The sequence below is a fragment of the Oratosquilla oratoria genome, chromosome 27 (assembly GCF_046742065.1).
Source record: "Oratosquilla oratoria isolate Oo_2021 chromosome 27, ASM4674206v1, whole genome shotgun sequence".
In the NCBI taxonomy this organism is placed as follows: Eukaryota; Metazoa; Arthropoda; class Malacostraca; order Stomatopoda; family Squillidae; genus Oratosquilla; species Oratosquilla oratoria.
Window position 1 is genome coordinate 1,330,071 of NC_134803.1, and position 144,179 is coordinate 1,474,249.

Genomic DNA, 144,179 nt, shown 5'->3' on the forward strand with positions numbered 1-144,179 from the left:
AGGACTTCCTCGACATGGCGTCCAGTCGAGTTAGCGGTTGTCACTGAGTGAAGTATGGGATGATGGGCATTGAAATCTCCTGTGACAATATACTTCTCCTTCTCCGCAACGGTGCAGAGCTCCCCCAAGTCTAAGTGACTGTGGGTAGGCGACCTGTATATGTTATATACGTGCACGGTCTCCTGGGGGAAGAGAAGCTGAACCGCAAGTACCTCAGCATCCTCCCCGCAATCTATCGGTGGGTCAACTCTCGAACATGGTTGGGTGCCGCGCGATACTTATATACGTGGCGCCGAGGGAAAACATGTTGTACCTATCCAACATAAACTTAAATCTAATGACTTAATTAAATGTACAAAACTTAACGCTAAGTTTTGAATATTGATATATGTTGATTGTGCCTATGCTCGCTTTTGTTATTCATGAAAAAGGGGGGGTATATTTATTTCTACAAAAACGGGGGGGTGATACTTCCATCGGTCAAGATTCTACTACGTATATATTGTGTATTGTGGAGTGGGTAGATCACCGCTTTGTGTTCTTTCGAAACTCAGCGGCAATCTAGCGTGTTCCACATGTAGTGGGAGTGTGTTATCTGTGAGTGAACGTGTAGTTTCAGTGTTGATTTGTATGAGCTCCCATATACGGGAGGCACGGTCGTGTAGGTAAATGTTTAGTGGTTGAATGTCAGCTTCCTCGTGTAGTGCTTGTGCAGTTTTTATGTCAGGGTAGTGCGTGTTTGTAATGAATTTTAGTGCTTTGTTTTGATCCGCTTGCAATGTTTGCACGCTTGTCTTTGGTAATGTGTGTAACGGTATTATCGGGTACGTAAGTGTGCTCCGTATAAGTGCGAGATACAGGGTTTTCTTGTACTTAACAGAGAGGTTTTTGAATCTGCAGCCGTTGTAGGCCGAGAGATGCAAGCACCTTCCTGTCGCGTACATGGGCCGCCCCACCGTTGGTGGTAATCGTCCAGCCAAGTATCTTGCCCTTATCTGCGTAATTACGCGGAGCCCCGTCAATGACGACGGGTTCACGCCTACGTCCCTGGATGGGGATGAGTTTAAATTTGTCTGTGTTCGTATTTTGTGTTTCCGCTCATATGCATTTACTTGCTCGAAATGCAAGCATACGCTCCGAGGACTGTCTTGGTGCGTGGGAGTTTAATGACTTGTGTTACGTGTGTGTTAGTGTTCAGTCTTTCAATTTCTGCTTTTATTTCTTCTTGTGAGTGTTCTGTGACATTGGGGTTGTGTTGTGTGTGCATTGAGTTCTGGTGGGTCTTGGATTTCGAAGCCGTTGGTGTTGAAAATTGTTTTGTGGTTTTCTGGCAGAGTGTTTCTGTGGTCGTGTCGTCTGTGATCAGTATGAATGCGGTGTGTAGTGTTATGAGCTTTTGTATGTAGATATTGTGTTTGCCTAGAGTGTCCCATACTTCAGCTGTGCGTTGTTTACCATCGGGACGTAAGTCCCGGATCCTGACTCGACCCATTGCGCCGAGCGCAATGGGTTAGGCGTCCTCGTGTTCTAGTGTTTTTGTTTGTGTTATTCGTGTTGTGTAAAGGGGTGGCGATTGTGAAGCGATTGTTGTAGGGTCGGGTGGCGGGGGGCAGGAAACGTTAGTCGATCTGGTGGTGAGTTCTGTTGGGCGCGTGCCAGGTCCAGCGTCTAGATGCCTTTTGGTTACCAAGGGTGTTTGCAAGCACCATGTTGTTGTAGCTGGCGAACTCCAGCAGTTGAAGTCCTCTCTTGTTGGTCGATTCATTACAGGAGGGGCCGCAGTAGTTCTTCCAGTCTTTGAGTATGTCTGTACCCACCTTGGCATTCCAGTCTCCCTGGATGACGAGGATGTCCTCCTTGTCCACCTGATCAATGATGTTCTGGAGTTGGGTGTAGAATTCCTCCACTTGATCGTCATCGTAATCTGTTGTTGGTGCGTACGCCTGGACCACCGTTATGTTGCTATCACCAACATTGTTCAACATCTTCCTTGAACGCATAATGACTGAGGCCCTAGAAGATCATCATGGAACAATCAGCATTGGAGGCCGGACCATCACAAACTTGCGGTTCGACGACGACATCGATGGGTTGGCTGGAGACGAAAAGGAACTCGCCACCATGGTGAACCGCCTGGACAGAACATCATCCAGATTTGGAATGGAGATCAGTGCCGAGAAGACAAAGTTGATGACAAACAGCGCAACACCAATCGAAAGAAAGATCACAGTCAAAGGACAAGAACTCGAGACTGTGACTCAGTTCAAGTACCTTGGAGCCATACACAACGAAGAAGGATCAAATATTGAAGTTCTAGCAAGAGCAGCACAGACGGCAACAACACTTGCAAAGCTGAAACCCATATGGAGAGATAAGAACATCTGTCTCCAGTCAAAGCTGAAGCTACTCCATGCATTAGTCCTGTCCATCTTCCTGTACGCATGTGAGACATGGACGCTGACAGCAGAACTGCAGAGAAAGATCCAGGCAATGGAAATGAGATGTTTCAGAAGACTCCTTGGCATCTCATACACAGATCACATCACAAACGAAGAAGTGCGCAAGACGATCTCACAGCATGTGGAGCACTATGAAGACCTCCTGACCACAGTGAAGAAGAGAAAGCTGAAGTGGTATGGACATGTGACACGGTCCAGCGGACTATCAAAAACCATCCTCCAAGGGACAGTTCAGGGGAAGAGGAGACGAGGCAGGCAGAGGAAGAAGTGGGTAGACAATATCACAGAATGGACAGGGAAGAACTTTGCAGAGACCCAGGCCCTTGCCCACGACCGTGAAAGATGGAGGTCACTACTGAATTGTTCATCGATGCAGTGCCCCTACGACCCAGGGGGGTTAAGGGATTTGTGATCGTGATTACTTTTGCTAATTTCATTGCATCTGGAAATATTCCTTGTTCAAATGATTTATTGCATATTGTCAGAAAATGATTTTTGATGATAGGGATAATTTGTTTTACGAGGTTCATATTGATTCCTGTGCAATCGAGTGATTTCTTGTTCTGCATTGATTTTACTGTAAGTTCGTTTTCCGTGACGGGTTTTAAAAAACAGTGTTATTTATCCGGTGTTTCAAAAATGTCTCGTAAGTTTGATGTGTTGTCTTTATTTGTTTCGCGAGGTTAGGTCCTACACGTGAGAAAAATTCATTAAATTCGTTTGCCACTTCTTTTTTAGTTTTCCTTTTTTAATAATGTCTATGAATTCATCGGTGTTATTACTTCCCATGTCTTTTTTTATATTACCTTTATAATGTTCAAGCAAGTGTGTCATAGTATTTTTTTTCACAGTTGTGTAAAATTTTTGTAAGTTTGTTTTTGTACACTTTGTATTTGTTTTCGTCTGTCAAGGACTTGCTTTTAATAGATTTCTTGTAAAGTTGGTTTTTCTTTCGACATGCGTTCTTAAAACCGTTTGTAAACCATGGTTTTGAGATTACGTTACATGGTTTTATTTCTACTTCTCTCTCTGGGCAGCATTTGTTTACATTACTCATGATAATGCTTACAAATTCGTTATATGATAGATTGGCATTTTCTGACTCGTAAACCTGATCCCAATTTTCTTCTTTTAAGCATTGATTTAATTTTGCAATACTTTTTTCGTCAATTTTACGTTTAAGTACAATTCTGGGTTTTGTTATGCAGTGCATTTCTTTTGGACTGATAGTGAATACCGGTAGATGGTCACTTATATCACTTATTAACCCATTCAACTCCGATGACAAGATGTCTTGTCATTTGGTCAAATAAAACAAAAAATCATAAAACACCAAAATGTTTGATGATCAAACAGCACCAGAAAAATATGACGTCGTCAGTCCTCCTCGAGGAGGACTGATGACGTCATATTTTTCTGGTGTTTGATCAAACATTTTGGTGTTTTATGATTTTTTGTTTTATTTGACCAAATGACAAGACATCTTGTCATCGGAGTTGAATGGGTTAAGATACCACTATGAATCTCGGAGTTTACAATATTGGTGAAAATGTTATCTATCAATGTTTCACTTGTATTTGTTATTCGGGTTGGTTTATTTATCAAAGGATATATACCTAAAGAGAAAATCATATCTGTAAAAAAATGAATATAGGTGTAATATATAGGCCAAAGACATTATCATTAGCAGACGACAAACTGTTATTTCAAGAACTGTCTAGTTTCTGCAACCGGGATTTATTGATAATGGGTGATTTCAATTTTACTGACATTGATTGGATGACCCTTGAACATGGCCATATAGGTAGTCGCTTGATTGATTTTCTTGGTGACAATTACTTAATTCAGCATGTAAAAGAGCCCACAAGATATGGAAACTTACTCGATTTATTTATCACTAGCCGCGAAAGCATGGTAACAGATGTAGAAGTCGGTGAATCTGTTGCAAATAGCGATCACAACTTAGTCAGATTCAAACTCCTAAACAATTTTAGAATAGATACTTGTGCTTCTAAAATACCCAATTTCAGTAAAGCTCAGTTCATAGAACTACGTCAGGAGCTTCAGCTTACAGATTGGGAGGCAAAATTAAACAAAAGGCCTGTAGATCAGATGTGGGAAATATTTCAAAATACGCTCACTAAGATGATTCAAACTTACATACATACATACATATACCAAGGCTTTTTCCCCCTTCCAAGGGAGGTAGCCAAAAAGGGAAAGGCATAAAAAACACTCCCACCCATTTCATCCCTAAATACACTCCACACCCCTCCCACCCTTCCTCTCATCTGAGCACCTCCTGGATGACAGGTCATCCCTGCACCCTGCCCACCGCCCTGGGTCAGAAGCAGTGTCGCAAGACACAGTACATCCACAGCAAGGCCGCTTCATTTAATCGGCAACCCCCCCTCTCCATCCCCCTTTGCATATAAGGAGAGGACGGGGAGAAATCCCTTCGGGCTGCGTCAAAATTTACTCACACATACTACCCCACCCCCCCGCCCATTCCTCCTCATGCAGTCACAACATCATCCATATACAACCATTCTCCACTCACCTCTGTCTTCCGTCCTCTCCCTTCCTTCCTCAACAGACATTCCCCTCTTCCCCAAAGCCCCCTTCACCCCATCCATCCACCTCATCCTAGGACGTCCCCTCATGTTCACTCCCTCCACATCTGCCTTCCATACCTCTTTTACTAGTCTTTCTTCACTCATTCTTTCCATGTGTCCAAACCATCCTAATATTCTTTCATCAACCCTCTCTCCCAAATCCTTTTTCACCCCTGTTCTCCTCCTCACCTCCTCATTTCTCACTCTATCTAGCCTAGTAACTTACATTCCTTTTAAGGACAGACGTCCCCCAAATCAGGCTCGCCCAAAGTGGCTCGACAAAGAAACTGAAAAAAGTATTGCTAAAAAGAGACAGGCTTATAAGAAATATAAGTGCTCGGGTGCATCTAATGACTATGAAAGTTATGTATCAATACAGAGAGATTTAAAAAAGACAATAAGAAAAAGAAAACGACAATACGAAATGAACATCGCTGATAAATCCAAAGATAATCCCAAAGAATTCTATAGTTACATTAGAGATAAAAAGGAATCACATTGGTCCACTATTATCTGCTGACGGTCAACTTGAATATTCAAATGAAGGAATGTGTAATATCTTAAACAATTATTTTAGCTCGGTATTCGTAAACGAAACACCTCAAAGTGAATTCCAAACTGAAACCTGTGAAAAGTCTGGGGTAAACTTACTACGGTAAATATAACAAAAGAAAAAATTAAAAGGTGTATAGACAAACTCGAAGTTAATAAAACACCAGGGCCTGACGGTTGGCATCCAAGAATCTTAAAGGAAATGAAAAATGAGATTGTTGTTCCATTAGAAATTATTTTCAAGAAATCCATCATATCCGGAGATGTCCCAAGAGAATGGAAGCTAGCTAACGTTACTCCCATATTCAAAAAAGGTGACAAAAAGAAACCAAATAACTATAGCCCTATAAGTTTGACTTCAATCGTAGGAAAAATAATGGAAACTATCATCAGAGATGATATCGAATATCATTTAGAAAGTAACCGTTTGATAAATGATAGCCAGCATGGTTTCAGACGGAAACGTTCTTGCGTGACTAACTTACTCGAATTCTACAACACAGTTATCTCGAATTATGACAAAAGAAACAATATAGATTTAATATATCTAGACTTTGCAAAAGCTTTTGATACCGTCCCACCTAATAAGTGGTAGCCTATCAGGTTGGACTAGTAATTGGTTGAAAGGTCGAAAACAGAGAGTTGTTTTAAATGGAAAAATTTCTGGATGGAAAAGTGTTGCAAGTGGAGTTCCTCAGGGTTCCGTTCTTGGGCCACTTCTATTCATAGTATATATAAATGATATAGACCATGGACTAAAATCTACTGTTTCCAAATTTGCTGATGATACAAAACTGTGTGGAGTGGCAAATGATCACTCAAACCAATTAGATATTCAAGAAGATTTAGATCAATTACAGCAATGGTCTGAAAAGTGGCTAATGAAATTTAACACAAGTAAATGCAAGGTAATGCACATAGGTAAAAATAACAGTAAGTACAATTACAAGTTATTTGGAAATTCGTTAACAAAAGTGGATAGTGAAAAAGATCTCGGCGTAATTATCAGTAACGACCTCAAATCATCCAAGCAGTGTATTTCAGCCTCTGAGAAAGCAAATAAGATTCTGGGATTGATTGCGCGATCTTTTGATTTCAAAAATCCATCACTCATTAACAAGCTATATAAATCGTTAGTTCGTCCACATTTGGAATATGCTGTTTCCGTATGGTCACCGAATCTCATTAAAGACATTGACAGACTGGAAAAAGTACAACGGCGAGCCACAAAACTTGATTCCAAATATCAAAAATAAATCATACGAAAATCGACTTAAGCACATGAATCTGTTTTCCCTAAAAAAGCGTAGACTCAGAGGTGACTTGATACAGGTCTTTAAGATTTTAAAGGGAATTGACAACATCAAAAGTGACCAAATTTTCACATTGAATGAGAATCAGACAAGAAACAATGGTCTCAAACTGTCCGGAAATAGATTCAATTTGGAAGTAGGTAGAAACAACTCGGCCAACCGTGTAGTTAATGAATGGAATAAACTTCCTGCACAGGTAGTGCAATGTAGTTCAGTTCGAAGCTTTAAGAATCATTTAGATAAATACCTAAGTAAGATGCTGTAATGATTATAATTTGTTATATTATTTGTTTTTGTTTTGTTATAATTTGTCTGTCTGATTTTCATTTATTATTAGTTATGTCAATTTATAATCATTTACTATGTACCTTTTTGTTTGTTATTCAACTATACCTATGCATTTATTTATGATTTTTTTTTTTTTTTTTTTTTTTTTACATTATTATAGTTTTAATTTATTATTAATGATTTTTGTGCATCCGACCTAGATATGGATCAAAAGGTCTCCTGTCGGCATGCTCCGCCTTTGTAATCCTTTGTAAAGTGTCTTGTTTGTTCATGAGTCTCATACCTAAGTAAATCTATGTTAAAGTCACCACAGAGATATAGATTTTTATTTCTAAATGGAGTTATGATTTCTTCAAGCATATTTGTGAACTCATTGATGTTTGTGCCTGGCTTTCTGTAAATACTTATGATGGTATTTTTGTTTTGTTTTACTGAAAATCTCAACATCTATGCAATCAAATAGGTTTTCATGCGAATTAGTGGATTGATTTATTAGTTTGCATGAAATTGATTTTTTTATGAAGATAGAGACTCCGCCGCCTTTTTGGATCTGTCTATTAACACTGTAAGGAGTATAGTCTTGTAGGAAGATTACTAGACATCCTGAGTCAATCCATGTTTCGCTTATCACTATAACATCAAAACTTTTATTAAGTAACTTGAGATAACAGTAAATTTTCTGATAATTAGCGTTTAGGCTCCTTGCATTAATGTTAGTGTGAAACCATCAATATCACGAAATACTGTGTCAAATTGTGTATCACTATGATATTCGCTGTTTTTTGTTAGTTTTGAGTAGAAATTTAATTCGGGGTCAATTTGGGTATTATTGTGATTAAATATCGAAAATTCCTTTTCTGATATTTTGTCTATTTCTTTATACTTCTTAATGGCGGTATATACATCGGGGTTTTTTGATGCGAGATTTGGCGCGGAAAACAAAAAATTAATTTCTGTGTTTGAGATGTCATGATAGGGAAATGTTTTAGAGCAGTCTGGGCAGAACCAGTTTTTGAAAATATTGGTTATTTTTGGCAGTATTTACGGGTATATTTGCACACATGAAATGATATAAATGTTTGCATAATGTACATTTGAGGTGATTGGTAGGGACAAGGGCATGAAGAACAGTTTTTTGATATGTTTGTTTTAGTTTTTGTGTTGTAGTGTTCATAGTTATGTTTGTGTTTGAAGATTAAGGAGTGTGAACTATTGAACAACTGGTTGGTCACTTTGATCACTTTGTGTGTCACAGATGTTTGAAATTACTCTATTACCAGCATCACTTTTATGCAACTGATCACTACTGTCACTTAGCATTTGTTGCACTCTGTTCTTTTGCGCCCACGCTTTTCTGCCCTGTCTGATCTGCTGCTGCTGCATATCTCAGTTGGATAGGTATCTGAAAGTGTTGAAAATATTCTTTAGAATAACAACAAATATAGATCTCCCTTCCTCACTCACAAATATGATACTAATACATAATAAAGGCTTATTTTGCTGTGACATGAAGTACTCTAAGCCATTGTTGTTGTTGCTGTTGTTATTATTATCATTAGTAGTAGTAGTAGTATTTTTGGTTTACACACATCTTACCTTTAGTTAAAACAAGGTAGGGAACTGCTCCATCCTTCAGCACTCGCTGCCTCTGCGATGATTCGATTTGAAGGAGACGAGACTTCATGTCATCCTTGTAATCACGGTTACAAAAATGTACCGAACATACCACTGCATTGTCAGCATTTATCTTGTCAGCACGACCACATGATATAATCCTTTTCTTCCTGATTTCTTCATTTTTTGGGAATCTAAAATAACGAATGCCTGAGCCTGCTGTTTTTACTTTTCTGTTGAAGCAGGCATAAACTGCACAGTTGTTTGGCATTCTTTCCAAAATGTAATAATAAAAATCCGAGACAGTACAACAGATAGACTGTACGACGTGCAGTAACCTTCACAGAGCAGGTGCAACTGAATTACTTAACTTGTCAAGTTGTCTAGCGGCTCTAGCCGAATCCAATATCCATACCGGTCAAGAGGGGCCCAGACGAGGTCACAGAGACCTCACAGACAGCGCGGGATTTTACATTGACAGACCTGCATGTATGGATCTTGGTTTTGGTATTTGTGGCCGCCCGAAGGCGGACTTTCGCACTCATAGTGTATGTGTGTTTTATGTGGATATTTTGGTGACGAGGTGGGATGATGGCGGTGAGATAAGAAATTAGAAAATTAAAAGGATGGTAGAGGAAGGGATATGGTGTCACGGTATTATATTTACCTATGCCGTTGAAGCGATGGTTGATGTGGGCAAGCGTTGGTTGTTGGGGAGATTTTGATGGAAGGAGATCTTGACGGAGATACAGCGGAGCGTAGGCAAGTCACCGTGACCAATCCTCACAATACAAAATACAAAAATGGGGGATAGATAGTTGAAAGCTGGGTGTGAGGAGGAGGGGGGTGTTAGTAGAAGACGACAGTATAGAAAATGAAAGAAGTTTAAGTGGAACAGAGTGGGACAGACCCACTTGCATTGTTGTTTTCGGAGTGGTTAGTACAGGGATCGGCAACCCAAAATGTTGGAAGAGCCATATTGGACCAAAAAACAAAAAACAAATATGTCTGGAGCCGCAAAAAGCCTTATAATAAAAGCAACACATGCTGTATGTATCTATATCAGCTATATTAGCCTACTATCAAAATGACTAAGTTGGCTACAAATACATAAATAGCCTTCATGATTAATGTTTATTTTCCCTGCAGCGCATCCTGTAGGGAATGACGCACCACGTGACTACTCTGTTGTACGATGCCGCCTCAAGTTTAACTTCATTACAATATTAATGAATTATGTTTCATTGCTTTGATGAAATTAAAGAAATACAATAAAGAAATCCGATTTTTTATATCATTTTTATTATGAGGATTCGAAAAAACAACAAAATGGAACGTACATAACGTGCCCCTTATCTGGGCAACAGAGTGCAATAAAACGCAGCCTGCATTTATAAAGATAAAATAGCAGCCTTTTGAAAAGGTAAAGTATATAAAATCAAATTAATACAGTCTAAGTTTGATTTCTGTGCAAATGCCAAGCAAGTCTGGGTAAAACGCAGCAGCATCCGCTTCTCTTTTGACACGCAACCAACGCAGCTATCCTCGGACCTGAGCAACAAAACACAATAATATCCGTAAGTGTCATTCCAAATATATACTGACGAAAATCAGAAATCACTTTATAAAAACAGCCACTTTGTTACTAAATGTGTGCCTATGACAGGATTGTGTTCTTACCCGTTTAATGTGACTTCTGTTTTTGGACATCACTGGTCAGCTTCTCACCATCGGGCATGTAAGATGTAACTTTAATCTTGACGCAGGACTGCAAGCTCTCATCTGTGAGGCGGGTGCGATATTTTGATTTGATGTGGTTCATGTTTGAGAATATCTGCTCGCACAGGTATGTTGATCCAAAGATGGATGATACTCCAAATGCATATGTCTTCATGTTCCTATAACTGTCAGGAAGAGCATTCCATGTGTCATAGACAAGTTTCTCGGGTGTTGGGAGGCTCAATTTCGCTCCATTTGTGGCTTTGGGCAAGCTGGGCTTTCTGGCAAGTGACGTCTTCAAGCTCGGCTGTCAGACTGAATTTGGACACCCATAAATCTTTGTCGGCTATATCAGCCATTTCCATTTCAAGGTCAGCTTGATTTACTCCTGGAAATCTGCTCAACAAGGACGGGTCAATCTCCAGGGGTGTGACAGGGAAAGACAGTGTCATTTTTTCCTTTCGGAACTCTCAAAATCTGCTCCCAAATGCAGTTTGCATTTCAACGATCGCACCTTGTAAATAATCACTGTTGAGTGTGTGATCGTGATGGGCCTCTTTGAATTCTCTCAGGGAGGGGAAGTGGGAGAGCGTGCCTCGCTGTATATCTGGCAAAGACTCGGCTTGCGCTCGAATGACAAAACAGCTTCCAGCATTTGCAGTGCAGTGTTTCCCCGCCCCTGGAGACTTTCATTCAGCTTGTTTAGGTGGCTTGTCATATCTACCAAAAAGTGCAGTTTTTCGAGCCACTCGGTATCTTCCAGTTGCGGGTAGTTCAGGTCTTTGCTTTTCAGGAATGTTTTCACGTGTTCTAAACAAGCGACGCAAAACCTCGCCCCTGGACAGCCATCGGACTTTGTTGTGTAGCTGGAGATCGGAATATTCGCTGTCAACTTCATCAAGCAATGCACGGAACTGACGGTGGTTCAGTGCTTTTGCAATTATCTTGTTCACCATCTCGATGACAAGGTTCATCACCGCCATACACTCCGATGGGAATGTTTGTGCACACAGTGCCTCTTGATGCAAGATGCAGTGGAATGCAAGCAGATTTCGATCCAATGCTTTCTGTAGCAAAGTCACAAACCCCCTTTTTGATCCTCTCATGTTGGGTGCCCCATCTGTAGCCACTGAAATCAGGTGGTTGGTGTTTATTCCATTTTCATTTAAACACTTCAGCACAGCCTCACATATGTCCTCCCCCCGTGTTTGGCCTTTCAGTGGTATTAATTGGATCATTTCTTCTTGCGGCCCATCGGAGTTCACATACCTGCATAAAAGCGCAGTCTGTTCAATATCGATCACATCACACGACTCATCACAGGCAATTGAGTATGCTGGCGCTGAATTAATGTCCTTGATTTGCTGATCGGTGATGTTGCCTGCCATTTTAATGGCCCTTTCCTTCACTGTCTTAGCGGAGAGAGGCATGTCTTTGATTTTCTGTATTATCTCGGTTTTGTTTTTGAAGTCTGCAAACAAGTGTTCTGATATGTTGATGAATGACTCCTTCATGTAGTCACCATCTGTGAACGGTTTTCCACGCTTTATTATCTCCCGGGTTGCAACAAAACTTGCAGCAGTAGTGGAGTTTGGAGATGCAATCCACTTCTTAAATCTATTTTTGCGCTCCTCTAATTTCTCCAGAAGTAATGCAATCGCACTTTTTCCCTCACTCCCAACTGGGTACTCTGCTGCAAATGTAGCATGCCTTCCCTGGAAATGTCTTTCCACATTACTCTTTTTGTTATTTGACAACTTCTCGCTACAGAGCAAACATTCAGGCAATCCTTCCGCGTTGGCAATGAATGCAAATGATTCGGTCCAAGAAACGTTGAATCCTCTGCTCTCCTCAGTTATTTTTCTCTTTTTCCCTTTGGGATTCATGGCCCATCATACAGCCGCCGGTTTGTTTACAACAGCCCCTGCCTGGCATCCCGCCCAGCTGATAGAAACGTGTGTCTGTAGTATGCGCGAGCGAACAAAGTTAATCACACGAAGACCAGGATATAAGTGATGTATTCTGAGGAAATTATCACCCTCCATAACTAGGGCCACGTCATCATATGAGATATCGTTTCAGTATATAAAAACAGATAATCATATTAATTTAATTTATAGTTTAACGAACACAAAGCAAACCACATACGAATACTAATACAAATGAAATACTATATATATCATAATGACTTGTATAAAAACATACAGCTAAACAATATTTCCTGCACACAGATAAGCAAACATAACATACAAACATACATTACCAGGCAAGCTTACAATTCCCAACAATAACTTACACATGACATACACGTAACCAACAATTGGTCGTGGTCTTCCACATCCGTAGCAACTCGACCAAATATGCCGCATCCAACGATAAAAAGTACACTCATATATATAAACAGATATGCAAAATATTACCATGGCCATATAAAAATACCCTTTAGACCTCATTTCATTAACAAAATCAAAACATGGATAATATGAGAGAAAAAAAAGCTAAATGAAATGTGTTGTTCACTACATGTCGCAGGCTATGACGCAAATCTTCGTTGACAGAAATGTTGAAATTTAATATTTATTCTACACATTTTTACAGCATTGGAAAACGTTAAGAATGTGTCATGTTTGTCCTACAGAAACCATATTAAAACAAAAAATATATTTCCCTCCCCCATCTTTTTCCATTTTCAAACACTTTTGAAAAAGCTCCAGGGAGCCACTAGGGCAGCGCTAAAGAGCCGCGGGTTGCCGACCCCCGGTCTATCTCCTTGTTCGCACCCTCCAAGTTGACCTCATCGCACCCCTCCGTGAGCGACTTGAAGCGTTTCCAGTTCGCTCTCTTGGGCGCGAATCGGCATCTTATCGGGATTTGAATGGGGGACGCAGACACTGTCATAATGACTGGGATGTGGTCGCTTGATGTAAGTGGACCTGGTGTTATGTGGTAGTTGTGAGTGGCATGTCTGTTTTGTAGGACTATGTCTGGAGTGGTGGATGTTTGATGGTTAATGTATGTGGGGAATTCGGGTCCTATGTGTGTCATGCCGTAATTATCTACGAGGTGAGTGACTCCTTTGCCGGGGGGGTTTGAATCCCTGTGTCCCAGTGCATGGGACCTGGCATTTAGGTCACCCATTATGTATGTTGGGTGTTGGAATGTGGCGACTCGCTCGTATGAAGTCTGGAAATACTAGGTAGCATCGTCTGAATGGAATGTATGTTGAGGCAAATGTTGTAGGTCCTAGAGAGGTTTCTATGGTTACTGCTAACATGTCTGAGTGAAAGTCGTCTATTAGTTTGTGTTTTAAGTGTGTTTGGACCGCAATGCATGTTCCGTCGTGTTTTTCTTGCGTGGTGTTTATGGAGTGAATGGTGTATCCTGGTATTTTTATTGGTCTGTCTTTATTACACCCATGTCCGTTAATGATTATGATATTTGGGTCTATTCGTCTGTAGGTGTTTATTAGTTCGTGTCTTCTGTTGTGCCAGTCTAGTACGTTGTGCTGTAGGACTTTAAGTGTAGTGTACATGTTGGTGTTTATTTGTGTGTTTTATGTAGTTATTGGTGTTTTGTTTAGTTTTCTAAATTTAGTTGCTGGTAGTAGTTTGATTTCGAAAACTTCCTCGTCGTACAGACTTTTGTTCCAGTTCTCTATAATTGGTCCTAACTTGATTTCGTCCTTTTTAGGTACGATTTTGAAATGTCCTTTGTCAAGTCCTTTTGAGAGGTTGTGTGTTGTTGGGATGGTTGTTATGTGTGTGTTTACTGCTGCGCATATTGTGAAATCTAATTCCTTTTCTGAGGTGTGTTCTGAGCCTATATCTGTGTCTTCCGTGATGGAGATCTTTGGTTGGGTGGTAACGGTTTGGGTGCTTGTGGTGTTGTTGGAGGGGACGGATTGGGAGGAGGAGGAGAAAGGTTGGTTTGTGTGTGTGTATAATTCGGGAGTGAAGCTCCCACGGGCTTTGGTTTGAGCCCGTTTGGTGGGTGATTTGACTTATGAGTGTGTGTGGGCCCAACCACACTCACTCATACATTCACAAGATGTGCATACGTACATGAATTACGTATGCACATCTCAGTGAATGCACCCTACATAAGATGAAGTGAATACAGTAAACGGTGTTATATCAATTGAAATAAATTAAAAGAAAGAAGGGGGGGGTGATTAAATGTATGAGTGTGTGTGGCTTTGTCCACGCCCACTCACACATTTGTTGGATGTGCTTTATTTACGAAATAAACATATATTGAATTTCACTGAACACTATCACATAAAAAAAAAAAAAAAAGACAAGGTCTGCTCGATAGGGAGCCAGAATGAACACTGCCGCCGGCGCCCTGGGACGCTCGACGATTTGGCGGGTGAACCGGACTGGTGGTTCCAAAATAGTTTATACATAATTTATATTGGACAAGAGTCCTTGGAACACGTATATATATAATTACAATTAATTTTGTTATATTTATACATATATAATACTGGATGTTTACATAGGTAATAAAGATGTATACATAATTATGTGTACATATACGTATGTGTACATGCGATTGCATATCTACACACGCCCACGAGCCGTCGACCAATATAAGCCTGTTTAGCACCATCCTCTCCGCTGTCTTCCCCATGCAGCTTGTCAGGCTGATGGGGCGGTAAGCACTACTAAGTATTTCAGCGGCTTTGACCCATCGTTTTTCGCTCATATTTCCGAAATAACCATTCACATCAGTATGATATATTAGCACAGCCTAATTCACACCCGGCCATAATTTTTGACGTTAGAGTGCATTTACAAGTGTATTTAATTACGGCGTTTACTCTTGATATTAAGTGTGTCGTAGCCGACACCCGTGAAGTAAATCGAACAGGTGAAGTGACGTCATCACAAACTACCTCGTGTATCCCAACTTCACTTGTTCGATTTACTTCACGGGTATCGGCTACGACACACACAATATCAAGAGTAAACACCGTTATTAAATACACTTGTGAATACACTATAACGTCAAAAATTATGGCCGGGTGTGAATTAGGCTGTGCTAATATACCATGCTGATGTGAATGATTATTTCGGAAATATGAGCGAAAAACGATGGGTCAAAGCCGCTGAAATACTTAGTAGGTTCCTTTGGCTTTGGAATTGGCGTTATGATTGCCGTCTTCCAGGCTGTTGGTAGCTTGCCAGTCCTCCAAGACGCGTTTATCACCCTTAGAAGTGCCTCGTCACCCGCTGGCCCAAGGTGGGCCAGCATGGAATAGGTGACGAGGTCCTCTCCAGGTGCCGTGTCTGAGCTGGTCCTGTGCGTGACCCGTAGCTCCTGAAGCGTAAAGCTAGCGTCAGTATCATCCGACCGACTCACCATGTCCTCAACACCATGGCGCCTCACTCCTTGGAGGTCCTGCAGTGTGTCTTGAACACACTGCGGGAGTGAGGTGCTGCTGGAGCGAGAGACAAACTCCTGCACCAGCCGCTTCGCCTCAGCATCAGGGGCATGATGAGTGCGTCGTGGTTGAGTCCTGCCAGTAGCCCTACGGAGCTTAGACCACAGCTCTGCTAGGGAGGTGTGAGGGGTAAAGCCCTCACACCATTCAAGAAATTTAGCTCTTCTGGCATCTGCAGCTATGACGTGAGCTTCATGAACTGCAGCGCGCAAGTTGGCCAAATTAGTCTGAGTTCGGCGCCGTCGGAAAACACGCCTAAGCATGTTCACCCGACGGTTGGCCTCTCTCACCTCGAGGGTATAATACCAGCTGTTCTTATGTTCTGTGGGGGACTGGCGAGTCTTTGGGATGGCTCCGTTGGCAGCCACCTGAATGGCTGCAGAAAAGTCAGCTTCCAACGTTTCCACGTCCTGTGGTGGGACGTAGGACGCTGCCCATTCTTCAACAGACTTCCCAAACACTGGCCAGTTTGCCAAAGCTGTCTTCCACCTGGGAACAGGTAATACAGCTGGTATGGGTGGTGCATCCCGTATGTTCATAGAGACACCGAAGTGATCGCTAGTGACAATAGGATGCACCTCCCAGGTTACCCTAGGGAGGAGAGTGGCCGTCGCCAAGGTCAGATCAAGTCGTCCACCTCGCACGTGCGTCGGATTTCCATCATTCAACAACGCAATGTCAGGGCATTCATCTAATACTGAACTTAAGTGCCCAGCGACATTGGGCCCATGGGACAACATCAAAATATCACGATGGGCGTTGAAGTCCCCTCCTATGATGAGGAGCCTGTCCGCAGCAAGAGCACACACTTCTCCAAGGTCCAGTTCCGCTCTCAGGCCCCTGTATATGTTGTACGTTTCGTGAGCCCGATGGAGTCGAACCGCAAGAACTTCTACACCATCCCCACATGATACAGGGTCCGTGATCTCACTGCAGGGGATGGATGATTTGACTAAGATCATGCACCCCCTAGCAGTGAGTGAGCGAGGGAGGGAGAAGACGCGATATCCCGGAAATCGCACCTCGTCGCTCACCAATGTCTCTTGGAAAACATGATATCGTAACCATGCTCTTGCGCAAGCGCAAGGAGATACGAGCTTTTGCTGGGGAACCCGTTTACGTTCCACTGTAGCAACCTCAAGTGATTATTGAACAGGGCGATCGTCTTCCCTGTCAGTTTCCATGACGGTCTCATCTTGTCCTCCCCGGTCAGACGACAAGATGGGTTGCGACTTTGAAACAGTGGACGCATTTTCCTCCCCATCAGAAGAGGAGTCTTCAAGCCTCAATGCAAATTGGCGTTGGGGCCTAGCAGAAGACTCTCTCTTAGGCTTTGAAGAAGTGGGTGTAGCTTTCCCAATGGTGAAGGCGGGTGTGGCAGGCTTGGGGGAAGTGGAAGGGGAGGAGGAAGAGGTAGTGGAAGAGGCGGGAGAGGAGGAGGTCCTTTCCTTTCGCCTAGGGTTCCTCTTCTCTTTCATGAGCTTGATCACATTCTTGACGGCCCTGTTCACCAATTCCAGCATCTTGTCTGTGTCGCTCTCGCCAAAAGTCGTAGCTACTGCAGACACGACGCCAGTCACAATCAGCTCGATGTCATCCTCCCTGAGGGGGATGACATCGGACGGATATTGAGGTGGAGGGTACCGTCGGTCCTGTGCTCGTGGGGTTGGTACGGGGGGCGTGGGTTTGGCTTTAGGTTTGGGGGTGGGATTGGAGGCAGGTGTGGATTTGGAGGTGGGCGCGGCTTTATTGGGAGCTGGTTGTGTCTTTGTACAGGGTGGGGCGCGGAAACTTCCCGATTTGAGAATGAAATAAAAACCTGTTCACACTTCACAATTCTTTATTCTTCTTTTATGCCTTTCACACAACATGGGAGATTTACTTTTACGCTGTTTTAAAGACAATATCTTTTAAATGTCCGCCTCCATTGTCAATACACTGATTCGGACGATTTCGGAAGCTTTGGTCTACTCTCTCCAGCATGTTGAGCGGTATCTCGGCTATTTCAGTTCGGATGGCGTTCTGTAGGGCTTCCAGGGTCTGTGGACGGTCGTTATAAACCAGGGATTTGAGATATCCCCACAGGAAATAATCACAGGGGGCTAAATCAGGTGAGCGCGCAGGCCAGTTTAAGTCTCCTCTCAGGGAAATCAGTCGGTCGGGAAAAGCTTCTCTCAGGAATCCCATTGAAATGCGTGCAGTGTGGGCTGGCCCCATCTTGCTGGAACCACACGTTGTCATTATCCAGGTCCATATTAATGAGAGCAGAAATAAAAAACTCCCTGAGCATTGTCACATAGCGTTCTGAAGTCACTGTTACGGCAACACCGTTTTCTTGGAAAAAGTAAGGGCCAATGATCCCTACTCTTGACACTGCACACCATACCGTGACACGATCCGAATGAAGGGGCCTCTCATGAAGTTCTCTGGGATTTGTTTCACACCAGTATCTCATATTCTGCTTGTTCACACAGCCACTAAGGTGAACATGTGCCTCATCTGAGAAGAACACAAGTGGACCGTTGGGTAAGGTGTCAAGCAGCTGCTCACATGATGTTTGCCGGGTTACATAATCACGTTCCGTCAGTTGTTGGACCAAAACCATTTTGTATGGGTGAAGATGGAGTTCATCGTGGAGAATTCGACGAAGAGAACGTGTTGACATGCCAAGAGCAGCTGAATGTTTGCGAGCGGAACGCCTGGGGGACCGCAGCATAGACTGGTGGACCCGTTCCACATTCTCAGGTGTTCTAACGGTCTTTGTTGGTCCTCTTCTTCTGGAAACATTCCCCGTTTCTCTGAAGGCTTCCACCCACAATGAAATTGATTTGTGATCAGGAACACGGCCTCGAGGAGGAATTCCAAAGTGATGTCTGAAGGCACGCTGCACTGTGATGATAAAACAGCCGTTAGAGAAATACGCCTCGACAGCAAAAGCGCGCTCCTCCCTCGACCACTGCATATTTCCAACTGACTCGGGTGTGAACCAGGGTTCTCGTCCTGTTCTCAGCCTAATGTTCTCACAACCATTTTCTGATTGTTTAGTCATAGAAAACATAGTTTTGGACGGGGGACTAAAGAAGAAAATGTTCCTTAGACCAACTATTTAGGAAATGTAAAAAAACAAGTTAATCCACTATAATATGGTATATTATACAAAAAAGTAACAATATTTACAGTATTTACAATCAATTTACACACTTTGATTTTTTATGAATTTAACCAATTGTAAACTTGGCTTAAAGTTTACACATCCTCCGGCAACTTTTATCATTTCTGACGAGATTATGATAGATGTTAGAGTAGATGTTGACAATTTGTTTCTAATTTTTTATTTTAATAAATTTACCTTAGAAAACAATCTTTCCACATCAACATTGGAGGTAGGAAGGGAAAGCACTTCTAGAGCATATTTAGAAAATATTTCGAACATTGGCTGGTTGAAATCATCCCGTAATGTGCTTAGAGCAGTGAAGAATTTTTCTGGATTGGAAATAATTTTTATTTCCTCGGGAATTTCTGCATTTTCCACTGCTCTCCATTCATCATCCAGATGTTGAGGATTGACAGTAATTCTTGGGAACGCATTGACAAGATCTCGTAGTGTTGGCATAGAAATTCGAGAGCGTTCATCCAAAAAAAAATTTGGTACAAAAATTCTCAACATTTCAAATTCATTGGTACAAAAATTCTCAACATTTCAAATTCATTATTTCCTAGAGGAAATCTTTTCTTGATTTCTTTGCACACTATGATAATGAATTGCCTGCAGCGTCTAAATACATCGCCCGTTAATTCCTTCCTGTGTCTATATTCCTCTGATTGCAAAAGTGAGTGCATGTCCGATCCCAAATACATTTGGTTTACAGGAAGATAGAGTGCCTCATTATCCAAATCAAGAGATGCTATATCATTTGCCATATTTATTTCATCTCTCTTAAATAAGCATCTCAGCAAATCGGTATTTAGATCATGGCATTTCTTGTGAAGGACCTGAATTGTTGGTTCTTGCTGTTGAAAGAGGAGGTTAAGATGATTGAATTTAGGCAATATGAAGTTCAGGAATGTGTAATATAGTTTCATAGATGGATCGTTCATAGTGTCCAAGATAGATATTGTAGAATGTAGGCGGTCTTCTGCACTACAATTTATAAAATATAGCTTGAGAGGCTCCCACTGTTCAAGCAATCTTTCTACCGCTGCGTGATATGACAACCACCTTGTTTGACAGACATGCAACATTTTGTGCGGTTTTACGTCGCAAAATTCTTGAAATTCTTTAAATAAATGCATTCTCTTTGCACTATGCGAAAAATGGCTGTAGATGTTTCTAATGAGATCTTCACATCTACGTGGAAGAAATTTGGAAGCCTGAGATGAACACAAATGCACCGAGTGGCAAACGCATTTCAAGATGGTAATCCCAGGCATTTCATTATTGAGGCGACTTGTGAGTGAATTATATTTTCCTGTAATGTTGCTCGCCCCATCGGAAGCAAATCCTATAACATTTTCTTTTGGAATATTATGAGTTTCAAGGCATTGAGTTATAATTTTATGGAGTCTTTCACCAGTGGCACCTGTTGTGCTTTTGTCTGCAAATATGTTAGCTAATTGTAAGAGCCTGCTTTGTATTTGCTTTGTCTCTGGATCGTAAAACCGTACTACAATTCCACAACTTTTTGTAGTGTCAATATCTGTGGTTTCATCGACTATGATGGAAAATTTATTTTCTCTCAATTTCTGGTGCAGTTTGTTACTTTCATAGTTTGCCATTTTCTCAACAACAGTTTTCACCTTTGTTCTTTTTAAGTAACATTTCTGTAGGGTAGAACACTCGGGAAAAATATTCTTTAATAAGTCAATAAGATGGTCAGAAGTATTAAAGGCAATATTATGTTCTACAAAAAAAGATGTCAATTTGATCTCTGCAGCAGTCACAGCATCCTCTTCATTCAGATCCTCTTCTGATGGTGTTGATCTTTGCAGAACCTCAACTTGAAGGGTGTGGTGTCTTGAGGAAGAGTGTCTTTTCAGGCAGTTGGTATTTGCAGCAACAGAAGTCTTGCAAATTTTGCAGCGAGCCTTGTAAGGGTCGTCCTCTACACGCTCGATCCAATCCTTGTAAGCCTCCTGCTCCAACCAGGAATCAACGAATTTTCGCTTCGAGGCCATGTCAAGAGAGTGATCTGTGAAGAAATTTGAGAAATGGTTAAGCAACATTTAAATTCAGACGAACTAATGTTAATGCAGCTATTTTCACTTTATAATTGTATACTAATCTAATTCATACTTACTTGCACTATATCTTCGAAGGAATTAACGGGGTAAAATGTCGGGATTGCCAACACTGCATAGTTATGCAAAAATGTACATTTTACAGATAATTATGCTATTATTTTACATTTATTTACGGACAGAATAAGTGTTTTATGTCAAACGATTATTTTTTTTTCTTTTACAATCATCAGTAAAAAACTTTAATAGGAAAATAAAGCATATCACATTTGTGAAAACATTTTGTTCTCAAGTGTGAGAGTTGCGGCTAACAGGGTAACAGGTATTGTTATTATTTTTCAATTGTTTACTGATAGAATAAGTGTTTACATTCAATTGAATGCTCTTTATATCGTACAATAATCAGTTAAATTATTTATAAGGAAAAAAACACATTTTACAATGTATGTCAAGTGTGAGAACATTTTGTTCTCATGTGTGAGAGCTGTGGCTCGCAGGTTTGCAGGTACCGTTTCCCGCGCTTGAAAAGTTCTCATAGCAGACGAAAAGTGTACACATCGAGAACCTTGCTGTGAACCAGGGCTGGCGCTTTTCCGCTGCTGGTAGTGACGTCAAATTTCCGCCGTTTTCTGTTGAGGTGAAAGCTAATGAGAACGGGAGTACCTACTACACGTCACCATACACTTCTGTAATACGCCTATATATACAGAACCATTTTGTTGTTTCATAAAATGAAGTGTTTCAGCCGTCCTTACATAAAGGATATGGGAAAAAAAACACTATGGCATATTTACCTTGACACTTGTTGTCGGACTGATGTAAGGAAGAGTTACCTGTAATGTAAAATATTGTTTCAAGCATCAGGTTTGTCTCAATGTAACGTTTGTTGCAATTTTTTATCGCCCTTGTCCACTCTGCCGTTAAGAATTACGTAGCTAACTGTATGCCTGACCCTCGCCTTGCTGAATTCTTATTTGTGTTACCAGTTATTCCTCAGTCATATTCTTCGATTACATCATCATCATATATCGATACATCCTCGCTTTCCAGGTAAGTATCATTTCCATGAACATCGTGTTCTTCATGACTCACTTCACTTTCATTGTCACGTGATGAGTCCATGCTATCAGCGCCGAGACAATGCTTATGTGTGTCAGCAAGCACATTAAAAACGTGCTGACGTGTCACCAAGCACATTAAGAACGTGCTGGCAAAGGCCACTTCCCACGTACTGTAACTACGTATGCAACGTATATATTCTCGTTGGTGTATAAGACGTCCTTTGTGTATTCATGTAACGTTTACGTGCATGCAATAAGTTATGTGCAGCAGGGAAATGAAAAGTACAACATCTGTCCCTTTTCTTCAAGTTCCGAACCCAAGCCACCACCAACATTTGTGTATGCTCAAATGTACAGTACTTGCTGACACACAATAACATTTACGTTCTTGAGAAAACGCAACAAAGTCAATATGAATGTATTATTACAAATAATGATAATAATAATAATAATAATAATAATAATAATAATAATAATAATAATAGTAATAATAATATTACCAAAAACATCATACAAGAATACAACATAATATTATGTACTATATCGTGATTCATCACTCAACCAGACACTGTGGTGCAGCCAATATCCATATGAACACCAAAATAACCTCCCGACTACCTATTTACATCCACAATTATATATCACGTAAGTGTAGCACCATGTCCCTATCTGGTTCAAACATCTCATTACAAGCATCCCTCTTAGCACATTCACTTACATTTATAAGTGCTCGCACGGTTTCTAATTTCAGTGCATTTCTCTCTTTTCGTTTAATCAAATTAAATTTTGAGAAAAGCCGTTCAGCATCAGCATTAGAAGCAGGCAAGGATAAAACTTCTAAGGCAAAATGGCCAAGACATTCATATTTGAGAGCTCCATCATCATCCCTGTATTCACTGATGTATTTATAGAAGTCCTGAACATTAGTTTGCACATTTCTCATCTCATCTGGGAATTGGTGCCATGCTATGTTACGCCACTGGTCATCAAGAACCTGCCTGTTATAGGTGTTAATACGTGGTACCTCATTCATTAAGTCACTTAAGGATGGCATAGCTGTTCTTACGCTGTGGTCCAGGACTTTACGAGGGTGAAGGTAAGAGGCAAGTGTCCACAACCTATTGCTCATGTCAAATCGTTTCTTTATTTGTTGGCAAGCTTCGATTAAAAAGGTCCTGCATCTAGTCTTTATGTTCACAATCATGCCATCTCGCTGATATTCGTGTGTCTGAAACAAGCAATGCAGCTCTGCACCAAGGTAAACTTGATCAACTGGTTTGTGAATACGCTGATCAGAGGGGTCAATATCACCAAGAGGGACCTTTGCTATTATGTGTGAAAAACAGAAGCAGTCTAACATCAGTCTGTATAGGTTGCATATTTTGTCATGTAGAAGATGAATGGTTGGCTGACGTGACTGAAATAATACGTTGACACTTGATATGTGGCAAAATATAATTTAAAAAGGTTAGGTATGAAAAAACTGAAGGGTCCTGAAGGGATTGATGTATGTTTTCCACAGAGGTTAACCTCTCCTCAAGCATTATGTTGGTGAAATATAGTTTGAGAGGCTGCCACTGCTCAATAATCCTGGGGCCGTATACACAAAACTTTTTTGTTAGCCTTAACAATCTCTGCTAGCTAACAGAAAACCACTAAAAGTTATACACCAATGCTTAACTAACAACTGTTAGCTAGCAAACAGTTGTTTGTCAAGTACCGCTAAACAGCGCTGAAGTTAGCAGCTTATGAACATGTAAATGGACGTATTATCAAAAATTGCACACATAAAACAGTGTTATTAATGCAGTTGTTCAGGATTTATTAATAAAGTATCATGATAGCACATAGATATCGTATGTATGGGTTTTTAGAAGTACTTATTAACCAACGACAGACAACGACAGATATTTTTGGACGAAGGCGCATTGTACAGGCGGCCGTGCCACAGACAAATCTTCCGACAGAAGACTCAACAATAATTTCAGAGGACATAGACATGGCAGAAGAAACACAGAAAAAGAAAAGGAAGCCAAACTGGTCACAAGAGGAAACACTCCTCTTGATCAACGTGATTATGGAGAAAAAATAATAATAAATGGGCGATTCAAGCCAAGTTTAAACCACAAGGATAAGAGGGAGGCATGACAAAGCACGTTGATGCTATGGTATTGTATTCTGTTTACATATAAATGTTCATCGACACTTGGAGCCCCAATTCTAATGTTTGTGCCATCTATGGTACCCACAACACCGGGAAACCTACAGTTTTCCATGAACTCTGCTTGTTTTACTTGCACTTCTTGGCGAGTCAATAGGAATTTTACAAACTGAGTTACAATATCTGGTTCTGATAGTGCATCAATTGTTTGAGTAATGACACGGCTGATTGATGCTTGCGAGGTCCCAAATTCGTCACTGCTGCATTTTACCTGTGGCTAAATATCATAGGGTAATTGCCACCTTCGTCTCAGGACTCAGTGGTCGATTCCGTTCTGTTCGGGATTGAAGTTTGTCCCTCACTAAATCAGCCATTTTTATTATACCAGCACGGTTTATTCTGAAGCGTTTGATGAGTTCGTCGTCATTGTACTCGTTAAATATGTCCCGTCGCTGTCGATAAACTCGCAGTCATCTTTTTAGTTGTTGTTGCTCCGCCATCTTCTCTACTAACAGGAACTTGTTAAGAGCTTAATAGTCCTCCTCAGCACTTTTATCTTAACAGTACTTTTAAGGCCCTAACAAGTTTTCTGTATCACTGTTAGTGCTTAACAGCTAAATGTTAGCCTTAACAGGAATTTGTTACCCTTAACAGCTATTTGTTAGTGCTAACAAGTTTTGTGTATACGGCCCCTGGCTACTGCATTGTGCAATGATAGCCATCTAGTGGCACAAGGATGGAGAAGTTTATGGGGCTTTACGTTGCAAAACAGTTGGTACTCTTTGAATTCATATTTCCTTTTGGCACTATGAGCAAAAAAATTGTACACATTCCTGACAAGATCTTCACATGAGCGAGGGAGTGTTTTGGCCGCTTCACTAGAGCAAAGGTGAATACTATGAGCTACGCATCTTAAAATAGCTATTCCAGGGATATCTTGTCTGAGTCTACTTGTTACGCTGTTATAACTACCCATCATATTGGATGCACCATCAGCTGCAAAGCCTATAAGGTTGGTTAAGGGTATACCGTATGTGTTCAAGCAATGGATAATCTTATGGTATAGAGCCTCCCCAGATGAGCCACCCTCTCTGCCACCATAAACATTTAAAATGTCAAGCATTGCAGTCTTTATTACATTCCTCCCTTTATCAAAATATTTCACAATGACTGCACATGCCTTCTCGACAGAGCAGTCCGTTGTTTCATCAATGATGACACTAAATTTACAGTCCCTTAATTTGGAGGCCAACCTGTTGCCAACATAGTCTCCCAGATCCTGTAGAAGAGCTGTGCACTTCTTGCGCTTGAGCGCTAGAGCTGCTGCAATCGCAGAATCTGGGAACATCCTTTTTTGCAGGGTAATCATGGCATCACACAAGCTGGAAAATAGCACATAAAACATCATTCTGTATTATGTAAAAAAGGAAACATGTAGAACAGAGGCGTAGCTAGGGATTTGGGGACATGGGGTGCTTGGCTTCTTTGGAGGCCCAAACATCTTGACATTCAGTATCATGAATTACATGGGGAAAACAGTTATCATACAACAGTTTTGCAGTCACAATATAATATATTTAAATTCCCGAATTGAAAAACTATGAAAATAACGTTTGGGGATGCAGCAACAGCATTAAAAGCAAAAGATCAAGGCATAAAGCTATTTCAAATGAGCATTCCAGGATATCAGATACAACAGGAAAAATGTATAGTATCCACGTTTGTTACAGGTGCTATGCTCTAGAACACCATAATACCAACTCATGTCATCACCAGAAACAGTTTAGAGTCTGCTCACAATGTGGTGAAACAACACACACTTGGCGGGAATGTAACAGCTCAACCTTAAAATGCATCAACTGTCAAGGGGAGTATAAAACAATGTCCAAGAGGAAAGACATCATCAAAGACGAAAGAGGAAAAGCAAATAACAATAAATCATACGCCCGGAGGACTGTCATTTGGAACCCTCCCTCCCCCCCTCTTAGCTACGCCACTGATGTAGGATATACATGCTAGCAGCACTCTACAGCGTATGCCACGTTCGCCTTTTTCGGCGTTTGGTGGACTTCATTTCAATACTTCATGCAGGAACTATTGCAGTAATATCATTATAACAACACAACATAATGTTCCAGAATTGTAATTTATGCTTGGCGATGAAAACCAGAAACAGCACAGTAGCATATGCCACCGCATCTGGTAGTTCCCGAGCCTGTTCCCGATCCTCTTTGCTGGCACTGGCACCCTGCTCAGGATCCCTCCGTCCCTCAGGTAGGCGCCTGGTCATGAGGGAGACATGCTGTTTCGACAGCCGATGGCGTTTGAGAGACGTGATTTCAGCACTGAGCTGCTTGTGGCATACATGACAGTATGCCTTGGCAGAACAACCAGCCACTCTTCCCAACCACTCCTTAAACTGGTCATCGGCCAGCCACTTGTCTTGAAAGTTTGGTCGAGGAGGCATGATCTACGAAAACATTTTTCCATTAAATTAAGCATAGGCTATAGGATGCCGAAAGTATAAACATTGCTTAAATTATTAGCATATATATGTCAGCACTGATCTACTTTTGAGTCCCCTGTAACTGTCAAACACATTACGTTTTCTTTGGAAATAACCTGGCTACGTTTAAGCCATAACTTTGACAAGAACACATAATCAGGTATGTCAAAAGTTACATTTATATATACCTCCCATGCAGAATCATAAGGTTGATATTGACTTACCAAAGTCAGGAAGGACAGGGGTGTTTGCCAGCTGATGCCTTAAGACGTACTGTGAGAATTCAAGGCCAGACGGAAACATTTCCACTCGGTAGCTGGTCAGAGATGTACACGTCAGCGTTATTTATGCTGTTTCATCGACATTTCTTTCCTTGTATGTCACTTATTATGAAAGGAGAAATGATAAACAATATATTTAGCTAGTCATTTATTTGGGAAACGCAGGCACTTTAACAATAATGTCAAAGATAGAGGGATACGGAAATATTTCCGATTTGTGACGTCACGGTTTCCCGCCACAGATTCATCCGTTTAGCAGGCGAATTTCCGCCCGGAAGCAGCGCTGGTGTGAACACAAACCTCCCAGCGAGCCCCACCCCACATTACCACAACTAGTGTTTCCAAAAACAGACACAATTAAAATACGGAACTTTCCACGCCCCACCCAGTTTTAGTCGGTGTGGGAGAGGGGTTCAGTGTTGGAAAGTGCGCCTGATTGTTCAGATCAGGAGCACTGTGTGTAGGTGGTGGTGATGCTGTGGTAGGAGAGTGTTTCCTGCTGCCCCATACAAATGTTCCTGGGGGGGCAGGTATGAAGTCCTGTCGCTTCTCTGTCTTCTCCTTAGTGGCAATGGCCTGTACTTTACGCACTGCGCATGAGGTGTTCCAGGCGTGGTGCTTCTTGCTACAGTTCGGGCACTTGGCAACAGTCTCAGTGCCAGCCTTGAACTTGTTAAGACAAGTCTCAGTGGCATGAGGCATGCTGCAAATGCCGCACTTGGGCTGCTTCGCTGTGTACCTCGCCTGGTGGTGACCATAGCGCTGACACCTGAAGCAACGGAGAGAATCAGGGATGTAGGTTCGTACATCATACTTGCCATACCAACCCAGGTCAATTTTACTAAACGGTTCGCCTTTGGTCGTAGTAAGAACCTGGTGTGTCGGCGTCTTGTCCCACCGACGCATCCTCGTGGCCGCGATTACCTGACTGTGATCCTTGATGGCCTCAGTCAGGTTGGTCGAGTAGTCGTGTACCACGAGTCGATGCTGCCGGTCTTCCGGGTTAAGACGCTCCAGGTTCACCGGCTTACCATCGAGTGACTTTTTCCGGTCCAGCTCCTCCACGACGTCGTAAGTGCTTGGTAACAGTAGCACGTTACCATCGCCGAGGGGTCGGAGGGACAAAAGCTTACCGCGGAGAGGGCCCTTTTCAAGCGCTCTCACCACCTCAAAAGCGGTGTCGTACCCCGCCGAGGGTACGACCTTGAAGGTGGGGAGCTTGCCACCCTTTGCACTAGCTGGGGCCATCACGACAGCAGCTTCGTCATTAGATGGAGCCGTTGAACCTGGAGCGCAACGACGCTTCTTCGACACACTGGTCCAGGAGTCATTGTCCGCCATGGCGGCAGTGATAACGAGAAAAAACCTATCGAATCCTCAACAACTTATCTAAGGGGGAGGGGGATCGCGGGCGTTAACTAGCGCGTTGGTGCTATGTCTTATCCCGTCTACCTAACAAGCAGTCAACGAAAACGAGGCTCGGGTGCACGAGAGAATGCGAGACCAAGCAATTCTTCAGGTCGGGGTTCCCCCCTCTCCCGCCGTAAATGCAATTTTACAAGAACCACACGGGCTATGCAAATCGTGCAGGGAGAGTTATGTGGGGCATAATCCTGCCAGAGCGAGATTCCACAGAGAAGGGGAATTACCTCGGGTAGCAGTACTTTTACGGAAATCAGTGGCAGCACGACAAACAGAGCTAGAGACTAGGGTATTTGCGGCTGAATACGACGAGATTGGCGTGGTGAAAAAACGGAGCGGAAGTGTCCTCTTCATCCGGAATCAATCTTATCTCTGCGAACCCAAGGGACCGGTAATTTGGGGGTAAGGAAGGAGGGGGTGCCCTTGGGCGGAGGGGGGGGGGAGGGGAAGGAGAAAGTTAGAAGTAAAGAAGGAAGTGAGAGGTTAAAAGAGTGTTGGGGTACCAACTTACTGTGTTTTTCGGTAGTGTTTTTATGAATTGTGATTGAACACCGTGCAAGAGGAGTTGTGTGGTCTTCTTATAACCGGACTTTTGGAGTCACACTCGTCATGAAGGGCAGGCGTATATATGGAGGTAGGTACCTCCACATATACTAACCATCACGCGAAGTGATTTTTGGAATTGTATTGGGTGGGTAGTGATTGAGTTTGTGCCTAATTGGAGGACTTCCATGATGTGTATGTATATATTTCTCGTATTGCGTTTGTTTGTGTGAGTTATCCGTTTTTTTACATTTATTGATTACAAGAAGTACATCTTGCTTGGGTCTTTACCCATTACTCCTAGAAGGCATACTAGTATGCCTTTTACAATGAAAACTATGTGTACATGTGTGTAATGATTAGAAATATACAAATGATTTCGGCGCTGCACGGTCTAGCCGACGTGTCCTATGTGTCCGTTGCGTCCCATCCGGTCCAGCCAACGTGGATAATTTCCTGCACCCGTCGCGTCCCATCCGGTCCGGTCCAAGGCATCATACGCAGTTACCTAAGTGAAAAAGGGGAAGGTATTAGTCCTTTGGCTTGAATTGTTGTGGTGAGCTATAAGTCAATATATTAGGCGAGTACAGTTAAGAACCCATCCGTATCCTCTGGGGCTGGCACTTGAAGAAGACTTCCCAGCCGAAGTGGTTGGTATCCTTTGCACCCGTCGCGTCTCATCCGGTCGGTTCAAGGCATCCTGCGCAGTTACCTAGGTAAGAAAAGAAAAAAAAGCATTAGTCCTTGGCTTAAGTCGTAATGTGTCATAAATCAATAATCAGCAAGAGAGTACAGTCAAACAGAACCCATCCGTATCATCTGGGGGGCGGCACTTGAAGGAGGCGTCCCAGCTGATACGAGTTAAGTGTCATTGTCAGTCGACGGATGAGTCCCCCGGCCGAGGTCCTGGGGCCCGCACGCAGAAATCTGGTCGCTGGGCAATGGGCCACATAATGATTTAGCCCGTTTGCCCCGTCCTCTCCACAGTGGATGCAGGCCTCCGGCTGTCCCGTCACCTCCGAAAAAACATCGATACCCGAGGCGGAGGCGATGAAGGATGACTTCCTCCATCCTGGAGAGACGGACTCCAGGGGTCAGTCGCTCATACGCTGTGGCAACTTGATACCAGCGTGCTGACGGCCTCTGGGCTGCCAGGTTCCTATGTTTTTGCAGCTCCCTCTTGGCCATCGTTCTCGTTGCAATGGCCAAGATCTCAGTTCGGCTCGGGAGGACACCGATTCCTCCTTCCATGCCTCCTGTGGCCGCTCTTCTGGCCACCCTGTCTGCCGCTTCATTTCCCTGGATGCCGATGTGTCCCGGCACCCAGTTGAGGACGACCGATCTCCCTTGCTGACGGAGGGCCTTGAGCTGAAATAACAGCGAGGTCATTAGTTTTTTATGGTCATTATGATAAATCTTAGTTATTAATTGCAACAGAGCTAAACTATCTGTGTGCACAACTACATTATGTTGGTGGGTGCTGAGAGCATGGGTCAATGCTAGACCCACAGCAACACCCTCTGCTTGCGTCGAGCAGCGAGTGCCCAGCACCCTTACTCCCTGTTCCACGTCCTTCGTGACAAACGCTGCACCTGCCACGTTGTGTACGGGATCCACGGAGCCGTCAGTGAAATAGACGACGCAGTTTTCCTGGGCGACAGATCTCATTGTGTCCTCCGCATCCGCCCGCAGGCGCGGGAGCGGCGTACCGCGTCGTGACGCCATCACACTGATTCTGGCCGGTGGATTCTCCCAGGGGGGAGACTGCACATAACCTTCCACCGGCACATCCCTCCTCTTCTGACGGATAAGGTCATGCAGGTGAAGGTCCCTTATGTGGTGTGCAACCCTTGCTGACCACCTCTTCTGCGGGAAGAGATCCGGATCTTGCTGGAGGGCCCTGATTAGCCTTCGCCGCAGGAACGAGTCATGTTCCCTCTAAATGACTCTTATGACGAAGGCTACCACCAATCCTGAGATCCTCGCACTGATAGGCAGCAGTCCCGCCTCTTGCTGCATATTGGCGACCAGAGTCCAGCGCGGCGCGCCCAATATTACGCGCAGCGCCTGGTTCTGTACTGCCTCAAGCCAGCCAACCGTGTTCCAGCCAGAGCACTGCTGGCATAGTCTATCACCGGTCGAATTGCGCTGACGTAGAATGTCCGGAGGACAGCGCAGTTGGCACCTGCCTCTCTGGTCGCCAAGGACTTCAAAACGTTAATCCGGCTGAGGGCCCTTTCCCGGATGTAGGCCACATCAGTCTGGAAGGACAGCCTGGAGTCAAGCCAGACACCAAGGTACATGTGCGTGCTGACCCACTCTACCTCATGTCCCTGCAGCAGAAGCCTGTCCCTCGGTGTCACGCTAGTGCCAAAACACATGGCTTTGGTCTTTGGTGGCGAGATCTTGAGGCCAAGCTCTTCGCATTTGGAGGAAATGCGGTCGAGGCACATTTGCGTCCTTCTGGCCTTGGTCCTTCTGCCTATTACCATCAGCGCGACATCGTCTGCGTATGATAGGAGGCGGCATCCTGTGGGTAGAGGGATGGCTTTTAATTCAGCCATCAGCACGTTAAACAGGGTGGGACTGAGAACCCCACCCTGGGGTGTACCATTTTCCAGGGGGTGATAGCAGGACTCCACTCCCTGTAGACGGACTCTGGCAGTTCTATTGGAGAGGTAGTCCGCTATCCACTAACAGTTTCCCCTGTACTCCTCTGGCAGCCAGACTGTCCAGAATTGCAGCGGGACTGGCAAGCTCGAATGCCTTCTCTAGGTCAAAGACGACGACCATGGCGTGACGTTGCTCCACATGGCTCAAAAGCGTTGCAATGCACTAGCCGTGCCCACCCCTTTGGTGAAGCCATAGAGGTTCTCTTGTGGTGGTCCCAGTTTCCACAAAAGTCTTTGGAGAACCATCTTTTCCATGGTCTTCCCCAGGCAGCTCGTCAGGGAGATAGGACGATACTTTCCGGGCTCCCTGGGCTTGGGGATAGGCACGATGTCGGCCCTCTTCCAGTTGGACGGAAGTCTTCCATAGGACCAACTGCTGTTTACCACCTGGAGGAGTGCTTCTTCTCCAGCATCCCCCAGGTGTGCAACCATGGAGTACGTCACTAGGTCGCTCCCCGGAGCAGTGTCGGAGGATCTCTTACGTGAGGCTTGCAGCTCATGGATGGTGAATGGCGTGTCCGTGTCACCCGGAGACCCCATGGCAGCTTGTATCCTGGCCTCTCTTGGTTCACGGAGCATGGCCTGCCTCTGCTGCAGCTCGGCGGGTAGCGTGGCTGTGTGCGTGCGTCTGGCAAATTCTTGCGCCAGATTTTCTGCCTCGCACTGTGGTGCACGGGGAGCGCGCCGTGGTGGGGTACGGCTGGTCGCTATGTGGAGTTTCCCCCAAAGTTCCTTTAGCGTGGTGGACTCGCTAAAGCTTTGGCACCATTCTAGCCACTTCTCGCTACGCACACGTCGAGCTGTCTCCTTGGCCTCTTCGACGGCACTCCGGAGGTTGGCCAGGTTAGCAGGGTTGTGGTGTCTACGCAGGATCTTTCGTAGACGGTTGACCCTGTGGTTGGCATCCTTGATCTCTTGGTTGTAGTACCAACCATCACGATGTCTCCTCCTGTTGAGGGCTTTCTTAGGTATTGCCTCCTCTGCCGCTGCATGAATAGCAGAGACCAGTGAGGCCTCCGCATCATCCAACTCACCCATGGCCAGAGCGTCGGTGACGACCTCGCGAGCCACTCTGTCCTTGAACAACGTCCAATTGGCCTTGCGCGGGTTCCACCTTCCTATTCTCTGGACCACTGGGGGTGGCGGGGCTACGGTGAGCGACATGTCTATTCCAAAATGATCACTCGTAGCCGTGTCGTCGATGCTCCACGACATCCGATGCAGCAATGAGGAGGAGATTTTTTTTTTTTTTAATGAGAGATCGAGCCTGCCATGTCGTACATGCGTCGGCGACCCGTCGTTCAGTAGGACCACACCCGGGCTGGTGTTCAGGATTTCATCAATGTGTCGCCCGGACGAGTTTGTAGGCGACACGGAGTGAAGAATGGGGTGGTGCGCATTAAAATCACCTGCGAGGATGTACTGCTCGTCCTCCGCGAAGGTGCATACTTCCCCCAGGTCCAAGTGTCCTTGCACAGGGGCCTAGTAAATGTTATACACATGGACCGTTTCATGGGGGAAGTGCAGTCGAACTGCGAGCACCTCCACATCTTCCCCACACTCTATTGGTGGGTCTACTCTTGAACATGGGATGGACGCATGGACAAGGGTCATACAACCTCTGCTTGTGTCCGTTTGGGGCGACACGAACACGTGGTATCCAGAGATCCTGATCTCTTCCTCTCCCACCAGGGTCTCTTGCAAGAGGATGACCTGTTTTTCCTCCTGCCGTATGATGGCTTGCAGAAGTGACCGTTTCGCTCTGAATCCAAGGATATTCCATTGGAGGAAGCGAACAGTCTGGGCGGTCGAGCGCACTGTGGAAAATCTATCCATGGTGCTCGTTGTCTTCCGATGATTCCGCTGACGATGACGGGCTTGACGGCGAAGAAGAGCCCTCGCTGCTAACATCATTGTCCGTATCCACCCCTTCGTTTCCCCTAGGTACGTCAGGGAATCCAGCCACAAACGCTGCGCCACCTGCCTTAGAGAGGGTAACCTCTCGCCTTGTCTGGTACCGCTGGACTCGAACTGGGCCCTCAGGCAGTGTAGCCTTGACCGCGGCTCCTGCGGTACTCTTGGTACCTGCTTTGCCTTTTTGGGCCGGCTCGTCAGACGTTGGTGGCTCTGCGCGTACTGGGGAGGGCGCTGGATCCTCCTCGGGTGTCTGGACACTGGTCGAGGGCACTGTGGGAGGCCGCGCAGGAGATGGGATCATTAGAGAGCTTTCGGTCACCTGGGTGGTACCTGGTGCAGCGGATGGAGACATGGAGGGCTTGGTGGCAGGTGAGCACTTCTTGATGGAGACCATCGCCTGCGCTATGTCCTTGAGGAAGCTCGTAGCTTCCCTGACCTGGTCTTCCGAGTTCCCCAGGTGGGGGGCCAGCGCAGCCGCGGCGACCATGACGAACTGCATCAGTTCGTCATTCTGGAAGGTGAGTAGCCGCGGGAGGGCTTGCGCCGGCTGCTGCTCCCTTCGGACAGGAGGTTCTGCCGGGGGGCTGCGATTCTTGGTTCCGTTATGGAACTGGGGCCGCTGAGGGAGCCCAGGGAACTCTGCCTCCGTTAGCGCAGGCGACGGTGTTGGAGGCTGCTGACGTGGCTCCCTCGGTTGCCGAGGGTGTTTCCACACCGAGGGACGGGGCGGGGCCGGAATGTAGTCCTCTCTGGCCTTGTACACCTCCCTCGTAGCCTTGGCCTCGTCTCTGCGGACGCCGCAGGCAAGGCTCCAAGCGTGGTGGGTTTTGCCGCAGTTGGGGCACTTGGCCGTCGTCTCCTCATTTTTCTTGTGCTTTGCAATGCACGTGTCGGTGGTATGTGGGCCACTACAGATGCCGCACTTACACGAGCGTCTGCAGTGCCTTTGGTGGTGCCCATACTGCTGGCAGCGAAAGCACCTCATGGGGTCCGGCACAAAGGTGCGTAGTGGGAACGTGCCCCACATGCCCAGGTCCAGTTCCCTCAGTGCGGGCCCCCGGAGGGTAACCACAACCTGCCTGGTGTTCTCCTTCCTCCAGGTGCATTTTTCTGCATGGATCACCTGTGAATGCTCGCTGATGGCGTCCAGGGTATTGTCAGTTGACCAGCCCTGCAACACCATCTTCGTCCCCTTCTCCGCTCCTTCCACCCTCTGGAGGTTTATTTCCTACCACTGACCTCCTTTAGGTTGGCAAGGGCAGAAGTGGCGGCCTCATCCTTAGGAGTGATGAGAATCTCTCCGGTTGGCAGATACTTGAAGGTAATGTTCCAATTGCTATGTTTTTCTCGATTTCTCGAGAAAGCGCATAGGCTGACTGGAAGCCTTCTGGACTCTTTGGAATCTTGTATCCTGTGGTGACCAAAGGGGGTGACCCCCTCTTGGCCCTTACCGCTTGCTCGCTGGGGGTCTGGACCCGTCTCTCCTGCCCATCCCCAGAGCGCATAGCGCGCTCTTTCTTCTTGCTCTTCTTTTGGCCAGCAGTCACCCAGCCTCCATCACCGTCATCGCCCGTTTCTGAAGAGCGCGTGGATTCCTCCATTCTTGCTGTCGCTGGTAACAGAGTAAGCGAGGGATCGAGACAGGATGAGTAGGCGGGAAAGCGGAAGGGTAGTGATCGGGGAGGCGGAGGTGGGAGAGGAAGAGGAGGGAGTGATAGTGGAGAAGTGAGAAAGGAAGAAGTAAGGGTGAGGGAGAGGGTGGTAAAGGTAGGGAAGTAGAGTGATAGGTGTAGTGGAAGGAGGAAGGGAGTTGGAGGGTGAGTGGCGGAGGGCAAGGATGGAGGAGCAACTAGGTACAGGGGAGGAGAGTGAGAATGTGGGTTAGGAGAGGACGGGAGGAGGAGGGAGATGGTTAGGAAGTAGGAGAAGAAAGGGTATGGGCAGGAGGGGTTATGGAGGAGGAGGAAGTTGTGAGCGGGAGAAGTAGGAGATGGAGGAGCGAAGTGGAGATAGGCGGAGGAGGGAGAAGAGTAGAGTGAGGGTGGAGGAAGAGGGAAAATGGAGGGGGAGGTGGTATGGAGGTAGGGAGATGAAGATTATGAGAGGGAAAGGGGAGAGGAAAGAAAAAAAGGGAAAGAAGGGAAGAGGGGGAAAGAGCACTACACTACATCGTGTTTAACACCGCAACTTTATACTAGTGCGTAGCATTATAAATCACGACACTTTATGCTACCACAACAGTCACAATCAGTCACAAACAGTGGAAGCGTTTCCCTCCTCATCAGAAGAGGAGTCTTCAAGCCTCAGTGCAAGGTGACGGGGCTTAGCAGAAGACACTCTCCTAGTCTTGGAAGTTGTGGGTGTCGCTTTCCCAATGGTGAAAGTGGGTTTGGCTGGCTTGGGGGAATTGGAAGGGGAGGAGGTTGAGGAAGAGGTAGTGGAAGAGGCGGGGGAGGAGGAAGAGGAAGAGGCGGGGGAGGAGGAGGTAGAGGGGGAGGGAGTCCTCTCCTTTCGCCTAGGGTTCCTCTTCTCTTTCAGGAGTTTGAGCACGTTCTTGACGGCCCTATCCACTGTGACTAGCGTCCTGTCTGGGTCACTCTCCCCAAGGGTAGTAGCGACTGCAGCGACGACACCAGTCACAATCAGGTCGATATCGTCCTCCCGAAGGGGGATGATATCAGACGGATATTGACGTGGAGGGGACCGTCGGTCCTGTGCTCGTGGGTTTGGCTTTAGGTTTGGGGTTAGGATTGGAGGCAGGCGTGGATTTGGCGGTGGGCGCGGGATTGGATTTGGAGGCGGGCACGGGTTTGGGGGTGGTTGTGGCTTTCTTGGGAGCTGCTTGTGTTTTCGTGTTCGTGTTCGTCTGTGTTGGAGCTAGGCTCAGTGTTGGAAATTGCTGCTTATTGTTTAGATCAGGAGCACTGTGTGCAACTGGTTGTGGTGCTGTGGTAGGAGAGTGTTTCCTGCTGCCCCATACAAATGTTCCGGGGGGGGGGCAGGTATGAAGTCCTGTCGCTTCTCTGTCCTCTCCTTAGCGGCAATGGCCTGAACTTTACGCACTGCGCACGAGGTATTCCAGGCGTGGTGCTTCTTGCTGCAATTGGGGCACTTGGCAACAGTCTCAGTGCCAGCCTTGAACTTGTTAAGGCAAGTCTCAGTGGCATGAGGCATGCTGCAAATACCGCACTTGGGTTGCTTCGCAGAGCACCTCGCCTGGTGATGACCATAGCGCTGACATCTGAAGCAACGGAAAGGATCAGGGATGTACGTTCGTACATCATAACTGCCATACCAACCCAGGTCAATGCGTGAAAATGGTTCGCCTTTAATGGTGATCAAAACCTGGCGGGTGGGCGTCTTAACCCAGCGACGCATTCTCGTGGCCCCAATCACCTGAGGATGGTCCTCAATGGCCTCAGTCATGTATGAGGTCGGGTAATCGTGAACCACGAGTCTTTGCCGCTTGTCTTCGGGATTAAGTCTCTCCAGGGTCAGAGGCTTTCCATTCAATGAAGTGACTGCCTCCAGCTCCTCGACGAGTTGGTAACTGCTCGGTAACAGCAGCAAGTTACCGTCGCCGAGGGGCCGGAGGGATACAAGCTTACCGCGGAGGGGACCCTTCTCAAGAGCTCGTACCACCTCAAAAGCTGTGTCGTACCCTGCTGAGGGTACGACCTTGAAAGTGGGGAGCTTGCCACCCTTATTGTGAGGAGGCAGCCTCATCATCAGATGGAGGCTCTGATCCTGGAGCGCAGCGCCTACGCTTCACCACGCCAGTTACAGTATCAGTAGCCGCCATGGCGGCACTGATAATGTCGGTAGTTAACGCGCGAGAAAAGAGAAAAATCTACGTATCCTCAACAACTTTGAAAAAAAAAGGCGGAAATCTAAGGGGCAGGGGAGCGAGGGCGTTTACTAACGGTTGGTGCTGGTTCGCTTTACGAGACCTGTCTACCTAGCAGCAAGCGATCAAATACGAGGCCCGAGTGCACGAGTGTGTGTGAGACCGGACTTTTCTCGACAAAGTGTTCCCTCCTCTCCCTCCGTAAAGGTGATTTTTAAAAGAACCACAAAGGCCACACCGATCGTGCAGGGAGAGTTATGCAGGGCATAATCCTGCCAGAGCGAGATTCCACAGGAAGGGGGAATTTTCTCGGGTAGCAGTACTTTCCGAATTTAGTTGGATGTAGCACGTCTTGCAGAGCTAGAGTCTAGGGTGATAGACGGCATACAAGGCGTTGACGAGGAGATAAGCAACGGTGCGGGGATGCTCTCCATGAATATATTTTCTCTCAGGCAGTGATGCTGATGATGTCGTGATTGTCAGTCTCTTGAGATGTAACCGTTGCTTTGCTTGGAGTGGCGGAGGGGGTGTTGGTAACTGTGTTTGTGTTGGCTGTGGAGATGGTGGAATGTGTGGAAGGGAGGGGGTTGGGGGAGGAGTTTGAGTCGTTGGTATGAGAGGGCTTTTGTGTGTTTTTTTGTAAAAGATTGTTGGAAGGGGTTGCATTTCCAGGTTGTATGTTGATACCCAAAAGAGATTCGGAAGAGCCTGCTGGGATTAGTGTGAATGGAGTGATGTTATTTTGGATACAGAGCTCTGTGAGATGTGTCTGGAATGTACCTGGGTGAGTGATGTTGTAAGTGGGCTGAATAAATCATCCCCACTGTTTGTAATTGTAGTGTGTTGGACAAATTTAAGGTGATTTGAGGAAGTCCTGTGGGTTGTGTGGGTTGATTGGTGGCTGAGGTAGGAGCTTGTGTTGTGCTTGTAGTATTGTTATGTACTGCACTCGCGTAACTTTTTGTCCGCTTGGCTTTAAGGAGTTTTTTCTTCTCCTTTCGCATGGGACAGGACGCAGCTACAGCCACATGATTCCCCTGACAGTTTAAGCACTGAGGTGTTGTTTCAGTACACTGTTTGTGGGTGTGACCTTTTTGAGAGCAGTTGGAACAGATGTTGTCCTTGTTGGTGCATTGCTTAGTGGAGTGATTAAATTGATAACACTTAAGACATTGTGTTACCTCTACATACTCCTCCCTACGGACCCTGTCCGCTGGAATGTACATGTTGAAGGCTTTTATGCCTTCCTTCAGGAGTCTCAGCCGCGCCTTCAGTGGAACATGTTATTTTGAAAGTTCTGGTCAGAGTCCCTAGTTTTGACACTTGAGAACCCCTTAGGTAGTCGTGTAGCCTATGGATCTCTTCTTCAATTTCTAGGGCTGACCTCTCGCCTACCCATGGATATACTCCTGTGCAGTATACTGTTCTATGTGCTCTTTGTTCTGACAGTAGTACTGGTGTAAGGCCTACTTTACTCAGTTTGTTTTTTGCTTTATTGTCGTGGAATTGTTCCACGTCTTGTTTGTTGGCGCAGAGTACATTGTACCCTTTGCCTGCCTTAAAAATGTTTACTATAGGGATGCCCAAATCCCCACAGATAGTTTTAAGAACACTCCCTTTGTCCGGTGGTTCGCCTTTGTCCGCCCTTAGGCGACTCTGGTCTCGGTCATCTTCCTTCCTATCAATGTTGAGTTGTTGTGTGAAAGGAGAGAAGATTATGTTTGTGTGTGTTTAAGAGATTGTTTTAGAGATAGTGGGAGCAAGAATGAGGGTGGGTAATTACCGACCGTACGCTTATATTACCTCTGTGCTGTATAACTTGTCCAGACCGCCGCTCGCTCCACAGGTCCACCTTTGAATGGTGGCTTTGGGGGGGGGGGGGGCAGTAAGGGGCTCGAACAGCAGACCTGGTTTTCGGTTTCTTCTTTTCTTGTCTAGGTTCTTGTTTCTTGAATTCTATCTTCTTCTTGACCCGATTTATGTATCGGTTCGAATCTATCTTTTCTCTCTAAGCGTCGTTGGACCCTGAGCTTTTATCTTCTTCTTCTCGTGTCTTCTTGACTCGATATTTGTAACGGATCGAAATCTCTGATTCTAAGCCTAAGCCTCTCCGACCAGGTAGCTAGCTAGCTAAGATAGGATAGGTAAGATGGAGGAGAGGGGGGGGGAGGGTGTGTGTGTGCAAGAGGTAAGGAGGAAATGGAAGGAAGTTAGAGTAATAACAGATGTGGGGCAGACCCACTTGCTACTTTGATACTTATTTGATTAATTTGGTTATAGAAGCAGGTGCCTATGCATGTAATTTAAGGCTGGTCCATCTTCTTAGGGTCGGGGATGTTGTTGTTCTTCTTGAGTTGTTTATGATGGTTTTGACTGTTATTTATATATATAATATATATATTATATATATATATATATATATATATATATAATATATATTATATATAAAAGTATACGACTATTTCGCCCATCTGTAGGTTTTTGAATTCCTGGGGGAATATTCTTGTCTACCTTTAATTAGTTGTGACGGTGTGGGGGATGGGGGTCTTGAATCCAATACTTCGTATGCTGCTGCTTTTTTACATATATATAAATATAATATAAATATATATATCAATGAGTATGTTTCTTTTTTTCCCATTGGGGTGACGTCTAGTGATATTTGTTTTCTTATCTATACATACGATGGTGGGGGAGGGTAGTGACTCCTATTTATCATACTCATTGATTTAGATGATATCACGTGCGATTGTTCGCAAGTGCTATCATCTTTTATTTAATAATAATAATAATAGTAGGGTTAGTAGAACGATTAAAGGTAGTGATATGTTTTTGTGTCTTAATGTGTGTGTTTGTTTATGTTTAGAGTATGTATTTTGGTTCGGATGATGCTGATTCGCTTTTACGTAAAAGCGAATCAGCATCAACCGTTCGTTAACGCCCTCGCCCCCCTGCCCCTTAGATTTCCGTTTTTTTTTTTTTTTTTTTTTCAAAGTTGTTGAGGATACGTTAGATTTTTTTCGTTATCAGTGCCGCCATGGCGGACACTGACTCCTGGACCAGCGTGTCGAAGAAGCGTCGTTGCGCTCCAGGTTCAACGGCTCCATGTACCGACGAAGCTGCTGTAGTGATGGCCCCAGCTAGACCAAAGGGTGGCAAGCTCCCCTCCTTCAAGGCCGTACCCTCGGCGGGGTACGACACAACTTTTGAGGTGGTGAGAGCACTTGAAAAGGGCCCTCTCCGCTGTAAGCTTTTGTCCCTCCGACCCCTCGGCGATGGTAACGTGCTACTGTTACCAAACACTTACGACCTAGTCGAGGAGCTGGACCGGATAAAGTCGCTCGATGGTAAACCAGTGAACTTGGAGCGTCTTAACCCGGAAGACCGGCAGCATCGACTCGTGGTACACGATTACCCGCCCTCTTACTTCACTGAAGCCATTGAGGACCATCCTCAGGTAATGGCGGCCACGAGAATGCGTCGGTGGGATAAGACGCCGACACGCCAGGTACTTATCACCGTGAAAGGCGAACCTTTCAATAAGATTGACCTGGGTTGGTATGGCAGTTATGATGTACGAACGTACATCCCTGATCCTCTCCGTTGCTTCAGGTGTCAGCGCTATGGTCACCACCAGGCGAGGTGCACAGCGAAGCGGGCCAAGTGCGGCATTTGCAGCATGCCTCATGCCACTGAGACTTGTCTTAACAAGTTCAAGGCTGGCACTGAGACTGTTGCCAAGTGCCCGAACTGTAGCAAGAAGCACCACGCCTGGAACACCTCATGCGCAGTGCGTAAAGTACAGGCCATTGCCACTAAGGAGAGGACAGAGAAGCGACAGGACTTCATACCTGCCCCCCCCCGGAACATTTGTATGGGACAACAGGAAACACACTCCTACCACAGCATCACCACCACCTACACACAGTGCTGATCTGAACCATCAGGCGCACTTTCCAACACTGAATACAGCTCCCACACAGACACAACCAGCTCCCAAAAAAGCCGCTCCCACCTCCAAACCCGTGCCCGCCTCTAAACCTGCGACCACCAAATCCACACCTGCCTGCAATCCCACCCCTAAACCTAAAGCCAAACCCACGCCCCCCGTACCAACCCCACGAGCACAGGACCGACGGTACCCTCCACCTCAATATCCGTCCGATGTCATCCCCCTTAGGGAGGATGACATCAAGCTGATTGTGACTGGCGTCGTGTCTGCAGTAGCTACGACTTTTGGCGAGAGCGACACAGACAAGATGCTGGAACTGGTGAACAGGGCCGTCAAGAATGTGATCAAGCTCATGAAAGAGAAGAGGAACCCTAGGCGAAAGGAGAGGACCCCCTCCCCCTCTACCTCCTCCTCTACCGCCTCCTCCCTCACCTCTTCCACTACCTCTTCCTCAACCTCCTCCTCCTCCCCTTCCACTTCCCCCAAGCCTGCCACACCCGCCTTCACCATTGGGAAAGCTACACCCACTTCTTCAAAGCCTAAGAGAGTGTCTTCTGCTAGGCCCCAACGCCAATTTGCATTGAGGCTTGAAGACTCCTCTTCTGATGAGGAGGAAAATGCGTCCACTGTTTCAAAGTCGCAACCCATCTTGTCGTCTGACCGGGGACAACAAGATGAGACCGTCATGGAAACTGACAGGGAAGAACATCGCCCTGTTCAATAATCACTTGAGGTTGCTACAGTGGAACGTAAACGGGTTCCCCAGCAAAAGCTCGTATCTCCTTGCGCTTGCGCAAGAGCATGATTACGATATCATGCTTCTCCAGGAGACATTGGTGAGCGACGAGGTGCGATTTCCGGGATATCGCGTCTTCTCTCTCCCTCGTTCACTCACTGCTAGGGGGTGCATGATCTTAGTCAAATCATCCATCCCCTGCAGTGAGATCACGGACCCTGTATCATGTGGGGATGGTGTAGAAGTTCTTGCGGTTCGACTCCATCGGGCTCACGAAACGTACAACATATACAGGGGCCTGAGAGCGGAACTGGACCTTGGAGAAGTGTGTGCTCTTGCTGCGGACAGGCTCCTCATCATAGGAGGGGACTTCAACGCCCATCATGATATTTTGATGTCCCATGGGCCCAATGTCTCTGGGCACCACTTAAGTTCAGTATTAGATGAATGCCCTGACATTGCGTTGTTGAATGATGGAAATCCGACGCACGTGCGAGGTGGACGACTTGATCTGACCTTGGCGACGGCCACTCTCCTCCCTAGGGTAACCTGGGAGGTGCATCCTATTGTCACTAGCGATCACTTCGGTGTCTCTGTGCACATATGGGATTCACCACCCATACCAGCTGTGTGACGCCTATGGGGAAGGGCCAGGTTCAAAACTAGAGTTCTGTTTAAGAATGATTATTTCCTTCAAAAAAAAAAAAAAGATACAAATAAACAATGATCGAAAAATAGAAGTCGCCAAAACTAGCGAAAAGTACAATGTCCGAAACACGTAAATTCACAGAACATAAAAGGCTAGTATTGCCAAGACACATATAAATATAAGTGTCGATCGAATATCGACAATCAATAACAAAAAATAGTCTTAAAGACAATAAGTGGTAAGGTCGAGAAATATCGACCATCAGAATGGAAACTACGTAAGTCCTACGTAATAATTTACGTAAAAAAATTACAAAGTCGAGAAAATTCTACGACTATAATGTCTAAGTCCAACGTAGTGGACACGAGTGCAATGAGGCTCTGATAAGCAGAGTCCACAAAGATTCGAGAATATACTAGTCGAGATGAAACTACGACTATAATGTCTAAGTCCAACGTAGTGGACACGAGTGCAATGAGGCTCTGATAAGCAGAGTCCTCCTTGACCGTTACAAGCAATGATATATATAGACTCTTCTCCGTAAGATCCGGAGAGATGCCAAGTGTCGCTAGACGCGACGATTAACAAGAGTGTTTAGGAATATTTCCTAGTACATACACGGATTTTCTTTACATCAATGAATAGAAAATAATATATGATAAAGTTACCTTGTCAATCTTAGATAAGCAGAAACTTAATAGTTTTTATATGAATATCTATACGTACGTAAATGTAAGTTAGGGACGCAGTTGCCAAAATATTGGTTCACACGCAATTTCTTCCAGAGCGCGCGTAAGCATGCATGCCCACACCGGCGTTTCGGCGTCCGAGAACGACGAAAATATGCAATTTCTTTAATCTTACGTAAATCAAATCCTAAGATTGACAAGATAGATCCACAAGGTAATACACATACATAAATTCATATGCAAAGTATGGAATAGTTTGTCAAAGCACAAAAAGGAACTAAATACATCCGATGAATAGAAATCATCACTTTAAGAGTCTTTAGACGTGGATATACCTCACGTAGGCACAGATCTTTCTCACCGGCGTCCGAAGATTAAGAGAATATGTAATTTCTCTTATCTTACGTAAATCAACTCGTAAGATTGACAAGAGAGATCCACAAGACAATATACATACATAAATCTATATGTAATGTATAGAATATGGTTGACAGTGTACAAAAGGAATGGAATACATCATAAATATAAGATTCATCACTTTAACAGTATTCTTACGTCGATTACTGACAGTTGGATGTCGAGAAGTCCACCAAGCTTACCGTGGGAACGGCCGGCATAGTCCGAGTTATACATGCGCGCATGTGCGTCTGAATCAAATCTTCACTACGACGAGTCTGTAGTCGTAACTGCTGTATTACCTGTTCCCAGGTGGAAGACAGCTTTGGCAAACTGGCCAGTGTTTGAGAAGTCTGTTGAAGAATGGGCAGCGTCCTACGTCCCACCACAGGACGTGGAAACGTTGGAAGCTGACTTTTCTGCAGCCATTCAGGTGGCTGCCAATAGAGCCATCCCAAAGACTCGCCAGTCCCCCAGAGAACAAGAACAGCTGGTATTATACCCTCGAGGTGAGAGAGGCCAACCGTCGGGTGAACATGCTTAGGCGTGTTTTCCGACGGCGCCGAACTCAGACCAATTTGGCTAACTTGCGCGCTGCAGTTGAAGACGCTCACGTCATAGCTGCAGATGCCAGAAGAGCTAAATTTCTTGAATGGTGTGAGGGCTTTACCCCTCACACCTCCCAAGCAGAGCTGTGGTCTAAGCTCCGTAGGGCTACTGGCAGGACTCAACCACGACGCACTCATCATGCCCCTGATGCTGAGGCGAAGCGGCTGGTGCAGGAGTTTGTCTCTCGCTCCAGCAGCACCTCACTCCCGCAGTGTGTTCAAGACACATTGCAGGACCTCCAAGGAGTGAGGCGCCATGGTGTTGAGGACATGATGAGTCGGTCGGATGATACTGACACTAGCTTTACGCTTCAGGAGCTACGGGTCACGCACAGGACCAGCTCAGACACGGCACCTGGAGAGGACCTCGTCACCTATTCCATGCTGGCCCACCTTGGGCCAGCGGGTGACGAGGCACTTCTAAGGGTGATAAACGCGTCTTGGAGGACTGGCAAGCTACCAACAGCCTGGAAGACGGCAATCATAACGCCAATTCCAAAGCCAAAGGAACCTAGTGCTTACCGCCCCATCAGCCTGACAAGCTGCATGGGCAAGACAGCGGAGAGGATGGTGCTAAACAGGCTGCTGTGGAAACTGGGCCCAATGCATGAGCATGTACATGCTTACTGCAAGGGCACTGGCACAGCAAACAGTATAGCAACATTCCTCAATGCTGTTGGTGGCACACCGTCCATTGTGGTCTTTTTGGATTTGGAAAAGGCGTTTGAGCTGGCCAGTCCACTTGTGATATTAGACACCCTTGCTCGCAAGGGCGTAAAAGGCAAGCTGCTTTCTTGGATTGCTGACTATCTCAGTCACCGGTCTGCGAAAGTACGCTTTCAGGGTCACATATCAGAGGCCAGGATGTTGGAGAAGGACACCAAATACTTCTGGACACAAATTAAACGACTAACAGGAACACCTACTAGCACCACCCCTTACATCATACACAATAACCACAAGATACATAAAGACAAAGGCCAAGAACACATATTCAGACAACACTGGAGAAACATATTTCGAATCACACCAGCAGAAAACGCAACATTTGACATGGAACACGAAAGAACAATCACAGCACAAGTATAAGAAATACAAGACGACATTACCCCTAACAGCTTAGCTAACATGAGACGACTTGACCCAGACAAGACACTCACAAAACCCTTTACACTAAGTAACATCAAACACATAATAAAGAACTTTCAAGACAAGGCACCAGGACAATCACAAATAAACAAAATAACATTAACTAACATTCCAGACTCAACACTACAATTACTCAAAGAAATATTCAATGAAACATTCAGCATGGGATACTTCCCCGACACATTCAAAACAGCTACACTAACATTCATACCCAAACACGAAAAAAAAACTCAGACATAAACAACTACAGACCAATATCACTACTAGAAGTCCCAGGTAAAATACTAGAAAAACTCCTACTACAAAGACTACGCAAACACTTACACAATAACAACCTAATAAACGAAAACCAACACGGATTTACACGAGGACGAGGAACACGCACAGCCATAGCCACACTATACGAAACAATAGCCATAAGCCAAAGACACAACCACGGATGCAACATAGTATCACGAGACATAACCAAAGCATTTGACAAAATATGGCACACAGGACTCAAATACAAAATACACCAAACACACCTCCCAGACATATTAACAAAAATACTTTGCAGTTACATCGACAACAGACAAGCACAAATACGAATACATCATTATACAGGAAGGAAGACCCTTTAACATATACAGCGGAGTCCCTCAAGGAAGCATCCTTTCACCAGCAGTATTCAACCTCTACACACACGACACCCCCACACCAACACACGGAGTCACACACATACAATTTGCAGACGACCTAACAGATAATCACATACCCAAACAAAAAAGGCAAAAACATGTTAGCACTAAAAACAAGCAGAAGAATAGAAACAATAAACACTTACGAACACCAATGGAAAATACAAACACAACAAAATTCCAACTATTAAACATATCAACACAGAAACCAGCAGAAATATGGATAGGAGACACGCATATACACAAACAAAGAAACATTAAAATACTAGGACTAACACTTGGAAACAGAGGTCTACAAACACACACAAACAACAGGAAACTACAATCAGAAAAAACATTACACACACTAAAACGATTCAGAAACCTAGACACCAAACTAATATTAAGACTATACAAAGTACTCATACGACCTCAACTTGAATACATACCAATAACATCAATCACATTAAAACCAAGTCAACTCCTGTTAGTCGTTTAATGTGTCCAGAAGTATTTGGTGTCCTTGTGTTGTAGGTTTATCTTTCGTATTTCGTTGTTCCAGTGTTCGTCGTATAGCTGTTTGTTCTCTTCTAATAGTTGGTTTTTGATGTCGCGTAGTGCTTGTTTTGCATGTGGTGTCCATGTGCCGGTAATGTGTGCTTGTGTTTGTAGTTGTTGGTATTGCCATTGTAGAAGTTTTAATGTATCTGATTGTCTCGGGTGTGGTAGAGTTTTATGTTTTGTTTTGGGAATATGTTTGTCCATGGCTTGTTATATCATAGTGTACCATGTGTTGAGTTTGTCGTCAATGTATTGTTTATTTCGTGTTGTTCTTTGTCTTTGTCATATTTGGTTCTTTCTATGTCGAGTGTGGTCTTGAATCCTATCCAGTCTGCTTTGTGGAATATGTATTTTTCTGGTGTAGGTATTGTTATTGGTTTTGTTGCCAGTGTTTAAGTGTATTGGGATGTGGTCTGATGTAGTTAGTTGTCCTGGTGTGATACTGTAGTTTAAGTGATGATGTCTGTTTGTTAGTATTATGTCTGGTGTTCCTTGTCCGTTGTGTGTGATGCAGGTGGGGAAGTCTGGCCCTAAGTGTGTTAAGTGTCATCTTTGTATCAGTTGAGCTATCTGTCTTCCTGTGGTGTTCGCGCTGTTGTGTCCTAATGTGTGATGTTTGGCGTTCATGTCTCCTAATATGTATACTGGTAGTCTTTTCCTTGTTAGTCTTAGTATGTCATCTATAGGGAGGAGGGGGCGTCTGGGAGGTAAGTATAGAGTTGCTATTATTATGGGTCCTTGGTTTGTGTCAATTTTGACTGCTAGTATTTCGTCTTGAAAGTCGTCTAGTATTTTGTGTTTAATGTTGTGTTTGATGGCTATTGCTATGCCTGCATGTGGTTGATTATAGTCGTTTCTTCGGTGTACTGTGTAATTGTATATTTTGAGTCTGTCGGGTGTACCTATTGAGTTCAAAAGTATGATGTCTGGTGTTGTTATGTTGGTGTTGTTTATTTTAGAGTGATAGAATTTCAAAGGTATAAAAAATACTAAAAATAAGATTTAATACCCATGTATTTGATACCATTACAAAGATTACATTATGACATTTAATATTTAAATATTATTTCCGGCATATGGCCTCCTCGGCTCGAGCGAATGTACCGCAATCTTGCAGTCCAATTTTGACAGACTCTCCTTAGTAAATCAGGCTGTATTTCTGCAATAACTCGTCGAATGTTGTTCTCAAGCTGTTGAATTGTTTCCGGTTTGTCAGCATACACCTTGGATTTAACATATCCCCAAAGAAAATAATCTAAGGGAGTCAAATCGCATGAACGGGGTGGCCAATTCACAGGTCCATTTCTGGAGATGATTCGGTCACCAAATGTCTCCCGCAGTAATTCGATGGTTTGTCCCGCTGTGTGGCAAGTGGCTCCGTCTTGCTGAAACCATTTATCTGCAATATCAATACCTTGCAGTTGAGGCACCAAAAAGTTGTTTATCATTGAACGGTAGCGCTCGCCATTTACGGTTACGTTCTCGCCCTCGTCATTTCGGAAGACATATGGGCCAATAATTCCACCAGACCATAATGCACACCAAACCGTTATTTTATCAGGATGAAGGGGCTTCTGGACATATGCTTGGGGATTTTCTTCACTCCAAAATCTGCAATTTTGCTTGTTAACATAACCATTTAACCAAAAATGTGCCTCATCGCTGAATAAAATTTTGTTGGGAAATTCATCATCAGCAGCAATTAATCCTTCGGCCCATTCGCCAAACGTACGGCGCAGTCGGTGGTCATTAGGCTTCAACTCTTGAACCAGTTGAATTTTATAGGCGTGTAATCCAATATCCTGACGCAAAATGTTCCACAAAGTTGATGGACACAAGTTCAATTGTTGGGCACGCCGACGAACCGAAACACTCGCATCATTTTCAACACTTTGCCTGACATTTTCAATTGCTTCCTGGGTTCGCACACTTCGACGTCTTTCTGGATGAACATTATCACACAGTGTAAATGTACTGCAAAAACGATCCACTGTTCGCCTAATTTGCAGTTCAGTCGGTCGATTATGAAGACCATAAAATGGCCGTAATGCACGAAAAGTAGCACGAACAGAAATGTTATTTGCATAATAAAGCTGCACAATTTGTAGACGCTGTTCAGGCGTAAGTCTTGCCATGTTGACGTCTCAAGAGTAACTAACACAATGTCATAGCATACTGAGCGTGATGGAGTTGCCGGTTGCCAATTGGTCAATAACAGTTAAGCTCAGTACGCATTGTAAGTTCTATCACTCTAAGATAAACACCCTTTATATGTTACAAAGTTCGTTTCTTCTGTCGAATGTCCACAGTATTATGTTGTGTTGGATGATGTGTATCTGTTCCATAGTGTTGAGGTAGAAGTGTGTTGTAACTGTTTATTCGGCGTTGTGAGTCCAGTGGTGTTCGTGTTCTGTATTGTCGTGGAGGTCGAAGTGTCCTTGTTTGAGTTTGTTGAATTTTGTTTCGTTTACTCTTGTTATCTTGCAGTGTGTTAGGTTTATTTTGTTATTGGCTATTTTGTCAATTATGTCTTTCTTGTTGTGGTGCTGTGTATATTATTTTGATTTTTTGTCTGTTGATGAGTGTATTGAGGTTGTGTGTGGGGTCTGTTGGTATCTGTTCTGTTTCTGTTGTTACGAGTTGTAGTCCCAGGCTGTTTTTTGTGTTTGATACTCGTTGTTTCTGTGGGGGGTTAGTGTCATCGATGTTCGGTGCAGGTCTCTTTAATGATTGTTCTGTTATTCCCATAGGTTCTGTGGTGTTCATGTTGGTAGGTGTTATGGTAGAAGGTGTTATGATGGGTTTGGTGTAGTTACTGAGTGCTTGTGCCAGTAGTTTTGTGTTTATGGCTTGTGGGGGGATTGTAACTGTAGGGAGTCCGTTGGCTTGGTATACTGCATTGAGTGTGTTTTGGAATGTGCCTGGTTCTTGTGTATCTATGAGTGTAGCTAGTGTGATGGCTGTGTTAATTGTTTTTTTGTGGTGAAGTGATGTGGTCGTAGTTGGTGTAGGGAAGAGGGCGGGTTTTTGTTGTGTGGCAGTGGCATAAGTTTGTGTGGTGGTGTGTGGTTGTTGGTTTATCTGTCTTGTGATTTCTTTGCCTTTTTCCTTCTTGGGGCACCTCATTGCTACGGCTGGGTGGTCCCCTTGACAGAGGAGGCACTTAGTTATAGCACAGGTGCATCTGTCTTGTCTGTGTTCAGTGGATGCGCAGTTGTAACAAATCTTGTATGGGAATGGGTGTGGGCATTGTTTGCGTGTGTGTTCGAGAGAGTAGCAGTTTGTGCATTGGGGTATGTATGTGTATGTTTCCTGTCTGAGTGCGTGTGTGGGGAATGATTGTGAGAAAATTTTGAGTCCCTTTAGGATGCAGTCTTTCACCATTTGTGTAGATTCAAACTTGCTTTTAAGGACTGTCTCGGTGCGTGGGAATTTAATGACTTGTGTTACATGTGTGTTAGTGTTCAGTCTTTCAATTTCTGCTTTTATTTCTTCTTGTGAGTGTTCTGTGACATAGGGGTCGACTTGTGTGATGACTAGTGTTCTGTGTGCATTGAGTTCTGGTGGGTCTTGGTGTTGAATTTTTTTTTTTTTTTTTTTTTTTTTTTTGCAGTGTTTCTGTGGTCGTGTCGTCTGTGATGAGTATGAATGCGGTGTGTAGTGTGATGAGCTTTTGTATGTAGATATTGTTTTTGGCTAGTGTGCCCCATAATTCAGCTGTCCGATGTTTACCGTTGGGACGTAAGTCCCGGATCCTGACTCGACCCATTGCGCCGAGCGCAATGGGTTAGGCGTCCTCGTGTTCTAGTGTTTTTGTTTGTGTTATTCGTGTTGTGTAAAAGGGGTGGTGATTGTGAAGCGATTGTTGTAGTGGCGGGGGCAGGAAACGTTAGTTATCGGTTAGTTAAGTGGAAAAAGTCTCGGCGATTACACTGATAATCCCGCGAGCGTATACGGGGGAGTGGTTCTCGGCGCGGGAGTCGTGGGGAACGGCTACTATCGCTGGTGATAACTGCCCAAGCACGCACGCGTTTATGCCGGTTGTGCTTCAGTAGCACGAGACCGGGAGGGAGGTTTCCCCCCCTCTACTACAGAACAATCCAAGTTTTTAGACCACAGGGGCTATGGTTGTCTACAGTAGAGTTAACGGGGAACATAGGTCATCGGCAGAGCGAGTTCTCAGAGTGCGAGAATTATCTCGGGTATCGGAATTTCTTCTTCAAAAACTGGCGAGAGCGTTGTTGCTTACTGTTCAGCACTTGGTTGGGAAGTCCGAGTCAACGGTGGTGAGAGCAAAACCTTCCCTGACGGGAGAGGTGAAATGCCTCCGCACTACACTAACATTACACAAACATCATAATATGGCACCACGGAGGGAGAGGGGGGAAAGGGGAAGGACAGATAGAAATAACGGAAGGAAGAGAGAGAGAGAGAGAGGCTGCCGGGCTTCCGGCACGCAGGTATTTCCAACGTCTTCAATAAGGGGGGGGGGGTAGAGCCCATGTCGCCCAGACGAAGGCGGAAAGGGGTGTGTATGTGTGTGTGTGTATTGGTTAGGGCAAAAAACTTAATTCTAAACTTACATCTAATGACTTAAATCTTAAAAACTGAAACCTATTTTTTTTTTCTTAATTCTAAGTTTTGAATATTTATGTGTGTTGCCTATGCTCGCTTTTGTTATTCATGAAAAAGGGGGGGGCTATATTTACGTCTAGAAAAAAAAGGGGGGGGTGTTATTTACGTCTAGAAAAGAAAGGGGGTGGATACTTCCCTCGGTCATGATTCTACTCCTACGTATATATTGTGTATTGTGGAGTGGGTAGATCACCGCATTGTTTTCTTTCGAAACTCAGCGGCAATCTAGCGTGTTCCACATGTAGTGGGAGTGTGTTATCTGTGAGTGAACGTGTAGTTTCAGTGTTGATTTGTATGAGCTTCTCCCATATACGAGAGGCACGCTCGTGTAAATAAATGTTTAGTGGTTGAATGTCAGCTTCCTCGTGTAGTGCTTGTGCAGTTTTTATGTCGGGGTAGTGCGTGTTTGTAATGAATTTTAGTGCTTTGTTTTGAACCGCTTGCAATGTTTGCACGCTTGTCTTTGGTAATGTGTGTAACGGTATTATCGGGTACGTAAGTGTGCTCCGTATAAGTGCGAGATACAGGGTTTTCTTGTACTTAACAGAGAGGCTTTTGAATCTCTGCAGCCGTTGTAGGCCGAGAGATGCAAACACCTTCCTGTCGCGTACATGGGCCGCCCCACCATTGGTGGTAATCGTCCAGCCAAGTATCTTGCCCTTATCTGCGTAATTGCGCGGAGCCCCGTCAATGACGACGGGTTCACGCCTACGTCCCTGTATGGGGATGAGTTTAAATTTGTCTGTGTTTGTTCGTATTTTGTGTTTCCGATCGTATGTATTTACTTGCTCGACTGCTTTCGCAGTCGTTAACGCAAGCATACGCTCCGAGCGGCCAGGATATGTTATGATCTGTGTGATGTCATCTGCGTATATTATGTTCTGACAGTGTGGATGTGGTGAAGGGAGGTCTTTTAAGTAAATGTTGTAGAGCGTTGGGCTTAATACGTTTCCCTGCGGTACTCCACAGAGTGGAGCGAAGCATGGCCCATAGTGGTTTTGTATACGTATGCAAGCAGTTCGGTCTGTAATGAAATCACAAAGTGTTCGTGTGAATGTTGGGTGCATGTTCATCTGTATCAGTTTGTGTTTCAACCCGAGCCACCATACCTTGTCGAAGGCTTTGCTCACGTCCCGCAAAACCAGATTAACCTGCATTTTGCGGGCTTTAGCAGCAGCAATCGTCTGGTATGTTGTGGCAAGAGCTGTGTCTGTGCCGTGTAAGGCTCGAAAGCCATGTTGGTTAGGAAGCAGTATGTTGTTCGTTCTGATGTGTGCTTGGAGGCGTCGGGTAAGGATTTTTTCAGATACCTTCCCATGTGTTTCTAGCAGTGATATGGGGCGGAGGTTGGTGATGGAATGTATGTTTGTGCCTGTTTTGGGAATAAAAATCATAACCGCCGATTTGAATGCGTCGGGGAAGTATCCTAGAGCAAGTGTGGCACTGTATATTTCCGCTAAGTTATGTATTATTATTTTAGGGGCATTAGCGAGCATAGGCTTGGATATGTGAGTCCTGCCCGGAGTTTTATTGCGCATTAGAGACAATGCACTCTTAACCTCCGAGACAGTGACTAGTTGCACAGCCTCTCACAGGAAGGCGGGATATGAGGGCGTGGGGGAGGGGGGAGGTGATGGACGTGTGATGTCGCATGTCCCTCGTTATGTCGTCTTCGTAGTTTTGATCAAAATCCTGATTTTCCTCTGAGGAAATAGTCAGGATTGTCTGCCAGTGTTGACGTAGAGCCAGTTCTTTGTCTTCGACGTCGTGGTGTCTGATGCCATTAGTGTCTGTGATGTATGGTGTGTGACGTGTCTTGCTTCCGCCGGAGAGCTTCCTGACCGACCGCCAGAAGGCTGCCGGGTCAGCACTGAGGTCCATGCGGTCTATCTGTTGTGTCCAACTCAGGGCTGCTTGAGTGGCGTAATGTTCGCGTAAAATGTGTCTGATTTGATTAAGTCTTCGTGTGTGGTGGAAATAGCATCCGTGTCGTGTCATGTATTCGTGAATATGTCTCGCTTGAAAGAGGAGACGGTGTATTCTGTAGTTTATGGGTGCGTGGATGAGAGTTCTGTGTGCTATTTTTGGTATTGTGAGATTTATTGCCCTGAGTATGGCTTGTTCTGTGTGAGTGATGGCGATTGCCAGTCACTACGGCCCTCAACCACTACGGCCCCAGTCATTTCGGCCTCTGACCCTAGTCACTACGGCCCCAACATGAGTCACTACGGCACCAACCCCTAGTCACTTCGGCCGACTCAGACCAACCACACTAGTCACTTCGGCCATCATTAGAAAGTATTTTTAATGAAAACTGGTATGCAATAATAGGAAATAATTACAGTAAGATTGGGATAAAAGAAAACTATATTTAACACAGAAATAGCTATATAACCAGAATGTATATGGTTCATACAAACTGTACAAATCCTAGTCGTACAACATATAAGGGAATCTGATAAAGTTGTACATATATTAAGATTTAAAATGTGTGATGTAAAATCTAATATATGGTATGTATAAAACAGCATTTTAAAACCTATGATATAATATCTAAAACACCATTTATTGGGAAGGTCCATTTGTACATAACTTCGAACATGCTTTTAAGAGGTGATTTGTGGTAATTTCATGGTCTTCATACCGTTTCCATAGGGCAAATATTTTGCCTTGCACTGTTCTAAATTGACGGCGCTGGCGACGTGTGTGTTTACCATCCTTGACAAGACGGACCTCTACAGTTACATTTTTTGCTTCTTTGTACAGTAATGGCACTAAAACATAAAATGGAATATGAGAGCTGCCTGCCATACCATTCAACTTTCTGTGGTATCCCTCTACGTCATTGTTAGTCCGGATACTCAGCCCGAATACAGTCCAGTCACTTGGCGCCCAGAATCCATTGATCCAAGTTTCTTTGATATGATCCATTAGAATTTAAATGGTCCAGGAGGCACTCGTAATTCAACCTGTTCAAATGTTGTTTTTATGTGTTCTTCAGGGAGGAAAGGAAGTGCCATGAGCTGCCTTATGAAATCCTTAGTTGGGCGATGATTCATGTATGGTGCAGCCAGTCCTATTTCTTGGATTTTTCTCCAAATGGCTTGATTCCAATGGAACGAGCATCCTTGCAATTTTACTATCGGCAGTAATGTCCTGACAGCCGACCATACAGCAACTTCAAAATCTAAAACCAATTTCTCTACTTTGCACTCCTGTAGTATGTCTAAAATAACCTTAAAAACTTTCTTATAATCTTTTTTTCTTTTCCCCGACATGAGGGTAAATACTAGAGGTACTTGTTTTATATTTCCTTCTATTCCTTTCACGAATGCATGGATGCCAAATAATTGATAGAATGGCTTGCGCACTACACGAAATGTAGCATCCACGTACCACGTCCTTGCATTCTTGAGTAAAGCAAGTTGTTCAGAAGTAGCGAATATTAAGTGTCGGCCCCCAGTTATAGCAATATCTTTCTGAAGGAACTCTTTTGGGATGTAATTGTCATCCAATTCAAAGTTCAAATTATCTGGTTCATCAGGTCTGTCACCCTGTCTAAGGCGATTAAGAGACCGTGCTAAGTTAATTGTATTTAAACAGGCTGCATCATCCCCTTCTGTGGCAGTTATTGCACGATCAACTAAAGAAGAAGCGGATGAAAAAATGTTAACCTTCTCTTTGGCTAAGGCCTTTGCAGTAGCAATGACTTCAGCCTTAAAAGTAGCACCTTGTTGGGGTTCGTGAACATGATGATAAGATCCTCCGGTGAAAATGGAGCCATTCTGAAGGACAGTAGCAGGACATGTTAGCATCTTGTTTCTCACACTACAACGCCAAGTTACTTTACCAGTTGGATTTTTCTTCTTCCCTGTGGCCTTTTGGTTATAGGTATAACCAAAGGAATCTACAAGGAGGACATTTCCTCTTCTCGTACCACCTTCAATGATCTTATATGAGTTTATTAATTCATCCCCTATACCTGGAACTTCATCAATAATGTCATCAGGTAGAATACTTTCTTCATATTCCTCTGGCAAGGCTGGTCGGGTGCTGATATCCGGGATAGATCCTACCTCCTCCAAAACTCCCCCTTCCTCCGTCTCCAACAGATCTGTACAACATCAGTATCATCACTAATAACATCAATACCATCCCTAACAACATCAGTAACATTTTAATAATAATAATAATAATTGTCATCGCCGTCTGTTGTAGTCGTCGGTCGTGAGGTACAGAGGTAAAGGAGGAAGTAATAATGTTACGCACCACGCTTGTCTTCTTTATTCTCTTAGTTCAGTCTCACAACAGACGGTGTGAAGGTATATATCTGGCTGTATATGTGATGTGGTATGGTGTGGTGTGGTGGTGGTGTGTCATTATTTTCTTTCTTCTTCCGCCCCTTCAATATTCATCACTCTATACTTCCGTGATCCGTTCCAATTATGCTTCCTATCACACACCCGAAGGTGTTGTCACTTTGACAACTAGACACAGAAAGAACAATACTTGTACGTTCCTCACGAAGAGGATGGGGCACTACTTTTTTAGCGGAGGAATACCAAATTGAGAGGATCCACATTAAATATATATAAGTCACGTTCTACTCAACATTCTCCTTTTCATATGACTTTTTTAATTCTATTTCATTTTATTACATAGTTAATTATTCACTACAATACATCAACTTCGACAAAGACAATTTACATATATTGTACATACATAGTAACCGCATGCGTAACAACACGAGATTATGATTGCCATTAGACTCTAGCCTCCTTTACATGTCATAGATATTTTCTCATATCCACCCAGACATAGTACTTTGTACTATACATACATCAAATATCGTAAACCATGATTTGTAATTAATTTTAGTACATACCATTGTCAGTACACTTGAATATTATACAATTGGTGCTTAACACAGATCTAGCACCAGCCATGATTAGTAATTAACCTCGATACATATTATACTTTATCTGTAGAACATCATACATCAAAATATTCTTATACATAGTGCAATCGGCACTCACACCCTCCCCTTTGTGATCATCCAAGATCACAACATCAATGACGGGAGGTCATTTTTACACTGAGTCACCTTCTAATAATAGTATTAATTTAGAAATAGGTCGCTTATAAAGTTTCTTACCACGTATTATTTCTACTTGTCTAATCAGTCCATCTGTGCTTTTTATCACTTTCACAACTCTTGCCAATAACCAATGACTGCGTGGTGTGTTATTTTCTACCATTAAGACAATATCTCCTTCTTTGAGATTTCTGTTAACTTTCAACCATTTCTGACGTTCTTGCAAACAAGGCAAATACTCCTTTTGCCATCTCCGCCAAAACTCTTTGGCTAAATGCTGTATCTGTTTCCACTTCCTTCTGCTCTCACAGATCATTTCTCCACCATCGAGTGTCACTACATAATTATCCAAATTAAGTAAAGAATTAGGAGTGATGGGACACAAATCGTTCACATCATTTGATACCACAGTCAGAGGTCAACTGTTGATTATACTCTCAACTTCACAAAAAAATGTACTCAAACTATCATCAGACAAGGTTTGTGAACCTATCACAACTTCTAACACTCGTCTGACTAATCCTATCATTCTTTCAAAAACACCACCATAATGAGAACCTCCAGGAGGAGTGAATACCCAGTCCACACCTCTCTTTGTTAATTCATTACCAATATGACGCATGATAAGATTGTCCTTCAATACCTTATTTGCTCCAATGAAATTTGTGCCGTGGTCACTAATCAATTTACTAACTGTACCCCTTCTGGACATAAACCTGGTAAATGCATTTATCATGCTTTCTGCCGTCAAATCATGTAAAATCTCTAGATGTATGGCTCTAATGGATAGACAAGTAAATAATATTCCATATCTCTTGACTCGAGATCGTGCTCTCTTCACAAAAAATGGCCCAAAGCAATCTACTCCAGTTACAAAAAATGGTTTCTGATTTACATTTGCTCTATCTACTGGCAAGGCTGCCATCTCCTGAGTGATCGTTGAACTCTTGAAGCGTCTACAACTAACACATTTAGATAATACTTTCCTTACAGCTGAATTACCCTTAATAACCCAGTATTTCTGTCTCAATTGATTTAATACTGCTTGCCTTCCCATGTGTCCTACTTTCATATGATAATGTTGAATGATTAAACTGGTCACATGATGTTCATGGGGAAGAATAATTGGATGTTTCATATCCAAGGGCAATTCTAGGTTAATTAATCTGCCTCCTACCCTGAGTATACCATTCAGTAACATAGGTTTAAGTTTCCTTATAGAACTGGAAAGATTAATAGGATCATTTTTGGATAAACAAACAATCTCCTTAGCAAAATAGCAGTTTTGTACAAATTTGATTACTCTTTCTTCAGCAACTTCCATTAATTGAACATTGAGTTCGATAATTGACACGCCTTTTCTTTGCAAATGTCTGACAAATAATATAAGATAACTACATGCTCTTAGCAACTTGAACCATGAAGAATAGTGACAAACTAGTCGTGACATTATAACATCAACTGCGTGACTTTGTATTGGTTTAACTTCAACTTTCATAACCCTCTTAATTTCAAGATTCGAAAAATCTTCCTTATTTATCTGCTGTTGAACTGGCCAGATCTCTTCATTTTGGGACAAGAAAGCAGGTCCTTCAGACCATCTACTGGTCTGTCTCATTCTAGTGACATCGTCAGCAGGATTATCCCTGCTGGAGACATACATCCAACATACATCCTCAGAGTTCTCTCGAATCTGAGACACTCGATTAGCTACAAAGGTTTTAAATCTTAAGTGATCATTATGCAAATATTTTAATACTGTAGTTGAATCTGTCCAAATATAAATTTGAGTTAACTTTAAAGGTAGTTCTCTCACTATCACACACTTCAATTTAATGGCTAGCGTGGCTGCCACCAATTCAAGTCTTGGAATTGTAATTGATTTTAAAGGTGCTACTTTAGCTTTTCCCAACATGAAGCTACACTGGATCGTACCATCAATATGTTTGTATCTTAAATATACCACTGAACCATATGCTATTTCACTAGAGTCACAAAATATGTGACACTCAATTGCCTCTACCTTTGACGTTATACCTTTCTTAGTACAACGATCAATACTATACAACTTGAGCTTATTTACTCTTGACATCCAAACATTTATTAATCCTTGATCTATTTCACTCAAAGTACAATCCCATCCAATGCCGTTTCTGAATAATTCTTGTAATAATACCCTTCCTTCAAGAACAACTGGTGCTACCATGCCCAGTGGGTCGTAAATTTTACCAATTACAGTACTGCTAGCAATTCTCTTTTTGTTCTAGGTATTTCATCAATGTTGATTGATATGCTCATCTCATCCTTGCCAAGAGACCAATTCAATCCTAATGTCTTTTGTACCACTTCTTCATCCTCAATGAACTTCTCAATATCATCACTACACTTATCTTTGAGTATATTCTTCAAAACTTCACGGGAATTACTATTGAACTTTGTCAAATTAAATCCACCTTTACTACAAAGATCTATCACATTATTACAATTGTCAATCAACTCATTAATGTCATCGGATGACACCAACATATCATCAACATAGAAGTTATTAAGAACTATTTCACTTACTGATTTATGAAACTGACTCCCGTGATCTTGCACAACTCGTTTTAAAGCATAATTTGCAATACTAGGGGAGCAACTAGCACCAAATGGATGAGAAGTCATCCTCAGTTTAACTATATCACTTCCTATGTGTCCATCCTTCCACCATAAGAAACGCAAGTAATCTCTATCATCTTTAGGCACTTTAACTTGATAATACATAGTTTCTATATCCGCAGTACATGCATATAGTCCTAATCTAAATCTCAAAAGGACACCTAACAAAAGATTGTTGATGTCAGGTCCTTGTCTCAACAAATCATTTAACGATAAGTCATTTACACGTGCTGCACAATCAAATACTACACGTACTTTATCCCTTTTTGTAGGATGTTGCACTCCAAAATGTGGAACATACCAAGCTTGTTGATTACTCACTTCATACTTAGGTACTTCTTCAGCGTACCCTTTCTCTAGTAAATTAGTCATAAATTGCTTATACTGCCGATGATATTCACAATCCTTAATCTTACGCTTCAATTGTTGAAGTCTTTTGACTGCCATAGGTTCACTGTTAGGAACTATCCTAGGTTTCTCTGTCATTGGTAAAGGGATCTCATACTTTCCATTATTCATTTGCCTACACCCAGACTCGACAAATTGTAACCATCTTCTATCCTCTATACTAGGTTCTACTGAATTCAGTGATGAATCTACAAACTCTCTATTATAAGATTCAATCAGTTTCCTTTCTAAATAATTACCATCAACCTTTATCTTATTCACAGGAATTTCATGATTATTGTCTATTATTCTTCCACACAATATCCACCCTAAACGTGTTCTCACAGCATACGGATCTCCTGGTTTCTCTGCATGTACAACTTCCCAAGGTTCAGACGCCTCTGGGACATTAATACCTATCATGATTTCTATCTCTCCTTGGCTGTGATCAAATTCTAACTTCATCAAATGTTTCCACCTTTCTATATCATTCTTTCTGATATTATGACTGTGATTGAGAGGAAGTTTATTCACTGCAAATACAGGTGGTAATCTAATTTGGTTATTTCCTTCTATGTCGGCTACTGACATCCCTTCAACATTTAGACAAGACATTCCTCTTGTACCTACAATTGTACTTACTTGTAGTGTAGTTGACTGATAATTCATGTCTGTCATTCCAAGCTTCTGCAATAAATTCTTAGTGCAAAATGTGACTGAGCTACCATTGTCAAGGTAACATCTGGTAATAACAACTTTACCATTTAACTCTACTTGAACTGGGATAGCAGTAGTGTCTCCTACTGAATCTTTCAATTGACTGGATAATACTTGAATTCTAGAATCATCAACCTCATTAGTGACCGCTGGATTTGCCGTTACTTCTTTACTTCCTTCAACCTTGAAATTCTTATTCATCCTATGCATAATTGTAAGATGTGAACCACCGCATTGTTCACAAGTTCGAATTACTCTACATTGAAACGCTTTATGTCCTTTCCTTAAACACTTAAAGCAAAGTTCTAAATTGTAAGCTCTATTCAACTTCTCTTCATAACTTAACCATCTTAATTCTGGACATACATCAATGACATGTTCTTCCTGACATAACCAACAAGAAACTCTTGCTTTCTGTGTCACATTGACATGGACTCTTCCATCATAAGGTTCTATACCTTTCTTATAATTCGTCTTTCTATTTGAACTCCATGTGTTCGCTTCTACTATCTTATCTCTAAATCCTCCCTTACTACTTCTCCCAAATGTTGGGTTACTCAATATTCTTACTTCTTTCTCTAGAAATCTGACTAAGTCTTTAATGTCCACTAGCTTCCCACTCTCAGCTACCTCGTCGACTAGTCTCCTCCATCTATCCTGTAAGTGTCTAGGTAATTTCTCAACCAACTGACGCAACGTCCTAAGATTTTGTAATTCTGAAATTCCATAATTAATGCCCGATATAACACTTATACATGAATTCAATTCAACGATGAAGTCGTCTAATCCCTCAACATTCTCTTCTTTAATTTCAGGCCAAGCTAGAACCTTATCTATGTGCATTAAAGCTATCCTTTCTTTATTACCGTATCTTTTGTTTAATTCACTTCTAGCTCTTTGATAACCCTCGTTTGTATCTAAATTCAAACACATTCTAACTATGTTGTGTGGTTTACCTTCAGTATATTGTTTTAGATATTGTAACCTTTCACTATCTGACACATGCTTGCTATCAATCAACATATCGAAATCTCTAATAAATTCAAAATATTTATCTAACTGACCATTGAATTTATGAATCACATGGACAGGCATCATGTTCTTTGTCATTAAAGTCGCAACCATGTCTCTATTTGTCTGTCGACTATCACTATTATTCTGATGTGTACTTCTGCAGTCACGAGGATCATTCTCTACATTACCATTTACGTTATTGTCAAATTTACTCAAACTATTAAATTCTGCTATAGCTGATTCTAATTCTGTTTCCAACTCAAGCCTATCCTGTTCTAATTTTAATCTATGCATTTCCATTTCCAACTCTTGTTTCCTTTTCAACTTCTGTAATTTGATATCTAAGCTCGCCCTCTTAGCTATCACCTTACCTAATTGATTACCTATGTCACTATCCCCTACTTGAGACACACTATCTATTGGTTTCAATGTACCATCTGTTCCTTCTTCTACATGTGTTCTATTGAAAGCTAATATCTCCAGAATGACTTCGTCTGTTTCTAATTCCTCAGCTGTAATAAACTCCTGTATCCTATTCATAAGTTCTGCCTTATTGCCAGAACAAGTTTGATTCTTTGCCTTTAGATATGATTTTAGTTGATACACTGTAGCTTTATCCATTTTGTTCAATATAGAATATTCAAGGCTCACTCACACTAAATACAAATAAATGCAACTAGAAACTATACCTCATTTAAATTCCAAGTTCACTCATAATTACCTGTTATTCATCAATTTGTGTAACAATGTTAACTAACATGATGTCTACACTGGATCTCAACAATCTGTACACCTTATTATAGATAATATGTTGTAGAATAAACTAGAAAACTATGTTCAAAGACTACCTTCCATTCTTCTCGTGATCAAAGCACTTAAACATTACTGCCGTGAAAAGGCAGAACGCATTAACTCCAAAATCCTTGTTTTGAGAAAATCGATATTTAATATTCCAGTGCTTATTATTTCTTTTCTATTTATATCTGGAGCCTATAATTTTGCTGACTTAAATTTTAACACTTATTTTATTGCTCTATGATAATATATTCCTTGTATCGAGTTATACATTGTCACACTAGTCACACAATGCATGATAACTATTTCATGATAGGAGATAATGCGTTGTGGCTTGCAATTATTCTTTTTTAAGAATTTCAAATTGATTTGGCAAAATGTTTTTTTTTTCTGCTGAGAGTGCAAAACAATATTGTAAATTATGGCAAATGAATAGTTTATTGTTTTTATTGCGTTTAGTAATTTCAAAATAATACATTATTCTTTTGAACAGTAAATTTGGCCATGATAAAGGACCTAAAAGAGAACTTCTGAAATAGAAACGATTGGTTTTTCCTTTTTATAGTGCTGGTGCATACAATTATTTCACTGAAAACATGGATTGGATAGACTAAATTCAGACATAACTCCAAATAGAAAATAATTCCTGTCACAAAATAAAGCTGTTTTAGTGATAGTGCATACAATTATTTCACTAAAAACACGAGTTGCATAGACTAAATTTAGACATAACTCCGAATATAAAATAATTCCTGTCACAAAAAAAGCAATACAAATTAATGTTTTGTTTTTACATTCTTCATATACTTATGAGAGAAAGACATGATATTCCTGCACATTATGCTAAACTGCAATTTTACAAATTGAAAAAAAAAAAATACTTAATCACACCAAAATAACAAATTCCTACGTTTGTTGCACAAAAAACAAAAAAAAGTGCTGCACTGTATTATTCAAATACTCAATAGATTCCACCATACTCGTACATAGATATCTAAAAAAAAAGATAAGGTCACATCAATTATTCTGTCTATTTTGTGTCAGCATTATTGAGCAAATCTTTGCTATTAGGATTTTCTGGCATTTTTAACCAGAACTCTCGTCTGTTTGGAGGCATCTTGCATACCAGTTTCTCAAGTATTTTCTTCTTCTTTGTTGAAGATATACCTCTGGGACAATTTTTCAGAGGAGTCTCTAGCAGTTCACTTGATATATCAACATTTCTTTTCAGAAAATTACAAGACTTATACTGGCCATTAAATGATGTCTTGTACTTAAATCCATTCAATTCCTTTTCAAATTTGACTTCGACTAGGTCTTCCAAGTATGGTATATTGTCAGCACCCTCCTGGGACCTTGTTTTTCTTTTATTGTTGATTTCTGGAATGTTGAGGAAGTTTTCTTTCTTGTTAATGTCAAGAATAGATAGTCTCTTGACAGAACTTTCAATAGCATTTTTCAAATCTTCAAAGTCATACATGTCCCCTTTTCGTCTAAGGACTCGTTCAATATGGCCATGGATACCATCAGCTGCCATGAATGTATGACCTGAAGTTAAGTACTTAAAACTGACACTGTTGATTTGGTTCTCACTGTTGATCAGAATTGCAATGGCATTATAAAGGCACCAATTTTTGTTTTGTGCTGCACAATTATCTGTCCAGAAAACAAATTCTTGGGCATCTCTCTCTTTATTGATAAGGGACAAAAATGCATTGGCAACATGTTCCTTATTCCTGCCCGCAGTTGACTCGTCCCACAACACAGCATAATGTTTTTCTCTTGCTGTAAAGATTCTTCCTTCCTTCACTTCTTTTTCTTTCATGCTGGCAGATGTTTCATTGAAAACGATCAATCGAGGTGTAAATGTGCAGCTTTTTAATCCATTGATCATTGGCAGCAGTAAGACTTTCTGCATATCAACAGCATAAACTCTGCTGACAGAGCTCCATGCTTTTAAACTGTCTTCTTTATAGGCGTGACGAGCTTCTTGAGCCTTTGCAATGTGGTTTTCTTGTGCCATTTTTAAACTGTCAGTAATTTCATCCTCTTTGAGGTGTTTATAGGCTGCACATGTGTCACAAATATCTTCCTTTGGTTCTCCAAAACCTATGTTTTCTTGTTTGAATACCTTACGGTATGTTCCGTATGTGCAGTAGCTAGGATTATGTACTAAAAAGTCATCATACATATCCTTTAATGATGTTTCACATGAGATGTATCTCCTGTTTGGTGCATGTTCCCTTCTATAGTGAGATATTTGTGGGTTATATTTCTGTATGTGCTCCACAATTATAGAGTGATCCTTTTTATTAGCGGGGATGTGTCGACCCCTCTTGTCTGGCTGTACTGTGGACATCCCACCAGTTGAACTTCTTGCTTTTTTCACAAGTTCAACAATGACTCGGTTACTGCTGTATCCGAGAGTACGAACAAAGAATGTCTGGCAAACCCGTATTTCCTTTCCAGAGCTTTCAAGGAAAGTATAAATAAGGGAACAAGTTTTTTCGGATCGCTCTGATGTAGAATCTACATCTGATGGCCTCTTTCTTTGGACTGTTTTTTTACAAATTCTAGAAAGAAGCCATTGTTTTTGTATGTCATGAGTCATGTTCCAAAACATGTCATGGATGTTCTCTCTGTCCTCATTAAGAAATTGTGTTCTGCATTTCTTTCTGCAACTGTCTCCACAAGGTGAGAGAAGTGGAAGTTTGTTTCTTTGATTGTCCAGCCTTTCTGCAGAGGTTCTAGGTCTTTTTCTTGGATTGATATCCTTGACAGGTTATTATATACTAATACGGCATTGTAGAGGATTTCATGTTTCAACTTGCTGTAGTGTGCAGTCTGGTAGCGTGAATGATCGTGTTGACTTCATGGCATAACGCATCAAGTTTATGACATAAAGCATCAACTCCCTCAAGCACACACAATATTTACAAGCAAGACGCATCATGTCCATACAAAGAAGGAGTTAATGCTTTCTGACACGTAAATATCGATACAGTGCGTTTTGCCTTAAAATGCTTGAAAAACGCCGTGGAGTTAATGCACTCTGCCACTTGAGATATCTGTATCATGACAAGATAGACGTAAATCACTGTCATAGACATTTTCGTCTCATTCTGCTGATTCCGTAGGTATCAAAATTGGAAAAATCGCGTTTTTGGAGTTAATGCGTTCTGCCTTTTCACGGCAGATTATAGTATGCACCACCAATTTACATATCAATATTAAATACACCAAGGAATCTCATACCTCATTCTAAAATGATTACATAATCTCCTATTACTACACTTTCTTGATCCATCCTCAACATTAACCCACACAAATTATATATATTAATTCAAATTACACTTTCCTACTACCCTCATGGTTCATTGTTCAATCACAGCATTCTTAAATGTTCAACACTGACTTCCTTTGCTTGGCTCCTGAGTCTAGCAAGTTATTCCATTCATATACTCACAGTCATGGTCATTTTATCATTTAATACGTTGATACTTCTTATGGATCACTGTTGCTCTGGTCACCATGCCGGCCGCATGCAGTCAACTTCTGGATCTTGATGGCGGCATTCCTCCTTCCCTGTACCTCAACATGAATTGCAGAAACAGCATAATGAAACTGTTTCCGGAAAATAATGAAACTGTCATCGCCGTCTGTTGTAGTCGTCGGTCGTGAGGTACAGAGGTAAAGGAGGAAGTAATAATGTTACGCACCACGCTTGTCTTCTTTATTCTCTTAGTTCAGTCTTACAACAGACGGTGTGAAGGTATATATCTGGCTGTATATGTGATGTGGTATGGTGTGGTGTGGTGGTGGTGTGTCATTATTTTCTTTCTTCTTCCGCCCCTTCAATATTCATCACTCTATACTTCCGTGATCCGTTCCTATTCAATTAAATCATGTATTTCACTAATTAACATAACGTCCACACTAACTCTTGGTTATATTTGTAGTGGTTGAGGTGGAGGGGGTAGCGGTTGAGATGTTGGAGTTGGAGGCGGAAGGGGGAGTTTTGGTGGTGGGGGCGGAGGGGGTGTTGGAGGAGAAGTGAATGCCTAATAAGGCAGAGGAGTCGGGGTTGGCGCCTAGATTTACTGTGGGTAGGCTGTTCAGTGAGCATTATTCATTCAATTTTTTTGAAAAAGAACCTGGGTATTGAATGTTGTGTAGGTGGTCTTGGTAAATGATGCCCACCATTTGTAGTTGGGCAGTAGTGGAAAAGTGAATATGAGTGGGTGTGGGTGGTGGTGTGGTAGGAGCGTCATTCCTGGTAACTGAGGCGTAGGAGACGGTTGTGGTTGTTGATGGTGTGGGGGACTGTTGGCTTCTTGCGGCTTTCTTCCATTCGGGGCAGGAGCGGGCCAAGGTCTAAATATACAGGTCAGACCGTTTGAATTATTGTGCGCAGCTTCTGACGTCATTAGGCTGGGTCCGTTTTCTCTTTGTGAAACACTGAAGAAAACTGAAACGCCAAGGAAGACAGGAACTATAATATTTTTTATATATATATATTTTATATATATTATATATAATATATCATATATTTTATATATTCATATATATAGACAGGAACTATAATATTTTATATATATATATATTTTATATAATATTTGTCAGAATATAACTAATTGCGTGGAGCGGTGCGAGCGAAGGGAACGACATTCCCGAACGACGCACCAGCTTCAACTGACAGCTATAGGACCCGCGAACCCAACTTTGAACAGCCAGGTGACGTTCACGGGCCCGCTGCGCCAACTCCCTCGAAATTCGGTCGGAAGTGGTTAGACCTTATATCCTTATATCTTGGAGCGGGCGACGGCCACGTGATTCCCCGAGCAGTTGAGGCACCTGAAGTTGGTCGTGTCCCTCCTCAGCACACTTTGAACAAACAGAGGTCTTCTTCGTGCATGTTCTTGAATTGTGAGAGTAGGAATAGCAGCGGTAGCATTGCTGCACCGCTACGTATTCCTCACGTCTGATGTTGCCTGGGGGAACAACGAGGTTGAAGAGACGCAACCCTTGGGTGAGGGTCGTGTCGGCTTCCTCCGTAGTCCCAAAAGTGATATTGAAAATCCTGGTGTTGTTTCCGATCTTGGTGACGTTGGCGGTGGTGATGAAGGTGTGCTTTTGGAGTATTTCTCTGGATTTCTTCCGCCGTATGATCTCCAATCCAAGGCTGGATTCCGCGGCAGAAGACGGAGCGTTGAGCTATGTGTTGATGAGTCAGGATCGGGGCCAGTCCAACTTCTTGCAGGGGCGAGTTCTTCTTCGGGTTAAAAATGGGCAGGTGTTTTTCAGTTAGGGCAAATGCTACGTATCCGTCAGCCGTTTCCGTTAGTCGAGTCACTGGGATCTCCATCTTACATAGCGTTGTTAATGTTTTTTCGTATGGTGGTTTCGTATTTGTAGCCGCCCGTAGGCGGACTTTAGCACTCATGGTGTAAGTGTTTTATGTTGTTTTCATGTGGGGAATGATGGCGGCAAGTAAAGAGATTTAAAAAGTAAAAGAAAATAAAGGATGGTAGAGAAGGGAGGGGGAAGGTTGTGGTGTCACAATATTATATCTACCTGTTCCGCATAAGCAACCGTGGATGTAGGCCAGCGTTGATGGTCGACGGTAATTTGGGGTAAAGAAGGAGGGGTGCCCGATGGGCGGAGGGGGGGGGAGGGGAAGGAGAAAGTTAGAAGGAAGTGAGAGGTTAAAAGAGTGTTGGGATACCAACTTACAGTGTTTTTCAGTGGAGTTACTGTGCATTGTAATTTTACACCGCGTAGGAGGAGTTGTATGTTCTAATAACCGGACTTTTGGAGTCACACTCGTCATGAAGGGCAGGCGTATATATGGAGGTAGGTACCTCCATATATACTCCTAACCATCACGCTAAGTGATTTGATGGAATTAAATTGGGTGGGTAGTGATTTAGTTTTGTGTCTACTTGGAGGACTTCCACGTTGTGTATGTATATATTTCTTGTTTGCGTTCGTTCGTGTTAGTTATTATCCGTGAATGTGACTGTTAGTATGTTTAGGGGCAGGTAGCGGCTCAGTGCGGCTGGCGGAGGGAGACAATTGACCAATCAGACGCAGGGATCGGGTTCTCGCTCCCCCGGTACCGCTCATGCCAACTACGGCTGCCCACTAAGTCTGAGTTGTTTATTCGTGAATGTTAGTATGTTGAGTAACTGGAGGGTGTTTGAGGGCAGGTGTGGTGTATAAACTTGTAGCTTGCTTGTCGGGTGATGGAGGGTGTTCGAGGGTGGGAGTGGTGTATACAGTTTCATTCTCGTCTTAGCTTACCTGTCGGTTGGGAGGGTGTTTGAGAGTGGGTGTGGTGTATAAACTTTTCCTCGTCTGTGTGCAAGTAGCTGGATGGTGTCGATGTGAGTTTTCTTCAATGTGGTTATATTGTGAATTGTGAAGTTTGATCTTCTAATGTTTTTTCATAACTGAGAGGCCAGTTTCTATGTTGTTTCGTGTGTTCTGGTAGTGACGTGAGTTCTTGTAAGAGTGGTGTGTCGAGAGTGAATAATCTTTCCCATGTTTTCGTTGCTTGTGTGTGTAGTTGCGTGTTTATTGCTGGAGTGTTCGTTTCTGTGTGTAGTTCTTCGGCTGTTTTTCTGTGTGCATTTCGTGTTTGTTATGAATTGTAGTGCTCTGTTTTGTACACTGTAATTTCTGTAGGGGTGACTTTCTAAGTGTGTGGAGTGGAATGGCAGGGTATGTTAAAACACTCCTCACATAGGCGAAGTAGAGGGTCCGTTTTTGTTTCATTGGCAGCTCTCTGAAGCGTTGAGCCTGTGAAGGCTCCGTTTAGCTATGGCTGCTGCCCTCTCGACATGGGCTGCTCCTCCATAGGAGAAGTTCCAGCCGAGTACTTTGTCATGTGTTGAGTATTTGTGTTGGATGCCATCTGTCGTGACAGGTGACTTCCCTTGTCCTTGTATGTATCAGTGTGAATTTTTGTGTGTTCGTGCGAATTTTCCAGCAGCGCTCGTAAGCATTAATGCTTTTGATCTCGCGCTCTGTCTTTTTCGCAAGCATGCGTGTTGATTTACCTGGTTGTGTAATGATTTGTGTGATGTCATCCGCGTAAATGATGTGTTGACATCCCGGCTGTGGTTCCGGAATATCTTGTATGTAAATATTGTATAATGTTGGACTAATGGAGCTTCCTTGCGGGACTCCACAGGTGATGGAGAATTCTTGTCCTATGTGGTGATGTATGCGTATGCATGCTTTCCTGTCTGTTATGAAATTACAGAGTATACGTGTGAGGTATGGGTGGAGGTGTAGTTGAATTATTTTGTATTTTAGCCCTGTCCACCATACCTTATCAAAGGCTTTGCTCACATCCCTCAGCACCAGGTTGACCTGCTGCTTCTGGGCTTTAGCTACTGCTATTGATTGGTATAGTGTGGCCAGAGCTGTGTGTGTGCCGAATCCTGGTCTGAAGCCGTGCTGTGATGGTTTTAATATGTTTTGTTGATGGAGGTGTGTGTAGAGTCTGTGATTTAGTATTTTTTCGAAAAGTTTTCCGTGTATTTCTAAGAGTGATATGGGTCTGTTATTGTTTACTTGTCTTAAGTTAGTGCCTGTTTTGGGGAGAAAGATTATTACTGCTGTTTTTAAAGTGCGTGGAAAGTAACCCATTTCTAGTGCTGCGTTGAAGATGTTTGTGAGGTTTTGTATTATTTTGGGATGTGCGTGTGTGAGCATTTGTTTTATATTCCCGATCTGCCTGGCGCCCTATTTTTCATAGAGCTTAGGGCTTCACGTAGTGTATGTGTTTGTATAGGTTTGGCTAGTCCCTCCTTAGGGAGAGCGGAGGGGTAGGAGTGTGTGGCGGGGGTTATGAGAGATGAGTGTTCTTGCATGCAAGTTTCAATGTATTCTTCAAAGTCCTTGTCAAGTCTTGGTTTTCTGTTGGTGTGATGGTGAAGGTTTTTTCCCTGTGTGTGCGTAGTGCTGTTTCTTTTTCTTGTGGTGTGTAGTGTTTTTTGCCTTGTTCATCTGTTATGTAATGATTATATGTTATTTTAGTGTTTCCCATCATCCTGTTTACCGATTTCCAGAATGTTTTTGTGTCTTTGGTAGATGCAAGTTTGGAGATCATTTCCTGCCATTTTTCTTGGTGTTGTGCTTTGTAGTGTTCGTTGAGTATCTGTCTGATTTTGTTAAGTCTTTTGATGTGATGTGGTCCTTGTGGATGTGTTGTGATGTATTCGTGTATGTGTCTTGCTTGTATTAGAAGTCGTTTAATGTTTTCTGTAATGGGTGCGTGTGGTAGTATTCTGTGAGCTATTTTTGGAATTGTGAGTGTAGCTGCGTGTTGTATGATTGTTTCTGTTGCTTGTAGTGCTCGGTCTATCTCCTCCTTGTTCGCACCCTCCAAGTTAACCTCATCGCATTCCTCCGTGAGCGACTTGAAGCGTTTCCAGTTCGCTCTCTTGGGCGCGAATCGGCATCTTATCGGGATTTGAATGGGGGACGCAGACACTGTCATAATGACTGGGATGTGGTCGCTTGATGTAAGTGGACCTGGTGTTATGTGGTAGTTGTGAGTGGCATGTCTGTTTTGTAGGACTATGTATGGAGTGGTGGATGTTTGATGGTTAATGTATGTAGGAAATTCGGGTCCTATGTGTGTCATGCCGTAATTATCTACGAGGTGAGTGACTCCTTTGCCGGGGGGGGGTTTGAATCCCTGTGTCCCAGTGCATGGGACCTGGCATTTAGGTCACCCATTATGTATGTTGGGTGTTGGAATGTGGCGACTCTTATGAAGTCTGGAAATACTAGGTAGCATCGTCTGAATGGAATGTATGTTGAGGCAAATGTTGTAGGTCCTAGAGAGGTTTCTATGGTTACTGCTAACATGTCTGAGTGAAAGTCGTCTATTAGTTTGTGTTTTAAGTGTGTTTGGACCGCAATGCATGTTCCGTCGTGTTTTTCTTGCGAGGTGTTTATGGAGTGAGTGGTGTATCCTGGTATTTTTATTGGTCTGTCTTTGTTACATCCGTGTCCGTTGATGATTATATTTGGGTCTATTCGTCTGTAGGTGTTTATTAGTTCGTGTCTTCTGTTGTGCCAGTCTAGTACGTTGTGCTGTAGGACTTTGAGTGTAGTGTACATGTTGGTGTTTATTTGTGTGTTTTATGTGTTTGTTGGTTTTGTTTAGTCTCCTGAACTTATTTGCTGAAATCAATTTGATTTCGAAGACTTCCTCGTCGTACAGTCTTTTGTTCCAGTTCTCTATAATTGGTCCTATCTTGATTTCGTCCTTTTTAGGTACGATTTTGAAATGTCCTTTGTCCAGTCCTTTTGAGAGGTTGTGTGTTGTTGGGATGTTTGGGATGTGTGTGTTTAGTGCTGCGTATATTGTGAAATCTAATTCCTTATCTGAAGTGTGTTCTGGGTCTGAGTCTGTATCTTCCGTGATGGAGATCTTTGGTTGGGTGGTAACGGTTTGGGTACTTGTGGTGCTGTTGGAGGGGACGGATTGGGAAGAGGAAGAGGAAGGTTCGTGATTGTCAGTCTCTTGCGTTGTAACGGTTTTGTTTGGTGTAGCGGAGGGGGAGTGTGGGGAGGGGGTGTGGGTAACTGTGTCTGTGTTGATAGAAGGATTGTAGGTAGGAGGATTGTTGGTAGGGGTTGTATTTCCTGTTTGTATTGTGATTCCCAAAAGAGATTCGGAAGAGCCTGCTGGGATTAGTGAGAATGGAGTAATGATATTTTGGATGCAGAGCTCTGTGAGGTGTGTCTGGAATGTTCCTGGGTGAGTGATGTTATGTAAGTCTGCTGAGTAAATCATGCCCACTGTTTGTAGTTGTAGTGTATTGGACAGATTCAAGGTGATTTGTGGAAGTCCTGTGTGTTGTGTGGGTTGAGTGGTGGCTGAGGTAGGAGCTTGTGCATTGATTGTGGTGTTATTTTGTACTGCACTCGCGTACGTTTTTGTCCGCTTGGCTTTAACCCTAGAATGGTAACCCTCGATTTCAGAAACGTGAAAGGTAACCCCGGGAGAATTTCTCCGGATAATTAAATAATTGAAATAAGATACTTATCCTGGTAATTATTTTATTTGAAAAACATACAAAGAAAATACATCTTGTACTCTATTATTGAGCATAATATAAATGATATTATCCTTTAAATTATATATATATTTTTTTTAATTTCAAAAACAAACTAAAAAAGATACTTTTTTTTGGTGGAACTTAATAATTAATTTGACAAAAAAAATCATACAGGCCAGATTGTTTTTTTCTGGTGTAGTAGTGTTCTTGGGTCATGGGACTACGCCCTGGCTGAGTCCCATCCCTCTAGCTCGTCTACAATCTGTATGGGAGACGGACAAAAAAGGGTAAATTTTTCAGTACGTACCAAATAATTTTTTTTTTTTATTTATTCTTTCAACACTTGCAGTATGGCAAATTATGCTTCAAATGACTCAAAGTACATCACTGAAACACATACAGTACTATACATACACTCAGATACAGTCACCACAGACAGGATACAGATGGCGAGGACACATGGGCCTGACGCACTTGTTGCACCTGTGACGCGTCTTCCTGTCCGACTTGACCGGGCACTCACAACAGCGCACCAATGCACCACTGCTGTCTGAGAAAGATGTCCCTGGTGATCCTGCAGCACTGCCTGGTGAGGGTACATTGCAGACAGTGGTGATCAAGGACTGCAGGGATCGAGGCAAGGGTAAAAGCAGCCGTGACGTGGCCCATGGAGTGATTAGTGCCTTCCCGACCTGCAGCATGAACTTCTTGCGTGACATGATTTTTCTGTTGCCCCCTCTTTCCATATTCTCCTTGTATATAATGTAAGAGTTCACATTGGCAGCATTCAGCATTCCATAGAAGATACAGAGTGGCCAACGTCTTGTTTTGCGCGAACAGGAACTCGGGGAACACATTTGATCAAAAGTATCAACTCCTCCTTTCGTTGAATTGTAGAAGTCAATAATCTCCGGCTTTCCTTTAGTGCCAATGTTGGGCTGAGAGTGCTGAGATGACAGGAGCAACACTAGTTTCTTTGTTGTTTTGGATGTATCAGACACATATGACACCAGAGTCATTTCCTTTGTGTACAGGAAGGCACTTGATCCCCGCTTTCTTGTACCTTTCTCCTTCATCTCCTTCGGTATCTCCTTGTTGGCGCGCACTGTGCCAACAAGAGTCATGTCACAGTTATTTAGGAGATCTGATACCAGGGGAACAGAGGTGAACCAGTTGTCAGTCGTGACGTTCCGGTGTGTTCCATGGTAGGGCCTCGTCAGCTCTCGGGTAAAGTGATGGCCGAGTGTAAGGTTGCCCCTTGGTTGAGTCCCCTGCTTCCCCAAGTAAGGGATGCCACCAAGTAAGTAACTGGACTCACTATCATTGATGAGAACGAGCTTGAGGCCATACTTGGCCGGCTTGTTAGGGATATACATACGGAAGGGACAGCGGCCTCTGAATCCCAGTAGCTGTTCATCAACAGTGAGGTTTTCATGGGGGACATACAGTTTGCCACATTTTTCAATAAAAATGTCCCATATTTCCCTCACAGCAGCAAACTTGTCATCCTCTCGCCGAGCCTGTCGTGTTTCTGGGTCGTCGAATCTTAGACACCGAATAAGGAACCTGAACCGAGCCTCGGACATTGCCACACGGTATAGAGCACAACCTGTATCCAAGCTCCACATTTCACTGGTGGGGATGTGTTCATCGTTCTTCTGGCCACTGATGACTAGTACACCCAGCAGTGCTTTGACTTCTAATGGCACAGTGGGAGCAAAAGTGGCTGATCTTACTTTATATTTGGAGGCAACTGTAGCAATGGTCTTGTTAGTCCAAGTCACAATAATTTGGATGATATCATCATTGAAATATAAACTGAAAGCTTCCCCAGGTGACACTGCATTCCTTGCCGCCCCTGGAGTTGGGCCAGGAGTAAAGGCACTCATGATGTTCCTTGTGGAAGTCCTTGCTCTAGCTGGGATCTGCGGCTGACAACTCCACCTAAAGTTACTAGGGGTGGCAATCGTTGTAGTGTTGAACGTGACCACGGGCGGAATATCACGCTGGTGTCTTCCCCCATCAGTAGCAGGAGGACTAGCTGAAGTAGAAGCAGTAGGTGCTTGGGACGTGGCACGATCGGTAGGAATTGGGGATAGGGAACGGTCAGCAGAGGTTGATGGGGTACTGAAGTCAGGACGGGTAGCCTGGCGTTTGGCTGGTGTGGAGGATAACCTTTTCCCCCTTTTCTTCTTCTCCTTGCTCCAGTCTTCCTCATCATAACTCTCATCACCACCTTCTCCTGGTTTAGGAACATATTCTTTGTCTTCATCACTATCATATAATAGGTCCACTTCAAGTTCATCAATTTCACTCTTATCACTTTCAGAACCACTTTTATCTCCACAAATATCTGATAGAGTCCCAGTTGTGTTCATAATCTCAGCCAGTTCTTCATCTGTGTATCGCTTTTTGCGGGACATGGCTTATTCTTTATAATTCACTCAATTTATTCAGTAAATCTTGCCTGAAAAGAAAAGAAAAATTATGTAAGGGTTTACAAAATAATACAATAATAGTAACAATGGGAGATTTTCACCCAGGCTGTACAACTTACGGTAACAGTAAGTCTGGGAGAAATTCTCCCTAAATGCAGTCTATGGAAAAAAACCAGTGAGAGAGCCGGACAGCACACCCTCCACCAACCAAGTCAGACAAGGCCATGAAGGTACTGAGACCGCCAACCCATTCCCACCATGCCTTGTGGGTGAATTGCATAATTATGTTATTTTAGTGTTTCCCATCATCCTGTTTACCGATTTCCAGAATGTTTTTGTGTCTTTGGCAGATGCAAGTTTGGAGATCATTTCCTGCCATTTTTCTTGGTGTTGTGCTTTGTAGTGTTCGTTGAGTATCTGTCTGATTTTGTTAAGTCTTTTGATGTGATGTGGTCCTTGTGGATGTGTTGTGATGTATTCGTGTATGTGTCTTGCTTGTATTAGAAGTCGTTTAATGTTTTCTGTAATGGGTGCGTGTGGTAGTATTCTGTGAGCTATTTTTGGAATTGTGAGTGTAGCTGCGTGTTGTATGATTGTTTCTGTTGCTTGTAGTGCTCGGTCTATCTCCTCCTTGTTCGCACCCTCCAAGTTAACCTCATCGCATTCCTCCGTGAGCGACTTGAAGCGTTTCCAGTTCGCTCTCTTGGGCGCGAATCGGCATCTTATCGGGATTTGGAGGGGGGACGCTGTCACTGTCATAATGACTGGGATGTGGTCGCTTGATGTAAGTGGACCTGGTGTTATGTGGTAGTTGTGAGTGGCATGTCTGTTTTGTAGGACTATGTATGGAGTGGTGGATGTTTGATGGTTAATGTATGTAGGAAATTCGGGTCCTATGTGTGTCATGCCGTAATTATCTACGAGGTGAGTGACTCCTTTGCCGGGGGGGGGGGGGTTTGAATCCCTGTGTCCCAGTGCATGGGACCTGGCATTTAGGTCGCCCATTATGTATGTTGGGTGTTGGAATGTGGCGAGTCTTATGAAGTCTGGAAATACTAGGTAGCATCGTCTGAATGGGATGTATGTTGAGGCAAATGTTGTAGGTCCTAGAGAGGTTTCTATGGTTACTGCTAACATGTCTGAGTGAAAGTCGTCTATTAGTTTGTGTTTTAAGTGTGTTTGGACCGCAATGCATGTTCCGTCGTGTTTTTCTTGCGAGGTGTTTATGGAGTGAGTGGTGTATCCTGGTATTTTTATTGGTCTGTCTTTGTTACATCCGTGTCCGTTGATGATTATATTTGGGTCTATTCGTCTGTAGGTGTTTATTAGTTCGTGTCTTCTGTTGTGCCAGTCTAGTACGTTGTGCTGTAGGACTTTGAGTGTAGTGTACATGTTGGTGTTTATTTGTGTGTTTTATGTGTTTGTTGGTTTTGTTTAGTCTCCTGAACTTATTTGCTGAAATCAATTTGATTTCGAAGACTTCCTCGTCGTACAGTCTTTTGTTCCAGTTCTCTATAATTGGTCCTATCTTGATTTCGTCCTTTTTAGGTACGATTTTGAAATGTCCTTTGTCCAGTCCTTTTGAGAGGTTGTGTGTTGTTGGGATGTTTGGGATGTGTGTGTTTAGTGCTGCGTATATTGTGAAATCTAATTCCTTATCTGAAGTGTGTTCTGGGTCTGAGTCTGTATCTTCCGTGATGGAGATCTTTGGTTGGGTGGTAACGGTTTGGGTACTTGTGGTGCTGTTGGAGGGGACGGATTGGGAAGAGGAAGAGGAAGGTTCGTGATTGTCAGTCTCTTGCGTTGTAACGGTTTTGTTTGGTGTAGCGGAGGGGGAGTGTGGGGAGGGGGTGTGGGTAACTGTGTCTGTGTTGATAGAAGGATTGTAGGTAGGAGGATTGTTGGTAGGGGTTGTATTTCCTGTTTGTATTGTGATTCCCAAAAGAGATTCGGAAGAGCCTGCTGGGATTAGTGAGAATGGAGTAATGATATTTTGGATGCAGAGCTCTGTGAGGTGTGTCTGGAATGTTCCTGGGTGAGTGATGTTATGTAAGTCTGCTGAGTAAATCATGCCCACTGTTTGTAGTTGTAGTGTATTGGACAGATTCAAGGTGATTTGTGGAAGTCCTGTGTGTTGTGTGGGTTGAGTGGTGGCTGAGGTAGGAGCTTGTGCATTGATTGTGGTGTTATTTTGTACTGCACTCGCGTACGTTTTTGTCCGCTTGGCTTTAAGGAGTTTGTTCTTCTCCTCCTTTCGTATGGGACAGGACAATGCTACTGCCACATGATTCCCCTGACAGTTTAAGCACTGAGGTGTTGGTTCAGTACACTGTTTGTGGGTGTGGCCTGTCTGCGAGCAGTTTGAACAGATGTTTTCCTTTTTGGGGCATTGCTTTGTGGAGTGATTATATTGATAACACTTGAGACATTGCGTTATCTCTACATACTCCTCCCTTCGGACCCTGTCCGCCGGGATGTACATGTTGAAGGCTTTTATGCCTTCCTTTGAGATTCTCTCTGCCTGGCCTTCAGTGGAGCATGTAATTTTAAAGGTTCTGGTCAGAGTCCCTAGTTTTGAAACTTGAGATCCCATCAGGTAGTCGTGTTCTCTGTGGATCTCATTTTCAATTTCTAGGGCTGACCTCTCGCCTACCCATGGGTACCCCTGTGCAGTAGACTGTTCTACGTGCTCTTTGTTGTGGCAGTAGTACAGTCTGGTGTAAGGCCTACCTTGCTTAGTTTATTCTTTGCTGTGTTTCCGTGGAATTGTTCCACGTCATGTCTATTGGCGCAGAGTACATTGTACCCTTTGCCTGCCTTGAAAATGTTTACTATGGGGATGCCTAATTCCCCACAGATGGTTTTTAGAACACTCCCTTTGTCCGGTGGTTCACCCAGGTCCGCCCGTAGGCGGACTCTGTTCTCGGTCATTTCCCTTCCTATCAATGTTGATATGTTGTGTAAAGGGAGAGAAAGTTATGTTGGTGTGTGTTTGAGAGATGTTTAGAGATAGTAGGAGCAAGAATGAGGGTGGGTGGATAATTACCGACCTTGACGCTTATACTACCTTAGTGCTATTCACCTCGTAAAGACCGCCGCTCGCTCCACAGAACCTCTCTTGAATGGTGGCTTTGGAGGGCAGTAAGGGCCTCGAGCAGCAGGCCTGGTTTTCCGATTTCTTCTCTTCTTGTCTAGGTTCTTCTGTCTTGTTGCTTGAATCTTCTTCTTCTTGAATCTTCTTCTCGTGTCTTCTATGACTCGATGTTTGTAACGGATCGAGTCTTTCTCTTTCCATAAGCCTCTATCCAATGATGGTTGTGTCTAGTCTATTAAATTCGGGAGTGAAGCTCCCACGGGCTTTTAAAGTGAGCCCGTTTGGAGGGTGATTTGTACATATGAGTGTGTGTGGGCCCAACCACACACACTCATACATTCACAAGATGTGCACACGCATACAAAATGCGCATGCACATCTCAGTGAATGCACCCTTCAAAATATAGCTGAATATTGATATTAGTGATGACATCTAACGTATATAATGTAAAGGAAGGGGGGGTGATTCAATGTATGAGTGTGTGTGGCTTTGGCCACACGCACTCATACATACATTAGATGTGCATACGTATGCGATATACGTATGCACATCGCTATGAATCACCCTTCTGGACAGAGAGACATATATGTAAAAATTGGAGGTGGGGGGGGTGATTCAATGTATGAGTGTGTGTGGCCTTGGCCACACACACTCATACATACATTAGATGTGCATAGGCATGCAGTATACGTATGCACATCGCCATGAATTCACCCTCCCGGACATGAACATACATATGAAAATTAAAGGGGGGGCTGACACTCCACCAGCCGACGCAGTTCAAACAGACTTAAGTGGCTGCATAGGCGGCGCACAAGACCCTCAGATGTTGTCGGAGGCCCTCTCCTCAGAAAAGCAGTTGCGGGGCAATGCTTGAGGTAGTGGTCAAGGGTGGCTTCAGGGTGGCGGCAATGATGGCATCTGCTCTCTTCGGTCGTGGCGTTGGTCTTGATTTGCCAGAAACAACGGTCCTCCAGCCGCAGACGGAAAAGCAGAGTTTCCACTTTTCTAGGTGTGGAGCGAGGAAGTACAAGGGGCTCGTAGTCTGTGACTGCCCTGTACCACCTTGCCCTCTCTGACACCTCTGCCTCCAGTCTGTGCTCGAGGAACCGTTGTACCTGGTTAAGAGCCCTGGTGCGTAGGCGCAACTGATTTCTGCTGAGAGGGACGACAACATCGACTTCAGGTCTTTTGCGTGCCGCTTCTGCTGCGGCGTCGGCTAACTCGTTACCTGGGACACCTACGTGGCTTGGCACCCAGTTGAGCGTAACACTCCTGCCTTGCTGATGTAGCTTCAGCAGGAGTGCTAGGATGGAGGTCAGTAGGCGTACATTGTCGCTGGGCTGTGTTGATTCTAAGCTGCCTAGCAGAGACTGTGAATCCGTGTGGATCACCACAGGACCCGCTCGAGATATTAGAGCATGCTCTAAAGCTCCTTGCACTGCTATGGCCTCAGCTTGGAGAGTGGACGCATGATCAGATACTCTCCTGCCGTAGGTCAAACCATCCGTCACGAAGGCAGCCCCCGCACTGCGAGGCCTGTTGGGGTCTACGGAGCCATCCGTGTAATAGACCGCCGTTCCAGGTCTCGACAGTGCGCGGACACCTTGTAGGGCCTGTGCTCGTACTCTTTCCTGGTCACATAACTTCTTCTTCCTGGGAAGCTTTGTGACAACGAAGGTAGCAGGTATCGATAGCCATGGTGGTGGGGGCTTGAACTCTGGATGTGGAGAGTCCCTTCCCTTCTCCAGGAGAGTGCTGGTGAGCTTGAAGGAGTCCAGGATCCCAGCCGCTTGTGACAGCCAGGTATCAGAGTGGATAAAATTACCCACCCGTCCCAGAGCTGTCACAAGGTTCTGACTCAGCTCAGTTATCCTGGGGCTGTGGACCAACTTGGCAAGAAAGTCGACCTCCAGCCTTCTGACCCGTGATGTTAATGAAGGCAATGATGCCTCCATTCGGAGGTTAACAATCTTAGTCCAAGGTTGAGCTCCTAGGATAATCCTTGCTGCGGCATTTTGGCAAGGCTCCAGGTCTTCAAGCTTGGCAGTCGCCACATTTATGAGAGCTGGGGCAGCGTAGTCCACCAGACTGCGGACTGCGTGCACATAGAATGTGCGAAGGACCCGATGCGTGGCACCGAGTGCCTTCCCCGTCATTGCTCTCATAACTGTGGTTCTTGCCTTCAGTCTCTCCTTGAGATAGGTAAGTTCCCTCTGAAAGGTGAGCCTCTCATCAATCCAGACCCCCAGGTACTGATATTGGTGAACCCAGTCCAGCCTAAGGTCCTGGATGGTGAGGTGCTTCCCCTCTGTCCTGAGTCTCAGTGCCATAGCTTTCGACTTTGTAGGGGAGATCTTTAACCCCAACCTACTACATTCCGTCGCCACTGTTTCCCAGTAATTAAGAGCGCAATGTCATCTGCATAGCAGATGACCTTGCACCCCTGTGGTAGAGGTAGTTCCAGAATGTTGGAGACGAGCACATTGAACAGAGTGGGGCTGAGGACCCCCCCCCCCCCTGTGGAGTGCCATTCTCCAACATTCTGGCCTCTGATATGTGACCTTGAAAGCGTACTTTCGCAGACCGGTGACTGAGATAGTCAGCAATCCAAGAAAGCAGCTTGCCTTTTACGCCCTTGCGAGCAAGGGTGTCTAATATCTCAAGTGGACTGGCCAGCTCAAACGCCTTTTCCAAATCCAAAAAGACCACAATGGACCGTGTTCCACTGACAGCATTGAGGAGTGTTGCTATACTGTTTGCTGTGCCAGTGCCTTTGCAGTCAGCATGGATATGCTCATGCAATGGGCCCAGTTTCCACAGCAGCCTGTTTAGCACCATCCTCTCTGCTGTCTTGCCCATGCAGCTTGTCAGGCTGATGGGGCGGTAAGCACTAGGTTCCTTTGGCTTTGGAATTGGCGTTATGATTGCAGTCTTCCAGGCTGTTGGTAGCTTGCCAGTCCTCCAAGACGCGTTTATCACCCTTAGAAGTGCCTCGTCACCCGCTGGCCCAAGGTGGGCCAGCATGGAATAGGTGACGAGGTCCTCTCCAGGTGCCGTGTCTGAGCTGGTCTTGTGCGTGACCCGTAGCTCCTGAAGCGTAAAGCTAGTGTCAGTATCATCCGACCGACTCATCATGCCCTCAACACCATGGCGCCTCACTTCTTGGAGGTCCTGCAATGTGTCTTGAACACACTGCGGGAGTGAGGTGCTGCTGGAGCGAGAGACGAACTCCTGCACCAGCCGCTTCGCCTCAGCATCAGGGGCATGATGAGTGCGTCGTGGTTGAGTCCTGCCAGTAGCCATACAGAGCTTAGACCACAGCTCTGCTAGGGAGGTGTGAGGGGTAAAGCCCTCACACCATTCAAGAAATTTAGCTCTTCTGGCATCTGCAGCTATGACGTGAGCGTCATGAACTGCAGCCCGCAAGTTAGCCAAATTGGTCTGAGTTCGGCGCCGTCTGAAAACACGCCTAAGCATGTTCACCCGATGGTTGGCCTCTCTCACCTCGAGGGTATAATACCAGCTGTTCTTATGTTCTGTGGGGGACTGGCGAGTCTTTGGGATGGCTCTGTTGGCAGCCACCTGAATGGCTGCAGAAAAGTCAGCTTCCAACGTTTCCACGTCCTGTGGTGGAACGTAGGACGCTGCCCATTCTTCAACAGACTTCTCAAACACTGGCCAGTTTGCCAAAGCTGTCTTCCACCTGGGAACAGGTAATACAGCTGGTATGGGTGGTGAATCCCGTATGTGCACCGAGACACCGAAGTGATCGCTAGTGACAATAGGATGCACCTCCCAGGTTACCCTAGGGAGGAGAGAGGCCGTCGCCAAGGTCAGATCAAGTCGTCCACCTTGCACGTGCGTCGGATTTCCATCATTCAACAACGCAATGTCAGGGCATTCGTCTAATACTGAACTTAAGTTGTGCCCAGCGACATTGGGCCCTTGGGACGACATCAAAATTTCATGGTGGGCGTTGAAGTCCCCTCCTATGATGAGGAGCCTCTCCGCAGCAAGAGTACACACTTCTCCAAGGTCCAGTTCTGCTCTCAGGCCCCTGTACATGTTGTAGATGGTGTACGTTTCGTGGGCCCGATGGAGTCGAACCGCAAGAACTTCTACACCATCCCCACATGATACAGGGTCCGCGATTTCACTGCAGGGGATGGATGATTTGACTAAGATCATGCACCCCCTAGCAGTGAGTGAACGAGGGAGGGAAAAGATGCGATATCCCGGAAATCGCACCTCGTCGCTCATTAATGTCTCTTGGAGAAGCATGATATCGTAATCATGCTCTTGCGCAAGCGCAAGGAGATACGAAGTTTTGCTGCGGAACCCATTAAGGTTCCACTGTAGCAACCTCAAGTGATTATTGAGCAGGGCTATGTTCTTCCCTGTCAGTTTCCATGACGGTCTCATCTTGTTCTCCCCGGTTAGAGGACAAGATGGGTTGCGACTTTGAAACAGTGGACGCCTTTTCCTCCTCATCAGAAGAGGAGTCTTCAAGCCTCAATGCGAATTGGCGTTGGGGCCTAGCAGAAGACACTCTCCTGGGCTTAGATGAAGTGGGCGTGTCTTTCCCAATGGTGAAGGCGGGTGTGGCAGGCTTGGGGGAAGTGGAAGGGGAGGAGGAGGAGGTTGAGGAAGAGGAAGAAGTGGTGGAAGAGGCAGGGGAGGAGGCAGGAGAGGAGGAGGTAGAGGGGAAGGGAGTCCTCTCCTTTCGCCTAGGGTTCCTCTTCTCTTTTAGGAGCTTAAGCACATTTTTGACGGACCTGTTCACCAACTCCAGCATCTTGCCTGTGTCATTGTTACGCTTCCCTTCAGGTATATAAGGGTACGGTAACATTTTATCTATCTCGTGTATTTCAGTTGGGGTATTTGGTAAACTCTACAATTATAAGTATCTATATTTATAACATTAATGATATGATACAACATGAATAATAATATACAACATGAATAATAATATGATACAATCTAGTATACTTAATTCTTACCGTTACCCAACTAGGTAACAAGAGAAAGCTAGGAACAACTGTCAGGTATGGTGACAGGATTAGTAAGAGGGGGAAGGAGGTACCCCGCAAGCTACCGTACTTCCACTGGCTCCCAGTTGCCAGACGTCACCATTTGGCGACCACTCATTATAACCAACCTGCGCATGCGCATGCGCACACGTATGACGGGAAAGTGTCCAGCCATGTTACGGGCCCGCAACACCTCCCCCCCAAAAATATGAGCTTCCCTAAATGGGAAGCGAACATAAAAAAAACACATTACATAGTTACACAGAAAATTTTACACTATAAAAGACAAGTAATAACACAAGAACCAAAATCAAACAAAATGAGTATACTACACTTATGATATAAACAACCTCTTAACCTAAGGAGCATCTCCTGGGAGAGATGGACCACGTGATAGCGCGTCTGCTATGACGTTTTCTCTCCCACGTATATGTGAGATTTTCAAGTTAAAGGGTTGTAGTGCCAGCGCCCATCTTATTAGTCTTTGATTAGTGTTCTTCATCTTTTCAACGAATATTAAGGGGTTATGATCTGTACGCACTTGCACTGGATGAATTGTGCTACCTATATAAATTCTAAAATGGTCAAGGGCCAACAACAACGCAAGTGCCTCCTTTTCAACGGTGGCATAATTTCTCTGGTGCTTGTTAAATTTCTTCGAGAAATATCCCACTGGGTGCAACACGGAATCCCCCTCACCTTCCTGCAACAGCACTGCTCCTCCGGCGACGTCACTAGCATCGACGTGAAGGGTGAACGGCTTCTCCAGGTTAGGGGCTCGTAGCACGGGCGCGTTGGATAGTAGGGTTTTCAAGCTCTCGAAGGACTCCTGGCACATCTGCGACCACCTAAAGGCCTTCTTGCCGCTGAGGAGGTCGGTCATCGGTGCCACAATAGAAGAAAAATTTGGACAGAAGCGCCGATAATATCCGGCCATCCCTATCAGCCTCATTACTGCTTTTTTGTCGTCTGGTGTCGGATATTGTTGGATGGCCGCAATCTTGGCTGCAACAGGTCGAACCTCATTCTGCCCGACCACAAGTCCCAGGAAGGTGACCCGGGCATGGCCGAACTCGCTTTTGGCGAGGTTCACCGTCAGGGTGTTGGCAGCCAACACAGCAAAGAGAGATTTCAGGCGACTCAGGTGCAACTCCCAGGTGTCCCCGAAGACGCCGATATCGTCGAGATAACACCGGACGCCGTCCATCCCGGCTGTGAGGCGGTTCATAAGGCGCTGAAAGGTGGCCGGGGCATTCCGCAACCCAAAGGGAAGAACGGAGAATTCGTACAGTCCCTCTGGGGTGACGAAGGCGGAGATGGCTCTCGAGCGCTCAGTCAGTCGGACCTGGTAGTAGCCTTTGAGGAGGTCGAGCTTGGTTACCCATCGCGCCGAGCCCACGTCGTCGATCACGTCGTCTATGCGAGGCAAGGGGTACCCATCCGCTTCCGTTACCGCGTTGACCCGTCGGTAGTCGACACACAACCGCATCGACCCATCTGGCTTCGGCACGAGGACAACAGGAGATGCCCACGGGCTGTGGCTGGGCTGTACAATGCCGAGCTCTTGGAGACGTTGCACCTCAGCTCGGACGTATTCTCTCTTGAAGGTATTCAAGCGGTAAGGACGTTGGCGGATGGGAGGGGCCCCATGGGTCTCCACGTCGTGTTCCAGTGCTGAGCAGGGGCGAGGGTGATCACCGAATATGCACACGTACGTTCGTAGCAGGGATTCTATGTCCTTCGCTTGGGCACCAGAGAGATGTTCTAACTTCACAGTGGGGTCTCGTAATATCACCGAGTTTTCCATCTTAACACATGACCCACTAAGAGATTCAGAGAAACTCTCATCACTTTCTTCACTAACTTCCGGCACTACTAAGCACGCAGGTGACGGAGGGTCAGCCTCCGCACTATCTCCTACCACACCCTCACCACGATCGTGGTAGGGTTTCAACAAGTTAATATGCACTAGACGCTTTTTCTTGCGTCTCTCTGGAGTGTGGAGGACATAGTTGGCCTGACCTTGGCGCTCTAAGACTTGATACGGTCCACTATACACAGCTTGAAGAGGGTTAGTTTTTAATGGTAAGAAAGCTAAGACATTATCTCCACTCTTAAAATACCTATCCCTTGCTCCTTTTGACTTATCAAACTGGTGCTTCATTTTAATTTGAGCACCTAGGTTTGAATGGGCTAGACTTATAGCTAATTGAAGTTTATCCTTAAACTTTGTCACATAGGAGGCCAACGGGGTCACTGGCTCATTGCTTATCCAGCTCTCCTTCAAGACTTTAAGGGGACCCCGTGCCTCGTGTCCATAAACTAACTGAAAAGGGCTATAACCTAACGACTCCTGAACACAATCTCGGATAGCGAACAGCAGGAGATCTACTCCCTCGTCCCAGTCCCTTCCGGTTTCCAAGCAAAAGGTCCTTAGGATTCTTTTGAGGGTTTGATGGAACCTTTCTACTACACCCTGGGATTGCGGGTGATAAGCCGAGGACCTAGATTGCTTGACACCTAGGCTTTCCATCACCTGGTTAAACAACCGGGAAGTAAAGTTGGATCCCTGATCGGATTGTATCACTGTGGGAAGGCCTACTTGGGTAAAAAAATGAACTAGGGCTCTTACAACATTCTTTGCCGTGATGCGGCGTAAGGGAATAGCCTCCGGATAGCGAGTGGCACTGTCTATGATGGTAAGTAGGAACTGATGACCATGGGGGGTTTTTGGTAAGGGACCTACGCAATCAATTGTGATCCTACTAAAAGGCTCTTTTATCACTGGTATGGGTTGTAACGGGAACGGTTTGATACTGGGGCTTGGTTTTCCCACTAACTGACAGGGACGGCATGTACGGCAGTATGTACCGACGTCTCTGCGTAACTTAGGCCAATAGAAATGTGATAGAATTTTGGCATAAGTTTTCCTGGTTCCTAGATGTCCTCCTACGCCGTCATGAGCAATGCTAAGGATATCTTGGCGTAGGGGCTTCGGAATCACTATCTGGTGGTGCACTGACCAAGGGTGACTGGCGGGCAGGGCTGCCGTTTATCCGCACCTGGTTGTCCGTATGTTGTGATTGGTTGTCACTGCTCCCACAATGCTCCTCATTCCTGCCCAGTGATTGGCTAGTCTGGTTTTGACCACAAATATTCCTGATTTTACGTATATTATCAGTAATTTCACAGTGACTGTTGTCGATAAACATTTAATTATATATAGTGCCCTGTTAAGAAACTGCATGTTGATATATCTGCATCATTAATTTTTATTTGACGTAAAAGCCCGTGCGACGCTACATATTAATTATTATACAATAGTCAGCCTTCTACAGCTCTCCATCCATTTTCTTGTCGAAAAGAGAAAATGTAAATTTAATGATGGACTAATATATAGGTTAATATCTTTATGATCCAATTCCACTTAATATATCATCGATACTGTAAAGATGCCATAGGATTACTAATTAAGAGAATGTCATTCTTGCCTTAATTGGTATAAATATGTCGTTGATATAGTATAACGTTGGAAATAGAAAAGATAATCCGATTATAGATTTTTAATAACAGTAACACATACAATAACAAGACACAATTAATAACAAAACAATTAAACAACAAGAGACATATAGAAAATAGGGGTAAATATAATGACTCTATGTAGAATTACACACAATGTTTATCATATCCTGGCTTGGCTTAAAGTTAGTGCAACCACCCTGTGCTCTAACTCTCTCAGACAATGTAAGCAGACCTACGACCGATTCTAGTTTTAAACAATTACGTGTTTTTGACTTAACTAGATTTAATTTGGAAAACAGTCTCTCAGCATCAGCATTAGAGGTAGGAAGTGTCAATACATTGAGAGCGAATATTGAGAAATGAAGAAATTTTCTAATACCCGCAGCATCTGTGTAATTCATTAACTTCGTGTAAAATGCTAACGCGTCACTTTTCGAGTCCTTAATATCCTCAGGCAAATCGCACCAATCCAAAGACCTCCATTCATCATCTACCTTGTTAATATCTACTGGAATGCGGGGTATTTCATTCACTAAATCTGAAAGAGTAGGCAATACCTTCCTAGAGTTAATATCTAAAACCTTCTTAGGGGCAAGAAAACTTGCATTCCACCACAACTTGCTATGAAGGGGAAATCTATGCTTTATCTGGACACAGAGTGACTAGAAATTTACGGCATCTACCCTTTACATCCTCAATCATCTGTATGTTATTTCTTACATCTTCTCTCTGAAAATGAGCATGCATGTCAGGTCCCAGATATATTTGATTAATAGGAACATACATCCCTTCATCAGATGGGTCTATACTATTTATGGGAACCTTTTTTAAACACTCTGACCTACAGAAAGAAGACAGTAATTTTAAGTATAGTTCTGTCACGTTCTCATACAGCAAATGAAGAGTTGGACCTTGACCCTGAAAAAGTAAGTTTATGGTATTACACTTAGGCAAAACATAATTGAGAAATTTAAGATAGCATAACACCGATTGATCGTGCAATGCATGTACTATCTGTTGGACTGATAACAGCCTCTCACTAAGCACGAGGTCATTAAAATACAACTTCAAAGCCTGATATTGTTCTAAAACTCGAGCTACAGCTTGGTGGAGAGACAGCCATCGAGTCTGTGAGACATGAATAATTTTGTGAGGCTTAAGATCACAGAACTGTTGGAAATCTTTAAATTCAGACCTTCTTTTGGCACTGTGCGAGAAAAAAGAGTATACATTCCTGAGAAGGTCTTCACAATGCCTAGGTAACTCTTTAGCTGCATCTGAGGAACAAAGATGAATAGAATGACAAATACATCTGAATATAGTTATTCCTGGTAATTTATCCTTAAGTCTACTGGTAACAGAATTGTGTTCCCCCATATAATTCGAGGCTCCGTCTGCAGCAAAGCCTACAAAATTATCAAGTGGTATATTATGAGTTTTTAATGTTTCTATTAACACGTTATAAATATTTTCACCTGTTGATCCGCCTGCTTCTTCACTATTACCAACACCTTTATAAATATCCACAAGATCGAGCACTGATGTTTTAATGGTAGGCCTATTATTATCATCAATTTCTAAATAACGTACAATCACTGCACAACACTTCTGTGTACTAACATCAGTGGTCTCATCCACTATTATGGAGAATTTGGTATTTTGAAGTTTTCTTATAGTTTCCTCCTTGCAACACTTTCCTAGATCTTTGACCATCTCCGTACATTTTGTCCTCTTCATGTTCATCGTCTGAGCGATGCGCGAGTCAGGAAACATTGCTTTCATTAAATCAACAAGACAGTCAGCTGTTGTGAAGGGGAGATTATGCTCAGCAATAAAACATGTAAACAAAATCATTGCCATAGACATAGGGATTGGTTCTTGATCCTCAGCTTGGGCTTCTTCCTGGTCCCTTTCCACGTTGGTGATGTGATGTTTGGACATCTTGTGTCTCTTGATCGATGTTAGTTCGGATCCTAATGTCCTCTTGCATGCCTTGCAGAAGGATTTCGAACTGTCACCCTCTACGTTCGTCAGCCACGGCTGAAAATCTGGGTTGTTGAGCCAGTCTTGGCGAAACCTTTGCCTGCGTGCCATTAATTCTGTAATTAATATAAGCAGTTATTGGAAATGTAGTCATATGTATATATAGTAACTTCATTTTATTGTGAATTACGAGACCACATGTGGTATATTTAACCCCTTCACAGTCACACTTTACCTCAGCCTTTCCCTTCCTCAAAACTTTGCCTCTTCATCAAACCCTCTGTCTGTCTCTCTCTCTCTCTCTCTCTCTCTCTCTCTCTCTCTCTCTCTCTCTCTCTCTCTCTGCTTCACACCTACATCCTACTTCCACCTCTTCCTCCACACCCTCATCCTACCTACAGTCCTCCACCTCACCCTCCACATCCATACCAAACCTCCATCTCACCCACTACACTATATACATCCTACCTTCACCTCACCCTCCCCACCCACATCTTATATCCACGTCACTCTCCCCCCCTACACCCCTCCTAACACTCACCCTCCACACCCATGCCCACCCTCCATCTCACCATATATAGATACCTATTCTACATATGCCACCCTCATCACATCATTCACACCCTCACTACATAATTCACTCCCTCACCCAGCCTTCACCATCACCCTCCACACTCACACCTCACCCTCCACTCCCACACCTCTCCTCCACCTGCAAAAATTCCCGGAACCGCCCCTGTATACGCTATACATTATGAATAAATACTCAATTGTAAACATCTTACTTTAATTATTGTCACCCCCCATTTCCAGATTTTCTGTGATATGAAGAAAACGGAAAACGATTTTCATTTTCTGGAATTCTTCAATATTTTAAGCAAAATATAAAAGTGTCCTCTATCTTTTAAATGTGTACATATAATTTGTAAACATAATCTTACCAGAAATATGGTTATCGCTTGAAGATACTGGCATATAGTTCTCTCTGTAGTATCCTTATTCTGGAACACATCAGGTCAGAGCAAACAGGAGACTGGACTAACCCCAAGTGTTGTCATTCACCTTTTCATGTCGTAAAATGATTCAGCATATATGTAATGCACTATAATAAATAAAGGGGAATAAATAAAACCAAATTTAGTTATTTTTAATGTATTATTAACCATTCAGTGCCTGTAAACAAAGAGTTTTTAAAATTTCCGTAATTTCCTTGCGTCTGGAAGTGTGACGTCATAGGGTCCAGAAACACCTCTAGCAGACGACGTTGATGACGTATTTCCTTAATATCACATCCCTGGGAACAACCGAACACGTACTCTCGAGAACGGGCGTAACTGGCTAGGAAACGTCGCGGTACCAACACCAGGAAAGCTCAGTAGGCGACTGGTGTTGGTGAGAGCCGTGCCCCGGAACGGGGTGCGTGGAAGCACGCATCCACGAGTTCGGAGTACCCAGGGAACAACCGAACATGTACTCTCGAGACCAGGCGTAACTGGCTAGGAAACGTCGTGGTACCAACACCAGGATAGCTCAGTGGGCGACTGGTGTTGGTGAGAGCCGTGCCCCGGAACGGGGTAGTCACCCACGCTAGGAGGGTGGCGCGACCCGTCCCTCGCGGGACGGGATGCGACGGCAGTAGCCCGGCACGGGGGAGTGTGTGACGTGTCGGGCCAATGTTGTCCACCCTTGCCAAGAGTGGACAGCGGACAGGGTCCGCGTGGGTTCAGGGTGATGCTAAGATCACGAACCAAGTAGCGTAGCAAGAGCTACTATGGGGTGCGTGGAAGCACGCATCCACGAGTTCGGAGTACCCAGGGAACAACCGAACTCGTACTCTCGAGACCGGGCGTAACTGGCTAGGAAACGACGGTAAAAACGAGAGGAGTCTACTCTGAAACAAACGTCCAGAGGTCCCCCAAACCTCAAAGGAAAACGGAGTACCCAGGGAACAACCGATTCCGAGGAGGGGGGGGGAAGAGACTGCTAACCCTAGTGTGGTGAGCACACACCCTCATCACACCAAGGAGGTCCCACGCACGGGCCTCAGGACGGCATGGGACAACAAAAACCACCCATTGTTAGAAAATGTGGTACGTCGAGACGACGGAACGCAAAATCTAACAACAGGATCGATAAAAAGAAAACGGAGGTTAATCTAGCGAGAGGAAAAAGAACGTAGGGAGTACACAAGTGGAACAACCCCGAAAGTTCTAAGTCCCCGCGCACAAAAAACCACAGCCGCCACATTTCTCTAACTCACACGGGAAAGATAGAGAATGGAAACGGCCAAAAACTTTTTCGGAACTTACCATGAAGAGGAGTGGGGTCGGACGAGAAGGAAGAGTGCTGCCTTCTAGAGGAGATGTCGACGACACGGTCCGAAAAAGCTTAATGAGGTATCATGGCCTTCCCTGCCCAATTGGTGACAGACTGACAGGATTAGTAAGAGGGGGAAGGAGGTACCCCGCAAGCTACCGTACTTCCACTGGCTCCCAGTTGCCAGACGTCACCATTTGGCGACCACTCATTATAACCAACCTGCGCATGCGCACACGTATGACGGGAAAGTGTCCAGCCATGTTACGGGCCCGCAACAGTCATCCTCGCCAAAAGTCGTGGCGACAGCAGACACGACGCCAGTCACTATCAGCTCGATGTCATCCTCCCTGAGGGGGATGACATCGGACGGATATTCAGGTGGAGAGGACCGTCGGTCCTGTGCTCGTGGGGTTGGTACGGGGGGCGTGGGTTTGGCTTTAGGTTTAAGGTTGGGATTAGAGGCAGGTGTAGATTTGGAGATGGGTGCAGGTTTAGAGGCGGGCACGGGTTTGGAGGTGGGCGTGGCCTTTTTGGGAACTGTTTGTGTCTGTGTGGGAGCTGTATTCAGTGTTGGGAAGTGCGCCTGATTGTTCAGATCAGGAGCACTGTGTATAGGTGGTGGTGGTGCAGTGGCAGGAGAGTGTTTCCTGCTGCCCCATACAAATGTTCCTGGGGGGGCAGGTATGAAGTCCTGTCGCTTCTCAGTCCTCTCCTTTGAGGCAATGGCCTGCACCTGACGCACTGCGCACCCGATATTCCAGGCGTGGTGCTTCTTGCTACAATTGGGGCACTTGGCAACAGTCTCAGCACCAGCCTTAAACTTGTTGAGACAAGTTTCGGTGGCGTGAGGCATGCTGCAAATACCACACTTAGGTTGTTTCGCAGAGCACCTCGCTTGGTGGTGACCATAGCGCTGACACCTGAAGCAACGGAGAGGATCTGGGATGTACGTTCGTACATCATGCCTGCCATACCAACCCAGGTCAATCGAATTGAAAAGTTCGCCTTTCACAGTGATAAGGACCTGGCGTGTCGGACGCTTGTCCCACCGTCGCATTCTCGTGGCCGCGATTACTTGAGGATGGTCCTCAATAACCTCGGTCTCGAAAGAGGTGTGGAAATCGTGCACCACGAGACGATGCGTTCGGTCTTCCGGGTTAAGCCGCTCTAGGTTCAACGGCTTGCCATCGAGTGACTTGATCCTCTCCAACTCCTCGACGACGTCATAACTGCTCGGTAGCAAGAGCACGTTACCGTCGCCAAGGGGTCGAAGGGACAAGAGCTGACCGCGAAGAGGGCCCTTCTCGAGCGCTCTTACCACCTCAAACGCGGTGTCGTACCCCGCCGAGGGTACAACCTTGAAGGTGGGGAGCTTACCACCCTTCGAGCTAATCGGGGCCATCACCACAGCAGCTTCGCCACTCGGTGGAACCGGTGAACCCGGAGCGCAGCGTCTCTTCTTAGACACGCAGGTCCAAGATTCAGTGTCCGCCATGGCGGCACTGATAACGAGAAAACCTAACTTGAAAACCTGTAATCCTCAACAAATTAGAGAAAAAAAAATCGTAATCTAAGGGGCAGGGGTTCGCGGGCGTAAGCTAGCGCGTTCGTACTGTCTTCTCCTGTCTACCTGGTAAGCAGTCAATCGAATAACGAGGCTCGGTTGCGCGAGGGTGCGCGAGACCGGGCTAAACGCTTGAAGAAGGGTCCCCCCTCTCCCGCCGTGAAAGCGATTTTTAACAGAACCGCAAGGGCTACGCTAACCGTGCAGGGAGAGTTATGTGGGGCATAATCCTGTCAAAGCGAGATTCCTCGGATAAGGGGGAATTAGCTCGGGTAGCAGTACTTTCGTTATAATAATCGTTAGCACACGATCAGAGCTAGCGACTAGGGTAATCGTGGCTAAATCAGTCGAGTTCAAGGCGATGAAGATGCGCAGCGAGGATGTCCTGTCCATTCAGAATCAGTCTTATCTCTGATGGTTGGGTCTAGTCTAGTCTATAAAATTTGGGAGAGAGGCTCCCACGGGCTTTAGGTGTGAGCCCGTTTGGTGGGTGTTTGGACATACGAGTGTGTGTGGGCCCAGCCACACACACTCATACATTCACAAGATGTGCACACGTATATGAATGCGCATGCACATCTCCGTGAATGCACCCTTCTCAATATAACTGTATATGATGGTAAGTGGTGACATCTTGGTTTATATAATGTAAAGAAGTGGGGGTGATCCAATGTATGAGTGTGTGTGGCCTTGGCCACACACTCATACATACATTAGATGTGCATACGCATGCAATATGCGTATGCACATCACCATGAATACACCCTTCCGGACAGTAAATATATATATTGAAATTACAGGGGGAGTGATTCAATGTATGAGCGTGTGTGGCCTTGGGTCACACACACTCATGCATACATTAGATGTGCATACGTATGCACTTCGCCATGAATTCACCCTTCCGGACAGAGACATGTATATATATATATATAAATTAAAGGGGGGGCTGACACTCCACCAGCCGACGCAGTTCAAACGGACTTAAGTGGCTGCATAGGCGGCGCACAAGACCCTCAGATGTTGTCGGAGGCCCTCTCCTCAGAAAAGCAGTTGCGGGGCAATGCTTGAGGTAGTGGTCAAGGGTGGCGGCAATGATGGCATCTTCTTTCTTCTGATGTGGGGTTGGTCTTGATTTGCCAGAAACAACGGTCCTCCAGCCGCAGACGGAAGAGCAGAGTTTCCACTTTTCTAGGTGTGGAGCGAGGAAGTACAAGGGGCTCGTAGTCTGTAACTGCCCTGTACCACCTCGCCCTCTCTGACACCTCTGCCTCCAGTCTGTGCTCGAGGAACCGTTGTACCTGGTTAAGAGCCCTGGTGCGTAGGCGCAACTGATTTCTGCTGAGAGGGACGACAACATCGACTTCAGGTCTTTTGCGCGCCGCTTCTGCTGCGGCGTCGGCTAACTCATTACCTGGGACACCTACGTGGCTTGGCACCCAGTTGAGCGTAAAGCCACGTCCACACGGTCGAGCTGTGCCTGGCAGGGCAAAGTCTGCAGACTATGCCCGCGTGAGATGTCCACACAGCTGTCTGTGGTGGTTGGAGGGCAGTCGGACGCCAGCAGTTGCTGTGAGCGAGTGGTTCATTACGGTACGAAAGAAGATAGCACTATATTCTATCATAATTGGTGCCTGCATTAAAAAGAAAAACAAGAGGTCACAGAGACGTGTCTGGTGCCGGGAGTGGTTGCAGAGACGTGAAAGAATGGGTAGCTCTGTGACAATCCTACGTGAATTGCAGGAGGAAATTTAAACTTTGTTCCGCAATTACGTGCGGATGGACATAAACAGTTTTTATATTCTTGTATCGAAAGTGGAGAGCTACATTCAGAGGCAAGAGACAAATATGAGGCAAAGCATTACACCAGCAGCACGTTTGTTTCTATTTCTGTAATCAAAACACCTTACATTCCACAGACATTCATGTGATTTATATATATCAATCAAAGTTATAGTGTCTTGTCGTGACCAATATGCGCTAGCACTCGGTGTGGACATGGTGTACTAATAACGTGGTAGTCAGTGGATCTGCCTGCACCTTACCTCGTGCGTTTGGCAGTGACGGAAGACCTCCATCCACTGCCCTCTATTGGCGCCGGGAGCGGACAGTTTGATGGTTTGCCCGCTGAAACTGCTCGTACAAGGGCAAAGCCTTCGTGACCGACGGACACTGCTCGACCGTGTGGACGTGGCTTAAGAAAATGAAAAGATAGTAGTGTATAAAAGAGGGCTTTTGCCATTGGGCGATTGAGCGAGCGATTAATTGGCGGTCTGTACTTAGCGGGTTTGCTAACTTTGCTCGCACCTCACCTCGTGTGTTTGGCAGCGATGTCAGCCCTCCATCCATCCACTGCCCGCAAATGGCGCCGGGAACGGTCAGTTTGATGGTTTGCCCGATGAAATTGCCCGTTGTCGAGCAAAGCCCTCGTGCCCGGCGGGCAGTGCTCGACCGTGTGGACGTGGCTTAACACTCCTGCCTTGCTGATGCAGCTTCAGCAGGAGTGCTAGGATGGAGGTCAGTAGGCGTACATTGTCGCTGGGCTGTATCGATTCTAAGCTGCCTAGCAAAGACTGAGTCCGTGTGGATCACCACAGGACCCGCTCGAGATATTAGAGCATGCTCTAACGCTCCTTGGACCGCTATGGCCTCAGCTTGGAGAGTGGACGCATGATCAGATACTCTCCTGCCGTAGGTCAAACCATCCGTCACAAAAGCAGCCCCCGCACTGCAAGGCCTGTTGGGGTCTACGGAGCCATCCGTGTAATAGACCGCCGTTCCAGGTCTCGACAATGCGCGGACGCCTTGTAGGGCCTGCGCTCGTACTCTTTCCTGGTCACATAACTTCTTCTTACTGGGAAGCTTTGTGACAACGAAAGTTGCAGGTATCGACAGCCATGGTGGTGGGGGCTTGAACTCTGGATGTGGAGAGTCCCTTCCCTTCTCCAGGAGAGTGCTGGTGAGCTTGAAGGAGTCCAGGATCCCTGCCGCCTGTGCCAGCCAGGCATCGGAGTGGATAAAAGTATCCAACCGTCCCAGAGCTGTCACAAGGCTCTGACTCAGCTCAGTTATCCTGGGGCTGTGGACCAACTTGGCAAGAAAGTCGACCTCCAGCCTTCTGACCCGTGATGTTAATGAAGGCAACGAAGCCTCCATTCGGAGGTTAACGATCTTAGTCCAAGGTTGAGCTCCTAGGATAATCCTTGCTGCGGCATTTTGGCAAGGCTCCAGGTCTTCAAGCTTGGCAGTCGCCACATTTATGAGAGCTGGGGCAGCGTAGTCCACCAGACTGCGGACTGCGTGCACATAGAATGTGCGAAGGACCCGATGCGTGGCACCGAGTGCCTTCCCCGTCATTGCTCTCATAACTGTGGTTCTTGCCTTCAGTCTCTCCTTGAGATAGGTAAGTTCCCTCTGAAAGGTGAGCCTCTCATCAATCCAGACCCCCAGGTACTGATACTGGTGAACCCAGTCCAGCCTAAGGTCCTGGATGGTGAGGTGCTTCCCCTCTGTCCTGAGTCTCAGTGCCATAGCTTTCGACTTTGTAGGGGAGATCTTTAACCCCAACCTGCTACATTCCGTCGCCACAGTGCTTAAACAGCGCTGAGCCCTGTTGAAGCACTGCCGTTTCCCAGTAATTAAGAGCGCAATGTCATCTGAATAGCAGATGACCTTGCACCCATGTGGTAGAGGTAGTTCCAGAATGTTGGAGACGAGCACATTGAACAGAGTGGGGCTGAGGACCCCCCCCCCCCCTGTGGAGTGCCATTCTCCAACATTCTGGCCTCTGATATGTGACCTTGAAAGCGTACTTTCGCAGACCGGTGACTGAGATAGTCAGCAATCCAAGAAAGCAGCTTGCCTTTTACGCCCTTGCGAGCAAGGGTGTCTAATATCACAAGTGGACTGGCCAGCATCAAACGCCTTTTCCAAATCCAAAAAGACCACAATGGACGATGTTCCACTGACAGCATTGAGGAGTGTTGCTATACTGTTTGCTGTGCCAGTGCCTTTGCAGTCAGCATGGATATGCTCATGCAATGGGCCCAGTTTCCACAGCAGCCTGTTTAGCACCATCCTCTCTGCTGCCTTGCCCATGCAGCTTGTCAGGCTGATGGGGCGGTAAGCACTAGGTTCCTTTGGCTTTGGAATTGGCGTTATGATTGCCGTCTTCCAGGCTGTTGGTAGCTTGCCAGTCCTCCAAGACGCGTTTATCACCCTTAGAAGTGCCTCGTCACCCGCTGGCCCAAGGTGGGCCAGCATGGAATAGGTGATGAGGTCCTCTCCAGGTGCCGTGTCTGAGCTGGTCTTGTGCGCGACCCGTAGCTCCTGAAGCGTAAAGCTAGTGTCAGTATCATCCGACCGACTCACCATGTCCTCAACACCATGGCGCCTCACTCCTTGGAGGTCCTGCAATGTGTCTTGAACACACTGCGGGAGTGAGGTGCTGCTGGAGCGAGAGACAAACTCCTGCACCAGCCGCTTCGCCTCAGCATCAGGTGCATGATGAGTGCGTCGTGGTTGAGTCCTGCCAGTAGCCGTACGGAGCTTAGACCACAGCTCTGCTAGGGAGGTGTGAGGGGTAAAGCCCTCACACCATTCAATAAATTTAGCTCTTATGGCATCTGCAGCTACGACGTGAGCGTCATGTACTGCAGCGCGCAAGTTGGCCAAATTAGTCTGAGTTCGGCGCCGTCGGAAAACACGCCTAAGCATGTTCACCCGATGGTTGGCCTGTCTAACCTCGAGGGTATAATACCAGCTGTTCTTATGTTCTGTGGGGGACAGGCGAGTCTTTGGGATGGCTCTGTTGGCAGCCACCTGAATGGCTGCAGAAAAGTCAGCTTCCAACGTTTCCACGTCCTGTGGTGGGACGTAGGACGCTGCCCATTCTTCAACAGACTTCTCAAACACTGGCCAGTTTGCCAAAGCTGTCTTCCACCTGGGAACAGGTAATACAGCTGGTATGGGTGGTGAATCCCGTATGTGCACCGAGACACCGAAGTGATCGCTAGTGACAATAGGATGCACCTCCCAGGTTACCCTAGGGGAGGAGAGTGGCCGTCGCCAAGGTCAGATCAAGTCGTCCACCTTGCACGTGCGTCGGATTTCCATCATTCAACAACGCAATGTCAGGGCATTCATCTAATACTGAACTTAAGTGGTGCCCAGCGACATTGGGCCCATGGGACGACATCAAAATATCATGGTGGGCGTTGAAGTCCCCTCCTATGATGAGGAGCCTCTCCGCAGCAAGAGTACATACTTCTCCAAGGTCCAGTTCCGCTCTCAGGCCCCTGTATATGTTGTAGATGGTGTACGTTTCGTGAGCCCGATGAAGTCGAACCGCAAGAACTTCTACACCATCCCCACATGATACAGGGTCCACGATTTCACTGCAGGGGATGGATGATTTGACTAAGATCATGCACCCCCTAGCAGTGAGTGAACGAGGGAGGGAAAAGATGCGATATCCCGGAAATCGCACCTCGTCGCTCATTAATGTCTCTTGGAGAAGCATGATATCGTAATCATGCTCTTGCGCAAGCGCAAGGAGATACGAACTTTTACTGCGGAACCCGTTAAGGTTCCACTGTAGCAACCTCAAGTGATTATTGAACAGGGCGATGTTCTTCCCTGTCAGTTTCCATGACGGTCTCATCTTGTTCTCCCCGGTTAGAGGACAAGATGGGTTGCGACTTTAGAACAGTGGACGCCTTTTCCTCCTCATCAGAAGAGGAGTCTTCAAGCCTCAATGCAAGTTGGCGTTGTGGCCTGGCAGAAGACACTCTCCTCGTCTTGGAAGTTGTGGGTGTCGATTTCCCAATGGTAAAAGTGGGTTTGGCAGGCTCGGGGGAATTGGAAGGGGAGGAGGAGGAGGAGGAAGAGGCGGGGGAGGAGGCAGGAGAGGAGGAGGGGGAGGGGGAGGGAGTCCTCTCCTTTCGTCTAGGGTTCCTCTTCTCTTTAAGGAGTTTAAGCACGTTCTTGACGGCCCTGTCCACAATGACTAGTGTCCTGTCTGGATCAGTCTCTGCAAGGGTGGTAGTGACTGCAGCAACGACACCAGTCACAATCAGGCCGATATCATCCTCCCTAAGGGGGATGATATCGGACGGATATTCAGGTGGAGGGGACCGTCTGTCCTGTGCTCGTGGGGTTGGTACAGGGGGCGTGGGTTGGGCTTTAGGTTTAGAGTTGGGTTTGGAGGCGGGTGTGGTTTTGGAAGTGGGTGCGGATTTGGAAGTGGGTGCGGATTTGGAAGCGGGTTTGGAAGTGGGTGCGGTTTTAGAGGTTGACGTGGGTTTGGGTGCGCTAGCTTTCTTGGGAGCTGGTTGTGTCTGTGTGGGGTCTGGGTTTAGTGACGGAACTTGCTCCTGAATGTTTAAATCAGGAGCGCTATGTGTAGGTGGTTGTGGTACTGTGGTGGGAGAGTGCTTCCTGCTGCCCCATACAAATGTTCCTGGGGGGGCAGGTATGAAGTCCTGTCGCTTCTCTGTCCTCTCCTTAGAGGCAATGGCCTGAACTTTACGCACTGCGCACGAGGTATTCCAGGCGTGGTGCTTCTTGCTACAATTCGGGCACTTGGCAACAGTCTCAGCGCCAGCCTTGAACTTGTCGAGGCAAGTCTCGGTGGCGTGAGGCATGCTGCAAATACCGCACTTGGGTTGCTTCGCAGAGCACCTCGCCTGGTGATTACCATAGCGCTGACATCTGAAACAACGGAGAGGATCAGGGATGTACGTTCGTACATCATACCTGCCGTACCAACCCAGGTCGATCTTATCAAAAGGGTCGCCTTTGATGGTAATCAGTACCTGACGTGTGGGCGTCTTGTCCCATCTGCGCATTCTTGTGGCCGCGATTACCTGGCTGTGGTCCTCGATGGCCTCAGTCATGAAGGTGGTAGGATATTCGTGAACCACAAGTCTGTGCTTCCGGTCCTCTGGGTTGAGCCGCTCTAAGTTCACCGGCTTAGCATCAATGGACTTAATCCGGTCCAGCTCCTCGACGATTTCATACGTGCTCGTTAACAGGAGCACGTTACCATCGCCAAGGGGCCGGAGGGATAGAAGCTTGCCATGGAGGGGGCCTTTCTCCAAAGCTCTTACCACCTCGAAGGCCGTGTCGTACCCCGCCGAGGGTACGACCTTGAAGGTGGGGAGCTTGCCACCCTTAGTAATAGGGGCCACCACGACAGCAGCCTCGTCCTCCGATGGAGACGCTGAACCTAGAGCGCATCGTCGCCGTTTCGGCACGCCAGATACTGAATCAGTGGCCGCCATGGCGGCACTGATAACGAGAAAAAATACGTATCCTCAACAACTTTGGGAAAAAAAAAAAAAAAGTCGTAATCTAAGGGGCGAGGGATCGCGGGCGTTATATAGCGCGTTGGTGCTATGTCTTATCCTGTCTACCTAGCAAGCAGTCAATCGGAAAACGAGGCTCGGGTGCACGAGGGTGTGCAAGGACCGGGCTATTCTTCTGGTCGGGGTTCCCCCCTCTCCCGCCGTAAAAGCGATTTTTGAAAGAACCGCAAGGGCTACGCTAATCGTGCAGGGAGAGTTATCCGGGGCATTACCTGCCAGAGCGAGATTCCACGAATAAGGGGGAATTGGCTCGGGTAGCAGGGCTTCGCAAAAATTACGGCAGCACGACAACCAGAGCTAGTGTCTAGGGTAGTTGCGGCTGAGAGCTTCGAGATTCCAGGGTGAGACAATGCAGCGGGGATGCCCATACGCGGTGAATTAATTATCTTTCCCCAATGGATGGTGACGGTGGTGAGAGCAAAACCTTCCCTGACGGGAGAGGTGAAATGCCTCCGCACTACACTAACATTACACAAATATAATATTATGGCACCACGGAGGGAGAGGGGGGAAAGGGGAAGAACACATATAAATAACGGAAGGAAGAGAGAGATAGATAGGCTGCCGGGCTTCAATAAGGGGGGGTAAAGCACATGTCGCCCAGACGCAGGCGGTATGGGGTGTGTATGTGTATGTGTATTGGTTAGGGCAAACTTAATTCTAAACTTAAATCTAAAAAACCTTAAACCTATTTTTTTTTCTTTGCTTTCTTCTTAATCCTAAGTTTTGAATATTGATATGTGTTGCCTATGCTCGCTTTTGTTTTTTATGAAAAAGGGGGTGGGTATATTTACGTCTAAAAAAGGGGGGGTGTTATTTACGTCTAGAAAAGAAAAAAAAGGGGGGAGGGATACTTCCCTCGGTCATGATTCTATTCCTAATATATTGTGTATTGTGGTGTGGGTAGATCACCGCATTGTGTTCTTTCGAAACTCAGCGGCAATCTAGCGTGTTCCTCATGTAGTGGGAGTGTGTTATCTGTGAGTGAACGTGTAGTTTCAGTGTTGAGTAGTATGAGCTTCTCCCATATGCGGGAGGCACGCTCGTGTAGATAAATGTTTAGTGGTTGAATGTCGGCTTCCTCGTGTAGTGCTTGTGCAGTTTTTATGTCGGGGTAGTGCGTGTTTGTAATGAATTTTAGTGCTTTGTTTTGAACTGCTTGTAATGTTTGCATGCTTGTCTTTGGTAATGTATGTAACGGTATTATCGGGTACGTAAGTGTGCTCCGTATAAGTGCGAGATACAGGGTTTTCTTGTACTTAACAGAGAGGCTCTTGAATCTCTGCAGCCGTTGGAGGCCGCGAGATGCAAGCACCTTCCTGTCGCGTACATGGGCCGCCCCACCATTGGTGGTAATCGTCCAACCAAGTATCTTGCCCTTATCTGCGTAATTACGCGGAGCCCCGTCAATGACGACGGGTTCACGCCTACGTCCCTGTATGGGGATGAGTTTAAATTTGTCTGTGTTTGTTCGTATTTTGTGTTTCCGCTCGTATGCATTTACTTGCTCGACTGCTTTCGCAGTCTTTAACGCAAGCATACGCTCCGAGCGGCCAGGATATGTTATGATCTGTGTGATGTCATCTGCGTATATTATGTTCTGACAGTGTGGGTGTGGTGAAGGGAGGTCTTTTAAGTAAATGTTGTAGAGTGTTGGGCTTAATACGCTTCCCTGCGGGACTCCACAGAGTGGAGCGAAATATGGCCCATAGTGGTTTTGTATACGTATGCAAGTAGTTCGGTCTGTAATGAAATCACAAAGTGTTCGCGTGAATGTTGGGTGCATGTTCATCTGTATCAATTTGTGTTTCAACCCGAGCCACCATACCTTGTCGAAGGCTTTGCTCACGTCCCGCAAAACCAGATTAACCTGCATTTTGCGGGCTTTAGCAGCAGCAATCGTCTGGTATGTTGTGGCAAGTGCTGTGTCTGTGCCGTGTAAGGCTCGAAAGCCATGTTGGTTAGGAAGCAGTATGTTGTTCGTTCTAATGTGTGTTTGGAGGCGTCGGGTAAGGATTTTTTCAAATACCTTCCCATGTATTTCTAGCAGTGATATGGGGCGGAGGTTGGTGATGGAATGTATGTTTGTGCCTGTTTTGGGAATAAAAATCATAACCGCCGATTTGAATGCGTCGGGGAAGTATCCTAGAGCAAGTGCGGCACTGTATATTTCCGCTAAGTTATGTATTATTATTTTAGGGGCATTAGCGAGCATAGGCTTGGATATGTGAGTCCTGCCCGGAGTTTTATTGCGCATTAGTGACAATGCACTCTTAACCTCCGAGACAGTGACTCTACTTGCACAGCCTTTCACAGGAAGGCGGGATATGAGGGCGTGGGGGAGGGGGGAGGTGATGTATGTGTGTTGTCGCATGTCCCTCATTATGTCGTCTTCGTGGTTTTGATCAAAATCCTGATTTTCCTCTGAGAAGATAGTCAGGATTGTCTGCCAGTGTTGACGTAGAGCGAGTTCTTTGTCTTCGACGTCGTGGTGTCTGATGCCATTTTTGTCTGTGATGTATGGTGTGTGTTGTGTCTTGCTTCCGCCGGAAAGCTTCCTGACCGACCGCCAGAAGGCTGCCGGGTCAGTGCTAAGGTCCATGCGGTCTATCTGTTCTTGCCAACACAGGGCTGTTTGAGTGGCGTAATGTTCGCGTAAAATGTGTCTGATTTCATTAAGTCTTCGTGTGTGGTGGGAATAGCATCCGTGTCGTGTCATGTATTCGTGAATATGTCTCGCTTGAATAAGGAGACGGTGTATTCTGTAGTTTATGGGTGCGTGGATGAGAGTTCTGTGTGCTATTTTTGGTATTGTGAGATTTGCTGCCCTGAGTATGGCTTGTTCTGTGTGAGTAATGGCAAGGTCAATGTCCTCCTTCTCGGCTCCCTCCAGGTTCAACGGTCGGGATTGTTTGAGGTGGTGTTCGTATCTGCCCCAGCGAGCTTTTTTGTGTGAGTATCTGCATGTAATGGGTATCTGTATCGGATTTGTGGATATGGTTAGAATGACGGGTATGTGGTCGCTCGTTGATGTAGTGATTGTGTACTGCGTGTTTATTTGCAAGAATTATATCTGGTGTAGTGGCCGTGTTTGGTTCTCTGATGTATGTGGGAAACTCAGGTCCCAACACCCTTACGGCGAGATTCCTGGCTAGGTAGTCCAGTCCTCTGCCGGGGGGATTAGAAGCTGAGTGACCCAGCGTGTGGTGACGTGCGTTCAGGTCGCCCAGGATGTATGTGGGATGGTTGAGTGTGGCGAGTCTTATGAAATCTGGGTATGTGAAAATATTCCTTCTGGGGGGAATATATGTAGTGGCAATTGTGGTGGGACCTAATGTTGTTTCTATGGTGATGGCTAGTGTATCAGAGAAAAAATTGTCTGAGTGTATGTTTTATGCGTGTTTGTATTGATATGCTGACGCCAGCATGTGTTTCTGCATGTGTATTTTTTGTGTATGTGTGGTAACCGGGAATTTTGATCGGATGTTCTGTAGAACATCCATGTGCATTCGTAATGATGATGTCTGCGTTAATGTGTTTGTACGTGTTAATGAGCTCGAAACGTCTCGGCCGCCAAGCCAAGACGTTGTGCTGGAGGATGGTGAGGGTGCTGTGCATGGTGTGTGTTTCCTGTGTTTTATTTCTTCTTGTTGCGTCGTGTGTTGGTTTGTGTGTGTACGGGGGGGAGCTGATCAAATTGTTCTTGACTTATAACTTCGAAGTGTATTTGGGGGGTATGCTTGTTCTGTTTCCAGTCGTCGTATAGTTTTTGTGTCTCTGGGTCATTGAAATTGTGTATTTTGTATCCGTTTTTTTCTATTTGTTTTAATATGTCTTTTTGTTTGGTGTTGGCTGTTGAAGGGTTGTCCAGGTAAGTGTAAACTGTGAGGCTTTTTGGAGCGTCGTCGTCAGTCTGGTCCTTGTCTGAGGTTGAGTCTGTTGGAGAGGAGGTTGGGGAGGAGGAAGAGCTGGAGGAGGAGGAGGAGGAGGAGGAGGAGGAACTGGAAGAGGAGGAGGGGGAGGTGACTGCCGAATCCTTGGTGACTGCTGTCGACGGGGAAGTGCTTGTGGTTGAGGCGGTGGAGCTATTTTTGGTTGAGGTGGAGGGGGTAGCGGTCGAAATTTTGGAGTTGGAGGCGGAAGGGGCGGAGGGGGTGTTGGAGGAGAAGTGAATGCCTAGTAAGGCAGAGGAGTCGGGATTGTCGCCTAAGTTCACCGTGGGAAGGCTGCTCAATGAGCATAATTCATTCAGTTTTTTGGAAAAGGAACCTGGGTATTGGATGTTATGTAGGTGGGCTTGGTAAATGATGCCCACCATTTGTAATTGGGCAGTAGTTGTGAAGTGAATATGAGTGGGTGTGGGTGGTGTTGTGGTAGGAGCGTCGTTCCTGGCGACTGAGGCGTATGAGACGGTTGTGGTTGTTGACGGTGTGGGGGTCTGTAGGCTTCTGGCGGCTTTCTTCCATTCGGGGCAGGAGCGGGCGACGGCCACGTGGTTGCCCGAGCAGTTGATGCACCTGAATGTGGTCGTCGAGCAACTCCGATGGTCGTGTCCTTCCTCAGCACACTTGGAGCAAACAGAAGTCTTTGTCCTTGAGCTGTGAGAGTAGGAATAGCAGCGGTAGCATTGCTGTACCGCTACGTATTCCTCACGTCTAATGTTGCCTGGGGGAACAACGAGGTTGAAGAGACGCAACCCTTGGGAGAGGGTCGCGTCGGCTTCTTCCGTACTTCTGAATGTGATCTTGGGAACCCTGCTGTTGCTTCCGATCTTGGTGACGTTGGCGGTGGTGATGAATGTGTGGTTCTGGAGTATTTCCCTCTGGATTGCTTCCGCCGTACGATCTCCAATCCAGGGCTGGATTCCGCGGCAGAAGACAGAGCGTTGGGCTATGTGTTGAAGAGTCAATGGATGGTTGGGTGCCGCGCGATACTTATATACGTGGCGCCGAGGGAAAACATGTACCTATCCAACATAAACTTAAATCTAATGACTTAATTAAATGTACAAAAATTAACGCTAAGTTTTGATTATTGATATATGTTGATATGTGCCTATGCTCGCTTTTGTTATTCATGAAAAAGGGGGAGTATATTTACGTCTAGAAAAAAGGGGGGGGGATACTTCCATCGGTCAAGATGTTACTCCTACGTATATATTGTGTATTGTGGAGTGGGTAGATCACCGCTTTGTGTTCTTTCGAAACTCAGCGGCAATCTAGCGTGTTCCACATGTAGTGGGAGTGTGTTGTCTGTGAGTGAACGTGTAGTTTCAGTGTTGATTTGTATGAGCTTCTCCCATATACGGGAGGCACGCTCGTGTAGGTAAATGTTCAGTGGTTGAATGTCAGCTTCCTCGTGTAGTGCTTGTGCAGTTTTTATGTTAGGGTAGTACGTGTTTGTAATGAATTTTAGTGCTTTTTTTTAACCGCTTGCAATGTTTGCATGCCTGTCTTTGGTAATGTGTGTAACGGTATTATCGGGTACGTAAGTGTGCTCCGTATAAGTGCGAGATACAGGGTTTTCTTGTACTTAACAGAGAGGTTTTTGAATCTCTGCAGCCGTTGTAGGCCGAGAGATGCAAGCACCTTCCTGTCGCGTACATGGGCCGCCCCACCATTGGTGGTAATCGTCCAGCCAAGTATCTTGCCCTTATCTGCGTAATTACGCGGAGCCCCGTCAATGACGACGGGTTCACGCCTACGTCCCTGTATGGGGATGAGTTTAAATTTGTCTGTGTTTGTTCGTATTTTGTGTTTCCGCTCGTATGCATTTACTTGCTCGAAATGCAAGCATACGCTCCGAGGACTGTCTTGGTGCGTGGGAGTTTAATGACTTGTGTTACGTGTGTGTTAGTGTTCAGTCTTTCAATTTCTGCTTTTATTTCATCTTGTGAGTGTTCTGTGACATAGGGGTCGACTTGTGTGATGACTAGTGTTCTGTGTGCATTGAGTTCTGGTGGGTCTTGGATTTCGAAGCCGTTGGTGTTGAAAATTGTTTTGTGGTTTTCTGGCAGAGTGTTTCTGTGGTCGTGTCGTCTGTGATCAGTATGAATGCGGTGTGTAGTGTTATGAGCTTTTGTATGTAGATATTGTGTTTGCCTAGAGTGTCCCATACTTCAGCTGTGCGTTGTTTACCATTGGGACGTAAGTCCCGGATCCTGACTCTACCCATTGCGCCGAGCGCAATGGGTTAGGCGTCCTCGTGTTCTAGTGTTTTTGTTTGTGTTATTCGTGTTGTGTAAAGGGGTGGTGATTGTGAAGCGATTGTTGTAGGGTCGGGTGGCGGGGGGGCAGGAAACGTTAGTTATCGGTTAGTTAATTGGAAAAAATCTCGGCGATTACACTGATAATGCCGCGAGCATATACGGGGGAGTGGTTCTCGGCGCGGGAGTCGTGGGGAACGGCTACTATCGCTGGTGATAACTGGCCAAGCACGCACGCGTCTATGCCGGTTGTGCTTAGTAGCACGAGACCGGAAGGGAGGTTTCCCCCCTCTATTGCAGAACAATCCAAGTTTTAAGACCTCAGGGGCTATGGATTGTCTACAATAGAGTTAACGGGGGACATGGGTCATCGGCAGAGCGAGTTCTCAGAGTGTGAGAATTATCTCGGGTACCGGAATTCTGCTTGATGGTAAACTTTTGCGTAACGACGTCTTTATGCTACGAGGGTTGGGCAACAAGTGTGTGTAATGCCCGCGAACCTACTTATATACGTATGAGCATATACAATGAGTAGGAACTGTAGACTGAGAGAACTGAGGAGAACAAGGGACATGACCATGTTGATGAGCATTGCTAATACACAAGGAACTAGACGGCACTTCCCCCAGTTTACGAGAAAGTTGTGACGCAAAAGACAATAGAGTCTCATCAGGTTTATACATGAGAGAAGATGCTGCTCTTCTCTCAGAAGGCACCAAAAAAAGGATATACAAGAGAAATTCAATGATAAGACGAAATCTATCTACAGAAATGTTACCATTCTCTACCCAATCTGACTGTGAAAGTGACTCTAAAGCTTCAACAGCAAGGATACTGGCCTGAGCTTGCGCCCGTCTATAATCAAGAGTGCCCAGTCGGGATACGAGAGTATCAGCCAGTTTGAAGCACCAATGGAACGCACCACCACCAAGAGTATCTGAAAAAAGTTTAAGGAAGTTAGACCTAAAGGTGTCATAATTATAGTTCAAATTTTAGGATCTAAACACGAAGCCTAGAGTAACTCCGATGCTAGAGAATTTGGCACAATCTGGGACCTCACAAAGGAGATCTTTTCAGGCCCCGTCGAAACATTCGACTGAATAATGGCGTCCTCACATTGGTGGATAAAATCAGTCGCCCTATAATGAGGATCTTGACCAGAAAATTTCACCACCGATGGATTTTGATGAAGTAATGTTAATTTGTGAGCCATTGTCTCAGATGAGCTTGGCGGACTGAGAAACGAAGGCCTCTTAGACTTAGACATGATGGGAGATGACATCCTGAACCCACTTCTTAAAAGCCTATGATAACACTGACACCAAGCAAATACAACACACTAGCATAAGCATGAAATAATGTAAAAAAAAAAATAATATAGAGAAGTCACATGGAAATGAGATATGAACGTAATATAATACACACAAACACAGCATTGACACAGAAACAATGCAATACATAAACCACAATGAAGAAAAATTATATTAAGACCGTAATTAGAAAAAAATCAATAATAATATAGAGCACTAATACGTAAGTATACAACATACGTCACAGGCGACGGGAGTCTAAACATTCCGGGGTAACATTTCAGAATGTAAACAAGTGACGTCACCAAAAAAATGGCCGCTTCAATCACGACCGAATAGTTGAATGTATTTTGTGTTAATTAATTTTATCTTATGTAATGTATTTTTTGTTTTCACCACAAGCACCCGGCTTCGCCGGACCTGGCTCCGCCAGGGGTGCTTGGCCTGCGGCGCTGCTTCGCGCCCAGGGCTACGCCCATGGTTGTACATGAACACTGTGTTATTATCATTGTTTTATTAACAAACCATTACAATTTTTCTCTTCTTTATAGGGGGAGATACATCTTCATCACTACTACCAATGATTTTGTACAGAAGTTCCTTCACACTCTGTAATTCTTTCTTATGGTTTTCGTTATCTGCTTTCAGGTCGTTCTCGCGTTTTTCCTTCTCGTCCTTCAGTTCCTTCTTGAGTTTCTCATTTTCTTCCTTCAGTTCCCTCTCGCGTTCCATTTCCGCCATTTCGGTGTTATCCTCTCTACCCGAATAGTCGTTATTATAAAACTCTTCGGGCATGATCATGCTGACGGCTTCCTCTTCAGTAATCGAAGGCAATACAGAAATTGAATGATCAGGTTCTTCTTCAGCTATTCGTGCCTCTTCGTTACAACGGATAACTTTCAAGTCCATAAAATCTTCCTTTGGGCTCTGTTTCCCAGAACATTTGTCAATGACGGGAGTTTTTTCGTCTCTTTCGGTAAAAAGTTCTTTATACACGCAATTCCGTGCCAGTTTCCTTACATATTCGTCTCCCTACTTACGGTATCCCGTGTACACAATCAGGGAATCGTGGCTTGTTACCCGCGAACACGCCACGTACAGCTGTCCATGAGCAAAACACTGGGCTCTGTCTAAAAGTAATCCACAACGATCAAACGTTTGTCCTTGCGATTTGTTGATCGTCATGGCATAGCATAATCTTATAGGAAATTGTTTCCTTTTGAATATGACAGACGTGTCTGTAGAGTCTAATGTTATCCTGGGAAGCATAACCTGTTCACCTCTGTATGCGCCCGTTAAGATATTACCAACAATAATGTTTTGTAGATTAGTGACTATTATTCTTGTTCCATTACATAATTTCGGAGGACAAATATTTCTCATAACCATCACAACAGCCCCGATTTTCATCTTCAACTCGTGAAGAGGGATTGAAGGACTGTTGATAGAATTGTAAACTGATGTTTGAATGTCCATTTCATTATCCACAGAAGTATCTTCACTTCCATAGATCTTCGCTTCTGTGTTTAGTCGCTTGAAAACCATGTCGTTAATACAATCAACATCATCGTTAGTAGGAGAAATGATTCTTTTCTCGAAATAAGAAATGTTGAGGAAGTTCTCTTCGAACTTATCGTATACTCTTCCCTGTTGTTTACTATTACTACAAAATTAGTAGGAAACACATATTCCTCTTTATGTGTTGTTCCCAACTCCAAAAGTTCTCTGGCAAATTGACGATTTAAAACATCATCATTTTTCAACCTCACATTTTGTGTTAGTTCCAAATGAGACAAATGTCCCCAAAAATAACTTGACTTTATACAACAATCAATTTCATCACCTCCACGCACCACTGGAAGAATTTGACGAAAGTCTCCTGCGCATACGAATACCACACCTCCCATAAAACGGTTCACACCCAATATGTCTCGAAGAGTAATGTCTAAAGCCGTTATGGTGTTTTTGTTAGCCATGACGGCCTCGTCCCACACAATCAAAGAGGTCATTTCAAGTAAATTTGCCATCTCCGTATTTCTCTTCACATTGCATGAACGTACTTCATTGTGCTCCATAATAGGTATCCTGAACATGTTATGGGCTGTCCTTCCACCCATGAAGAACAGTTGCAGCAATTCCAGAGGAAGCAACAGCTAACGCTATCTTTTCCTTTGATCGAACCGCGTCCAAGAGAACATTCAAAAGGAATGATTTTCCGGTTCCCCCAGGAGCATTTATGAAAAAGCCGTTTACGGGGTATTTGTGTCCATTTAGTACTCTTTCCATTATAGTGTCGTAACAGTATCTCTGTTTCTCGTTCGTCAACAGTATCTTTTCCTTCACTTCCTCTGCTATTTTTGCTTTATCATATGCCTTCTCACTACGTACAATATTGGTTAACTTTTGCCCGTTTCTTGAAGGAGGTAGACCGTACTGTTCAATCCTGCTCCCGCCACAATTGTATACCTTTTCTTGTATGTCGTCGAGGGCATCACGGTATATTTCGTCGTTATATTCCGTTAACCCTCTACGAAAAAGGTAATCACTCGCGAATAAATCCTTTGTTTCTTCCCATATGTTCCTCTGATCCTCCAGATCTGAAAACACCAACATGCTAGCATATGTTGTTCTCAATTGATCCCTGTTGTTGGTATGAGAGATGATTTCCATTATTGTTTTCAACCAAGTTTCTTCATCATTCAGCAAACCCATGGCTTTGACTGCTTCCCTGTATGTGTCGTGTGTGACACCGTCCACTGTCCTGACTCCTGAGGTCTTCGTAGGATGAAGGCCCCTTGACGTGTGTCAATAACACACGGAGGTAAAACAGTTCTACTGTTTTGTTCGTAACAGCCCTTATCCGTCCGAGAGCCGCTGTCCTAGTTTTTCTTTCTAACCACTTCGAGTTAGCCTTATCATAAATGAAATGGTTAGGAATTTCATGATAATAAAGGGTGGCTGCAAATTCGTTTTCCTTACATAACTTGAAGAATGCTGTAAGTTGAGTATCCTTTGCAGTTTTACGTTGTAAGCTTGCAGCATTTTCGTTCTCCTTGAAAAATATTTCGTTTTCGCCTTCCAGATGAAGGTCTAGAGTTGTAACAGGGGGGAAACTTTTGTGTATTGGAAACTTGAATATCTTCCATGTAGCTTCGTTAGCGTTGACGTACCGAGCATCTTGATAATTTCTTACTTCATTGATGACTTCGTCGTCTTCTTTTGTTTTTGAATACAGTATACGGTCACAACCCTTGTTCACGTACTTAGTCACGTAAGCTATAGCTTTTATAGAGTTTGAACACTCAACGTTTATGTGGGCGTTATATTTAAGACACAAATACGGATTATACGGCACAACCCAGGAGTTATCCACATTCACAATGTTTCCTTTGACTTTCTTTTCAAAACTATTGCCTCCTTCTCCTATAGCCCTTCTTCTGTACAGTGGGTACCCGTTATTCCCGAATAACAAATTATCCCTACACGGTTTAGGAAATCCCTTGCCACAGCAATTTTTCCTTGCACAGATTTTGTTTGGCAACACACAAGTGATTCATCGAATCCTTTGCAAGGTCCATGGATCAAACATTTTGTAACTATTTCGAATAATTTCGGTTCTTTGTTTTTGTCTGGTATTTCTGCAGATATTATATTACTAACCAATTCCGCATTTACTGTGTTTTTCATCCATAAGAGAATATGAATATGGGGAAGACCTCTTTTCTGCCATTCTACACTATAAAGATACGCCTTTACTTTTCCGAAAACGCATCTGACTGTCAAGTCATCTATGAGGCTGTCGATTTTCATCTTGAAAATTCTGCTAACTAAATCAGGTCTATCTCCTTTGTTTTTCGACGTGCTTTTGCTTTGTGTTGACGACTCCTCTAGTTCTGTCCATGCTGGATTCATCGTAAACGTCATGAAAAAATCAGGAGAACCGTAATTGGACACGAAAGCAAGCGCATCTTGCTGTCGCTGCTTCATGTATCTTGGCCCTCCCACGTATGTTGGAGGTATGATTATCCGCTGCCCTTTTATGTTTTCCGTTTTCTCCCCCTGCAAAATCCCCTCCAATTCCTAACCCTTTGCCGCAGTGGAGGGGCTTAGGGGCAAGCAACTGGAGTCTGATGCTTTATTTTTGGACTTCAGTTGCTTGCTCAACTAATTTTGTTAGGACCTTTTACCTCTTTCTCCTAATTTTTATTCCTTCTCTCCTCTTCTTTCTGAATTGATTTACGGTGTACGACTTCTGCTCCCTTTTCGACTATGGCTTTGACTGCTCTTTGGATTTGTTGGAGGGTGGAGAGGACTGACATGCCTCTCCACCCTTAGAATTCGAGTACCTGACGTGTGCGAGCGAGGGGAAAGTCTTATGTCAAACATGGTTCCCGGCACTGGGTCCGATCTCGACGGACTGAGGACGCCTTAGGTGCTGGGGATCATGTGTATAGCCGGGTAGTAGCTTCTAGGGATGGTTACATGACATGACAAGCCACATCCCTCCCTTGTTGGGCTCCGAATCATGGGATTTTTGGTGGGTGGAAGGCTACTTGGTCGAATATTTGAAAACCCGTTCTTATGGAGAACAATACCCCCCCTTCTGTTGACGACTCTGGCTTGAATAGGGACACAGTTTTAGACTCTTCCAAGACCTCTAATGTTATGACATTATAGCCATATTTACCTACTCTATCAGATACTGACACTAAGTCTAGGATCAGGAGGACAGGGAAAGGCAATTCCTTAAAAATTGAGATAACGCCAGGAAAATTTGATCCCAAAAACTATGCCAAGTTTTTGATTCTGAAAATTAGATAAGGACAACAAATGAGGGACCTTGACATGTTTTCTGTCAATCGCGAAATCAAGATGAAATGTAGCATCGAACCAAAGATTTCTTACATGAATGATGGCAGTTTACTGGTCGAAGTTGCATCACCTGATGATAGCACTAAAGTCCAAAATATCTCGTCGCTAGATGGTCAAGAAATAGATTGTTTATACAATAAGAGACTGAACCAAGTTAAAGGCGTGATAAGATCTACAGAATTACTTAGATATTCTGAAGAAAAAATCCAAATGGAGCTAAAAGACCAGGGAGTAGTAGATGTGAAACAAATGAAGAAGAACATAGGTGGTGTATTAACACCCTTGCCCACGTACGTTCTAACATTTGATCTCCTGAAGCTACCTAACACGATAATGGCTGCGTGGCTTCGACTGAATGTTAGACCATATATTCCATCATGTCGAAGGTGCTTCTATTGCCAAAAATTTGGTCATGTGATTGGGACTTGTAGGAGAAAAATTAAAGGTGAAAATGCAGTCTGTGAAAATTGTGGTTTAGAAGCTCATGGTGAATGCTCTAATTCTCCACACTGCATCAACTGTGGTGAAGATCACCCCGCAAGCTCAAAGAAATGTGATAAATTTACTTTTGAAAAAGAAGTTCAGATACTAAGAGCAAAAGAACACTTGAGCTTTAAAGAGGCTAGACAACGAGTAAACGCTATGTTCATTCGACCAGGGGTAAGTTTCTCCTCCATCATTAATAAGCATAAGCCCTTGAATAATAGAATGCCCAACACATCAGATGACGTATCTACACATGAGAAGAGCCTTAATTCAAAATTGACCATTCCTAAAAACTCCGAAATTACTCCTGCAAATAATAGACTTATGAAGAGACGCTTGAGTGATGAAAGAGAAGAATCTCTTTCATCAAAAATCTGTCTTAAAAATACGTTTAACTTGTTAGATGATGAAATGGATTTGGAGGATCCCAAATCCTCCAAACATTCCCTAGTCTCTACCTGTCCTGTATCTCAGGTGGAGACTTCAGTCTCAGCAAGTGCTTTGGTGCTTGCTGGGACCCCTGTCCCGTCCTCATCCCCGGTCCGGGCTGGGACGTCTGTCTCGGCATGTGATCTGGAGCAGGCTGGGACTTCTGCTCCGGCTACCGTTCCTGTGCGGTCTGGAGCTTCTGTCTCGGTTTGCCCTCCGGAGCAAGCTGAGACTTCTATAATGGCTTGCGCTCCAGTGCAGGCCAATAATTCTGCCCTAGGTTGTGCTCTAGCTCAGCCTAAGACTTCAGTTTTATCTAACAAACCTACCTTGGATGGCACAGTGGTCCAGGGTGAGAAGTCATCTGTCTCAGCTGGGAATACTGAAGTCATACCAAAATCTGTGGTAAAAGTTCCTAAAGAACAAAGAACATTAAGTAACTCAAGGCGGAACATAAAGGTGCCAATTAAGAACAAGAAGGCACCAGAAAAAGATCAAAATGTAAAAAATCCTGGTCCAAGGAAGACTAAAGAGTCTTCCAAATAAAATAAGATAAACTCTCTGCCATTTTGCAGTGGAATTGTCAAGGGTATAGAGCTAAATATGAAGAGCTTAAACATCTAATATATTCTCATTCACCAATATGCATAGCCTTACAAGAGACCATGTTTGGAGAAAACCAAATATTTAGTCCTAGAGAGTACTTTATGCATCACTCTCCTATCAACCCTTTACAAGGAAGCCATGGTGGAAGCGCTCTTCTTGTCAGAAATGATATTCCTCATAAAATATTACCCTTGAATACTCCTTTGGAAGCAGTAGCAATTCAGATTAATATAACTAGAGTATATAACATTTGCTCTCTCTATCTCTCGCCTAATAGAGAATTTTCTAGTAGTGACTTTACTAGTTTATGCAATCAGCTCCCCCAACCGTTTTTAATTTTGGGAGATATGAATAGTAGGCACCAGTCTTGGGGTGATGTGACATCAAATGCAAAAGGGGAACAGCTTCAGCAAATCATTGAGAATATAGATCTTACTGTTCTTAATACCAATAAACCTACTCATTTTCATATCCAAACAGGGACCTTTTCTTGCATTGACCTATCCCTTGCAAGTCCTAATGCTTTCATGGATTTTGAGTGGGATGTGCTTGATGATCTCTTTGGAAGTGATCATTTCCCAATCATCATTTCAAATGGGAATCCAGTACCTGTTGCTAGAGCTCCCCGTTGGTGTACTGATAGGGCAGATTGGCCTCTTTTTAAAGAACTAAGCAATATAGAGGCAGATGTAAATGACTTGCCAACAGTTAGTGAAGCTATTTCTTATTTCAATTCCCAAGACCAGTGGAAAATTTCGTCGGAAGCCTGTTCCCTGGTGGAATATACAGTGTACTATAAGACATAAAGCAATGAGGGCTGCTTTCACCAGATATCGTAGGCATAGGTGCACCGTTTACCTTATATGCTTCAAGAAAGCCCGAGCCCAATTTAGATGGCATATAAAGAAAGCTCGCAGAGAATGTTGGATACTGTTTCTCTCTAGTATCACATGGAAAACTCCAATGACGTTGGTTTGGGCCAAGATCAAGAAGATAGCTGGGAAATTCAAACCTTCCCCTCCTCCTGTTTTGAAAATTAACGGATTATTTGTATCAGATCCAAAAACTGTAAGTGAAGCTTTTGCAAGGCATTTTGCCAAAGTATCTAGCAAAAACCCTGACTCACCGTATTATCAATTACGCTCAAATGAGGAAGCTCGTTGTCTTGATTTCACTGCTAATGTAAGTGAATCATACAATATACCCTTTTCCATGAAAGAATTCTTATCAGCCTTATCTAAAAGTAAAAACTCTTCTCCTGGACTTGACGAAATTATATATGATATGATAAAGAACTCGTCATATAATACTAAAGTTTTTATCTTGGACGTTTTAAATAGAATTTTTAAGGATAGCGATTTTCCTGATGTTTGGGAAATAGCTTTAATTTTACCCTTCCTCAAGCCTGGTAAAGATTCCTCCATCCCTTCGAGTTATCGACCGATTGCATTGACATCTTGTCTGTGTAAATTAATGGAGAAGATGGTCAATGCCAGGTTGGTTTGGTTTCTAGAACGGAGAGGGGTGATCTCTTCTGCTCAGTGTGGATTCCGTAGAATGCACTCTTGTACTGATGTACTGATTCGATTGGAAGATTCGATCTGCAATGCTTTTTTATCCAAGCAGCATCATATCACTGTCTTTTTTGATCTTGAAAAGGCATATGATACTGCTTGGAGGTATGGGATTTTAAAAGTTCTTCACAACATTGGGTTGAGAGGTGAATTGCCACTTTTTATCAAAGCTTTTTTAAAAAATAGTCTTTTTAAAGTTAGAGTAGGTAATACTCTATCCAAATTAACGGTACAAGAAGAAGGAGTTCCTCAGGGTAGTGTGTTAAGCGTAACCCTGTTTGCCCTTAGTATCAATGGTATTGCTTCCGTTATTCCGCCTGAAGTAATGTTTACGCTTTTTGTTGACGATTTGTCCTTGTCATTTGCAGCATCTAGAATGTCCATAGCAGAGCGGAAACTACAGTTGACAATTGATAAAGTAGCTAGATGGGCCTCTGAGCATGGATTTCGTTTTTCACCATCAAAAACAGTAGTGATGCATTTCTGCCGCATTAGAGGTCACCATCCTGACCCAGATTTATACCTATATGGTCAGAGAATTTCATGCGTGGAGGAGGCAAAATTTTTGGGTCTGCTATTTGATCCAAAACTATCTTGGGAGCCGCATATTAAAAACCTTAAGATAAAATGCATGAAAGTTTTGGATGTTCTCAAAGTTATTTCCTGTACCAAATGGGGGGCTGATCGTAAGCACCTACTTCAGTTGCATAAGGCACTGGTTTTACCCAAACTTTTATATGGATCTGAAATATACTCGTCAGCAAGAAGCACAAAGCTAGAGAAACTGAATGCTGTTCATCATGCTGGGGTGAGGATTGCTACAGGAGCATTCAAGTCCTCACCAATTCCAAGTCTCCTTGTTGATGCTGGGGAATTACCCCTAGTTTTAATGAGGCAGTCCCAGATGATTAAGTACTGGACTAGAGTTCAAAGACTTCCTAACTCCTTAAGTTTTAAAATTATTTTTAATGGCAATTTTAATAATTTTAATAATAAATCTTCATGTCCACTTCCCTTTGGACTTAGAGTAAGACATGTTTTAGAAGAATTAGGTTTACCCCAATTTCAAGTTCTTCCAGTAAAGCATTCAGCATTTCCTCCTTGGAGGCTACCACATGTAGATCACTGCAGCTGCTTAGAAGTATCTAAGACTGGAATACCGGAGCCTGTGATCAAACAGATATTTCTCACCCACTTTGAAGATCACAGAAATTCAGTTTGTATATATACAGATGGCTCCAAATCCAATGCTGGTGTTGGATTTGGAGTTGTTTTTCCCAGTTTTAATTGCAGTGGAGCATTGCCTAGCTCTGCTTCAATTTTTACAGCTGAGCTGCATGGAATTCTAATGGCTTTAAAAAGAATAGTAAACCATGCTGGTTTTAGTTTCACAATTTTTAGCGATTCTAAGAGTGTTTTGGAAGACTTTAGTTATTATAATCCTACCCATCCATTAGTTTCAGAAATTTTAGAATGGATGTTTTTACTAAGTCGTAAAAGAAAATTAATTAGGTTCTGTTGGGTTCCGTCCCATGTCGGTATAATAGGCAACGAGGAGGCTGACAGGTTAGCCAAAGAAGGATCATTAAAACATCCTATTAACAAGGCCCTTCCAGATACCGACTATCAGCCTGAAATTAAGAATGCAATAAAATCTTCCTGGCAATTCTCATGGTCTTTGATCGAATTTAATAAGATGAGAGAAATCACAGACTGTTAATCCATGGATATATTTATCCAGCTGTCGTAGAAGAGAAGTGTCAGTGTGTCGCCTCCGAATTGGACACACGAACTTCTCTCATGGCTTTTTAATGAGTGGTAACTACCAGCCTTTTTGCAGCGATTGTTTGGTGCCACTAACGGTTAGACATTTGCTGGTCGAATGTCCTAGCTTGGTGGAACAGAGAGAGAGACATTTTAACAGGGACAGGGCTGGGAGTTTTAATTTGAGTTTCATTTTGGGAAAAGACTTGGACGAAGACTCTCTTTTCAATTTCATTGAAGATGTTGGTTTCTCTAACTTGATCTGATTTTAATATATAGGACATATTTTATTTTATCCAGTAGTTAATATATATTGAGTTTACTTTCGGTGTCAATAACCTAGTAGTTACGACACCAGATTGAACGCTTATAATCAATCAATCAATCAATCCCTGCAAAATGTCAGACCGTTCTTTTCTGATATCACTTTGGTTATTTTCAATGAATGCTAACCTCATTGACTCAACTTTTACATAATTGTCAACAACAAATTGCTGGAATAAACGTCGACATTTTGTTACATAATTGAAAATCCCTTCACGTTCCATGTACATCAAAGAGTAAAAGGAAGCAGGGGTCAACCTGTCGTACACCCGCTTTTTACGTCCTTCCTTCTGTGTCAGTTTCAGACTATGTGAATAACCAACGTTTCCATTAGGTATTAATAACGGATACTGGAAGGCATCATAGAATACGTTTTCGTGGGTAACAATTTTAGTATTATATTTCGTATCTGGTTTGGGAGATTCTATTGTTATTTGCAGATGACGATTTGAAGTATCTAAGTTAACGATGGCTCCAACTGAAGAAGAAGAGGTTGGTAGATGATACACTCCTTTGTGTTCGCGGGTCTGTATGCCTTCCGCGGACTTCAAAGTTATTGAAACTTCAGGGACTTTTCCATTCTTTTCTACATGGAGTCTTATTAAATCCTTTGCAGTTTCAACTTCTTTCAAAATTTTAGAGAGGCATTTATTATTGGTTGTAAAATAATTGAAAAAGAGTCGTACTATTGCTTCGTTATCCTGAAAAGCTTTAAATTCTCGTTTTCGGCGACTTTTAGTTGCTGGATTATCGGTTCTGTCCCTTTTCGATAAATTAGACGCATTCGTTATTTTGCTAGCTCTGAATTTTATTTGTTGGTCGACATCGTGATAGAAATAAAGATCCAGAAAACAGTCGGTTTTCTTTTTCCACAAAACACCCCTTTCATTTTTAAATAATCCAAAAGATGCTTGAAGACGTTCGGGTCTCAAATACCCTATTTTATGGTATATTCTTCCTTGGATCTTATAGCACATAGCTTTATCTGCATCATTTTCTAATCTTCCTGATGTACATAAAGACGTAAAGGAAAGCATTAGATTAAAACCCGCTATGTTATTCAAAAACCGCTCAGAGAGCTCCGTTTTACCCTCATAAAGTTGAAGTATGTCTCCATCTTCAATAACTGAAGGGTTAATGGGAGGCACTTGCCCAGAATTACAACATAGAGTCTTGGGTTCTTTTTTCCATAACAATGCCTGGCAGAATTTACATTTGAAGTCGCCGAGTTTTCCGATATAGTGAGGTTTAACTTTTGCTTCAATCGTCGCTCTTCTCTATCCTCACTTAACCCATTCAACTCCGATGACAAGATGTCTTGTCATTTGGTCAAATAAAACAAAAAATCATAAAACACCAAAATGTTTGATCAAACACCAGAAAAATATGACGTCAGTCCTCGCTTCGCTGCGAGCGAAGCGAGGATTGACGTCATATTTTTTTTTCTGGTGTTTGATCAAACATTTTGGTGTTTTATGATATTTTGTTTTTGACCAAATGACAAGACATCTTGTCATCGGAGTTGAATGGGTTAAAAGTTTCAATTCTTCGTTGTTTAACTTTCTCAACAACCCTTCATTCTCTATACTAACTTTTAGTTTCCTCACCGCTTTCCGCTTGGCTGTTTCTTCCATTTTCCTCTTTCGCATTTCCTTTTTTCTCAATCTTTTTATTTGTTCCTTTTTCTCATTTTGTATCCTCTCTTCTTCCTTTTGTTTCAGCAACACTTTTTTATGTACCTCTTCTTTGTCTTTTCGTATATCGTACTTATTTTTCCGTTCAATTCGCTTGAAGTTCTTGAAAAGCATGTCCAAATAATGCATCTGATAAGTTCTGTGATTAGACACACCTCCATTTTTCGTAAAGCTCTTGTAGCCCGCTAAATAGTGCTTCAGAAAATTACCAGAAACCTCTATTTCACCATCAAATAATGGCAAACCATCAAACATTTCATCACAATACGTAAAATCATCGGATTCTCGTATTGTGATATTGAACTTCAATATCTTACGATGAAACTCCTTCACGGATTCGTTAAAAGAAAAGGACTTTTTGGTACCATAAAGGTCCGGAAAGTTTTTGCAATGCTCTGCCCTTAATGTGTTTAGTGTTTTAAGGTCCTTTGATACCTCACTTTTAGATACATTCTTCGTATCAGTCACCCACTTCCAAAAGTGACGTTGGCGCTTCTTCCTAGCTGCTGCGTCGTCTGACATCTTACCCATGGTAATTCGCCAAAGGTATGGAGCAAAGCTTTACATGAGGTAGCGCTGCGCGTGTCACAGAATTACCATGTACCGCCGGTGGTCGATCACGGTTTTGAAATTAATTTTTTATTAGTTAGTAGATATATTCACAAAATTAATAGACAAAACTGGTAACAAGGTACAAGGTAGCCAAAGTATATGGCGCAAAGCGATCTCAAGGCTGTCCGGGAACGCCAACGACCGGAATATTCAGCAGACGTGTTGCCTCTGAAGAATACAATTATGACTGTCCAAAATCCTCCACCATCCAGGCCCAAATTAGCGCTGAGAACACACACAGGAACCCAAGGCGATCCAGTGGCAGGGCAGACGCCGATGATGCCCGAGAAGAGCGGGAGAAAAAAAAATCACCTGCGCCGAAATACAAACTGAAGTCACTGTGTCCGGAGCACTGAAAAACACCTGGCTGGAAAGGAAAAATGGGGAGAAAAAAGACATCGCCACAACGCTTACCGGCCGGCAATTCTCAAAGTCACACAAATCGAGTTCTGTATATATACACAATGAATGTTTACGCGCTGCCACCATTTAATGTTCTGGGTGGCAAAATTAAGACACAACGAAAGTCAAGGCACAAGTATATTTAGATACACAAAGATCACAAGCACAAAAAATGCGTGCTTGAATACTCCCTACTGACGCCACGCTCACATTTTTGGCACCAAATCATGGCGCGCACCACATCTGCTAAATCTTACAATAACACAATCATTGCACTATACACGACAAACATACAACATCACAATACAAGTTAATAAATATATTTATATACACTGTGCCAACACAACGTGGCGCCGAGGGAAAACATGTTGTACCTATCCAACATAAACTTAAATCTAATGACTTAAATCTACAAAACTTAACTAAGTTTTGAATATTGATGTGTGTTGATATGTGCCTATGCTCGCTTTTGTTATTCATGAAAAGGGGGAGTTAATACTTCCCTCGGTCAAGATTCTACTACGTATATACTGTGTATTGTGGAGTGGGTAGATCACCGCTTTGTGTTCTTTCGAAACTCAGCGGCAATCTAGTGTTCCACATGTAGTGGGAGTGTGTTGTCAGTGAGTGAACGTGTAGTTTCAGTGTTGAGTTGTATGAGCTTCTCCCATATACGGGAGGCACGCTCGTGTAGGTAATGTTTAGTGGTTGAATGTCAGCTTCCTCGTGTAGTGCTTGTGCAGTTTTTATGTCAGGGTAGTGCGTGTAATGAATTTTAGTGCTTTGTTTTGAACCGCTTGCAATGTTTGCACGCTTGTCTTTGGTAATGTGTGTAACGGTATTATCGGGTACGTAAGTGTGCTCCGTATAAGTGCGAGATACAGGGTTTTCTTGTACTTAACAGAGAGGTTTTTGAATCTCTGCAGCCGTTGTAGGCCGAGAGATGCAAGCACCTTCCTGCCGCGTACATGGGCCGCCCCACCATTGGTGGTAATCGTCCAGCCAAGTATCTTGCCCTTATCTGCGTAATTACGCGGAGCCCCGTCAATGACGACGGGTTCACGCCTACGTCCCTGTATGGGGATGAGTTTAAATTTGTCTGTGTTTGTTCGTATTTTGTGTTTCCGCTCGTATGCATTTACTTGCTCGACTGCTTTCGCAGTCGTTAACGCAAGCATACGCTCCGAGCGGCCAGTATATGTTATAATCTGTGTGATGTCATCTGCGTATATTATGTTCTGACAGTGTGGATGTGGTGAAGGGAGGTCTTTTAAGTAAATGTTGTAGAGTGTTGTGCTTAATACGTTTCCCTGCGGTACTCCACAGAGTGGAGCGAAGTATGGCCCATAGTGGTTTTGTACAAATACGTATGCAAGCAGTTCGGTCTGTAATGAAATCAGAAAGTGTTCGTGTGAATGTTGGGTGCATGTTCATCTGTATCAATTTGTGTTTCAACCCGAGCCACCATACCTTGTCGAAGGCTACTCACGTCCCGCAAAACCAGATTAACCTGCATTTTGCGGGCTTTAGCAGCGGCAGTCGCCTGGTATGTTGTGGCAAGGGCTGTGTCTGTGCCGTGTAAGGCTCGAAAGCCATGTTGGTTAGGAAGCGGTATGACTAATTACTCCACCGGACCGCACCGGACTCCATCGGACCGCACCGGACCTTTACACAAGCTAAAACCTACCCCACCGGAGGTGGAGATTGATCGTTGGTCAAATGGAATGTGTATTTTAACAGTTTGACCAGTGGTATAAAATTTGGCTCATACCTACCCCACCGGATCGAGTTTCTATCACTCGAGGTACCGTAGGCCTAAAACCCCAACGATCGAGAACCTGAGTCAATTCGAGTCCGAGTTTCGTCTGACCTCTACCCTTTGATCTGTCCATGGAGGTCTTAATAATACCTCCATGATCTGTCCATGGAGGTATTATATACCTCCATGATCTGTCTGACATGGGTGATCCCACCGGAGTTTATATAAAACTCCAATTCGAGCATAGATCTCTGGGTCAACGAGGTACGCAAGCTACTTCACCACGGCAAGGTATCAGACTCATTGAAGTAGAAAAAAGGAAGAACAAAGAACAATTAAAAGCAAGTTTGAGCACTCCATTTATTCACATTAATCACAGGGTTTGAAGATATTTATTTCTTAAGATGATTACTGCACATCAGCAAGTTTGACCACTCCACGGAGTTAATCACATTAAAAGCAGATTAGAACACAAAAGGATAAAATCGTAAAATGTAATATTCAACCAGATTCGTATTCTATGTATTCCGTCCATCAGTTCAATAAAGTCACGATCGAATCACCTTAAAGTTCGAGGCGAACACGTTTACTTTTGGGTGTGAATGTCTTGGCGTTGACTTTCCTCTTACGTTGTCCTGGCTTCTTCCCAGCACTTGGTGTATGGGGCACTTGGAGCAGACCATTCGTCGATGTGACCGGGGCGTCCTTCTGTGGGATCCTTGCTCTTAGAAATTTCCTGGTTGCTCTGTCCTTCTGTTCCTCGGTCATCGCTGCCCATTTGGCGTAAGGGATGGCATGAGATTGGTAATGTTCAGACAGTCTGTAATTACCGCGTCCAACAAGTGCCCGTTTCACGTCTGTGTACATTGCAGTGATTATGTCATACAGAGTGTCTATGAGTCTGTCTGCCGGTTGTGCCTTCCAGTTTACTGCATTTTTCAAGATGTGGTTCCCTGACTCAGCGTTGTTGTTGGTCCATTTTAGGTCGGCACAATGGCTTTTGGCGACGTTCTTCCGATGGTCTTCTAAAAGTGGGAGGAGTTGTCGGCTAAGGTAGTTTGCCAGTATGCTTGATTTTTCCTTTATTTCATCCACAAGGGCGTCTGCATTCACCTCAAACTCGATGACATCGTCGAATAAGAGTCCCTTTTCTCCAAATATTTTGTTGATAACATCCTGTCTGTCTGTCTTGTCCATGCAAACTTTGTTCTGAATGTAATGTGAAAGATTCTCTTTCAAGTGCCGCGTGCAATAAATGATCTTTGCTTCGGGGAAGGCGCATTTCAGGGCATTTCGAAGAGCTTTTTCGTCGTCACTTCCAACGGTCAGATTGTGCAAGTCAACACTGATTAGTTCACATCGAATCCGAGAAAAAAATTCGTGATAGACCTTCAGAGTGGACGTCCCGTGTAAAAACATTGGTCCAAAAAATATAGGGTGGTCTTTTGTATCTGTTCTGATGACTGCGCGATTCTTAAATGTTGTAGTTGTGACAAACACCTCTCCCAAATTAAAAGTTCTTTCTACCCCAAGGACACTTCCTCCAGTACAACAGAAGCGCTTCAGGTCCTCAACTTGATCATCGGTATACAGTATTATGCATGGAACCTTGTTTTTTGTATGCGTTACGCCTTGTCCTTGGTCCTTCGATGAGTAACCGGTTGTAAACGGTCATAACTGGGTTGGATTTTGCAAACTCTCCTATGGTTTGAAGCACGTGTCCCGGTGTCCTTTGATAGTCATCCGTAGCGTTTTTGCAGTTACCATGTGGTTGAAGTCCAGGGTGTTTTCCAACGTATTCTACAAGTGCTATCAGCTTTAAAAAAAAAAAAAAAAAAAAGTGGCGTCCTTCTTCAGTTTGTTATATAGTCTATAGACTTCGAAGATCTCATCCTCAGATGGCTGTGGTTGTAATGGGACATAGACTCTTTTCTTGTTGATCATCTTTTCGTAGCAATATGCGCCATCACTTTGATACAGTCGGCGTAGTTTCTCTTGCTCTATCAAATGAGGTACCGTTGTACAGTTGCCACTGCTGCTAAGCCAGACCCCACAGTCGTCATGGTACTCATAACGTCGTCCCTTTTCCTTTCTTTCCAGATTTTCCCTGTTGCAAACAATAAAATAGGAATTGTCCTTGTTACCCAATGGGATACCTGACAGCGGGGAGGACGCATTGCGAAAAACTGAACTCAAAGCGTAAATGTGCGTTATCTCTGAATAGCGTCCTGTCTCCCGTACGGCAGCCAATATGTCCTCGTACGTCCCTGTCAAGATGCGGTCATCGTGCATGAAGTCTTTGAAGTCCTCATGCTGTCTGTCATACGTCGCCCAGTTCTCCATTATCTCTAGTGCTGTTAATAAACGTAGCAAAATGTGGTAGGTCTCACACCCGTACAATGCCAAGGAAACAGCCCGATACAAACAATTTCCGTCCCCTCCAACTGCCTTGGGTACATAATCTTGCAGCACAATTGGATGGAACAAGTCCAGGATTCTGACAGATACCTGGTCTGTTTTGGTGCCAATCGTTATGTCTGAAGTCGGTCGAGGCAATTCCACACCGTACGTCTTCAAAAGTAAACGAGCAGATTCCGTCGCGTGGTCGTAGCCGGTCCGCAGCAATTTCAACACAACATCCAGATCGATATCTCCATCATCAAAGATGCTCCCCCTGGGGCTAGGGGGTGTAGTATAGAATATAGACCCCGCCACGTCGGCTGCGTGCGTGCCGTAAGAGGCGACTAATGCCGATCCCCGGGCGGGGCTCTTGTTTACCCCCACAGGGCTTCCTCTTAAACTTACTTTTCCACGCCTCTCTTCTCTTCCGCTTGCTGTTCCATCCCTCCGACCTAATTTTCAGCCGCCCCTCTCAGTAGCGGCAAAAGAAAGCCCTATGGCGATGGCTAGTGACGATGGGGGCAGGAGAAGGTGATCTCTGGAAGCCTCTAGTCACGAACTACACATAGGCGGTGTGGGCAAGATAAATCGCTCTCGTATTGGGATCGAGGCAACAGCACGGTTCGGTAGCTACCCACATGACTGAGCAGCCCTACTCAGGATCCACTCTGCTCACCCCACATGGGGAGGGGGCTAGAAAAGGTGCCCCAAACATAGTTTGCCTCATAACCACCTGACTGGGGAACCGCCCCCAGTAAGGTCACCCTCACTGCGGTCAAGGCAAACCCTTAAGAGAGAACTCTCCTAACGCTGACGACCTATGCATGACCAAGGATATGAGCAAGGCCTCTACTGGTTCTAGAGATGAAAGTCCACAGTCTTTCATCACACTGGAACCCTATTCCGCTAAACCACAGCGGAAAAATAGAAATAAAGAAAAGTCTTTCCCCCCTCTAACTAATCCACGAGGACAATTGGAAGTTTTGCCTGGGATTTTTGAGTCCCATTATAATAAATATTTAACTTTATCCATGCCCAATGACAACCCCATTGACTCTTTAGACATTTTTGATGTCCATAGAGAAATTATCCAATGTATTGGCAGGGAACCCAAAATCATCCCCCAAAGTAGTGGATCACTTCTGATAGAGGTTAACTCTCCAGAAGAGAGCTCAAAATTGCAGAACATTGGAAAAGTTGCTGGGCATAAGGCAGATTGTACCCCCCACAAGACATTCAACCAGTGTAGAGGAGTTGTCTACTCCAAGGAACTGCTGAGGTTTTCTGAAGAAAAGCTCTTAACAGAGTTGAAATCCCAGCACGTTTCAAGTGTTCGCCGGATGAAACGAAAAGAAAATGGCACTCTTGTAGACCAACCTCTAATAATCTTAACATTTGACCTACTTAATCTTCCATCATCAATATCTGCTGCTTGGTGTAAACTGAAGGTTAGACCATATATACCTTCACCAAGAAGATGTTACCACTGTCAAATGTTTGGTCATACATTCACCACATGTCGCAAGAAATTAGCAGGAACACCACCGATTTGTGTCAATTGCAGTGAAAGCGAACATGGAGAATGTACGAAAACATCGAAATGTTTTGTCATGAAGAACACCCAACTTCCTCTAGATCTTGTGAAAAATATATACTAGAAAAACAAATCCTAAATATAAAGGTCAGAGAACATATTGGCTACTCTGAAGCAAGAAGAAAAGTGATTGATCCATTAAAACTTAATACTAAGACATACTCAGAAGCCCTTGGTAACAAATTTCAGCCTACAGGCCACATCACCACTAAAACACAACCTAATATGGATAAAATGGAGACCGATCAGTCACACCAGATAAAGTACAAACAATCCACCAACCGATCAGTTGACCAACTAACTCGCAATAAGCGAACACGGAGTTCAGACTCTTTGGATTGCCCAAGTGGCAAAATTAAGAATAGAGATTCAACAACAGTTGTATCCAAAATGCCATCTAACAACTCTTCCCATGTTGGGGCCATGGGAGGCCCTACACCATCACCCAAGGGCCCAGATAGTGGCCCTCTTCCCACCCCTGAGAGGGGAATGGAAACCTTTCCCTCAACCTAGAAGGATCAACAGGAGATCCTTCTGTACCTATAGAGAAAGTGGTCCCTCCCCCTGTACCTGTAGGGCCACAGGGAATTTCTACCACCTCTGTTAGACCTAAAGAAGGTCCTCCTAAAATTAAACCTGGAGTTCAATCATCTAAACCACCAAAACTTCCAATTAAAGCAGAGGTCCATTCAGTCCCACAATCTAAGACCAAGAAGTCGGGTAACAACACCACCAGACATTCCCTGAACCATAGATAAATTCACTCTGCTCCAATGGAATTGTCAGGGACTAAGAGCCAAATATGAGGAATTGAAACTGCTAATACATGACCAGCAACCTAATATTATTTCCTTACAAGAAATAATGTTAGACTCATTCACCCCATGTCCTAAAGACTTCAAAGCATACTGCACTACGTATGATCCAGATATTGGTATCCATGGGGGAAGCATGTTGTATATCCGTAAAGATATACCTCATGTTCCCATCCCTCTTCAGTCTCGATTGCAAGCTGTCGCGATACAAGCCGGCTTGAATCGCAGATATACAGTCTGCTCCCTCTATCTACCACCAAGTACTAATATAACCAAAGATAGTCTGTTGAATCTTATTCAACAGTTACCTCAGCCATTCGTCATTATGGGTGACTTTAATGCTCATCACCCATTATGGGGTGATGTTACCTCAAATCAGAAAGGAAATCTAATTTCATCTATTTTGGAGCAGGAGGACATTACTGTTTTAAATACTGGTGAACCTACTCATTATCACATTCAGACTGGCTCTACATCATGTATAGATTTATCGATCTGCAGCTCAAATTGTGCTTTGGACTTTGAATGGAAAGTCCTTGATGACTTACGAAGCAGTGATCACTATCCCACTGTATTGTATACACAGGAAGGTGCTCCTACAGATGGCATTCCTCGCTGGTGCACTGAAAAAGCCGACTGGACCAAGTTTGAAGAATTGAGTACTGTCCAGAACAGTATTGATAGTTTTTCTTCAGTAGAAGCTGCACTGGAGTACTTAAATGACACACTCTACACTGCTGGCATTAATTCCATCCCAAAGTCATCTGGAAAGTTTAGGAGACGCCCTGTACCATGGTGGTCTGACACCATACGAAATCTACATAGAGCAACACGAAGAGCTCTGACTAGATTACATCGCCATAGAAATGATGAGAATTTAGTTGCTTATCGTAAAAGCAGGGCATTACTTCGACGTACCATCAAAGAAGCAAAGCATCAGTCTTGGGCTAAATTTGTATCATCATTCAACTATAGAACACCGGCATCGATCGTTTGGAAAAACTTGAGAAAAATATCGGGGAAATACACCATTAGCCCTCCACCTGTTTTAAAATTAGATGGCTCTTTGGTCTTTGACCATAAAGACGTCAGTAATGCCTTAGCAAATCATTTTGCTAATATATCTAAACCAGACAACAGCTCTCCTGGATATCAATACCGAATGAGAGAACAACAACGTAATCTTGACTTCACTGCCCCTCATGAAGAATCCTATAACCTCCCTTTCACTGAAAAGGAATACGATTCAGCTTTGAACTCCTGCAGTGATACTTCTCCAGGTCCTGACGACATTACATATGCCATGTTGAAACATATATCTCCAGTAACTAAAGGTTTTATTCTTGCACTTCTTAATAGGATGTGGTTTGAACATTCGTTTCCCAGTGTTTGGGAAATGGGTATAATTTTACCTTTTCTTAAGCCTAATAAAGATGGTTCAATTCTATCAAATTACCGTCCTATTGCCCTCACATGCTGCATGTGCAAAATTTTAGAAAAAATGGTCAATGCACGACTAGTCTGGTATCTTGAACGAAACCACATCATATCTGATATTCAATGTGGTTTCCGTCGCATGCACTCCACTGCTGATGCCTTACTTCGACTAGAATCTTCAATTTGTAAAGCCTTTGTCTCTAAGCAACATCATATCAGTGTTTTCTTTGACTTAGAGAAAGCATATGATACCACATGGAAGCATGGTATTCTTAAGGCTGTACATGCTATTGGCATTCGAGGAGAAATGGCCTTTTTCATCAAGAACTTTTTAGCAAATCGTGTTTTTAGAGTAAGAGTTGGGAACATCATATCTGCAATAAGACAACAGGGGTGTGTTCTCAGTGTCACTCTCTTTAGTATAGCTATAAATGGGGTGACATCTGTGATTCCTCCTGATATACTTGCCACCCTTTTTGTAGATGACCTCTCCATTTCTTTTAGAGCTAGTAACATGGCAATAGCTGAAAGAAAACTACAACTCTGCATCAATAAAATAGTTTCATGGGCCGATAATAATGGTTTTAAATTTTCACCCAGCAAAACTGTCGTCGTACATTTCTGCCGACTAAGAAGTCTGGATCCTGACCGTACCATTTGGTTAAAGGATGACCAGATTCCCTGTGTTGACGAAACCAGGTTTTTAGGACTTATTTTTGATAAGCACCTTTCTTGGGTACCCTACCTGAAAACCCTGAAGACACGATGTCTAGAGACAATGCAAATTTTAAAAGTTTTAGCACATACCTCATGGGGCGCTGACCGCAGAACAATTTTACGGTTACATCATTCCCTTATTTTATCAAAACTATCGTATGGATGCGAGTTTTACTCATCGACCACTCCATCCAGACTAAAAAGTTTAGATACGATACACCACAGTGGAGTTCGTTTGGCCACAGGTGCATTCAAGTCTTCCCCAATACCAAGTCTATTAGTTGATGCAGGGGAAATGTCGTTAGATCTTATTCGCCAAACCTCATCTATTAGATACTGGCATAGATTGCAGAGGCTTCCCAACTCTCTCGCTTTTAGAACAGCTCAAACAGATTTTAACAGCACTTGTTTCAACAATCACCCCAGACTTCCAAAGCCTTTTGGATACCGGATGAAAAGGATTTTAGAGGACATGAATCTTCCCAAGATTCCCATCCTCCCTTTTAAATATTCGGTTGTTCCGCCATGGAGACTACCCACAGTATCTTTCTGTAAATATTTTAACGGTTGTAAGCGTGATTTCAAGGATTACGAACTACGCAATGAGTTTTTAAAACATTCTTTTAGCCACCAACCCTCTGTGTTTGTTTTTACTGATGGCTCCAAAACTAGCGCTGGCGTTGGTTTTGGAATATTCTCAAATGATTTTAATCGTAAGGGCACCTTGCCTGATACAGCATCTAATTTCACTGCCGAACTGACGGGAATACTGTCCGCAGTGGAGATTATATCCTCCATGAAAAAGAGAGGCAAATGTTTTACAATTTTTAGTGACTCAAAGAGTGTCTTGCAGTCTCTAGAACAATTCGACTCAAGGCACCCAATAGTTTTAAAGATCTTAGAATGGCTTTCTTTAATCGAGAGTCGAGGTAATGAAATAAACTTCTGCTGGGTTCCAGCACATGTCGGAATACCAGGAAATGAACAGGCCGATAAATTGGCCAAGGAAGCCGCTCTCTCACCCTTACCTCGCTTACGGCCTACCTTATGAAGATTATATCCCTCTAATCAAAGCCGAGATCTCATCTCTCTGGCAGTTCCAATGGGATCTTGAGGCTGGTAACAAGATGAGAGAGATTACTGATACTATTCATCCTTGGTCTATACATTGCTGAACAGAAAACAGGAAGTAACCCTTTGCCGGTTGAGGATTGGTCACTCTAGATTATCCCATAGCTTTCTTATGGAGGGCAGTCCTCCTCCATTTTGTAATGATTGCCTTGTTCCTATGACAATTAGACTCATGGTGGAATGCCCCAGTTATCATGAAGAAAGACAACAATATTTGTCAAAACACAGATATGGAGATCTGTCCCTTCGAAATGTTCTGGGATATAACTGCAATATAAATTCTATTTTTGATTTTCTTAGTGCTATTGATCTTCTCAATGATCTTTAGATTTCAATCTTTTTTTATTTTATTTATTTCTTGAGCTTTTTACCACTTCCTTTTCTTAATCATAAATACTACGGCGTCAATGACCATTGATGTTGCGACGCTAGATAAATCCCAATTATTCATTCATTCATCAAAGATGCACGTGGGGCAGATAAAAAGGAGATCAGTCTTGTCCCATTCTTTGAGAAGTGTCTGCGTCATGGGCACACAATCGGCGTGAGTCCAGGATTTACAAACGTCACAGGCAATACAGGGTCTCTTGTCACGTCAAACTACATTTGGAACACGGGTACTGGACTTTCCTTCCTCGACGAGACATGGTTCAACTTTCTGACAGAAAACAACTCAATTATGCGAAAACAAAATGTTCAAATAAAAAGCGGCTTACTGAAAATCCAGTCAACCAACTCAGTAAAGTGCACCAAGGTAAGTTCAAATGAACCAAGAACGAAACTAAGAAAGATAAAGGCAAATCGGAAGGCGCAAAATTATGACGTAAAGCAACCAAATTATAAATGTATGTTGTTCGTTCTAATGTGTGTTTGGAGGCGTCGGGTAAGGATTTTTTCAAATACCTTCCCATGTGTTTCTAGCAGTGATATGGGGCGGAGGTTGGTGATGGAATGTATGTTTGTGCCTGTTTTGGGAATAAAAATCATAACCGCCGATTTGAATGCGTCGGGGAAGTATCCTAGAGCAAGTGCGGCACTGTATATTTCCGCTAAGTTTTTTATTATTATTTCAGGGGCATTAGCGAGCATAGGCATAGATATTTGAGTCCTGCCCGGAGTTTTATTGCGCATTAGAGATAGTGCACTCTTAACCTCCGAGACAGTGACTCTAGTTGCACAGCCTCTCACAGGAAGGCGGGATATGAGGGCGTTGGGGAGGGGGGAGGTGATGGACGTGTGATGTCGCATGTCCCTCGTTATTTGGTCTTCGTGGTTTTGATCAAAATCCTGATTTTCCTCTGAGGAAATAGTCAGGATTGTCTGCCAGTGTTGACGTAGAGCGAGTTCTTTGTCTTCGACGTCGTGGTGTCTGATGCCATTTGTATCTGTGATGTATGGTGTGTGTCGTGTCTTGCTTCCGCCGGAGAGCTTCCTGACCGACCGCCAGAAGGCTGCCGGGTCAGCACTGAGGTCCATGCGGTCTATCTGTTGTTGCCAACTCAGGGCTGCTTGAGTGGCATAATGTTCGCGTAAAATATGTCTGATTTGATTAAGTCTTCGTGTGTGGTGGGAATAGCATCCGTGTCGTGTCATGTATTCGTGAATATGTCTCGCTTGAAAGAGGAGACGGTGTATTCTGTAGTTTATTGTTGGGTGGATGAGAGTTCTGTATGCTATTTTTGGGATTGTGAGGTTTGCTGCCCTGAGTATGGCTTGTTCTGTGCGAGTGATTTATTTATTGGTTAATTGATACAATATCTGATAAAAAAAAAAAGCAAGAAATAGATCATTAGACGATTTCCTCATTTTTCGCCAACAGAAATAATCAAGATGAGATTGAAAGGTATTTGCAGGTACGCCTCTCAATTTTTTTAGTATTCGATTTTTGGAATCTAACCATGACCTTTCGATTGCCTGAGTATGGGCTCCAGTAGCTGGGTCTACATAATTTACTTGGTGATTAACTGTCTGGTGATTGTAATTAAAGTTAATTAAGTTTGAGTATGAAGGCCATTCATCCGAATGAATGACTGAATTTTCTTCTACTTCTCTCAGAATTATGGGTATAAGCGTATCTTTATCTCTTTTCTGTACATAAAAATATCTGCAGTCATCCCCTTTCTTCAATCCAAATACCCATGGCCCGTCAATGCGTCTTCCATGGTTTCGGTTGTTTTCCACATCGGCTTCACTGTCAATTGAATCTGGCGCATGATCTCCCTGCAGCATTCGTCCTCTGTTATATTTCCGACGTCCAGCAAATCTTGCTTCATCTATTTGAACTGGCTCTTCTGCAGTGCCAACCAATTTTCCGCGATTTGTTACGGAAATTATTTGTGAGCATATTTCACGACATAAATTGAACCAATCACAGATGGATCCGGGACATAATCCCTCCCGGACACAATCCCCCCGGACAAAATACCTCCGGACAATATCCCTCCTGGACAGAATCCCTCCACAAAAGTGAGCGGGCTGGACAAAATCCCCCCACATTATTCAGATTAGCAGCTCTCCTCTTATATTCCATCACATGCAAAGCAATTAACATCTTACCTTACCTTACCGAAATGCTAATGCATACAGTAACAGACATTTATATACTTGTTTGAATAAATCATTTGTGAAAAAAGTTTTTGCTTCACTGCAAACATATATGAAAATTTTATATATATATTGAAATACATAAACATATACTTACATATAGTCAAATATTATATGAGAATATATATAAAAATACATTAATATATAAATACATTAATGTATTAAAATACATAAACATATACTCTAGGAGGGATTCTGTCCAGGAGGGATATTGTCTTGGGGGGATTCTGTCCAGGAGGGATTTTGTCCGGGGGGATTGTGTCCAGGAGGGATTATGTCCGGACACCTCACAGATAGCTTCAGTTCCTCGACCAGTCAGTGTGTGGACACTATCATATGGTAAATCCTGAATGAAATAGAATATCAACTCTAAAATCTGACAGAGCGTTAGTTTGCAATTTACTCTATCATTTAAATCAGTGAAATGGAAAAATTTGTTTCCACAGCGAATAGAGCGATAAGTTTGGCATCTTGCAACGGAGAGCTGGTGTGAATTCACCTTTTCTATTTCTTCTTTGGACATCCTTCATTTCTCCACCACAGCGATGACAAGGAGCGACATTTTCTTCTTCAGCTAGTAGACCATGTCTTCTCAAAAAAGCAACTGCTTTAATTTCATCAGCAATTTCTTGATAAAATTCCGTAGCTAACATCTTGATGGGTTCCGCTTCTCAGAACTATATTGGAAAGGAACTAAATTCCATGAGAATATCTCTTGCTTATATACGAATTTCGAGTCTAATTAGGAAAGCTTTAAATGCTTATATACGAATTTCGAGTCTAATTAGGAAAGCTTTAAATGGAGATCAAAATAGATTAAGATCTCCTGGATTTTCTGACTGGCTTAGATTAAGGTCCCAAATAGATTAAGATTAAGCGAGATCACGTTAAGCAGTCAGATCGCATACCAAAGTAGTTTTATGATGTTCAGATCGCATACCAAAGCGGCACCGCTTGTTCTGTGTGAGTGATGGCAAGGTCAATGTCCTCCTCCTCGGCTCCCTCCAGGTCTAACGGTCGGGATTGTTTGAGGTGGTGTGCGTATCTGTCCCAACGAGCTTTTTCGTGCGAGTATCTGCATGTAATGGGTATCTGTATTAGATTTGTGGATATTGTTAGAATTACGGGTATATGGTCGCTCGTTGTTTGTGCGCCAGGCTTGATGTAGTGATTGTGTGCTGCGTGTTTATTTGCAAGAATTATATCTGGTGTAGTGGCCGTGTTTGGTTCTCTGATGTATGTGGGAAACTCAGGTCCCAACACCCTTACGGCGAGATTCCTGGCCAGGTAGTCCAGTCCTCTGCCGGAGGGATTAGAAGCTGAGTGACCCAGCGTGTGGTGACGTGCGTTCATTTTTTTTTTTTTTTTTTTTTTTTTTTTTTTAAGTTTTGCTGGAGATAATACTCCTGCCCGGGCCTTAGCCTAAAGGCGGCCCGGTCCTAGGCTGATTGATCCATACTCCAGTAGATGGTGGGGCAGGGGGTTGATTTGGGAAGGATGTGGGAACGGTCGTGTGAAGTGGAGGAGGGGCTTGATGGGGTGGGGGAGGATTTACGTCACTGCTATTTCTCCCTCGCTGCTAGTTGTCTCCTCGGATGTTGAGTCCTCGGTACTGCTGCTCGCCGGCCCCGTGGAGGGGGAGTCTGGGCTCTCGTTGTCCTCTAGGGAGGAGGTTGGGCTGGGTGGGGTTGGACTGTCGATGTTCATATCCATGGGCTCTGGCGATGAAGGAGGGTTGGTCTCCTTGGGTGTAGGACAGTTGCTCATCGGATAATTGCTCACCGGACAATCGCTCACCGGAGAAGTGACAAATAGGACACTTGCTCACCAAAGATTTTTTTTACTTTTCTTGAACTTGATAACAAACAATATACAGGATTTTTTTTAGTTATATTTAGGTTTATTACAGCAATAATACACAAACAATATCCAAACTTTCATATTTTAGTTTTTAATAATTATAAAATTCAATACAAATTTCTCCCATCAATATATAGTAATGATCTTTTACCGGTCCACTTCCGACCGAATTTCGAGGGAGTTGGCGCAGCGGGCCCGTGAACGTCACCTGGCTGTTCAAAGTGGGGTTCACGGGTCCTATAGCTGTCAGTTGAAGCTGGTGCGTCGTTCGGGAAGGTCGTTGGCTTCGCTTGCACAGCTCCACGCAATTAGTTATATTCTGACAAATATTATATAAAATATATATATATATATAAAATATTATAGTTCCTGTCTATATATATGAATATATATAATATATATATACATATATATATATATATATATAATATAAAATATTATAGTTCCTGTCTTCCTTGGCGTTTCACAGTTTTCTTCAGTGTTTCACAAAGAGAAAACGTACCCAGCCTAATGACGTCAGAAGCTGCGCACAATAATTCAAACGGTCTGACCTGTATATTTAGACCTTGTTGCAGGGTACGTAATTCTCGGACACGACGTTTCACCTATCAGTGTTGCCACTCACAAAATGTAAAAATGCCAAGATGACCCTACGAAAAAATCCAAGAAAATCTGAGGATTATTTTTTATACTGATACTTGCAAAAAAACAAGGTGACATGGCTCTTGAAATGGATTGTGGCTTATTTAAAATAGGAAATTTAGCTAGAAGAGGAAGTTCTACTCACCAAATACTTTACAGACAATGGTATTATTGCAGGAAGAAGGATACTGGCATAGGGTCCTCCTCTAATTCCTCATCATCAACATCATCGGCCTCACTATGATATAAAGTTGCTGTGTTACTCTTCTTCCTGGATTCTTCCCTCTCTGTATATCTCATGTGACAGTGACCCAACTTTACATATTTGATTAATGAAATAGATGGTTCCCACTGTTGGCAAGTCACTTCTTGTCTTGTGATGGCTTGCTTGGCCTATAGACGGTTTGCAACTGTATTTGTGTGTAGTCTGTTGCTTTGCTTAGTTTTAACTTGGTTTATTTGGGAATAATTTCTTTCAATACATGCAGACGAGTGTGGCAGAGCTAATAAGTTGCACATAAATGTTGCAAGAAGATTAAACTTTTCTTTATTATTCCCATCTTTCACTGAAAGTAAATCATTCCAGAAAACAGTTGCAGACTGACTTAACTTATGCCTTTAAGTGTGTCTCTTGCATATAGAAGATCTCGCCATTGCTCTTGCAGCAAATCTAGCTCATCCTCCTTTATCAATGTTGGAAAATGTACAGCAAGTTTTCAAAGAGATTTCAAGTCCCTCTTTGTAGAAAGAGCTTCATACCTTTAACATAGCAATGAGGCTATTTTCTTCAAAAGGAAATCTCTTTTTCATCTGCATGCACAATTCTATTAGAAACTGCTTGCAGTCATATTGAAAAAGCTCTTCCTTTTCCTGAAGAGGTTCACTTTCCATGCTTCATGGAAACTTTGTGTGCCATCAGAGACGACTTATTGCAATGCTTGAGTTTGCTGCTACGTACAGTACACAAGACAGTATATTTGTCAGTAGGATCTGGTTGTACCCAATCTTTCAGTTCATCATCCTCCATCCATTCCTTTCTAAATGCCTGCTGATACCACGTCACTTTCGCTTTTCTCTTTGGTGCGGTAACATCACCACTATACCCTGGTTCTTCAGAGTCACTCATAATGATTTCTAATTAAATCATGTAGGGTTGAATAACTATCAACAGGTCTCACATACCACACACGCACGACTTATGAGCTAGAGAGGACTGGCGGACTAGGAGAGAAACGTATTGAACGTGTTATGGACGCGTCAACTCATAGAAGACAACTTAGTTGGCAAGTCGTGGTTTCCAGCCTTAACTTTTCAACAATCTCATGAATTAAAATTTAAAACTTAATTTGTCCTCTGTTGTTAACATAGTGTACCTCATACTTTATTAAGTGGCAAATAGAATTTTATTATTAAACTAATATTTTAAGCAATTGTCTACAATTTGCCGAAAAAATCCAAGATTTGTTCATTTTTTAAAGTTTATTTCCAAGATTCCAAGTTGATGGCAAAAATGCCAAGATATTGGGAAAAAAGCCAAGGAGTGGCCACACTGTCACCTATATTGAACACGCAAGAGCAAGACCTGACCTATGCCACCACTGAAAGATAGAATGGGTGGAACGTTGCAGTACTCCTCACTTTTGACTGATTTTAAAAAACCACGGCGGGCTGCAGTCGCAAGTAAGGCTACCAAAGGCAGTAAGTAGGAGTGTGGAGACGCACATCTACTTAGTACGAACTCTTAACTCGGAATGTCGACGACGTGCGTTCAGGTCGCCCAGAATGTACGTGGGATGGTTGAATGTGGCTGGTCTTATGAAATCTGGATATGGGAAAATATTCCTTCTGGGAGGAATATAATTATGTAGTGGCAATGGTGGTGGGACCTAGTGTTGTGTCTATGGTGATGACTAGTGTGTCAGAGAAAAAAATTGTCAATGAGTGTATGTTTTATTTGTGCTTGTACTGATATGCTGACGCCAGCGTGTGTTTCTGCATCTGTGTTTTTTGTGTGTGTGGTATCCGGGGATTCTGATCGGATGTTCCGTAGAACACCCGTGTGCATTCGTAATGATGATGTCTGCGTTAATGTGCTTGTACGTGTTAATGAGCTCGAAACGTCTCGGCCGCCAAGCCAAGACGTTGTGCTGGAGGATGGTGAGGGTGCTGTGCATGGTTATGTGTTACCTGTGTTTTATTTCTTCTTGTTGCGTCGTGTGTTGGTTTGTGTGTGTGCGGGGGGGGGGGAGCTGATCAAATTGCTCTTGACTGATGACTTCGAAATGTATTTGTGGTGTGTGCTTGTTCTGTTTCCAGTCGTCGTATAGTTTTTGTCTTTGGGTCATTGAAGTTGTGTATTTTGTATCCGTTTTTTTTTTTTTTTTTTTTCTATTTGTTTTAATATGTCTTTTTGTTTGGTGTTGGCTTTTGAAGGGTTATCCAGATATGTGTAAACTGTAATGGTTTTTGGAACGTCGTCGTCAGACTGGTCCTTATCTGAGGTCGAGTCTGTTGGAGAGGAGGCTGGGGAGGAGGAGGTGGGGGGGTGACTGCCGAGTCCTTGGGGACTGATACCGACGGGGAAGTGCTTGTGGTTGAGGCGGTGGAGCTGTTTTTGGATATTGTTGTGGTTGAGGTGGAGGGGGTAGCGGTTGAGATGTTGGACTTGGAAGCGGAAGGGGGGTTGTGGTGGAGGGGGTGTTGGAGAAGTGAATGCCTAATAAGGCAGAGGAGTCGGGGTTGTCGCCTAGATTCACTGTGAGAAGGCTGTTCAGTTGACATAATTCATTCATTTTTGAGGAGAAGGAACCTGGGTATTGAATGTTGTGTAAATGAGCTTGGTAAATGATGCCCACCATTTGTAGTTGGACAGTAGTGGAGAAGTGAATATGATTGGGTGTGGGTGGTGTTGTGATAGGAGAGTCGTTCCTAGTGACTGAGGCGTATGAGACGGCGGTAGTTGTGGTTGTTGATGGCGTGGGGGTCTGTTGGGTTTTGGCGGCTTTCTTCCATTCGGGGCAGGAGCGGGCGACGGCCACGTGATTGCCCGAGCAGTTGATACACCTGAAGTTTGTTGTCGAGCAGCTCCGATGATCGTGTCCTTCCTCAGCACACTTTGAACAAACAGAGGTCTTCTTGGTTCATGATCTTGAGTTGTGGGAGTAGGAATAGCAGCGGTAGCATTGGTGCACCGCTACGTATTCCTCACGTCTGATGTTGCCTGGGGGAACTACGAGGTTGAATAGACGTAACCCTTGAGAGAGGGTCGCGTCGGCTTCCTCCGTAGTTCCGAACGTGATCTTAAGATTCTGTTGCTGTTGCCGAGCTTGGTGACGTTGGCGGTGGTGATGAAGGTGTGTTTTTGAGTCAATTCGGTCTGGATTTCTTCCGCCGTGCGATCTCCAATCCAAGGCTGGATTCCGCGGCAGAAGACGGAGCGTTGAGCTAGATGTTGCGGAGTTTGGATCGGAGCCAGTCTAACTTCTTTCTGGGGAGAGTTTTTCTTCAGGTTGAAAATGGGTAGGAGGTGATTTTCATTCAGAGCAAATACTGCGTAGCCGTCAGCCGTTTCAGTCAGTCTAGTCACCGGGATCTCCATCTTGCATAGTGTTGTTAAGTTTTTTTCGTAGGATGGTTTTGTACTTGTAGCCACCCGTAGGCGGACTTTAGCACTCATAGTGTAAGTGTTTTTATGTTATGATGTGTGGAATGATGACGGCAAGAAAAGAGATTTAAAAAGTAAAAAATAAAGGATGGTAGAGAACGGGGGGGTTGTGGTGTCACAATATTATATCTACCTGTGCCGCATAAGCAACTGTGGATGTAGGCCAGCGTTGAGTGATGGGGAGATCTTGATGGGAGGAATTCTTGATGGAGGTACAGCGGAGCGGAGCGAGCGTGGTTGTTACCTCTTCAGCACTTGGTTGGGAAGTCCAGTCAGTCAGTCCGAGTCAGACTAGACTTGACTAGACAGGATAGGTAAGAGGGAGGAGAGGGGGGAGGGTGTGTGTGTGTGTGTGTGTGTAAAAAGAGTAAAGGAGGATATGGAAGGAAGTTAGAGTTATAATTGCAGACCCACTTGCTACTTTGGTCATACATAATTATATATATATATATATATATATATTGTTTGCTGCGAAGCTATGCCAAGGTATTCTTAGTGTTGGTTGGAGGCTGGTCCATCTTCCGCAGGATCGGGTCGTCTGTTCTTCTTCTTGAGCTGTTTTTGATTGTTATTGGCTGTTATTGTTATTTTTTTGGCGTTAATATGTTTTTTTTTCTCCAAAAAATGTATACGACTATTTTTTTTTTTTTTTTTTTTTTTTTTTACCTAATATAGGTTTTTGAAATATTTGTAAGGGGGTGTATATATATATATATATATATATATATATATATATATATATATATTTTTTTTTATATTATTTATTTGTTTTTATTTTTTATTTTGTGTTATTATGGTGGGGGGTGTCTTAATTTCTACATGTATGTATTTTTTTATCTTTCTTTCAATGAGTATGATTTTTTTCCCATTGGGATGACGGCTAGTGATTTTTTTTATTGATCTGTTTTACATTTACAATGTTGGGGGAGGGTAGTGACTCCTATTACCATACTCATTGATTGTATGGTATCACGTGCGATTGATTTCGTACGTGTTATTATTTTTAATAACAATAGTAATGTTAGTGATAATAGTAGTTATATTGTTAGTTGGGTTAGTATGGTTAGTAGAACAATGAAGGATAGTGATGTATTTTTATGTTTATTTGTGTTTAAAGTATGTATTTAGGTTCGGGTGGAGGACCGTTTATGATAGGGAATACTCTAGGCCACCAGTTGTGATCGTGTCCGTTTTCTATGTCTATGTCTTCGCTGTTTTGTACTATTTCTGGGTTTGTTATTGTAAGTCTGTTCCATGTTCTGTAAGCTAGTCTGTGAAGTCTTGTGTTAAGTGGTTCGAGTTTATGTTGTATGTGTAGTTCTACTGTGTTAAGGTATGGGGGTATGGAGTGTGTGGCGAATCGTAGTGCTTTGTTTTGTATTGACTGTAGTTTTTGGAGTTGACTTGGTTTTAATGTGATTGTTGTTATTGATATGTATTCTAGTTGAGGTCGTACATGTACTTTGTATAGTCTTAATAGTAGTTTGGTGTCAAGGTTCCTGAATCGTCTTAGTGTCTGTAATGTTTTTTCTGCTTGTATTTTTCTGTTGTTTGTGTGTGTTTGTAGACCTCTGCTCCGAAGTGTTAATCCTAGTATTTTTATGTTTCTTTGTTTGCGTATATGTGTGTCTTTTATCCATATTTCTGCCGGTTTCTGTGTTGATATGTTTAGTAGTTGGAATTTTGTTGTGTTTGTATTTTCCATTGTTGTTCATATGTGTTTATAGTCTCTATTGTTCTGCTTGTTTTTAGTGCTAACATGTTTTTGCCTTTTTTGCTTGGGTATGTGATTATCTGTGTCAGGTCATCTGCAAATTGTACGTGTGTGACTCCGTGTGTCGGGTTGGGGGTGTCGTGTGTGTAGAGGTTGAATAGTGTTGGTGAAAGGATACTTCCTTGGGGGACTCCACTATATATATGTTGAAGGGTTTTCCTGTATACTGGTGTATTAGTATTTGTGCTTGTCTGTTGTCAGGTAATTGCAGAGTGTCCTTGTTAGTATGTCTGGGAGGTGTGTTTGGTGTATTTTGTATTTAAGTCCTGTGTGCCATATTTTGTCAAATGTTTTGGTTATGTCTCGTGATACTATGTTACATCCGTGTTTGTGTCGTTGACTTATGGCTATTGTTTCGTATAGTGTGGCTATGGCTGTGTATGTCCCTCTTCCTCTTGTGAATCCATGTTGGTTTTCGTTTATTAGGTTGTTATTGTGTAAGTGTTTGAGTAGTCTTTGTAGTATGAGTTTTTCAAGTATTTTTCCTGGGACTTCGAGTAGTGATATAGGTCTGTAATTGTTTATGTCTGTGAGTTTTTTTCCGCGTTTGGGTATGAATGTTAGTGTAGCTGTTTTGAATATGTCGGGGAAGTATCCCATGCTGAAATGTTTCATTAAAGATTTCTGTGAGTAATTGTAGTGTTGAGTCTGGAATGTTAGTTAATGTTATTTTGTTTACTTTTAATTGTCCAGGTGTCTTGTTTTTGAAGTTCTTTATTATCTGTTTGACGTTATCTAGTGTAAAGGGTTTTGTGAGTGCGTTGTCTGGGTCGAGTCGTCTCATGTCAGCTAAATTGATAGGGGCAATGTCATCTTGTATTTCTTGTACTTGTGTTGTGATTGTTCTTTCGTGTTCCATGTCAAATGTTGCGTTTTCTGTTGGTGTGATTCTGAATATCTTTCTCCAGTGTTGTCTGAATATGTGTTCTTTTTCTTTGTCCTTGTGTATCTTGTGGTTATTGTGTATGATGTAAGGGGTGGTGGTAGTAGGTGTTCCTGTTAGTCGTTTAATTTGTGTCCAGAAGTATTGGGTGTCATTGTATTGTAGGTTTATCTTTCGTATTTCATTGTTCCAGTGTTCGTCGTATAGTTGTTTGTTCTCTTCTAGTAGTTGATTTTGGATGTCGCGTAGTGCTTGTTTTGCTTGTGGTGTCCATGTGCCGGTAATGTGTGCTTGTGTTTGTAGCTGCTGATATTGCCATTGTAGTAGTTTTAATGTATCTGATTGTCTTGGGTGTGGTAGAATTTTATGTTTTGTTTTGGGAATGTGTTTGTCCATGGCTTGTTGTATCATAGTGTACCATGTGTTGAGTTTGTCGTCAATGTATTGTTTATTTCGTGTTGTTCTTTGTCTCTGTCTGTCGTATTTTGTTCTTTCTATGTCTAGTGTGTTCTTGAATCCTATCCAATCTGCTTTGTCGAATGTGTATTTCTGTGGTGTAGGTATTATTATGGGTTTTGTTGCCAGTGTTAGATGTATTGGAATGTGGTCTGATGTAGTTAGTTGTCCTGGTGTGATTCTGTAGTTTAAGTGATGATGTCTGTTTGTTAGTATTATGTCTGGTGTTCCTTGTCCGTTGTGTGTGATGCAGGTGGGGAAGTCTGGCCCTAAGTGTGCTAAGTGTCCTCTCTGTATTAGTTGAGCTATCTGTCTTCCTGTGGTGTTCGCGCTGTTGTTTCCTAGTGTGTGATGTTTGGCGTTCATGTCTCCTAATATGTATACAGGTAGTCTTTTTCTTGTTAGTCTTTGTATGTCATCTGGGGGGTAAGTATAAGGTTGCTATTATTATGGGTCCTTGGTTTGTGTCAATTTTGACTGCTAGTATTTCGTCTTGAAAGTCGTCTAGTATTTTGTGTTTAATGGCTATTGCTATGCCTGCTTGTGCTTGATTAGTCGTTTCGTCGGTGTACTGTGTAATTGTGTATTTTTAATCTGTCAGGTGTACCTATCGAGTTTAAAAGTATTATGTCTGGTGTTGTTATGTTGTATATGTTACAGAGTTCGTTTCTTCTGTCGAATGTCCACTGTATTATGTTGTGTTGTATGATGTGTATTTGGTCCATGATGTTGAGGTGGAAGTGTGTAGTTGTTGTTTATTCGGCGTTGTGTGTCCAGTGTGGTTCGTGTTCTGTGTTCTTGTTGTGGAGGTCGAAGTATCCTTGTTTGAGATTCTTGAATTTCTTTTCGTTTACTATCTGTATGTGGTATTTGGTTAGGTTGATTGTGTTGTTGGCTATTTTCTCTATTATGTCTTTTTCCTCTTGTGGTGATGTGTATATTATTTTCAGTTTTTGGTCGTTGATGAGTGTTTTTAGAGTGTCATGTGTGGGGGCTTCTGGTATATCTGCTGTTACTGGTGCTACAATTTGAAGTCCCAGGTTGGTGTGCATTTGGCTGGTTGGTCTTTGTTTTTGTGGGGGATTGGTGTCTTCGGTGGGTGATGCAGGTATTTTTAGTGTTTGTTCTGTTGCCTCCATGGGTTCTGTGATTTGTGTGTCGTTAGGTGTTGTGATGTGTTGTGTTTGGTCTTTAAAAGCCTTTGCTAGTAGGGTTGTGTTGATGGCTTGTGGAGGGATTATGACTGTAGGGAGACCGTTGGCTTGGTATAGCCTATAGCGTTGAGTGTGTTTTGGAATGAGCCTGGTTCTACTGCTTCCATAAGTGTAGCTACTGTGATGCCTGTGTTTACTGTTGTCATGTGGTGAAGTGTTGAAGTTGTGGTTGTTGGTGTAGGGAGGAGTGCGGGTTTTGACTTGGTGGCAGAGGCGTATGTTTGTGTATTGGTGTGTGTTTGTTGATTTGTTTGTTTGTTGATTTCCTTCATCTTTTCCTTTTTCTTGGGGCACCGCATTGCAATAGCTGGGTGGTCTCCCTGGCAGAGGAGGCACTTTGTTATTGCGCAGTGGCAGTCGTTCCTTCTGTGTTCCATTGATCCACAGTTCCAGCAGGCCATGTATGGGAATGGGTGTGGGCAGTGTTTGCGCGTGTGGTCGAGTGAAAAACAGTTGTTACATTGTGGGATGTATGTGTATGTGTCTTTCCTAAGTGCATGTGTGGGGAAGGATTGGCAGAACATCTTGATTCCTTTCTGAAGGCAGTCTTTCACCATTTGTGTAGTTTCGAATCTGATCTTTATGATTGTTTGTGTGCGTGGGAGTGTGATGACTTCAGTGACTGCAGTGTTTATGTTAAGTCTCTCAATTTCTGCTTTGATTTCTTGTTGTGTGTGGTTTGTTACGTGTGGGTCAACTTGTGTGATTACGAGTGTTCTGTTAGCGTTAAGTTCTGGTGGGTCTTGAATGTCGAATCCATTGTTTGAAAATTGGTCCATAGTTTGTTTCTGGCATAGTGTTTCAGTGGTTGTGTCGTCTGTAAGGAGAAGAAATGCGTTGTGTTGGGGGATGAGTTTATGTATGTATATGTTGTGTGTGGCTAGAGTGTCCCATAATTCCTTGGTTCGTGATTGTCGGTTAGTGTTGTTGGAACGCGAGTCCCGGATCCTGACTCGACCCATTGCGCTGGGTTAAGCGTCCTTGTGTCCTAGTGTTTTTTGTTTGTGTAATACGTGTCGGGAAAATGGGTGATGATTGTCAAGCGATTGTTGTAGGGTGGGTGACGAGGGGCGATGGGGTTAGTTGAACGGGTTAGCGGAAAGAATGTAAGACGTGGGTATACACTGACATTGCGCGAGCCGTAAAAACTGGGCTGAAATCTCTTCGTGGGAGGTGATGCTCGATACGGGAGAGTGG

General features: G+C 44.0%; 1 protein-coding gene and 1 pseudogene across 1 annotated transcript; both read right to left on the reverse strand.

Moving 5' to 3' along the window:
* Positions 1-30,079: 30,079 nt before the first annotated feature.
* On the reverse strand, positions 30,080-99,670 carry LOC143040101 (uncharacterized). Its single transcript, XM_076210792.1, has 2 exons — positions 99,203-99,670; positions 30,080-30,586 (listed from the first exon to the last, which is right to left on the reverse strand). Exons 1-2 carry the CDS (start codon positions 99,668-99,670, stop codon positions 30,080-30,082), a joined length of 975 nt encoding a protein of 324 aa, XP_076066907.1.
* Positions 99,671-131,777: 32,107 nt separating this feature from the next.
* LOC143039671 (uncharacterized) lies at positions 131,778-133,284 on the reverse strand (annotated as a pseudogene).
* Positions 133,285-144,179: the final 10,895 nt, after the last annotated feature.

Coding starts and splice junctions, on each gene's coding strand:
- LOC143040101 (XM_076210792.1), bottom strand. CDS start 99,670: ATGGCGGCCACTGATTCAGTATCTGGCGTGCCGAAACGGCGACGATGC. Junction 30,587..99,202: donor ACAAGACGCCCACACGTCAG/GTACTGATTACC, acceptor CTGTTATTTCAG/CTCAAGGCCCTCCGTCAGCA.